This window comes from Lepus europaeus, chromosome 3 (genome assembly GCF_033115175.1).
Source record: "Lepus europaeus isolate LE1 chromosome 3, mLepTim1.pri, whole genome shotgun sequence".
Lineage (NCBI taxonomy): Eukaryota > Metazoa > Chordata > Mammalia > Lagomorpha > Leporidae > Lepus > Lepus europaeus.
Genome location: NC_084829.1, coordinates 152,266,527 through 152,387,419, shown reverse-complemented (window position 1 = coordinate 152,387,419; position 120,893 = coordinate 152,266,527). Strand labels below are relative to the sequence as shown.

General features: G+C 47.4%; 1 protein-coding gene, 2 non-coding genes and 1 pseudogene across 4 annotated transcripts; 2 read left to right on the top strand and 2 right to left on the bottom strand.

Annotated features, from left to right (window-relative positions):
• Positions 1-6,920: 6,920 nt before the first annotated feature.
• AKAP12 (A-kinase anchoring protein 12) lies at positions 6,921-120,531 on the bottom strand. 2 transcript variants are annotated; one of them, XM_062186928.1, is made up of 4 exons: positions 120,352-120,531; positions 54,722-54,839; positions 9,630-14,598; positions 6,921-7,980 (listed from the first exon to the last, which is right to left on the bottom strand). In XM_062186928.1, the coding sequence occupies exons 1-4, from the start codon at positions 120,511-120,513 to the stop codon at positions 7,977-7,979; spliced, it is 5,253 nt and encodes a 1,750-aa protein (XP_062042912.1). In that variant the 5' UTR covers positions 120,514-120,531; the 3' UTR covers positions 6,921-7,976. The 2 variants fall into 2 exon arrangements, with proteins under 2 accessions (XP_062042912.1, XP_062042911.1); XM_062186927.1 differs by lacking the exons at positions 54,722-54,839; positions 120,352-120,531 and adding an exon at positions 30,831-30,921.
• Positions 64,008-65,349, bottom strand: LOC133756372 (COP9 signalosome complex subunit 3-like; annotated as a pseudogene).
• Positions 88,167-88,268, top strand: LOC133757229 (U6 spliceosomal RNA). The gene has a single exon (XR_009865605.1). It is a non-coding gene; the product is annotated as a U6 spliceosomal RNA (small nuclear RNA).
• On the top strand, positions 113,245-113,346 carry LOC133757227 (U6 spliceosomal RNA). Its single transcript, XR_009865603.1, has one exon. It is a non-coding gene; the product is annotated as a U6 spliceosomal RNA (small nuclear RNA).
• Positions 120,532-120,893: the final 362 nt, after the last annotated feature.

The window sequence follows — 120,893 nt, the reverse complement described above, 5'->3', positions numbered from 1 at the left end:
CCAGAAGATAGAAGATCTCTCTCTCTCTCTTTTTGTCTCTCTCTGTCACTCTACCTTTCAAATAAAGAAATAAATCTTTGGAAGAAAAAAAGTTTGCCTTTCAAGAAAGAGTGGCCCCTTTAGTTCAGCATTTCAGACAAAACACTACATTGCAGGGGGAGGGGGCGGGGAAAAAAAAAAACCACTACATTGCTACATTTAAGAAGCTGGGTGGAGGCTGTTTCTGTGGCATAGTTGGTTAGGCCTCCGCCTGCAGTGCTGGCTTCCCATATGGACCCCAGTTCATTTCCTGGCTGCTCTACTTCCGATCTAGCTCCCTGCTGATGGTCTGCAAAAGCAGTAGAAGTGCTTGGGCCCCTGCACCCCATGGAAGACACGGAAGAAGCTCCTGGCTTTAGATTGGCCCAGCTCTGGCTGTCACCGCCATTGTGGGAGTGAACCAAATGGTTCCATTTGGGATGGAAGCTCTCTCTCTCTCTCTCTCTCTCTCTCTCTCTCTGTGTGTGTCTATCTCTCTCTCCCTCTCTCTGTCTGTAACTCTGCCTCTCACATAAATAAATAAATCTTTTAAAAAAAAATGGGTGGTAAGCAGCTTCCTGCAATTTGGTTGGGAAATATGATGGGGAGGGAGACTCCTCACTAGGAGTGAATTCTAAGATCACCTTATTTGTATGGGCTTGTAATTTACTGTCATGGAATGCAACCTGTTTTTCAAGTTGATACTTGGATTTTTATGCAAATTTTCAGAACCTCTGAATATTTAAATTACATGCTGCTTGGTTTTAGTCCTTTGTCTTGGTCTAGAACAAAGGATCATTGTGTTTGTTTCATCTGCAGGCAAGATTTGGTTTAGAAATCTTCAAGCCAGGGGCCAGTTCTGTGGCATAACTCATACAGCCGCCGCCTGCAGTGCCAGCATCCCACATGGGCACCAGTTCGAGTCCTGGCTGCTCCACTTCTGATCCAGCTCTCTGCTGTGGCCTGGGAAAGCAGTAGAAGATGGCCCAAGTCCTTGGGCCCCTGCACCCACGTGGGAGACCCGGAAGAATCTCCTGGCTCCTGGATTTGAATCAGCGCAGATCTAGCATTGTGGCAAATTGGGGAGTGAACCAGCAGATGGAAGACCCCTCTCTCTCTGCCTCTCCTTCTTTCTCTGTGTAACTGTGACTTTCAAGTAAAATAAATAAATCTAAAAAAAAAAAAAAATCCTCAAGCCAATAAAAAGTCAATTACCTTATGATATTCATACAGAACAATTAATCTTCCTTTTCTGGAATGAGCCCTTTAAATACACCTGTAGAGGCAGGTGTTTGGCGCAGCAGTTCCAATGACCCTTAGGAAGCACACAGCAGCTTAATCAGTGGTGCCACAATGCCCACCCCTCTGTGACCGGTTTAGTGAAGGAAAACAGACAACAGAATTCTTCTCTATTTCCAGTTGGATAATGATGCTCATAAGCAGACCAAGGGGCAGGCAGTCAGCCTGAGAACCCACGGTCTGAGCAACACGTGGTCTGCAGGGAAGTGGGAGTGGCCAGGAGACTGCAGGTGAGGCTGCCTCCTCCCTACTTGATGTCCCCCTCCCTCAAGGAGCTGTGCTAGCTGGCTGCAAATGCCCAAAAGGCAATCGAGGAGGAGGAAAGAGACAACATGCAGCTGACCTGCAAAATGGATGTTGCCCCTTTAACTGAGAGCATGTCTGCATGTGACATACACTTGGATAATTTTAAGGAAGACCAGAGCTGTTATTCTGAAGCAACCAAAATATTTAAGAGAGCAGCAGCCATAAAGTTGCTTCTGGTGGAAAGTTTCACCAAAATTGCTCTCTTTGAATTCCTGGTATGAATGCATTATAGTGCGTTTTTTTTGTTTGTTTGTTTGGTTTTTTTGTTTGTTTGTTTTTTTGACAGGCAGAGTGGACAGTGAGAGAGAGAGAGACAGAGAGAAAGGTCTCCCTTTTCCGTTGGTTCACCCCCCAAGTGGCTGCACTGCGCTGATTCAAAGCCAGGAGCCAGGTGCTTCCTCCTGGTCTCTGATGTGGGTGCAGGGCCCAAGGACCTGGGCTATCCTCCACTGCACTCCTGGGCCACAGCAGAGAGCTGGACTGAAAGAGGAGCAACCAGGACAGAATCCAGCACCCCAAACAGGACCGCAGGCGGAAGATTAGCCTAGTGAGCTGCGGCGCCGGCCTACAGTGCGTTTTGCTTTCTAGTTTATAAAGAATTTTCATAATGAAGACTTGTGACAGATTAATAGATACAATGAAATGAATGGGCTAAGATAGGGCAAGTGAACTCTAAATCCTTGTCTTTCTCAGTCAACAAGCCAAAGTTTATACATCAATTTTTAAGAAATGTTGCAAGGATCTGTGTGCATTATTTTCATCTATGGGTCTCCAAGGACATAGAGGACAACAGAGCTGTTGATGTCTCTTCCTGGGTTGAGTAGAACTTGTCTCCCCAAAACTCATGTAAGATCAACTCTGATGTCTTAATGCTAATGGTTGATAGATCAAGGGTAGACACTTGATCATCCTGGTGTCCTGAGAGATGGGTCTGGTGGGAGGTCCTTAGTCATTGGGGTGTGCCCTCCAAGGAGATTCTTTTGAGTTCAAGTGCAGTGTAGCTATTCTCACTCTGTTTCCTGGCTCACCATGGGGTCATTCCTTCCACATCCGCATGAGCATCCACCATCAGACACTGAACCAAGGGATCACCCAGTCCTGAACTGTAACCTCCGAAGTGTAAGCCGAAATAAAACTTTCCCTTCTTACAAAGCTCCCCCTGAGTATTTTAGCGATAGTAACGAAAGGTGGACTAATACAGTCCCAAACTTTTTTATTCTGTTTGTGTGCTCACCTGTTCACTCCACATTTACCCTGAATCTCACAGGACTCTCAACTTGAACTTTTCCAAATCTGTTCTCTCTGTGGCCTGTGTGAGTGGCTCCCTAGCCAGGTATGCAATGCAGAAGCTTCATTCTTTACTTCCTGCTATTCATGCGACAGTCTTCCAAAATTGTGTCCTGTTCATCCTGCCTAATAGCTCTTGATCTAGCCCCTGGCTCCCCAGCCAAACTGCCACAGTACTAGAGGCTATTATTAGCTCTTGCCTGGATGATCCTAACAGGATGTGCAAAGTTAGTCTCCCAAACTCCAGCCTTAAATCTCTAGAAGCTGGGCACTACTAGCATTTTAGGTAGAAACTCCTTTCTCAAGACTAGCCTGTGCCTTGCAGGATGTCAAGCAGCTCTGACCTCAACATACTACATACCAATAACCCCTAGCCACTGTGGCACCTAATACAGGGGCAGCCAGTACAGGAGGCAGAGTAGGGCAACATCTCAGCCCCCAGCACTGCCTGGACTCACGTGGGAAAGTCATCACTTTCCTGCTAAGCCATGTTATTGATGTCCTAGGACAAATCCCCTACAGTTATTGTTTCTGTAGAAGCCTCGTTATGTTTAGGTGTCATTTTCAAAAGGCAATCCCATCTGCTTTTCTAGGAATTAGGGAAGCATCTGAGGTTAATAGGGTTCAGTTAGAGCAAGCTCCAGTTTTAAAATTGGCCTAATTTTCAGTATTGCCTCTGTGTTCACAAATTATACCAAGTTGTTGGGATTAATAGAATAAACAAGGAAAAGCACAAGGTTAAGAATTAGGGGCCGGCGCTATGGCGTAGTAGTCTAACCCTCTGCCTAAGGCACCGGCATCCCCTGTGGACGCCGGTTTGTATCCCGATGGCTCCTCTTCCAATCCAGCTCTCTGCTATGGCCCGGGAAAGCAGTAGAAGATGGCCCAAGTCCTTGGGCCTCTGTACCCTTGTGGGAGACCTGGAAGAAGCTCCTGGTCCCTGGCTTCGGACTGGCCCAGCTCAGGCTGTTGCAGCCATTTGGGGAGTGAACAAGTGGATGAAAGATCTCTCTCTTTCAAATCAATCTTTCTTTTAAAAAAAACTTTTAACATCAACAAGCAACGGACGAGTATGCAGTATTCTAAGACGACTTCACTCCTAAATGTGGAACACTAGAAAAGCCGTGGAACTTTCCGGTAGACAATAGTGCATGTGACAATTGTCTGACAAGGTTCTGATGACACAATTCTGATGTCCAGCTGTAAAAAATAATGGGGGAGGGGGAGTGGGTATCTGGCTTAGCAGTTAAGATATTGTATCCCATATTTGAATGGGTGGGTTTGAGTTTCAGCTGTTTCCAGTTCCAGCTTCTTGTTAATGGATATACTGTTAGCAGCAGCAGGTGATGCCTCAAGTAGGTTATTGCCACCAATATGGGAGAAATGAACCAAGTTCCTGCTCCCAGCTTTGGCCTATCCATCCCTGGCTGTTGCGGAATATTTGGGCAGTGAACCAGTGGATGTAAGCTCTCTCTAGCATTGAAAAACAAAGGAGGGGGTTGATGAGGGTGCATTAAGTTGTGACAGTATCTTTCTTTTTAAAGAAAAAACAGGCCGGCGCCACGGCTCACTAGGCTAATCCTCCGCCTGTGGCGCCGGCACACCGGGTTCTAGTCCCAGTTGGGGCACCAGTTCTGTGCCGGTTGCTCTTCTTCCAGGCCAGCTCTCTGCTATGGCCCGGGAAGGCAGTGGAGGATGGCCCAAGTCCTTGGGCCCTGCAACCACATGGGAGACCAGGAGAAGCACCTGGCTCCTGGCTTCGGATTGGCGCAGCGCGTTAGCCGCAGCGGCCATTTGGGGAGTGAACCAATGGAAGGAAGACCTTTCTCTCTCTCTCACTAACTCTTACCTGTCCAAAAAAAGAAAAAAGAATGTTTGTCATTATGGTATCCTCATGTTCTGAGTGACTTAGCCCGGCCCCATGATGCCACTTAATAGTTGTAGCTTTCTCATCTCACATGTGGAAGAGGGCACAGATTGTTTTCCTAATTCCAGATACAGAGACTGGAGGCAGTGAGAGATTTGGTAATGAGCAAAAGCTTGCATCAGATGCTCAAGAATCCCAATAGAGAGAGAGTTTTGGATTTGGATTTCCATGGCACTGGTTTTATGTTCAGGTCCCAACCTCTTACCGTGTGCGGATCCCTGGACTGTGTCCTCTTCTTGGAGAAAGGGGGTCTAACTTTCGCTCTGGCTATTGCTCGCCATTTCAGAGGGGGTTGATGATACAAAACTTGTATGTAAAACTGTATTTGGGGGATTCAGAGGTCAGCCACAGACCCGAGGTTCTCTGGGAACCAAAAGGCTAAAAACCACTTGCAAAGACTTTAGTGTATCCACACCTATCTCATTTATAAATCTTCACTTCAAACTCCCAGGACTCTGTGGACCACCTCACAAAGGCTGGCTTAGAGTTGAAGGTAAAACACGTGTGATGAACCCAGGTGAAATTACAGAAAGACGATCCATGGCATTTAATTAGATTGCATTTTATTTAGAGAAATGAAAATGTGCCCCCAAACAGAACTAGGAATCAAAAATTGTCTGGCACTAGAGGTAACTGCTAAGCTTGAAGCTTATACTGAAAGCTAAAATTCCAAGCCCTTGACTATCTTTAGCTCCAAACATCAAAGGAAAATATCAGAACAATATCTATATACAGAGAGAGGCAACACATGGGAACCATAAACAAAGTCACCTGAGGAGGAACATTTACTATTCCTCAATTACAAGAAGCGAAAGAGTTTACAAGTCTTGCATTGCCCTTAATTGTACATGGTTCCACAGTGATGCCAAAAATAGCAAAATTGAGGCACTTGCTTCAAAGTCTGCAGTTGACACTTGATTATGATGCTTATCAATTAACAGCTTTAGAATTACAAAACAGAACTGTATTTCATGCTGCTGTTGGTGTTCCATGTACTAATGAAACAATGAACCCAGATGGAGAGCTCGCACAGAAGCAATTCACGACACACTCAGATATTAACACCACGGAAAAGCTGATGTGGAGACCAGAACCACCTGGCTTAATGTGGCAAGGAAATGTAACTTCACAAATGTTGAATCTGTCGCAAACAGTACAATGTATCTCCTCACCAGAGACAAAGCTAATCAATATGAATCCCTTATAAACTGCCATCATCTCCAGTATTTTTTAGTTGATCTTCAAAAATTGACATTAGCACTTGTTAAAGTCTCAGTTGGCAAAAAAAAAAAAAAGGTGTTTTAATTTGGAGATTTTAACACTGAATATTCAAACACAAGTGGCTATGATATACATATGAAAATAACTCCTAGAAAGGTATTAAATGTTTTCTGACTACAAGCCCATACACAGGTATGATGAGGTGTCTTACAAATAGAGCCAATTATTTATGTGGTTGGGTTTGCTAACTTAGGGAAACTACTTACAACTGAAATGTTATCAATTGACAGTCAAAATTTTAATTTTCAACTTTGAGTGATGAGTTTGAATAAAACTTAAGTACATATGTCAGACCCATTGTATTTGTGAAAAAGTGGAACTTCACACATATAGATGGGTGACAAACTGTTCTTTATGTGACAATTGTCTGACAAAGTGCTTTATGTGTCAGCATGACTCATTGATTTTTGACATTTAAAAAAGTTTCTCAAGATGATCATTTAGATAGGGATTTTCACTATTGAACCTTTGTTTCTAGAGACATTTGTCATTGTTAGAAACCAAAAATACTTGTATTAACGCAGCAAACTGACTCAAGAATTACCAGATGGTAGAATTATATCAGCAATGCCAGTCTGAACAGCTACTGGTTCATTTCAACAGAACTTCTGTGCCTCCACTGCCTCTGAGACATCCAGCTCAAACCGGTGCAAAGTGAGTCTTCCTGTGGTTGACTGTACTAGAAACTTCCGGCTTATCTGGTCATTATCATCTTCATCTCATCATTGCGCTCATCTTACCATCCTAACACACTAAACATACTCCCAGGCTTCCTAATATCTAATAAACCAGAAAATCTAAGTGAAACAAATATTTTATTTAAACCAGTTGTCAAATGACAATTTATTCAAATGAACATAATAATGCAACATTGTTCTTAAAGAAGGGGTACAACTATGGCACAGACACAATCCAGTATCTATCAAAATACCATTTATAAAGAACTGGACTTATTCCTCTCTGTGTGTGAATGTGGCCCAGCATGTGAGAGTTTTAAAACCAAAAGCTTACAATCAGTTCTTTTCTTCACCACATGAAAAACATCTCACGACTCTGCCTTAGGAATTTAGCCCACTCATCTGTCCGAACAGCCATTACAATTAGGAGAAAAGACGTTAATCCACCACTGAAAAAAGTTTCTTTCCAAATTCTGCTGGACTAGAAAGAAAAATTTCACAGTAACAATGGAACATTCTGCACGCTTCAAAATGCTTTTTATTTTTAGCCCACTGTGCATAATAGGAAAGTGACCAATTTCAGAGTATTACTAAGCATAGATCTAATAATCAATAGTGGATTTTTTTTAAAATAAGAATTGCACCTGCTGATCAGGAATGTTACTTGTAGGAAGCTCTGTTTTTCACATGTTATAACTGAGGCTCGAAGCTTCCCGAGGTTTCACTATGGGTGCATGCCCCATCACCTACTGGGTGGTAGAAAAGGCTTGTACTGTCCTGCACATTTCCTTAAACGTTAAGAAAAAAAATATACACTAGATACAGAAGGAGGGTTACATAAAACATACACGCACACAAAGAATGATAATCCAGTTTGAGAAGCAGAACTAGGTATTGCCAACTCCAGTTCCAGGTTAGGAATTTAGGACCTTAAATCAGAAACATTATATGGTAACAAGGTAAAATAACAGGAGGGTCTTGAAAAAAGGAAATGTTAAAAGGCTGGAGCTCCTGATGCGGCCTCAGGATTGTCGCGGGCTCTCCCGAAGCGAGAGCAGAGGATGGGCTGCTCTCCCAGCTCGCTGTCTCCAACACTGGTCTTGAGTCTCAGCAGCAGCAGCAGCACTCCTTTTCTTCCACCAGCCATCTTCACAGTCTGCTCTTGGGAGTACACACCGAGCTTAGCTGTAGAAGGAAGAACCACAGAAAATCAATCTCTTTTTCCTCTCTTTTCTCCAAAGAGTAGTTGGAAAAGTGGACTGCATCAGGTGGGAACCCTAACAATACCATAGTTTAACTCTGCTAAAATGAAAAAAGATGGGGCAGGTATTTGGCACAGCAGTTAAGATGCCAGTTGGGGCACCTGAATCCCATCTTGGAGAGCCTGGGATCAAGTCCTTGCTTTGCTTCTGATTCCAGCTTCCTGCTAATGTGCACCCTAGGAGGCAGCAGATGATGGCTCAAGTGCTTGGGCTTCTGCCACCCTCATGGGAGGCCTGGATGGAGGTCCAGTATCCTGGCTTCAGCCTGGCCCAGACCTGGCTACAGCTGGCAAATGGGGAGAGAAGCAGCAGATGGGAGGTCTCTGCCTTTCAAATAAAAAATGAAAATACATTAAAAATCAAAAGCAAACTGTGTGACAACATTTCTAAAAAAGATTTATTTAGTTGTAAGGCAGGGTAGAGACAGAGCTTTCATCTGCTGGTTCACTCCCCAAATGGTTGCAAAGGTCAACACCAGGCCAGGCTGAAGCCAGGAGCTTCATCCCGGTCTTCCTTGTCAGTATAAGGGTCCAAGTACTTGGGCCATCTTCCACTGCTTTCCTAGGCACATTAGCAAGGAGTTGGATCAGGAGCAGAACATATATGGGATGTCAGCATTGCAGGCAGAGGCTTAACCCCCCTTGCCACAATGCCAGCCCCATGATCTAACATTTAAAGATGAAACATGATAAAGGCCCATATTGTTTCATTCTGCACTACTACAAAACTAGTGACTGCAGTAGCACACAGTCAGGGTCACCATGTTCACCGAAAAATTTTTAAAAATGCTTGCTTATACTGCTGGTAAAAAAAAGAAATCCACCACTCCTCTTCCTGCAAAGAAATATAAGTGAAATTTCAAGCAGTCTGACAGAAACCTACTTTTGGCTCCTACATTAAAACAATAACAACAACAAAACTCAACAAGCTAGTCAGTACAGTGCTGAGTGAACAACACCTCCCCTTTATTTTCTTGGAAAGCAGTCACATGAGGGGTAAAAAAAAAAAAAAAATGACACCTTTAATTCCATATCAATGATCCCAAATGAAATTTTCAAGAGGAACAAAAGCCATCCTGGGGCCGGCGCTATAGCGCAGGGGGTTAAAGCCCCAGCCAGCAGTGCCAATATCCCATATGGGCGCCGGTTCGAGTCCCGACTGCTCCTCTTCTGATCCAGCTCTCTGATAGCCTGGGGAAGCAATAGAAGATGGCCAAAATCCTTGAGCCCCCGCACCCACATGGGAGACCCGGAAGAAGCTCCTGGCTCCTGGCTTCAGATCAGATCAGCTCTGGCTGTGGTCATCTGAAGAGGTAACCAACAGAATGGAAGATCTCCCCCTCCTCCCCCCCCGACTCTACCTCTCTCCGTAGTTCTTTCAAATAAATAAAATAATTCTTAAAAAAAAAAAAAAAGCCATCCTAGATCTTTGACTCTAGTCAATAGTTATTTCCCCAACTGAAGGCTCTCTATAAAATCATAATTATTTGAACTCCCAATTTCTTTATAACAAATTTGCTATTTAAGGATTTGAAAGAAGAAAAAATGATTTCAGGAGAAAATGCTTACTTACACGATGTTCTGGGATTCTGCAAGTTCGGACTTCGCTGGCTCTATCTCCTGTTTCTGTGTCTCCTCCTGCATTTGGGCTTTACGCTCCTTGTCTGACTCACTATGCACTCTTCCTTCCTGAAACTCTATTTCCTGGGTACCTTCCATCTCTTTGAGTTTTGGTCCATTTGTATCCGAGGACTCTTTGGTTAAGCCTTCTGTGGCATCTGTGTGTGCCACTGCTGAGCTCTGGTTCTCTGGGTCACAGACAGCATCACCTTTTTCGCCTTCTTTGGACTCAAGTTGCGACTTCTCTGTTCTTTCTCCTAACATAGCTTGACCCTCTTCTTCTGGTACAGACAGTGCTGTGGTGCTGCCCTCCTCTTCCTTGGATGTGAGAATCTCCTCTTCAAGCTGCTGGTCACTGACACTGGAACTGTCTACCTCACCGGTCAGGATGGTCTCTGAAGCTGCACTGGCATCTCTGCAGGGATCTGCATGCACCTGTCCCACTGCACTGAGTTCTGACTCCTCTTTGGCTTCAAGAACAAGTGTTTCTTCCTGTGCACACACCTGATGGTCACTGCCTGCCTTCTCTGGTTTCTGTCCAGCTGCCTGGCTGTCAACTGTCACCTGGTGCACCTCTGTCTGCAAGTCGGATGTCAACATGTCAGTGGCTGTGTCTTCTGTGCGTACAAACTGGTCCACAGCTGTCTGAATGATGTTTTGGACAAGTTTACTGCTCTCACTCTCAAGTTCCAAAATCTCATTTTCAGCCTTCACCCCTTCCTCTTGCGCTGCACTCACTTTGACATCCTCACAAGCGGCCTGCTCACCATCTTCCTCTGATGTCCACTTCTGTGATGTGGTTTTGTCTCCTGGCTCAGAACTTGCATCTTCTTCAGCACCAGCACCTACCATCACTGGTATCGACTCTACCTGAGCATCAGGCACTGGGGACACAGCATCTTCTCCTGGCTGAGTCATCAAGTCATCTTTTTCAGAGGATTTCTCTTCTGGTACTAAATGTGCACCTGCAGACACCAAAGTCTCACCTGTTTCTAAAATCTTGACAGTTTCACCTAAGACCTTCTCCTCCACTGCTACAGCTGTAAGAGGTAATGATGCCTCAGAGCTTTGAACTTGAACTTCTACACATCCTACCTCCTCTTGCTCTAGGCAAGCAGGACTTTCTTCTAAACTCACTTCCTTTTCTGTATCTGTGACGGTCACCTCATCTGTCTGAACCAGCTGCTTGGTGAGCTCTGTGGACGTGGGAACAGCTGTCTTTTGGTCAAGTCTCTCTTCACTCACCTGGGTTGGCTTTGCTTCACTTTCCTCACTTTCTACTTCAAATTTCATCTCTCTCTCCTCTGGACTTGGAACAGTCTTATCATGACCCTTGCGTTCAAGATTAGCATCATTTGGACACTCTGCTTCTTTAACTACTTCTTCTTTGAAGGGGACTTCTGTTGCCTTTTCCTGCCCAACTGTTAAATCCATGTCTGCAGACACCTCACTTCCTTTGTCTTTCATTTCATCAGCAAACTGGCAGGCCTCTTGTGTTGCCTCAGTCTGGGACAGAATGGGTGCAGTTTCCACTGATGGTTCTTCCTCTGAATGTTCTAGAACTTCTTCCATTTTTGTTTGTTCTTTATTTTCTTCCTGGGACTGAAGAGTAGATGGTGCTGGAGGGCTCTCTTTCTGTACAGACTCGGCCTCTGCTTCTATGATCTGTGATTGGGTGCCAGTTGTGACCTCATGGAGCTCCATGACCCCAACTTGCTGTATCATATCTAGAGTTTCAGAATCCGCCACAGGGGTGTTTCCATTGGTCTCACTGTCTGTAAGGGTTTCAGTGGGGTCAGGGGGAACAGCCTGCTCCACTATAATTTCCTGGTTTTTTTCCTCAGCTAAGATTTCAGCTTGACAAGTGCTTCTAAGCAGCTCACTAGACCCTATACTCTCTATGACTTGAGGACCTTCTCCGAAGCTTTCAGTGGTGGTCTGCACAATCACCTCGCCATGAACAAAATGACCTGTTGTAGTTTCTTGTACGTGTCCTTCCAAGTCTACATGTATCTCTTTCTTCAGATCCACCTGCACAGAGTCCTCCTCTGCTTCTTCCACCTTCTCTAGTGCTTTTGATGCTACTTTCTGCAAGGTGGGAACTGTGTCCTCTGGGCCACTGGTGTCTGGGAGCTGTGATTCCTCTTTCACTTTTTCTGCAACTGCTCGTAGAACTGCATGAGTCCGCCTCTCTTGATCTTCTATGTCCAGCCCGGCACCTTCTACCTCCTGAACAGGGGTGGCTTCCTCTGTGGTGTTGGGGGAGTCAGTCAGTTGGGAAACTGCTGACACCATTTCAGTGGTCTCTTCAGCACCAGATGCTTCGGTGGTTTCTTCGGCAGCAAACATCTCAGCAGTTTCCACTGCCACCACAGCTCCCGGAGTTAATTCCCTGGCACCAACAACTGTGTCATCGCAGGCATCTGGACTCTCTGGTACAGCTTTGGGAACCTCAGGGCTTTCTTCTGCTGTGACTTCTTTTCCCAACTCCTCCCCCATGGGTGCTGTGGCTTCCTCTTCTGCTGGTTCAAGAGGTCCTGTCACTGAAGTGGATATCCAAGAAGGAGACCTTTCTTCCACGCTAGTAACCATTATTGTATGAACCTGACTCTTACTGAGCTCCTGGGACACAGCAACAGCCATTGGCTCAGCCTTCTCTGGGCTTGTCTGGGCTTGCTGTGCTTCCATTTTCTCCCTTTCCACGGCATCATACTCAGACAGAGGCACAACGGCTGGGACATCAGGGTCATCTTCGTTGGCGTCTGCTGGCCCTGCATCTTCAGCAGTAGCCTGTTCATGTTTCCCATCTGGCCTTTTCTTTCTTCGTCCAGGAATAAATTTCTTAATCGAAACCCAAGATTCTTCTTTCCCAGGTTCAACATCTGAGACTGAATGTTCTGGAGCAGAGTCCTCATTTTTCTCTTCCATTTTTGTCTTCGATTTTTTCCTGGCGGTGACTAATCTTTTAAATGACTCCCAGGTGGAAACACCCTCCCCTTCAGAGGGGCTTCCAGCTGGCTCAGGTGAGGAGCTCCCTGGCCCTTGATCACGTTCTTGGGAACCCGTGAGGATGGCATCTGACCCTGCTTCTTTGTCTTTCCCGGCCTCCTCTGCTTTCTGGCTGTCTCCACCCATCGTTTTGGGTCCCCCTTCCTCATCAGAAGACGATGCTTTTCTTGCTCTTTTCTTGGACGATCCCACACAAATTAAAGCTTCCCAAGAGACTGAAGTGTCCACCTTGCGCTTGGGCTCTTCTGGCTTGGGCTCTTCCCCTGTTGCCCTGACTTCTTCTTGAATTTCGGAGGCCGCGCTTTCTGTGGAAGACAAGGTGGCGCTCTTGACCTTGTCCAGCTCGTCCTCTTTGTCACTTTCAGAAGGCCTCCGGACGCGTTTCTTGGGCGTCACCATCTTTTTGAAGGAAGCCCAGGGAGTAACACCTTCTCTCTTCTTCTCTCCGTCGGAAGCGGCTCCTTCTTCAGCGTCCCCTTCCTGGTGTCCTTCCGCCATCCCTTTCTCCACACAAATGATCTCCTCCGGCTCGTCGGGCGAGGAAGCAGAGCTCTCGCCCCGCTGCTCGTCGGCACTATCGGGGGACTCGGCGGGAGCCTGGCTGTGTTCCCCGGACTCTTCGTCTCCCGCCCGCTTCCCTTTCTGTCGCTTTCCGGAGAGCTTCTTCAAGCCAGTGCTGGTAAACAGTTTCTTCAGAGGGCTCCCTTGCACCTTGGCCCTCTCCTGGGAGGCCAGCGCGTCCGCCTCGCTGAGGATGCCTTCGGGGGCCTTTGCGAGCACTTTCTCCTCAGGACTTGGTTCCGGCGGCTGCGTCTGGTCCGCGCTAGAAACCAACGCTTCCGGGGGCTCCTCAGCAGCTTCGGCCGCGTCAGCTCCGGCGCTCGTCTCGGGCGATCTTGCAGGCGGCAGGGCCTCCGTGGCCTCGTGGCGCGCGGCCTCTGGCTCCTCCGGCGGCCTCTCCACGCTGCTGACGTGGACTTCGGCAACGACCTCCTGAAAGACTTCGTCCTTCTCATCAAACACTTCGGTCGCCAGCGGAGCGGCTCGGTCGCCGGGCCCCTGCTCTGCCAGGGGCAGCTCGACCTTCTCGTACTCGGCCGACAGTCTGGCCTCGGCCACGCTGCCCGCGGCCTCGGGCTCCTGGGCGGGCGGCTGCTCGGAGGCCGGCGAGGCTTTCTCGGCGCCGCCCTCCGTGTGTCCGTGTCCCTCCGCGTCTCCCTTTTCCGGCTCTTGGTCCTTTTTCTTCTCGGCGGCCTCCGGCTCCTCGTCCTTGGGCTTCCTGAAGCTGGTCTTCTTGCGCCAGCCGGCCCAGCCTTGGGTGAAGAATTTCCTGAAGGGTGACGCTGTCTCGCTGGCCACGGGGCTGCTGGGAGACTCTGGGGACTTGCTGGGCTCTTTCTCTCGCTTTTCGTCTCCTTCTTCATCTCTGCCCTCCTCCGCCGCTTGGCCAGCCTCGGCAGGCAGCGAAGTGCCCGTGTCGCTCTGCTCCTGCACGGGGCCGTCCTCCGGCTTCTCCGTGGACTGCTTCAGTTCGCTCTCTCTGGACGCCGCTTCCCCAGTCTCGCCGCTGGGCTCCTGGTGGTCGCCAGCCCCAATGGACCCTCCTGCGCCATCCCCTTCATCTTTTTTGACAGTGATCAACTGGACGGTGTCAGATTTCTCGGTCTTATCCTTTTTCACGGTGAATTTGAAGCCGACAAACTTGAACACTTTCTTAAAGCCAACATCGTTAGCCTGGGACTCAGTAGGCTGTGCGAGCTCTTCCAGATTGCTCTCCGAAGAAGGGATCTGTTCGATGATCTCAGGCATGTCCTCCTGCCCATCCTTGGTGATGTCTCCAACAACCGCCGAGTCTGCAGCCATTTCTTTAGCCGAGTCTCTCTCACTCACATCTTCAGACTCTCTCTGTCCAACTGTTAACAAGGGGGAGGGCGGAGAGAAGGGGAAAAAGGATTAGGACTCAAGAAAATCAAACGTTTTAAATCATCCATCAAGACGCTCATTAATGTCAGGAAAGGGTCTTAGAGATATCTGTGAATCTTAACAGATTAGGTCATGTCTGCTTCTTCCAGGTTCCAGGGTGCCACCTCCGATCTTTCTGTTCCCTGTCAAAGGGAATGTAAACAAACTCAACTAGCAAAACATTAGGCGCCAGGGTCTGGCACAGTAGTTGAGCTCCCACTTGACACACATACCTACATCCCGTATCAAGGTGCCTGGGTTTGAGTCCCAACTCTGTTTCTGATTCCAGGGCCCTGCCACCCTTGAGAGGCAACAGCTCAAGTGCTTGGCTCCCTGCCACCCAGATGAGAAACCTTAGAGTTCTGGGATCCCAGCTTCCATCTGGTCTAGCCCTGGCTGTTGCAAGCATTTGGTAACTGAACCTGCACATGGCAGATTCTGTCTGTCTGTTTTTCAAATAAAAGTTAAAAGTTACACATAAGTAGGCAAACTTCACTAAGGCTGATCAACAAGACAGCATGATCTTCTGTTACAAGGTAAAACAGAATCACATTTCATGCCCCAGATTTCAAAATAGAATCTATCAAGTCTAAGGTATAGGGAAATCTATTTATTATATATATTTATGAAATATCTATCTAGATTGGGTTAGATGAATAAGCTAAATAGCAACACAACGCTAAAGGAACCGAACTCCTTGGAGATACTCCAGGCAGGCTCATAGAAAGTGGAGGAACATTTTATTGTGACAGAAAGGAAATGTTCACTAGCCATCAGGGAAATGCAAATCAAAACCACAATGAGATGTCATGTCACCCTGTCAGAATGGCTATTATACAAAAGACAGCAACAAATGCTGGTGAGGATGTGGAGAAAGGGGAACTCCTACACACCATTGGTAAGAATATAAATTAGTGCAGCCACTGTGGAAACAGTATGGAGATTTCTCTTTTTTCTTTTTTTTTTTTTTTTAAGATTTTTTATTTGTTTGAGAGGTAGAGTTACAGACAGTGAGAGGGAGAGACAGAGAGAGAGGTCTTCCATCTGCTGGTTCACTCCCCAAATGGCCACAACAACTGGAGCCATGCTGATCCAAAGCCAGGAGCCAGGAGCTTCCTCCGGGGTCTCCCATGTGGGTTCAGGGGCCCAAGGACTTGGGCCATTCTCCACTGCTTTCCCAGGCCATAGCAGAGAGCTGGATCGGAAGTGGAGCAGCCAGGACTAGAACTGGCATCCATAAGGGACGCCGGCACCGAAGGCGGAGGATCAACCTACTGCACCACAGCGCCGGCCCCTGGCTATTTCTTTAAAAACTAGAAATAGAATTTCCCTGTGATCCAGCAATCCCACTGCTGGGTATATATCCAAAAGACATGAACTCACTGTATCAAAGAGTTATCTGCTCCACCATGTTTATGGCAGCATTGTTCACAACAGCCAAAATATGGAATCAAGCAAGGCGTCCATCATCAGATGAATGGATAAAGAAAATATGGCATGGGGTATATGTGTGTGTGTGTGTGCTAATATTATTATTATTATTTTTTTGACAGGCAGAGTGGACAGTGAGAGAGAGAAACAGAGAGAAAGGTCTTCCTTTTTCTATTGGTTCACCCCCCAATGGCCGCAGCACGCTGGCCAGCACACCGCACTGATCCGAAGCCAGGAGCCAGGTTCTTCCTCCTGGTCTCCCATGCAGGTACAGGGCCCAAGGACTTGGGCCATCTGCACTCCTGGGCCACAGCAGAGAGCTGGACTGGAAGAGGAGCAACCGGGATAGAATCCGGTGCCCCCACCGGGACTAGAACCCAGGGTGCTGGTGCCGCAGGCAGAGGATTAGCCTAGTGAGCCGCAGCACCAGCCAATGTGTGCTAATATTATTCTACTATAAAACAAAATGAAATTCTATCATTTGCAGCAAAATGGTAGGAGCTGGAGAACATCATGTTGACCAAAATAAGCTAGACACAGAAAGATAAATGCCACATACTCTTCTTTCTGTGTGGGAACTAAAATTTTTTTAATTTAAAAAAAAGCAAATGCCCATGTGTGTCAATTTTGCTATAAATACAGTATTTTCTCAAACTTTGGTCTGTTTTTATTTATTTAATATTTACTTATTTATTTGAAAGAGTTACAGAGAGAGAAAGAGAGAGAGAGAGTCAGTCATCCACTGGTTCACTCCTCAAAAGTGGCCAGCCACCGTAGGGAACCAAGCAATCATCCATTGCTTTTCTTGGGCCATTAACAGGGAGCTGGATTGGAAGTGAAGCAATTGGGCATGAACTGACACCCATATGGGATGCCAGCATTGCAGAAGGTAACTTAACCCATTGCACCATGATTCATGATGTTTTAAACCTTTGACAAATAAATTTATAGGAATTACACATTACTAGAGTTTTAATGATTTTGTGACTTTTAAAATTTATGAGAGAAGTTGAATATATTTTTCTTTGATTGCTGCTTATAACCCTTGCCTATTTTCCTGTTGGATTATAGTCTTTTTACCTTTTATTTAATGCACTCAATATAGTAGAGTGATTAAGCTTTTGACTATAATGTAAATTAATGTTATTTCAAAAATAAGTAAAATATTCAGAAAAATTAAAAATAAATATTTGTCAGATAATTATTTTAAAAAGAGGAAGGAAGTAAGGAGCTCAAATATGGTGGGGGTGTGTCAAAAAAACATAAGGGGAGCCGGCGCTGTGGCGCAGCGGGTAAGGCTGCTGCCTGTAGTGCTGGCATCCCATGTGGGCGATGGTTCGAGTCCCGGCTGCTCCACTTCCGATCTAGCTCTCTGCTATGGCCTGGGAAAGCAGTGGAAGATGACCCAAGTCCTTGGGCCCCTGCACCTGTTTGGGAGACCTAGAGGAAGCTCCTGGCTCCTGTCTTCAGATCGGCACAGCTCCGGCCATTGCGGCCAACTGGGGAGTGAACCAGCAGATGGAAGACTATTCTCTTTCTCTCTCTCTCTCTCTCTCTCTGCCTCTCCTTCTCTGTGTAACTCTGATTTTCAAATAAATAAATATTAAAAAAAAAAAAAAAAGCACAAGGCCAGCTGGAAGGAGCTCCCACTGACCAAAATTTGAAGCATAAAATTATTTTGACATTGATGTTACAACACATTAAATAACATTTTTAAAAATCCAATGAATTGAGAGTAATCCTTTTAAAAAGATTTATGAGAGAGAGAGAGAGAGAGAGAGAGAGAGAGAAAGATCCCTTCTATCTGCTGGTTCACTCTCCAAATGGCCATAACACGCCTGGGCTGGTTCAGGCCAAAGTCAGGAGTCAGGAACTCCATCCCATGTATCAAGGACTCAGGGACTTAAGTCCTTAAGCCATCATCAGCTGCCTGCCAGGACGCACATCAGCAAGAAGCTGGATGAAAAATGGAGCAGCCAGGTTTCGAACCAGCATTCCAGTATGTGCCACAACACCTGCCCCAGCAGCATTCCTTTTTAAAGCATGTATCATCTCCTGAGGTGAGAATGCTTTAGGTTCCCATTTGTTCTTATTTTTTTTTTTTAAGATGTATCTATTTAAGCCGGCGCCATGGCTCAGTAGGCTAATCCTCCGCCTTACGGCGCCGGCACACCGGGTTCTAGTCCCAGTCGGGGCACCGATCCTGTCCCGGTTGCCCCTCTTCCAGGCCAGCTCTCTGCTGTGGCCAGGGAGTGCAGTGGAGGATGGCCCAAGTGCTTGGGCCCTACACCCCATGGAAGACCAGGATAAGCACCTGGCTCCTGCCATCAGAACAGCGCGGTGCGCAGGCCGCAGCGCGCCTACCGCGGCGGCCATTGGAGGGTGAACCAACGGCAAAAAGGAAGACCTTTCTCTCTGTCTCCCTCTACTGTCCACTCTGCCTGTCCAAAAAAAAAAAAAAAAAAAAGATGTATCTATTTAAAAGGTGGAGTTACAGAGACACAGAGGTGGAGAGAAGGAGAGGGGGAGAGGGGAAGAGAGAAAGATTGATCTTCCATCTGCTGGATCACTCCCCAAAAGGTCACAACGGCCAAGGCTGGGCCAGACTGAAACCAGGAGCCAGGAGCTTCATTTGGGTCTGCCACGTGGGTTCAGGGGCCCAAGCACCTGGGCCATCTTCCGCTGCTTTCCCAGGTGCATTGGCAGGGAGCTGGATCAGAAGTGGAGCAGCCAGGACGTGAACCAGCACCCATATAGGATGTTGGCGCTCTGCGGCTTAACCTGCTATGCCACAGCTCCAGTCCCTCATATGATCCTATTATACATCAACATTGTTATAAACTCCCAGTTAAATCTAAGGATTTCTGGAAAATTTCCATGTAGCATTTAAAATTCTCCCAATTATAAAAGCATACAAGAAACTTTCTGCACACATTTCTAATGCAACACAAGGGATGACATTTTTAAAATGATGGATGCCATCACTGGAAACATACTGTATAAGAATGGCAAACTCCAACAACAAACTCTCTTCCAGCACAGTTGCATTAAGTATATAAATATAAGACATATAAGTATATAAATAATTATATAAAGCATATAAGTATATAAATATACGACAAGTATCCTGCCATGAAGCTGAGGTTACAAATGAACACTGCTAACATCGTGGGAGACAGCAGGTGTTTACACACAGCACTTCCCCTCACTAGTCTCCCTTCATCTCCCAAATCTGTTCCCACAAACACTTCTTCTTTTCCTTTTTCATTCTAGGAGAACTGAAATATTTGCAGTCAAACCTAGGGGGCCAAAGATGATATTGTTTTTCCCCAAACATAATTCAGTATAGCTAAGCAATAGTCGCATGTTCTCTCTATAGAGTGAGTGACAAACTGAGCACATAAAAAAAAAAAAAAAAGGCATACAGGAATTTAAATCCTAACTGGTCAAATGGTCCGTTGTTTCTTGGAGCTAAGTAACCGCAAGAGCTACTGCTGGTAGAGCAAGCTTCAGACTGGACCCCTCCTTGTATAGGCTGGACACAGGGAGCAGGGCCCTAAAGTCAGCCATGCAGACTTCACAGGGAGACCCTGATCCGTGGAATACGGCTTCTACCGCACCATCAAGCACCTGTCAGGCACCTAATGGTTCAAATCCTGCGGACAGGCTCCTACACGACCTGCTCTGGCAGCCAAGGTCATTTAAATCAGATGCCAGAGGGAAAGCCAGCTGCCCTTGCACACCTGTACATAATCTGCCCCAACCATGTGCACTCACCACGGCTGCCCACTCGGTCAAATCCACATGGAAGCCTGCCCTCTCCCCCGGCCTTTTAAAGTTTAGTTCATTAATTTGAAAGGCACAGTAAGAGACAGAGGGAGGCACAGAGGAAAAAAAAAAAAAGATCTTCCATCCCCTGGTTCATTCCCCAAAAGGCTCGAGGCCAAGACTAGGCCAGCGGGAAGCTAGGAGCCTAGAACTCCGTGCAGATCCTCCATCTGGGTGCAGGGATTCAGCCACTGCTTTTCCAGCCGCGTTAGCAAGGTGTCGGGTTGGAAGCAGAGCAGCTGGGACAGGAATCACAGCGGCTACACCACAACACCGCCCGCCCAGGTTCCATTATGTCACGCAGTGCGCAAGGCCTGTTCCGTCCCATTCAGCATCCCACCCTTGGCTCGCCGCCAGGCTCTCGTCCCTTCCTGCCCCCTCGCTGCACCCTACCGCTGTGACTTCCCCCTGACAAGGAAGAAGGATGGAAAACCCACACACCGCGTCTGGCACTAAAGGCCACGTTCGCCGCTCCCGGGTTCCGCGCCTGCAGTCGCCCGGGCAGGGCGAACAGCCGCTGGGAGGCGCACGCTACTCACAGCAAAGGTTACTCCACCAGGGCATGGCGCGCGGCGGCCGGCCGGGGCAGGTGCAGCCGGACGGGGGCCCGTGAGGCCCGACCTGCCCCTCGCGGCTGCCCCATCGCTGGGCGCAGACTGTGCCCCGCAGGCACCGGCCACGCGGCTGACGGGAGTGTCCGTGGGGGTCGCCATGCACGTCACAGAGGCCGGCCCGGCTTGCGCTCCTCAAGCCGCCACAGGTGGCTCCCAGCATCATACAGAGGGGCAGAACTAGTCCTGGCCAAAGGCCTGCCCAATGGCTGCCAACCATCTTCACCCCGGGTGCATACGGTGCTTCTCTTACCCGCCACGTCATCACGTGCTCAGCTCTGAAGTCCACACTGCAAAGCCATGGCGCATGGCATGGCAGGAAGCTGTGTGTGGACCTGGGCTGTAAAAGCTTTAAGTTCTTGAGTACAGTCCGAGCCGTAGAACGAACGTCAAGGTACAGCTCACTTGGTCACTGCATCCCGGCAACACTGGCAGCGCTGAGCACACAAACGGTACAGTTAATTCGCAGGTGAGCCTGGCGTATTAGGCAGACTCTTGCCGTGTGACCCAGCAGACAGAGCCCCTTGGTATTCACCCACATGAGCTGAAAACTTTTCTTCCATACCAAGAACTGCACAGCGATGTTTACAGCCACTTTATTCACCATTGCCCAAACTTGGAAGCAACAAAGATGGCCGTCAGTAGTTGAATGGACACACAGTGGAACATCCAGACAATGGAATATTATTCCGCACTCACATGAAATGAGCTGTCAAGCCATGCAAAGACCCAGAAGCAGCTTAAACGCACAATGCTGGAGCGAGCACTGGCACAGGGCAGGAATGCTCACACCCCACAGTGGAGTGCCTAGGTGTGGGTCCCGGCTCCAGTCTCCATTCCAGCTTCTCTAATGGACACCCTGGGAGGCAGCAGGTGATGGCCCCAGCACTTGGGTACCTACAGCCCATGTAAGAGACCCAGACTGAGTTCTGGGTTCCTGACTCCCGCCTGGCCCAGCACTAAATGGAGCAGGCGTTTGAGGAGTGAACCAGGGGATGGGTGCACTATCATGCTCTCTCTCTCTCTCTCTCTCAGTGCCTTTCAAATAAATAAGATACTTAAATGAAAAGAAGAATGCATATTTATAAGTGAAAGAGGCCAATGTCAACAGGCTACTGGCTGATTCCAGCTGTATGACATCTGTTTGATTCTGGCTATACAACATTGCGGGGAAACAAACACTGAGGAGGCGATAAAAAGAGCAGTGATCTGAGAGCAGATCCTGTGATGGAAGGCATGTCACTGTGCATCTGTCAAAACCCAGAGACCATGCGACACCACGAGGGAGCCCTAAGGTACGCCAGGAGGTGTCCGTGTGGGCTCACAAACACGCCACTCTGACAGCAGAGTACGGGGCAAGGGTCGCATAGGAACTCTGTATCCTCTCCTCAGTTCTCTTAAAGAAGAAGAAAAGTGACTTTACTTTTATTTGAAAGGTAGAGAGACAGATGTAGAGATCTGTCACCAAATGGCTGCAACAGGCTGAAGCCAGGAGCCCCGAGCTCAACCCAGTTCTCCCACATGGGTGGGACCCAAGCGCCCGAGCCATTACTACTGCCTCCCAGGGTCACATGAGCAAGAAATTGGAGTCGGAGGCGGCGCTGGCCCTTGAACCCTGGCACTCCAGGACAGGATGCCCACTTCCCAAGTGGTGTCCTAACTGCTGCACCGAATGCCCAGCTCCCTGTGCAGCCAGCATCCCACAGTGGGTGCCTGGTACCCCAGGAGGGCTGAAGGCTGGTTGGGAATCAGCCAAACCAAAGCAGTAAACAGGAGCTAAACATAAAGTTTGTCTTTTTCATAGAAAAAGTCAATCCCATATACTTTCAAAGAATAAATTTTCCAAAGGTTATTACAGCTTTTTACAATTCATGAGTGCTACTTACAACAAATATTTCAACATGTCAACTCCCCCACTTGGATGCAAAATTGCTGTATATTTAGAGTGGAGAGCAATTTAAATTCTGTATCAGGGTGAAAAGTAGTGTAATGCAGGCTTATAGTCAAGCTTTTTATTAAAGATTTATTTGCAAGCAGAGTTAGAAAGGGAGGAGGAGAGAGAGAGCAAGCGAGTGAGATCTTCCATCTGCTGGTTCACTACCCAAATGGCCACAACAGCCAGGGCTAGGCCAGGCTGAAACCAGGAGCCAGGAGCTTCTTCCAGGTCTCCCACGTGGGAGACAGAGGCCCAAACACTCAGGCCACTCTCTGCTGCCTTTCCCAGGCCATTAGCAGGGAGTTGGATCAGAAGTGGTGCAGCCAGAACAGGAATCAGTGCCCGTATGGGATGCTGGCGTCACAGGTTACCTGCTATGCCATGATGCTGCCTCCCCCCCACCCTGGAAGTCAGGCTTCTTTTAAGCAAGGGAAGAATCTATACATCCTACCTACCCACTCTGTGAGTGACTCGGAAAATCACCTGGCCATCATCAGCTTGCAACCGTCAAGGTAAAGACTTAATAAAGCAAATTCAATGTGTGCTAAATGAGGGGGAGGTGTGTGGCAGCAGGATATTTGCAGGCTTATTGGTTGAAGGGAAGAGGGGAAAACCAGTTCTACAGGGGGAGAAATGGGTAAAACCTCAGCGTCAACCTAGGAGGACAGATGGGACTTGCGTGCGACACCCTGAGCAGGGCCCTACAGTGTTCTGTGTAAAAATGATCAACCCAAATAGAATCAGAGGGAACCTCACACACACAGACTGAGGGATAGGGTGGGAAGGGGAGAGGAGACAATATGCTTTGAATACATCCATGTCTCAAGGCAAAGGCTACAGCAACGTTCCAGATCAAAAAACACTGGCACAAATACGCACCCTATCACATCACCATCCGAACCGCTGCACAGGCTTTTGAACAGCAGAGGGCAGCATTGAGCAGCGTGTGGCTGCCTACCTGCTGCTTTTCATGATGTTCAGGCTGGAAGAAGCTGCAGAAACCTACTGTATGCCAAGTGGAGGTGTGCTTGGAGATTCCGTTAAGTTGAACGTCCAACTGCACCTATTCTTACCCCTGTATTCCAGAAGAAGCATTGCTGGGACAGTGAAGGGGCGCCGACATCTCCCATTAGCCTCCTGCCTGCTTTTTTTCACTTGTGGAGATCAGGTCCTTTCCCCCATGGTGGACCCAGTGCAGGTAAAAGGCGGCTGGTGCACTTCCTCTCCTTGCTTTCTCTGCTCTCCCCAGCTCCACTGTATCCAGTGCACCAAAACCACGCCACACTGCCCAGGTCTGGCTGGAGACAGATTCCCCAGGCGACCCCAGCATCATTTTCCATCCATCATTCCCACCCAGTTTGTGGTGAGCAGAAACCTTTGAAAAGATGTTTTTATGTGCCCCTTGCTTGCTGATTCTGGGTGAGTTACGAGCTGTGGCTGAGTGAACAAACAGAGAGGCAGTTAAATGCATTAAACACACACACACACACACAGTATCCCATGAATATGTATGGTTTTTATTACTTAAAAAAAATTAACAGAGGCAGGCATTTGGTTAAGATGCTACTTGTGACATCCCCTGACACCCCTTATCGGAGTGCCAGGTTCAAGTCCGGACTCCCCTCAGGATTCCAGCTTCCTGCTATAGTGTGCAACCTGAGACGCAGCAGGTGATGTGTGGCTCAAGTACTTGAGTCCCTGTCAACCACGTGAGACCTGGATTGACTTCTGGGCTCCTGGCTTTGGACTTGCTCAGGCCTCAATATGGCAAGCATTTGGGGAGTGAACCAGCAAATGAGGTATCTCTCTCTCTCTCTGCCTTTCAAATAAATTTTTAAAAATTTTAAATCTAGGGGCCAGTGTTGTAGCATAGCAGGTTAAGCCTCCACCTGTGATACTGGCATCCCATATGGGCACCAGTTTGGGTCCAGGCTGCTCCACTTCCAATCCAGCTCCCTGCTAATATGCCTGGGGAAGCAGCAGAGGATGGGCCAAGTGCTTGTGCCCCTGCATCCATGTGAAGACCTGGAGGAAGCTCCTGGCTCCTGGCTTCGGCCTGGCCCAGCCCTTGCCATTGTGGCCATTTGGGGAGTAAACCTGAGGACAGAGACCTTTCTCTCTGTCTCTCCCTCGCTCTGTAACTCTGCCTCTCAAGTAAATAAATAACAACAACAAAATACCAGCCTGACATATGTGGGGCATTCAGGAAGAGAGGCTCTGGCATAAAGGGAGTTGGTGACTAACAAGAGACCCACAGGAATAAGAGAGACGAGGTGGGCGGTGAAGCATAGCCAGTTACGCCACCTCTTGTGGCATCCACGTCCCATACGGTAGTGCCTGAGATCGAGTTCTGCCTCTGCTTCCAGGACAACTTCCGGCTAATGCACACCCTGGTAGACAGCAGCTGATGGCTCAGGTACTCAGGGTCACTGCCACCCACGTGGGAGACCAAGACGGAACTCCTGGTTCCTGACTTTGACCTGCTCAGCCCTCGCTGTTGCAGGCATCTGGGGACTGAACCAGTGGGCAGGAAGATCTTTGTCTCTCTCCCTGTCACTCTGCCTTCCAGATAAATAAATAAGTAAATCTTGGGAAACAATGATAGAGGCGACTTCCACACAGGGGAGTTCATGTTCACGAGCTCACACTTAACAGAGTAGAATCTAGGCACAACTACACTTCATGGAGACCTTCCATTAACACTGACTTTTGGGGCCAGTGCTGTGGCACAGCGGTTTAATGCCCTGGCCTGAAGCGCCAGCATCCCATATGGGTACCGGTTCTAGTCCCGGCTGCTCCTCTTCCAATCCAGCTCTCTGCTATGGCCTGAGAAAGCAGTGGAAGATGGCCCAAGTCCTTGGGCCCCTGCACACACATGGGAGACCCAGAAGAAGCTCCTGGCTCCTGGCTTTGTATTGGCGCAGCTCCGGCCATTGCAGTCACCTGGAGAATGAACCAGCAAGTGGACGACCTCTCTCTCTTTGCCTCTCCTCTCTCTGTGTAACTCTTTTGAATAAGTAAATAAATCTTAAAACAAACAAACAAACAAAAAAAACCCACAAAACTGACTTTTAACTTAAGGCTTCAAAACCTCCTTCTTGTGCTATGCTTTTTAACACGTCAGCCCCCTATGGAATTCTCTGCCTTAGATTGGTCCAACAGGAAGAAGCAAATCAAAAAGCCTAAACCTCAAAGCATCATCGGTGCACGGGTTCCCTTTTTTGGCCCCCAAACAAGTCCTTCCCCAGCCACCACCAGCTTCAGAGTGGGCCTTTGTCAACAACGTAGAATCACCATCCTGGCAGGACGGAGAGGGGCCATGCTCGGGACGGACATCACTATGCATCCAGCAAGCCACCCAAATGCCCACAGATTCACGGTGCCGGGGTCCTGCCACAAACAGCTCTGCCATCTCCCTGGGGATCAAAGACGCCCCAAATGGGAGTGGCCCGGTGGACACCTGGGCCAGCTACTCCCCTCCTCACCTGGTCCTGCTAGCCACTGTTTTCCTCCTGCCCCACAGATGCCTAGCAGGGTGGGAACAGGCTGCAGTCCTTCCTGTGGTCACCCCCATAGCCCCAAACACTGCATTACAGGCACGTTCCGTGCCAACAGATTTTTCCGCTTGAAGCATTAGTGCAAGCAACATCACACGTGTCGTGCATCTCTGAAGAACATCACCACAGAAACCAAATATTTTTATTCCCTTTTTCTGGGTGGAGACAGGGATCATATGCTTGTGTGGGACAGCGTCTGTGTGTTGAAAACATCAGTTGGAAAAAAAGTTGATTTTAAAAATGATGGTGAAAAGGCTATCATTGGCCAGCGCCGCGGCTCATTTGGCTAATCCTCCACCTGCGACGCTGGCACTCCAGGTTCTAGTCCCGCTGGGGCGCCGGTTCTGTCCCAGTTGCTCCTCTTCCAGGCCAGCTCTCTGCTGTGGCCTGGGAAGGCAGTGGAGGATGGCAGTGGTGCTTGGGCCCTGCACCCCGTTGGAGACCAGGAGAAGCACCTGGCTCCTGGTTTCGGATTGGCGCAGCGCACCATCTGTGGTGGCCATTTGGGGGGTGAACCAATGGAAAAGGAAGACCTTTCTCTCTGTCTCTCTCACTAACTCTGCCTGTCAAAAAAGAAAAAAGAAAAAAAAAGAAAAGAAAAAAAGAAAGAAAAGGCTATCATTCACTTAATTTCCTTTTTTACAAAAAAAGTGTTCATTTAATTGAGAAGCAGAGGAACAGAAAGACACAGAGAGGGCCGTCCTCTGGTTCATTCCCCAAATGCCCACAAGAGCCCCTGGCTGGGGATGAGGCCAGGAGCTGGGAGCTCAATCCAGCTCTCCCGCTGGGTGGCAAGAAGTCGGTTACAGAGCCATCACCACTCCTCCCCAGGTCTGCATCGGCAGGAATCTGGAGACAGGAGCCAAGGGCAGGCATTAACCACTGCCTGGCCCTCTGGTACAGCATGTGAGCATCGTAACTACTGGGCCAACACCTACCATCTTAATTTTCTGAACATACTCTAGGAGGCAGAGTCCACAGCAGGTGCATCTAAGTGTGTAAGATGCAAAAGGTTGGCAGGGGAAAGTGGTCGGGCCCCCATCGCCAAGCCGAAGACCCAGACTGTATTCCCAGCTTCTGGCTTCCACCAGGCCCAGCCCAGCCCACCCCACCCCAGCTCTTGTGAGCATTTGGGAGGAGAACCAGTAAATGAGAGCTCTTTCATGCACATGCGCTCCCTCTCTCAGATGAAAAAACAAAAGTTGAAATTTCCAGCACAGAAATCCCATTTTGTCAGAATTTTCAGGAGTCTCACACTAAGATGTTATTTGCTACTACTACATTGACCTGTAAGAAATACCGCCATTTAGAAAATAAATCCCACGAGATCTACAATGTGTGTGTGTGTGCAAATATACTTTTTCCTTGTGAAAATACCCACAGTTCCCCACTAAGGTATCAAAGGCTCCATGATCCCCTAGTGAAGGCCCTGATCCACCACGTGGCACCGGCCCCACAGCACCTCAGCTCACCTTTCTCCACTCTTCCAGATACCTGGAGATGAAGAAATAATGCTATAACTTGTTTCCTTTTAAAAAGCTTTAGGGGCTTAAAAGAAAAAAAAAAACAAACTTTTTTTTAAGGAATATGTTGAATTATGCTACAAAATGTTGGTGTTTTCATTGTATTTTGGTGACATAACATCATCATTCCTGGCAGAGAAAAGTTAAGTACAATATTGCAAAAAGAAAAAGAAAAAAGGTAATAGACGTCTTCCAGGCTCACAACATCCAGGACTGTCAGGAGGACGGCTTACCGTGACATCTGGAATTGATTAACTCCACCCCCCCCCCCCCCAAGATTTGTAAGCATTGTTCTGGAATTCTTCCAGGAATTCTCTGCATTCTACATCTAACCCCTCCTGTCCTACACACCCAACTCCCCTTGTTCTAAAGCTCATTAAGCACAAATCCTCCATGTGGAGGTGATTAACTAGGATTCAGACTCAGAGAAGCCAAGCCCTGGACAGGAGCGCAAGGTGACATCATCGTAGGCTCTGGTTTTCACAGGGATCTTTCACTGCAGGGCCCTAAACGTCTGAGCATCACTGAGCAAGCGTTACATCTCCTGCACACCAAGAAACAGGTCTTGTAGGAGGGAAACCTGGTTAGGCGTCCCATGAGCTGTGAACCCACGAGAGGCCTGCATGACCAGAAAGAGGCGAACTAACCCCTTTCTGCAGGATTATCACGAGGAATACATGAAAACCTCCGCAGAGCACCCGTGCTCCGTACGTGCTGATTATTATTATTAAATGAGCAGGTGCAGAGGTAACCAGGACATATCCCACAAGTCAGCTGACGACCGATCGGCCTCTAAAGCAGACTGCAAACAGCCACATGCAGGGTGTGTTTTTCGACTTGCAATCCAGAAGGTGCCTGCACCTCTACTGGAGGATCCTCCCCCTGGGTTTACCTTAGTGATGAGGACTAACTTGCCCTAATTTCTCATGCTGTTTCACAAAATTTGCAAATCATTATCAGCAGTGAATCTGGACAATCTGTGTCAGAGAAAACAGGAAAACCATCCTGCTAATTCAAGAGGCTCCTTTTTTTTTTTTTTTGCGGGCCTGTCATTGAGATTGTGTGGGAACAGGGGCATCTCTTTCATCATGGTGTCAAATCACTTATTTTCTGGCTCTGGAGCTATATCACGGCTCTTGGGAAGGGAGGCACCGAGGCTTCGGGAATGGGGAAAGTATCGATGCCAACAGTCATTTCACACTCCAAGTTCCACTGCATACATTTCAGCATGAGCCAGGCGGAGGGGAAGTTAGTGTGCGACAGATTCTGCCTCCTTTCAGAAATGAAAACTTGTCCCTAAGTAGTCCCGTTCTCGGATTGTGGGATTTAAACACACTCCTCCTCAAACAGTCTACTACTAAAGAGGACCCCAGCATTTAAACAAGTAATCCCAAAGATGCAAGAGACCTTGGATATTTAACTAATTCTTAAAATGGACATTTTACAAAAAGCCCTTATTACTTTTCAAGATGTAACCAGCCTTTTACAGACTCTGATTACAAATCTTCCTTATCAGCACAATTTACAGAGCAGAGAGGAAAACAAAAGACAGCTGAAAGTCCCTTTTAGTTTTACTTTTTCCACTATGAAAACATTTATTTGCTGTTAATTTTTGGAGTTAAGATTTTATAGGCTGGTGCCACGGCTCACTAGGCTAATCCTCCGCCTGTGGCGCCGGCACCCCGGGGTTCTAGTCCCGGTCAGGGCGCCGGATTCTGTCCCAGTTGCCCCTCTTCCAGGCCAGCTTTCTGCTATGGCCCGGGAGTGCAGTGCAAGATGGCCCAAGTGCTTGGGCCCTGCACCCCATGGGAGACCAGGAGAAGCACCTGACTCCTGCCATCGGATCAGCGCGGTGCGCTGGCCGCGGCGGCCATTGGAGGGTGAACCAACGGAAAAGAAAGACCTTTCTCTCTGTCTCTCTCTCACTGTCCATTCTGCCTGACCAAAAAAAAAAAAAAAAAAAAAAAAAAATTAGACCATCCTTCCAACTTTTTCCATTCATTTATCATTCTGTTGAAATTATCTGGATCAACTGTTAAAAGCCCCACTGCCCCAAATTTATGAGCCCTTAATGACTGCTAAAAAGGACCCTAAGAAACCCAGCATGAGATAAACTAATCAAATAATGAATATAGTAAGGATCGCATTGCACACTTAAAGTACCCAGGGAAAAAGTGATGACTGGGGAGGCTCCACCCCCAGCTACTGCTCCTGATCGGGGAAGCCATGGTCAGGGCTGGGCATTTGCATATTTCATTCATAAAAAAGTTAATGATCTGGAGAAACCAGAGAACTGTGTCTTGATTTTTAAAAATTTTGTCTACTTAGTAATAGTTTCAAGGTATCAGGTAAATCTTCCTGCTAGATAAACAGTAGAAAGGCCAGTCAACTTGGGGAAGGAATTTTAAGGAAATCTCAAAGTAAACAAGCTCATCTATAGGAAGCGAGAGGTATTTTTAGCTCTGCTACACTTTCACATTCATTTAAAATTCCATAGGAAGACAAGACTTTGCAAAACCAGTTGCATTGAGAAAATTATTCAGCCCTAGAGATTCTACCCTGCACTTTTAACGCTTAGGACTTGGCAGTAATGATCAAATATTTTAAAGAGCTGTGCTTTCAACCTAAATTAGCGGTTGGAGTTGAATTTTCTGGATCAGGGGAGGAGGGAGAGAGGAAAGAAGACACAGGGGAGCTGGGCAGCAGTACAGGTGCATAACACACAATTAGGGGTAAGAACATCCTCCAAGTTTGATGTGTACAATCTATCGACAAGTGGGTAACTCGTATTCACAACCGGATTTCTAGAAAGCATGCTGGAAAGAACCACTTTTTTTTTTTTTTTTTTAATCACTGCCTACATGGTGTGGCCACCAAACTGACCCAACTGCGGCTGCACGAGTAGCCCCGCTTAAACCAGAGGTCAAATTTACTGCCCCGCAACGCCAAGTGTACCTCTCCGGGAAGTGCACCCGGGATAAGCGAGTTAAAATGCCAAACCTAGAGCGCCTTACTTAGCGCACGACCCTTCCGAGGGACTAAGCCACCACAACCCATTGCCCCGTTCACACCAACCGCGTGTATTTCTGTGCAGGCGGCTGCGGACAGAAACCGAAGCTCAAAAGTCTTCGGGACCTTCAGGGAGACTCCTGCTCGCGCGAAAATCAGACGCTGGGTCGCTGGGGGACTTCGTGCACCAAAGACGCACGGACGCGGGCACCCGGGCGGAGACAGTGGCCAGGAAATGTCCAGCCACGGGCCTCCGCACCGCCACCCAGGGCCCCACCTGCGCCTTACCTGTGATGGTGATGGTCCCCAGCATACTGGACCCGCACGGCCGCGCCTCGTCCACCCGCGGAGCAGCAGGCGCCCGGCCACCCTCGGAGGATCGCGGAGAGCGGGAAGTGCCCCGGCAGCTGCGGCCCCGCGCTAATTATAGGAGGGCCGCCGCCCACCGCCCGCCGCCCGCCGCCCACCGCCCGGGGCTCCGCCCCCGCGGCGCCCAGCACCCGCCCCGGCCGGCCGCGGCGCGCTCGGGTCTCCACGGCCAGACGCTGCCCGGGGCCAGTGTCCCGCTCTGCAGGGACCCGCGCAGGGCTCGCGAGCCAGGGGCGGCCGCCCGGGACCTACACGACGACTCCATGCCTGGCGCCGAGGGGCTGTGTGCATCCCAGCTTTCCAAAGTACTGGAAGGGAGTAGCCGCCCAACAGTAAGTTCCCCTGCAACTGTTACCACTGTGTCCTGTAGGAGGTGCAAAACACGGCTCCCTTTCTAGCACCTGCAGGATTTTGTTCTGTCCCCATCTGCTCCTCGCGTGAGGGCTGGTGCGGCTCTGTATTTCGCTTGCTAAACTCCTGGAAAAGGCGAGACGTGTGCCTTCCAACACTGGATCAAGGCAACCCTCAACAGGCACAAACACTTGAGCATGCGTTTGCTTATTTTTTTAAATGGAAGAAGTTAGCTAAAACCTTTAGATCCCCTTCGCCTGTCCCCCCCCCCCCCCACACACACACACACAAACGTGCATCTCTAATTCACAAGCTCCCGGCGTGGAAGTCAACCACAAGCTACGTTAAACCTCCCCCAGAATTTCTGGCAACTTCGCACCGTCCCTGCATAAACCGCGGGGACCCAGCGCGCCGGCGTGGGCGCTGGCTCGGCTTTAACGCACGCCAGGCTGCGGCCAGGGCAGGTCCATGCGTCCCCGGGGTCGGTCCCTGCTTTTCCTGCTTATCCACTGATCTCTCCACGCCTTGCCCGTCTGACCCCATTAGCCGCCGGCTCTTCCCCTAAGCAAACAGAAAAGTTTCACCGTGGCTCTTGTCTCCAGACGTGAAGATCTTGTCAGTGACTGCTTGGGGACACGGAGTCGGGACGGGGGGCCTCGGCGCGGACCCCGGTGCAAACAGTCGCGACAAGGCGAGGGGGAGGGGAGGTTCCAGGAGCAGCCTGGGCGTAGGGGCGCGGCGGGCAGGGCACGCAGTGGCGCCTTCTGCACACCAGGGGGCGAAACGCACCATATCCAGGTCCAGGGGGAACAAAGCTCTCCGGCAGCTTCCTTGCTGGCTATCAGACCTCGCTACAACAATCAGCGAGGGGGACCTGGCTTCTGTCTTCTGTGCCAGCAAACACGCAGCCTGGCCGGCAGGCACGTGCCAACAGAGAGTGATGGGCCTTGTCCTGAGCTGGCCCCTCAGCAGCTTCCTAGCTTGCATCTTCCCTAGAAGGGCCCCTGACCTTAGCTCACAAGTGCTTCCAAATACTGAGAACAGAACAAGCAACTGCTATTCCACTGAATAAAAAAGACAGCTTCACTTGTTACAAATGCAAGTCCTGAGACAACACTGGAAAAGGTAAGCACGCTGCTGTTCAACCTGAGCGCTTAAACTTTTTTCTTTTTATGACCCTGGTACTGCACGAGCACATCGGATCTGATGTTCTTACAGGGGAAGTGAAAATCTCAAGACAGAGCAATAGATCATGCGGTAAGTTGTTGCCTCCTGAGCAGACAGTTCCCCTTTGATCTCTGCCTCCAAGAGTAATCAAGGACGGGATGCCTGCCGCAGCTGTCTGACAGCCTCTGGGTATCTGGATTTACAAAGAAACGCCATAAATCAGGGTTAAAGCAGGAGTGGGGCTCAGGCACAAGGTCAGTGTGCATCACAGGCAACCTTCTTTCCTTACCAGTTCCAGGCTCTGTTAGTTTTCATTGAATCAGAATTTTAAATTAATTAATTAGAATGAGAGAAAAAAGATAGATCTCATCTACCGGCTCACGGTCTAGTTATACACCCTGGGCCAGGGCTGAAGCAGGGAGCCAGGAACTCAGTCCACGTGACTGGCAAGGACCCAACTACGTGAGGCCCCACCTGTGGTCTTCTAGGGTGTGCGTTAGGAGGAAGCTGGAATCAGACCTGACGCCTGAACCCCCAGGAACTCCAATACAGGATGCAGGCATCCCCAGCAGGGTCTTAACCTCTATGCCAAATGCCTGCTCCAAATCAGAATTCTTAGAGAAAGACATCATCACTCAAAACAAAAACTATGGGGCCGGCTCTGTGGCACAGTGGGCTAAGTCTCTGCCTGTGGCACTGGCAACTCATAAGACCGCGGGTTCAAGTCCTGGCTTCTCCACTTCCAATCCAACTCTCTGCTATGGCCTGGGAAGGCAGAGGAAAATGCCCAAGTGCTTGGGCCCTACACCCACATGGGAGACCAAGAAGAAGCTCCTGGCTTCAGACAGGCCCACCTGGGGCTATTGCAGCCAATTTGGGGAGTGAACCAGCACAGCAGTTGGAAGACCCTTCTTTTTGTCTCCCTCTCTCTCTCCCTTTGTAACACTACCTCTCAAATAAGTAAATAAAATATTTTTTTAAATTATAAGATAAAGTTTCCCATATCATTATAAGTAGATAGATGATGGAACGTGTCTTCTCAACTTTGACTGGGTCATTCAACAAATACCTCCCAAGTCCTTGCACCTTATTTATTATGCTAGTGTCCAGAGGTACAATTGGGAATTGTCCCTGGCCTCAGGGAACTGAGTCTACACTACAGCTCATCTCTGAGCTAAGACTCCTAGCCTCTGAAAGCTTGGGGGACAACCCTACCTGGGGCACAGCAAGGAGAGGGGACAGCAGGGCAAAGGCACAAAGAACATGGCATTCAGAGAGCCAGCGTGCATTCCTTAGAGCAACCAGCTCAGAGTCCACTTGGGGAGACCAAGGGAGGGACGGGAGGGCCAGGGATGACAACCAGCAAGACTAGAAACCTTAGGAAGGTTTCAAATGACATTTCAAGAATTTTCTAACAAGGACTGGCATTGTGGCACAGCAGGTTAAGCCTCCGCTTGCGATGCCAGCATCCTATATTGGAGTACCAGTTCCAGTCCCAGCTGCTCCACTTTCAATCCAGCTTCCTGCTAACGCTCCTGGGAAAGCAGTGAAAGATGGCCCAAGTGCTTGGGCCCCTGCACCCTTGTGGGAGACCTGGACGAAGCTCCTGGCTCCTGGGTTTGGTCTGGCTCAGCCCTGGCTGTTGTAGCCATTTGGGGAGTGAACTAGTAGATGGAAGATTTCTCTTTCTGTCTCACCTCCTCTCTCTAACTCTGCCTTTCAAATAAATAAATATTAAAAAGAAAAGAAAAGAAGTGGTGCAGCCACTTTGGAAAGCAGCCTGGCAGTTCCTCACGAGGCTAAGCAAGGACTCAACATACGGCTCAGCGAGTCTCCCAGCTATTTCCCAACAGGAATGAAAAGCCATCCATACAAAACCTGGACGTGACTGCTCACAGCAGCGTTATTCACAGTAGCCAAAAGGGAAGCAGATCAGCTGTCCATCACAGGGTACAGGGGAAAATATGATCTGGCATATCTATACAATGGAATATCAGCCAACAATAAAGAGGAATAAAGAAAGTGCTGGAACAGGGACGAACAGTGAAAAAAACAAGTCAAAGAAGCAAGCTGCAAAAGACAGCACAGTGCTTGATATGAAATGCCCCCAGCACACATAAAGTAGGTCCATGGTCACCCAGGACTGGGGAGTTGGGGAGGGAAGGAATGATTTCTAACCTACACAAGGTTTCTTTATAAGGTAATGAAAACACTCCAAAGTTAAATGTAGTGATGGTTATACAACTCCATGAACATACTGAAAACTACTGGACTGTGTATTTGAAATGAGTAACTGCATGGTAGGTGAATTATGTCTCATTAAAGCTGGTTGAGGGCTGGTGCTGTGGCGTGGTGGGTTAAGCCACCGTCTACAATGCTGGCATCCCATATGGGCACTGGTTCCAGTCCTGCCTGCTCTGCTTCCAATCCAGCTCCCTGCTACTATGCCTGGGACAGCAGCAGAGGATGGCCCAAGTACTTGGGCCCATGCACCCATGTGGGAGAACCAGAAGAAGCTCCTGGTTCCTGGCTTTGGTCTGGCCCAGCCCCAGCTGTTGTGGCCACTTGGGGAATGAACCAGTACACGGAAAACCTCTCTTTCTCTATCTCTCCCTCTCTCTCTCTGTCACTGTGCCTTTCAAATAAATCACTAAAAACAAACACATAAATAAAGGTGGTTGGTGGAGGGGGCATTTAGCCTAGTAGTTACAATGCTGGTGATGACACCTGCGACCCACATTGGAGTACCTGGGTTCAGTTCCCAGTTCCAGCTCCTGGTTTCGATTTTCTGCTGACACAGACACTGAATGGTAAAAATCGGGTTTCTACCACCCATGTGGGAGGCCTGGATCGAGTTCCTGGCTCCAAGCTCTGGCCTCAGCCCAGTCCTGACCATTGTGGGCATTTGAAGAGTGAATCTGTAGATGGGAGCTCTCTGTCCCTATGTCTCAAATAGACAAATATCATCCCTAGATTACTTATTTTAAAATGCAGCTGGTTTGTTTGTATTTTGTAAACAATGATAGTTCTGAAGGAAACCCACTGGAGATTGGGAGGCAGGGGTTGGTGGCACAGAATTTGACCTGTGAATGAGAAAAGGCAACTGGGCAGGAACAAGAGGGAGAAGACACTCAGGGAATGAAGCAGATGGCGGCAGCAGTGAGGCCCCATTCCCCCAAAGATGCCGGGCAGGCAGCTTGAAGTGGAGATGTCCAGAAGAAACAAGGAAGGCCTGGGACCCCAAGGAAGAGGAATCTGAGAGATGGCCCTAAGCATGGACATAACACAAAGAAAGAGGGGTCGAACACAGAAGCTGGGGAGGCCTGCAGACAGAAGCAGCAATGGCAGCACAAAGCGGGGACAATAGAGCAGAGCCAGAACAATGGATTCCTCAACACCAAACCCAGCCCCCAGGGGCCTCCTCTCCTTTCACTTTCCTTTCCTTCTGGCCACACACTTGGGAGAAAAGATAACCCAAAACCCATTGGGGCCTTGAGACGATGAACTCGCGCACTATGGGGAACCTTCACCACTGCTCTCCCTTTGGAAGGCTCCCAGATAATTTCAAATTCAACTGGAAATTGTCCCAATCCGGCTAACCGTAAGAGGCGATAAGCAGGCCTGCAGCCATCCCTTGGTATCCCGGGGTGGCTCCGGGGCTCTCCAAGGACACTGCCATCTGCAAGCACTCAAGTCCCTCATAAAAAGGGAAGAAGTATTTGCAGAAAACCCACACACATTCTCTCCTCTACCGTAAATCATCTCCACCTTACCGACTGAAGTGTCAGTGCTATGTAAACCGCTGTTTTACTGTATTAGTTTAAAAATTGGACATGTTCTTTTTTAAAAAAACTTAAAAAGAACATTGTGGGTTTCTTAAAGATATATTTATTTGAAAGGCAGAACAATAAAGAATGAGGGAGAGGAAGAAAGGAGAGAGGGGCCCGGAGCTGTGGCAAAGTGGGTAAGGCCACCGCCTGAAGTGCCAGCATCCCATATGGGCGCCGGTTCAAGTCCCAGCTGCTCCACTTCTGATCCAGCTCTCTGCTGTGGCCTGGGAAAGCAGTAGAAGATGGCCCGAGTGCTTGGGCCCCTGCACCCGTGTTGGAAGACCCAGAGGAATCTCCTGGCTCCTGGCTTCGGATCAGCACAGCTCCGGCTGTTGCAACCAATTGGGGAGTGAACCAGTAGATGGAAGACCTTTCTCTCTCTTTCTCTGCCTCTCCTCCTCTCTCTGTGTAACTCTTTCAAATAAATAAATAGATAAATCTTTTTTTTTAAAGGAAGGAAGGGAGGAAGAGAAAAAGAGAGGCCTTCCATCCACTGGTTCATTCCCCCAAATGGCTGCAACAGGCAAGTCTTAGGCAGGCCAATGCCAGGAGCTGGGAACTCCATCTGGGTCTCCCATGTGGGTGCAGGGGCCCAAGCACTGGGCCATCTTCCACTGCCTTCCCAGGTGCATCAGCAGGAAGCTACAGAGTAGCTGGGACTTGAATCAGAGCTCAGATAGGGGAAGCCTTGTGTCCACAACACTGGCCCATGTCTAATAGTTTTGATCCTTGGTGAACTGGATCCAAGGACGTGGAACCCAATGACAGAGGCCAACGCACACTGAATCTAAACAACACTGCCAAGTTAGACACAGGATACACTGGCTCTTGGGCTCAGTGCATCTTCAGGTCTCTGCCCCACACTACAAACACAAATAACAGTTAATTGAATTTTATGCTCCAGTTGATTGGCCAGGCTTGTATAGACAAGGCTATTTCAATCCAGAATCCCCACAACAAATAATTCCATGAAAAGTTCCTTAAAGAGGCTGCTGTGATACAAAAGAAAAGCTAAAGGGAGATTTTAAAACCACTTAAAAATCAAGGGCAACATTAAAAACTGAATCCAAATACAAGCAGGATATAGAATAAACATTGTTCCCTTTGGAGTCTGTTCATATTTACTCCCCATGGTTTGTCTTTATTTTCTTTCTGGGATCTTTTTACCTTAGTTCACATATGTACAGTTACATATATATATATATATATATATATATATGGTTTTTTTTAAAAAAAAGATTTATTTTATTTATTTGAAAGAATTACAGAGACAGGTAGAGACAGGTGTTTCCATGAAACACACCAAGGGAAAGGTCTATAGATCAGGGTATGAGAATGTGTACTTCCTGGGACATACAACACTTAAAGAAACTAAGTGCCCCAATTCTAGGGAAACAGCAGATCTATCTCTTCAGTGGAATATCTGGCAAAAACTTCATGTTTGAAGGTGTTCATTACAAGGAAAATGCCTATGTTGACATACAGACTCACACCCCTCTGTTTCCATCTCAAACCTTATACAGAATATAATCCCAATTTTGCTTTCAATTTAAAACTCATTCCTTCCTCGCTCCCTCTTTTTTTCTCTCCCCATCCTTTCTTTCTTCCTTCCTAGGCAGAGAGAGAGAGACAGAGACAGAGACAGACAGACAGACAGACAGAGCTTCCACCTACTGGATCACTCCCTAAATGACTGAAATGGCTGGGACTTCATCAGGCCAAAGCCAGGAACCCAGAACTCAATCCAGATCTCCCATGTGAGAGGCATGGAGCCACATACGGGAGCCACCACCTGCTGCCTCCCAGGGTGCACATTAGCAGGACGCTGGCCTTGGGAGAGAACTGAAACTTGACCCCAGGCACTCAGTACAGGATGCCAGCATCCCAGCCAGCATCTTATCTGCTTGACCAAATGCTGGCCCCTAACTTTGCTATGTAAAATGCATAGACGAGGCCGGCGCTGTGGCACAGAGGGTTAAAGCCCTAGCCTGCAGTGCCAGCATCCCATATGGGTGCTGGTTCAAGTCCAGGCTGCTCCACTACTGATGCAGCTCCCTGCTAACGTGCCTGGGAAAGCACGGAGGATGGCCCAAGCCCCTGCACCTGCGTGGGAGACCCATAAGAAGCTCCTGGCTTCTTTCAGACCAGCCCAGCTCTGGCTATTGGCAGCCATTTGTGGAGTAAACTAGTGAATGGAAGATCTCTCTCTGTCTCTACCTGTCTCTGTAATTCTTTCAAATAAATAAAATAAATCTTTTTTAAAAAAAAAAACCTTATAAAATGTATATATAACTGTACATATGTGAACTAAGGTAAAAAGATCCCAGAAAGAAAATAAAGACAAACCATGGGGAAATTTCTGTCTCAACATGTTTCCCATTTTACAAATCTGTGTGACAAACCTCGGCTCCTTTGATGACCTCAGCCCACGGCTAGGGTTGTACATGGTGGCCCAGCTCCATGCTCTAAGGGACAATGCCTTTGTTTTTGTCAACAATACAAAATGACCCAAATCAGGATCTGACGCTCTCAAAGCACTACCTCCAATAGCAAAAGCCAAAAGCTGACTGAAGTCACGGTGTCATCCTTTAGAAACAATGAAAGAAGAAAAAAAAAACACTCGCTCTTCCACCAAGTATGGCCAGGTACACAGGAACGGGAATCCAGTTCTTTCCTCAGTACCATGTGGTTCCAATCCTGTACACCTCGTAAGACTCTGCACACTCCTAATAAAGTCAAAAAAGGAGCGCAAAGTCTGAAAAGCAGATCTCTAGACCTGAATCTTCTGTTAGCTATGTGACCAGAGGCAAAGGATTTAGTTAAGCCTCAAAGCATCAACTGAGAATAAAAACAGCACAGCGGGGGCAGGCGTTTGCTGTAGTTAGCACACTCACTAGGACACCTGAATTCCAAGTCCCATTGCCCAAGTTCCAGTCCAGATTCCAGTTTCCTGTTCACACACACTGGGAGGCAGCAGGTGGTGGTTCAAGCACTTAGGTCCCACAAGGGAAACCGGGGATTGAATTCCAGGCTCCTGGCTTCAGCTTAGCCCAGCCCTGGCTGTTCTGGGCACTTGGGGAATGAACCAGTGGGTACAAGATTTCCGTCTGTCTCTCTACCTTTTAAATAAGTAACAATAAAATAAAAATTATGAAAATGCCATTATATTAGTGCTATTCTGAGGCACAAATAAAAGTCAACACTAATACTGTGGAATATGTTCCAGAAGGAGAATGTTCTTTTTTTAATATAAAAAATTATTTATTTATTTGAAAGGCAGAATTATAGAAAGAAAAGGAGAGGCGGAGAGAGAGATCTTCCATCTGCTGGTTCACTCCCTAAATGGCCTCAACAGCCAGGGCTGGGCAAGGCCAAAGCCAGGAGCCAGGAGCTTCATTCTGGTCTCCCAGATGAGTGCAGAGGCCCAAGCACCTGGGCCATCTTCCGCTGCTTTCCCAGGCCATAGCAGAGAGCTGGATTGGAAGTGAAGCAGCTGGGACTCAAACCCACGCCCATATGGAATCCCCAGCGCCATAGGCAGTGGCTTTACCCACTACGCCATAGCACAGGCACCAAATGTTTGTTCTTAGGCTCACCTTAAATCATGCACTCCCCATGAAGATGGTAGTGTCCTCAGTGGGGTGAAAATTGTCTCACAGGACTGAGTGGGGTGGGGCTAAAAATGCCTTGCTCCTTTTGTAAAAAAGCAAGAAGGCCTCTTCACTATCAGCTTTTCAGGAATGTACCCTAATCAGAGATGCATCTTCTTGAGCTGTAGGTAATCACTTGACAGAGCCCTCTAACCTTCCCCGAGGGGAAAGGCAGGATCTCCCACGTGCAAAAATCTCAACTTTTCTGGGGGGAGAGGCAAGCGGAAGCAGAAGCCACAGACTTGGAAGAAACAATGGCGACAGCACACCCAGCACTGACTCTGGCAACAGGGAGATCCTCCCCAGCCATCATGTGAACCCCTTGCTGCCGCATACATGACTTACAACCTTCTAGCAGTCACGTTAAAAAGAAACAGTCGAGGGCGATTTAACTATAATTAACCCCATCTATCTACACATACTCCTTTGTGAAAAAGTTATTAATGAGCTATTTTATATTTTTTTTTTGTCCTAAGTCTTTGAAATCTGGAGTGTATCTTACAGATAAAGCATAACTCCATGCAATCAGCCGCATTTCAGCCGGCGCAGCAGGTGGCCGGGGCAGCACTCTAACAGTGCAGTAACTGAGTGGTCAGCCCCATCTCCAGGCTAACACGCATGAGGACTGCCGCTTCCCACCAACCAGCCCATCCCTGCTATCATCTCCTTGCCTCCTGGATCGAAACATGCAAGGTACCCAACCAAGGCACAGCCTCACTTCCTCAGTGTGCTAGGGTATGGATATGGCCTGAGGTGCCCTCAAGGGTTCCTGTGTTGAACTGTACCCCCCATTGGGAGGTATGACGATGCCGCGAAGCTAATCCACTGTGATGTTTACAGTGAGGCCGGGATCGAATCCTGGTGCCTTATAAGAAGAGGAGATGGGGTTGGGGTTGTGGTACAGCAGGTTCAGCCACCCCTTGTGATGCCAGCATCCCACATTGGAGCACTGGTTTTAGTCCCGGCTGCTGCGATTCCAATCCAGCTCCCTGCTAATGTACCTGGGAAGCAGTGAATGATGGTCCATGTCCTTGGGCCCTGGCCACCCACATGGGCGACCAAGATGGGGTTATTGCCTCTTGGCATTAGACTGGCCAAGCCATGGCTGTTGCAGCCATTTGTGGAGGAGACCAGCAGATGGAAGATCTCTCTTTTGTAGTTCTGCCTTTCAAATCAATCAATCTTATTTTTTATTTTTTTAAGATTTTATTTATTTGAGAAGTAGAATTACAGACAGAGAAAGGGGGAGACAGAGAGAGAGGTCCTCTAGTCACTGGTTCACTCCCCAAATGGTCGCAATGGCCAGAGCTGAGCCAATCAGAAGCCAGGAACCAGGAGCTTCCTCTGGGTCTCCCATGTGGGTACAGGGAGCCAAGCACTTGGGCCATCTTCTACTGCTTTCCCAGGCCATAACAGAGACCTGGATCGGAAGAGGAGCAGCAGAGACATGAACCGGTGCCCATATGGTGGAGGCTTAGCTCACAATGCCACAGCATCGGCCCCTAAATCGATCTTAAAAACAAAAGAGGGAAAGACCAGAGAAGAACCCCATGTCTGCTCCCTGACTTCCAGTCAATGCCCAGCACTGCCTCAGGACCCTGCAAGCAAGAAGACCACCGCCAGATACCGACCCCTGGACCTCCAAAACCAGGAGCTAAAAACCAGATAAGCTTTTCTTTATTAAAGCTACCCAGTCGCAAGGTTCTCACCATCATAACGCAAAGTGGACTAAAAGAACAGTGTCCAGTCCGGAACCAGGCTTCACGCCCCCACTCTTCTCAGAGTTACCCAGCGCCAGCTCAGATCCCGGACAATGGCCCTCCCCACACCCATGGCCCAACACCCATGCAGGAGCCCTCCCCTTCTGCGCCAAGCTAAGTAAAGCTAACTTGGTCTGACCACACATCGAGTTCCTGACGGTCTCTAAGTGGCAAAGAACTAGGTTCCCATCAACAGATTTATTCGATACAGCGTCTGCACTGCCTCTTTATCTGAGTAAAAATAATCTATCATATACACTGACAGTACATTCAGATGATTTTTTCCCCCTTACAAGCTGAACCATCTAGTATAGACTGGCTCAAACATAAAGGGGGAAAAATGAACGTTTGTAGAAGTCCTAGGTTTGAGAATCAGTTTCCTAGGAGATGACTGGGTGTTTATATTCCTAAGATGGTTAACTTAAGGGTCTGGGTTGGGGAGGAGGAAGACAGACACACCCAGGCCACCACCATGAAAAGCAGGGTGGCATCCACGCACCGGCTCTCAGGTCTCCTCACGCCAGCCTCCTGCCATCATCAGGCTTGTACCAGTTAGGCAAATCCACTCCAGAAATGAGAATGGAAGCCTTCCTTCCTGGAGAGCTGGAGCAGCCTGACAGATTCCTTTCCAGCGACACACCAGTCAATCTTTAACTATGAGAAACCAGCCCTAAATCAGACATGGAATGAAAACATCTAATGGGAGAGACCGACAAAACAAACAAAAAAGCAATTTGGAGGCGACAGAGGCTATGCAGAGGGGGAGAAAAAAAACCCTCAGAGACAGAAAAGATATTGTAGGGGCTGCCTGCAAAGCCAGCATCACATGTAATTCTCTAACTCTGCCTTTCAAAAAATCTTTTAAAAAAAAGAAAGAAAGGATATTGTCATCAAGAAAAAACAGGAAACTTTCAAAAAAGGGATATTTAGAACAAAAAAATGAATTTTTGGAAATTAAAAATACAGTAAAAAATTAAATCTAGACTTGAGCACATTTTCTGGAAAATGGAGCCAAATACAAAGAGATGGAAAATTGAAGGGGGGGGGCATTATTTACTTATTTGAAAGGCAGACTTACAGACAGAGAAGGAAAGATGAGAGAGTGTGAGATTGCTCTTCCACAAACTGGTTCACTCCCCAAGTGTCTACAATGACTGGGGCTGGGCCAGGCCAAAACTGGAAGCCCAGAATTCCATCCAAGTCTCCCACGTGGGTGGCGGGGGCCCAAGCACTCGGGTCATCTTCCGCCGCCTTCCCAGGCCATTAGCAGGGAGCTGGCTCAGAACTGCTGCTCATATGGGGTGTCGGCGTCAGGCTGAGTGTGGCTTAACGAGCAGTGCACCACAATGCTGGCCCCGAGCGGGGAATTTTTCATCAGGAACATTCTAGAAGGTCTAAAATCTGAGTAACAGCAAATCCAAAAAGAGAACAAGGAAAAAGAGGGAAATGGAAAAAAAGTCATTTCCCAGGTATTAAGTTCGTGATTTTATAGACTGAATCAAGTCAGAAGAACCCAGCGAGCAGAATGAAAATGGACTCACAGTAGGTTTCCCATTGGAGCAGCTTCAGAACACTGAAGACCAAGGGCTTCCATGAGTTCCACAAGGGACGGAGATCAGAACACCACCAGATCTCAGTGGCAATTCAGCCATCAAGACGGCACTGACAGAATCCTCACGTGTGGAGAGACTGCACCGAAATTAACTCTGCGGGTGCTCGGGGTCAAGACTTAGTGAAGCATGAGGAAAATAAGGTGCTTTGGGAACACGGTCATTCTCTGAGTGCCTTTGTCCCCTCAGGCTGCTATTACAAAGCACCTTGGAGTGGTAACTCATAAACTGACGTTTAAATTTACCTATTTTATTTGAAAGGCTGCGATCTCTCATCCACTGTTTCACTCCCCAAATGCCTGCAAGGCTAGGCCACGCGAAAGGCAGGAGTCAGGAATTCAGTGTAGGTCTCCCACATGCGCGGCAGGGATCCAAACTGCTGGAGACAGCACCTGCTGCCTGCCAGGTCTGCTCATGTAGGAAGCTGGAATGGGAGCCAGGACTCAAACCCTAAACTGACATTTGGTTCTCGCAGGTCTGGAGATCAGGGTGCCAGGATGGCTGGGTTTTGAGGAGGGTCTCCATCTGCACTGCAAATGTTGACTTCCCATTGCGTTGTGACGTGGTAGAAAGGGAGCAAGGGAGTTCTTTCACTTTAAGTATTTGGAAACACACTGAGACAGGCGCTCATCCCACTCCCGAGGACTCCACCCTCTGAGTCCTAGCTGCCTCCTACAGGCTCCAAATACTCCCCTCTTAGGGGCTAGGATCTCAACATGAATCTCAGGGTGTGTGTTGGGGGACATAAACATCTGGTCTGAGACACTGAGACACGGAGAGGCCACGAGCTTGGGGCAAGGTAAGGGGTTCTTGCAGGAGGCTGCGCACAAGCAAAGCTGGTCTGCTACCAGAACATTCTGCCGGAGACCTCGAGTCTTCCATTGTGTTTCCGAGTATTTGAAACCAGCAGTTCTCTCACTCTGCTCTCGGGCTGCTGCGTCGTGGAAGACTGGGTGCTACAGATCGAGTTGAGCAAGGTACCGATAGAGCAACTGGTAATTTCATGTTAGAAATATACGTCCATATAGATTGATATTTTCTTCACTCTGTTTGGCAGTAGCCCATTTAGCAACATCTTTGGAAGCCCTTTATAGGTGATACATACTTCAGGATCAATTACTCATCTCCTTCATCAATCCTTCCAGTACATAACACTCACTTTAATGCAACTTACGTTGTTCTCATGTTTTAAAGCATTTGAGACATAAACTGTTCTTATATTGAAACCGAAACCCAGTTGTGCTTGGCAAGCGTCCATCAAACACATTCCTATTTAAAATACATATAAGCCCTGGCATTCTTCTTTTTATGTGCGACAGCTTATTTTCTCTGGAGCTGTTTTGCCTAGAGAAGAAAAGATGAAAGGAGAGACACGATAAATGTTTTCAAATACTTAGAGGGCTGCCATGTGGAAAGAGGAGGTGAGTTTGTGCTGGGTAGTTCCAGGAGGCAGCGCTGGGACAGAGGAGAGCAGGCAGAGGGAGGTGTATCTCAGCTCCAGTGGACTAACTGGCTTCCTTTTATGGAGAAAACTCCCCCAAATTTTCCACTGTTTGAGCAGAATAGCCTGCTGCAAGGGGCAGGGGCATGCCTCAGATGCCGTCAAAGCTCCCGCCATAAGAATACTCACTGCCGACTCTGACTTCGCTGTTGGGCAGTGTAGAGGCGTAGTCTGGGCTCAGCTGTGTACCCCACCAAATCACTTCCTGAAGCCGTTAACCCCGGCACTGCAAAATGTGAGTGCAGGGGCCGGTGCTGTGGCATAGCAGGTAAAGCTGCCACCTGCAGTGCCAGCATCCCATATGGGCAGTGGTTCAGGACCTGGCTGCTCCATTTCCAATCCAGCTCTCTGCTATGGCCTAGGAAAGCAGTGTAAGATGGCCCAAGTCTTTGGGCCCCTGCACCTGTGTGGGAGACCTGGAAGAAGCTCTTGGCTCCTGGCTTTGGATCAGCCAAGCTCCGGTCACTGCAGCCATTTGGGGGAGTGAACCAGTGGATGGAAGACCTCTCTCTGTCTGCCTCTGCCTCTCTGTACTTCTGCCATTCAAATAAATTTTTTTAAAAGGCAAGTGCATTTGGAGAGAAGGACTTTAAAGAGGTGACTGAGTAAAAACGGAGCCAACAGGGCAGATCCTAATCCAAGTGGACTGGTGTCCTTATATGAAGAGGATCTTTTTTTTTTTTTTTAATTATTTATTCATTTGAAGGGGGAAAGAGAGCGAGAGTGTGTGTTGGTTCACTCCCCAATGGCTGCAGTTGGGCCAGGGTGAAGACAGGAGCCCAGGTACTTGGGCCGTCCTCCGCTGCTTTCCCAGGTGCATTAGCAGGGAGCTGGATCAGAAGTGGAGCAGCCGGGACTGGAACCAGGGCTCCAAAATGAGACACTGTCATTGCAGGCAGCAGCTCGGCTTGCTGGGCCACAATGCCAGCCCCAAGAAGGGGGTAGTCAGACACAAGGAGACGCCGGAGATGCGTACACAGGGGAAACACCACGGGAGGACACACAGAGAAGGTGTTCACAGCCAAGGAGATGGGCCCTGAGAGAAACCCAGCTCGCCAACACTGTGATCTTGAAGTCCCACCCTCCAGAACTGAGAACACACACGGCTCCTGTTTAAACCACCCCGTCTGGTAGCCTTAGCCGGATAACGGCCTTGTGCTTGGCATTGTTCTAAACACCGCGTGTTAAGATATAGTAAAGCAACTGGAGCATTCAATCAAATCTAGCAAACGTCAGTTTTCACCTGAATAACTAAAGGATGCACACTGTTGACACAGGGGCCCAGGGAGGACTACTTGATTTCACTGTCCTGACACTTAACTACAAAACCAATTGGAAAAAATTCAAAGTATGGTCTTTAGGAACAAGTCTTAAAGGATAGGCTAAAAGGGTGTTGAATTCTAAACCCAGAGAAGAAGCTCTCTTCGGGTGTTAATCAAAGCAAACTTTTTATAATATAGGGACATTGTGTTCTAGAATACGCCCCTGCCAGAACTATTTGGGGGTTACTATATTAGGTGAGATTGCAGCTGTTTCACTCTGAAAGTGAGTCAGTCCTTGAGAAAACAGCTAAAGGATTTTCATTAAATAAATAAAATGGCTGCTATGGTGTAAATGTTTATATTCCCATGAGGTTCATGTTAAGACCTAATCCCCAAAGGTGATGGTGGGAGAAGGAGGGGCTGCCTTGGGAGGTGATCCGGAATGAGAGCCCTTCCAGCACAGGCAGAGCACTGGGGAGCCCCTCTACCCCCTCACATGAGGGACACCTGTGCGTGTGCCACCCACAGGAGCACCTTGGTCTTGGCCTTCTCAGCCTCCAGGAATGGGTTGTTTATAAACGACCTAGCCTGAGGTATTTTCTTACAGCAGCCTGAGGGCACTAAGAGAACTAAATAAAATAATAATAAATATAATAATAATAAAATATAATAATAAAATATAATAATAATAATAATAATAATAAAATAATAGGATGTTCCCATGAGTGGCTTAGTACCACTGGAGAAGCATTCGTTGTGAACCACCTGCTATGTTACTGGGCCGGGCGACCAGCTGCCCCTCCTTGCTCCTCCGCCAGTGGACCAGAACATTGGCCCTATCCAAGGGTGGACCTGAACAGCCTCAACACTAGAGAGATCCTAGATAACATCTCTCAGATTGGCTGACAGTCTTTAGGGCAAACAGCTGCAACATTTAGCAACAGTTCTCACCCATCCTGGGCTATTACCTATCCCTATTCCATAGTCCTGACCTTCCACTAACTGCAGAGCTAACACACAGAGAGACTGACGCCTTGGGCTATTACACTTAAGCTATTACCACCGTCTTCCAGGGTCTACATTAGCCGGAAGCTGGAATCAGGAACTAGGTACTGAACCTAGGTACTTCGGTGCGGGATGCAGGAATATTAACCACTAAGCTAAATGTCTACTGTATACTATTTAATTTTTGGTGCTCCTATTACTGATATTAGTCACAGAATTTCACACATAAATGGAGAGGATCATTATATGATGAAAACTGACTCTTAATGAGATAAGGGATGTTTCTGAATCAAGATCACATAGAAAAAGTGATGAAAACAACTTCACTATGTTTCTGTGTCCTCGAATTAGGTGGTTTAGAAAAGAGTGCATTGTGGGGGTTGGCGCTGTGGCGTAGGGGGTAAAGCTGCCGCCTGCAGTGCCAGCATCCCACATGCACGCTGGTTCAAGTACTGTCTGCTCCACTTCCCATCCAGCTCTCTGCTATGGCCTGGGAAAGCAGAAGATGGCCCAGAGTCCTTGGGCCCCTTCCTGCATCTGTGTGGGAGACCTGGAAGAAGCTCCTGACTCGTGGCTTCGGATTGGCTCAGCTCTGGCCGTTAAAACCATCTGGGGAGTGAACCAGTGGATGGAAGCCCTCTCTCTGCCTCTGCCTCTCTGTAACTCTGCCTTTCAAAATAAATAAAAATAAATCTTAAAAAAAAAAAAAAGAGAGAGAGAGCATGTGGCACAGCAGATTAAGTCGCTGCCTGTGATGCTGGTAACCCATATGGGAAAGCCAGTTCGAGTCCCACCTGCTCCATTTCCCTGCTAACGTGCCTGGGAAGGTGGCCGAAGACAGTCCAAGTACATGAGCCCATGCCATCCATGTGGGAGACCCAGAGGAAGTTCCAGGCTCCTGGCTTTGGCCTGACCGCAGCCCCTGGTCATTGCAGCAATTTGGGGAGTGAATCAGTGGATAGAAGAATGTCTCTGTGTTTCTCTCTGTAACTCTGCCTTTCAAATTGGAAAAAAAAAAAAAAAAAGAGAAATGAATAGAAGTCTTCCTCTCCTCCTTTCTCACCCCTTGTCCCATTGTTTTGCTGGGTCAGAAGGAAAAATAACAGTTCACAGAACCGGCTTTGGAGGACAATAGTCTTATCTGTACATCTGGGTTGCTGAATACTAAAAAACAAGTCTGTGTTTCCTTAAGGATGAAAGCAATAGAATATTTGCCCCAGAAGTTAGTCAATGACATAAGTAACTTCAGAGCAGCCTCCCTGAACCGAGGGAATGAATAGGTCCCAGAAGCTGTGCACCACAGTACTTTTACCCAAGTGCAGGGCCCATTTTGTGTGCGTTCTATCTGGTTTTAAAGCATATCAAACCAGGACACAGCTTGAGAAAATGGCATGCAGTAACACTGTTTCTGACATGCCCAAGTGGGCTGGGGGCCTCTGTCTGCTGAGCTCCTGGTTGATAGCATTACCAGGACTCATTGAATCACAGGCAGGTCAGGGTTGGATTTCACGTATCCAGGCAACACCTGGCCAGGCAGTAAGCACCTGTGAGAGCCCAGCGTGGGGAAGTGAAAAGGATTTGGCCTTGTTAGCGCTCATGCCACAAAGGAGCCAGGCCTTGGATGAAATCAATGAAGCTGCAGCCGGTAGCGATGCAGGAAATGACTTGATATAAAATTAAAAGCAAACAGATCCCCCCTCCCCACAGGGTTAAAAATATATACTATTTTGAACTCTAAAACCTGAAACCGTGTCTTCATTTACGCAACTATTCACTGAGCACTTACTGATTTCAGATGCTATTCTAAGCCCAAAGAATGCCAACAATAAAACAAAACAAAATAGAACACACTGCCCCCAACTGTATCTCCAAGAAGCCTCTGCCCTCCCGGCTCTTATCTTCTGCTAGGGGTGGAGGTAAGAGACAGGGTTCCTAGATGTGGAGAGAAGCAAAGGGGAAACAGAGGGCAGTGAAGCAGGTAACAGGCACGTATATCTTCATGAAGATACTAATAAGACACTGATTATGTCATGAATTGAAATACAGAAAGAGTCAAATCATAAAAATATTTCTGAGTACAGAAGGTAGCCTCTTGCAGAAAAACAAGTATGGGGGAAGGGGAGCATTCATGTGTTAAAGAGACCCAGAGCAGGTGCTAGGGGACCGCTCTCCAGATAAAACCATTACACCTGCAGAGCGAGGAAGCGCTTCTTTCATTGCAGGATGGATTTTCTGTAAGGTAACAAGATCCGTGGGCAGGGCGCTGATTACTTGGCAGTAACCTTTTGGCCTTGCCCTATCCCAAAGGAACCATACACCAGGAGCTGGCGGGTGCCAGCAGCAAACTTAATTAAGGCAAATACAGTGATGTGAAGCACCAGGAGAAAAATGAAATACTCCTTACTGTTGCAAATTAAACCATTAAATAACTGAGCAATGAATCCGCCATTTGTGACTGTACCTGGAGGGAAATATCCAACTGTGGAAAAGTGGAGCCCTGGAAATGGAAGAAATGCATTCCCTCTAAGGGACTTTTGCTTCAAGCAACAACAATTAGGTTTTTGGCTTTTTTTTTTTAAGATTTTTTTTTCCCCTGGGTGCAAGGAGTCCGGCCCAGGATTGCTGCAGGTGTAACAATGGTGGTGGTGCACCTGCAGCTTACAGAAGCAGCCTCCTCACTGTTCCCTGATCAGCATAAACACGGTCTGGCCCATCTGGTCCACGGGCCAATACTTTTAAAGCAGTTGGTCCCAGAGCAGCAAACGCCAAGGGCAGAGCACCCAGCTGCTTGCTGCTTCCTTGTGGCTGGTGCAAACGTCCTCAAGTTTGGATGTGCGAACAGTATAAAGATGTGAACAAAAATTATTTGAAAACCAAGGAGAGGACCACCATTGTTTGCTCACATCAGCAAGTGTGACACAGAAGGACAGACAGAACACAGTGTCCACGTGCTGTATGTCTTCTGCAGATACTCTGAAGACAGGGAAATCTCAGGAAACATTAAGAACTGCCCTGTAAATGATTAATGTATCAAGATCTGAGGCAATCACTTGATAACTTGAAATGGCAATGAATTCTGCGGGTACTTAATTTTATGACTGATTGCGTTATTATCAAAACAAATCAGGTGTTAAGTTTTTCCATTTTGTAATATTGATTTTCCCAAGTCTGGCAAAAAATAATTTGCTTAACAGGTACGAAGATTAAATTTCTTTTTGAGCCGGCAACGCGGCTCACTAGGCTAATCCTCCACCTGAGGCGCCGGCACCCCGGGTTCTAGTCCCAGTTGGGGTGCCAGATTCTGTCCCTGTTGCTCCTCTTCCAGTCCAGCTCTCTGCTGTGGCCCGGGAAGGCAGTGGAGGATGGCCCAAGTCCGTTGTTTTAATTTGCATGAGATTTAAGTCTAAAATTGACCCCAGACTGTGATATGATGTTTCTTTTTTTAATGATTTATTTATTTATATTGAAAGTCAGAGTTGCAGAGAGAGAGGGAGAGACAGAGAGACAGGTCTTCCACCCACTGTTTCACTCCCTAGATGGCCACAATGGCTAGCGATGGGTCAGGCAGAAGCCAGGAACCTGGAGCTTCATCCAGGTCTCCCACGTGGTTGCAAAGATCTGAATGTCGGGACTATCTTTTGCTGCTTTCCCAAGCAGATTAGCAGGGAGCTGGATTGAAAGTAGAGCAGCCGGGCCACCAACCAAAGCCCTGTGGGATGCCAGTGTCATAGGTGATGCTGTTACCTGCTTTGCTACAACACTGGCCCATATGATGTTTCTAAAATCACTGCTGTTTAGGTGTTTAATGTACAGAAAGCCACAGAAGCCAGAGACTATGAAGCACACGATGAGGGCTGGCTTTGTGGCCCAGCACTTCAAACTGCTGCCTGTGATGCTGGCATCCCATATCGGAGCACCAGGTTCAAATCCTAGCTGCTCCATTTCTAATCCAGTGCCCTGCGAATATGCCTGGAAAAGCAGTGAAAGATGGCCCAATTCCTTGGACCCCTGCCACCCACTGGGAGACCTGGATGGAATTTCAGGGTCCTGGCTTCAGCCTTTACCATCCCTGGCCATTGCAGTCATTTGAGGAGTGAACCAGTAGATAAAAGATCTCTCTCACTTCTCTCTCTCTCTTGATCACTCTTCTTCCTCTCTCTTTAACTCTGCCTTTCAAATAAAATAAATCTTTATAATTTGGATGGGGGGAACTTTATTTATTTTTATCTTTTTCATCAGAAGACAGATTTGCCACAAAACCGCTGTCACCTGTACAGCCCCTGTGAATGCTGGGAGTGGCAGCTGCAGCCAGGGAGCCAGGCTGTCTTTCTAGATAAACAATTTTCATAAACTGCTAAGTCACCTAAAGACAGTTCAGAAGAAAACAGGCTTAATCTACAAGGGAAGCAATTTGTTGTGACTTCTTTTTTGCAAAATTGCAAATATTTGTGTCCTTGCCTGATTGAATACACTCTAAAAGATGGCCTCAAATTGCATACTCTTTAGGGCACCTCCTAAACATGCATACGTCTCTGGCCCCACTTTTCTGTTTACAAAATACATAGCAGACAGTCCCTTCTTCTGTTGTTTACCAAAGTCCACACGGACCCAGGAGCCTGTTTTCCGCACAGAGGAGAGGACTGGCTCCGAATTACCAGCAGTTCTGGTTTCAGAACCAGTGAGTGAACCCATCGGGAAAAACAGGTTCACTCCTGGCTTCGTACAAGCAGCTCTGCCTCTCGAAAGTAAAAACTCCACAGCAGAATGCCCGCTGATCTGTTATTTAACTGTAGTGAGACGAATCCCACTGTCCCTGGGCCCCAGAAGGGTCAGGCTTGTTCTTGATTTAGGTGGAAACCAATGCGTCCCAAATCCCACAATTAAGCATTTACAAGGCAAATGATACCTTGTTTCCTATAAACCTCCCTGTAGATTCATGGAAATAACCATGAACTCCAACCATAGCCTATCACTGATGTCAAAAGAAAAGCATGAAAAATAGTGTTTAATAATTTAGCAGGAAGATTCTGTCTGTGTTTACACTGCCTGGCAGACAAGATAAAGAACAAGTGGACCACGTTGCCTCAGACACTCCGATAAGCCAAGGCAGTAGCAGCTTCACTACATAGAATTCGGCCCAAGAATAAGGTCTCCAGAATGCCTCTGGCCTGGAGCCAGCGTTGTGTCCAAGGGGTTAAGCCACCACCTGCAATGCCACCATCCCATGTCAGAGCAGAGCATCAGTTCAAATCCTGGCTGGGCACTTCCACTCCAGCTCCCTGTTAATGTGCCTAGGAAAACAGCGGAAGATGGCTCAAGTGCTTGGGCCCTGCACCCACGTGGGAGATCCAGATGGAGTTCCAGGCTCCTGGCTCCATCCTGGCCCAGTCTTGGCCTTTGTGGCTATTTGGAGAGTGAAGCAGCAGATGGAAGGTCTCTTTGCCTTCCCCTCTCTGTCACTCTGCCTTTCAAATAAATAAAAAAGAAATCTTAAAAAAAAAAAAGAAAGAAAGGGAAAAAAAAGAAATGCCTCTGGTGACACAGGGGAACAGCTAGCTCTGCCTTTCCTTGGGAACAAGGATTTTTCAGGACTTTCTGAAGGACAGAGCGGATTAATGACCACTCTTCCTGCAAGAGGCGCTTGGTATTTGCTCAGACAGAAGGTCAACCTCGGTTAGAAGCTTGGGTCAGCTCAGGGAGACAATGGAATAATCGCAGGGTGGGGGCAGAACCACTTTCTATAAAAATCAGTGTTTACTTATGTGGCTGAAATGTAAAAGAATCACATCTGGCTTGGAGGAAGAGCCAGCAGATCTGTAGTAAACAGGCCACAGATTAGCAAGAGTCTCCAGCTATCTGGGAATACATGGAAACACCTCCCTGTCCCATCCCTCCCTCTTATCCACCCAACACATCAATTAAGTCAGATAAGAAGCCTTGGACCCTGGTCCCCCTGGGTGGCCTATTTCAGGGATCTCACAGTGCTCACTAAACGCTCTCCAAACTATACACTGCTTTAGGACCCTCCTATCCTATGCTGCCCCAGCATTCCTTTCTGGGCTTCCACTTTATGCCCTTCGGTAAAAATTCTTTGCTGGGATTATGCAGTTCCAACAGACCAGCTGTGAGACACACCCTGCACAGGCTTAGCACCGTGGAATTTGCTGAATTGGGTGTCAGTCCTGGGCACAACGCTCTCTACCTATGGGTTAACTATTCAAGGTAACTATTCAAGGTGACAATGCACAGGAGGCACAGATCCCGGCCCCAGCAGAAAAGCCCTCCAAGCCCTGGCTATTATTATCCTAAATACTTTTGCTGGTTTCCCTTGTTTTGATTTATCTACGTCCAACTTCCCCCATCCTCTGACTTCAAGGGGTTGCCCCACCTAATCTCAGGTTCTCAACCCTTGCAAAATTCATTAGGTTATTAATGAGTGGGTTTGTCTTAGCCTTATTTTTATCTCATTGAATCTTCCAGAGACCATCTTCCCATCTCCCTGGGTAGTGGAGCAGCCATTTGTTAACTTTCTTCATCTTCCCTAAAGCACCCAGTATGGTGACTTGGCCACAGTGAACTCAAAGAGACTGCTGTGGCTTGATTTGATTCAAAAGTTAATCTGGGAAAGGACATAGCGTTGGGAGTTTGAGTTGGGTCCATTCCAACTATTTGGAGAGAAATTATGTGAAACTCTCACACAAGGTCATGCAAATACTCTGTCTGTGAGACTTGTATTCCTGCTCTATATTGTGCCTGTGGAGCTATATAAAGATCAGTATTCCCACCAACTTCAAAAGCAGCTCCCTGCTTGAAGCAGCTCTGTGGGGGCATCAAACAAGAAGAGAAACAGGTTCCACATGTTGGAAGAATCTCATCTAACCAAGGCAATATCGAATCTCCATCCACAGAACTCTTCCTTCCATTTATCTCTCTTAATCATGCCACACATAAGGGTCAACCAACTAAATGCTGAGTCATCATTTTATGTATCTTCAAAAAGCGTGATTAATTATCTCATGATTAAACAGGAGGATGAAACGAGAATTCACAGGACAGGATGGTCCTTCTTCAGCATACAATCTTTTGGTTTTCACAAGAAATCTACTGGCCATGCCTTGATTCAGATCCCCAGGCATGGATCCTCCCCCCCGACATGGGCTAAAATCAGATGAGCGGGACGTGGCAAAAGACTCGCTCTCCAACAACAGCCCTTCCGGGGCCTCAGTTCAGGGAAAGGGGGTGTGCACCTCACAATGGATCTATCTGAAAAATCTATGTAAACATAGCAGGCTTCCTTCAAATGACAGATACAGACTCTTGTAAAGCAATCATGACTTCAGTGTCCCCACCAAGCGTTCCTATTCAGCACTAGACAACCAGTTGGCACAAGGAAACAATAATTTTAAGACATTAAGTCCCAGAGAAGGATGTCTAAGGAAGAGGAAATATAACTTTAGACCTAAGTACTGGGGTATTCGCTGACAGATGGTCAGGTAAATACTTCCTTTGGGAACCAACTGATTGTTCTGGTTGTGAACAGCATCTACCACGGGGGAATATAACAGTGCATTTTCTGTGAAACCACGTGAGAACCGAGTTCTTCACTGTTCACTGCGAGTGTTGTTTGCTCTCCAGTCCCTCGCGTTCTGCCTGGAGCCTGGAGGAGTGGCTTACCCTCTGTGAGGACCACTGGCTCTTCTTCCTGGCCATTCAGGGCTCCCTCCTCGAGGCCGAGCTCGCCTTGTTCTGCTGAGCCATTGAGAGTGGACAGCTGACCATTCTTCTGCAGGAGCTGTGGGAAGACAAAGCCACGAAAACTTAATTGCGCTCTTGGGGACCTACGGTGAAACAATGCATTCCAGAATGCAAACCCCTTCAAGGAGAAACACGGAGAAGTAGAGGTTCAAGTCCTGCATTTGTCTGAAAGATCCAGCGACCTCACAAAAGACACAGGCAGGTATGCTATCTCAAAACACAGATCCTAGTTCTGCACGAGTTTCAGCCAAGTCTTTCACTCATCCAGTCGTTCCTTCGTTGGTCTGAACACCATGCAGGAAACACGCTCATCATTCCAGGTGACTGGGGATCTAGCGATGAGAAAGTCAGGTGTGAACCCTACAGCTCTGAGCTTACAAGCTACTATGGAAGGCAGACTTCTCAAGAACAGTTTGTACAGTAATGTCTCCCTGTGATTAGACTGGAATCCGTAAGCGACAGTGTGGTGTGTCCTTCTCAGGAAAGAAGGCAGACCCAACACAAAAGAATTATTAAGCTGCATCTCTGGCAAGCATCATGGAGGAGGCAGATGCACCGCAAACGGCAAGAACCACAGGGAGCTCACTCAGGCCAGGGTTCTCCAAGGGGGAGGGGGAAGGCTGAGATCTGAGCTCCCTGGGGCCGTGGCTGGGTGGGGCAACGTAACCTGAAGCCTAGAAGAGATGAAGGGTAGAAGGCCCTGGAGCCTAAAACTCAGTGTGGGGCCCAGCACTGTGGCATAGTGGGTAAAGCTGCCACCTGCAGTGCTGGCATCCCATGTGGGCGCCGGTTCAAGTCCCGGCTGCTCCACTTCTAATCCAGCTCTCTGCTGTGGCCTGGAAAAGCAGAAAATGGCCCAAGTCCTTGATCCTCTGCACCTACGTGGGAGACCCAGACGAAGCTCCTGCCTCCTTGCTTTGGATTGGCCTAGTTCCGGCCATTGTGACCATTTGGGGAGTGAATCAACAATGCAAGACACTTCTCTCTCTCTGCCTCTGCCTCTCTGTAACTCTGCCTTTCAAATAAATAAATAAATCTTAAAACAAACAAACAAACCTACTCAGAGTGTCCACAACCCAGAGAACAGAGATAGGAGACACGTGCATATTAGTTATGACCTTTTCCTTAAAAATATTATGGAAATGCTCACTCGCAATCCTCCCATAGGAAGGCCTCCACGCTGACACCATCAATTGCATGCCCAGTTATCTTTTTACTCCTGTGACCAGATGTAGAAAGTTTTAAGGCAACTAAGAATGGCACAACGACCACTAGAAACCTCAAGGTTTTGACAATGTTTTGTAGTTTGTACACATTTCTCACTTATCTTAAAAGCAACATAGGCAGGTACCATCATTTCCAGCTTACAGGTTAAGGACCCTGGGACTCAAGGTGGTGATGGTGAGGTAGGGCTGTCCTGCCACAAGCCCCACAGCTCTGCAGTGTGACCAAGCCAGACAGGTCTCGTCACAACACCATGAATGGCTGAAGGCCCCCACAGAAAGACATGCACTGGGGTTTAAAGAACCTGTTATTGCACACAATGATAAAATGACTTAAAGAGAGTTCTGTGGTACCAGTCCTGATGGCTACGAAGAAATCTCAAAGCATTCCCCTCCCTCTGACATCATTCCATCCTGCTTATGGTATAGGGCTAACTCTGGCCAGCCAGACCATGGGCTTAGAACAGTCTTGAAGGAACACGCAGTGCAGAGCCTGGAGCAGCGCTAAATTGATTTCACCTGGCTATCCATTGCTCCCAGCAAAGCTGCCCTTCAGCTGCCCGAGTCTCCTCCTGAAATAATACCATTGTACTTTCATACTGACATCACAGATGGAAGAGTTGGCTTCCAAATGCTCATGCTGAGTCTATATATTAAACAGAATACTCAGATTACATTTCCACTTAAAGTCTTCTCTTACCAAAATATGAAAGATCGGAATTTTAAATGAAACCCAAAGACAAAAGCAAGGGGCAGAGGGGTGGTGTCTCCACAAGGCCCATCAGCAAAAATGTCAGAATACTTTAAATATCATCAGTCACATGCACAGGTCAGACTGCAATTTGATTAACAACATAAAGAAAAGCCAGCGGAGGAGGCAGGAACCATATACCACTGTGGACTACATGGTAGTGCAATGAATCTTGAATCTGGAAAATGCTGAAGTATGCATCGTGATATGGTGAGCTAAATAGAGAACAGGAGAAAGTCATCCCAATACCTCAATTTCAATGCAATAAACTCTGGTCAAGTGTGGCCCTGGTGGGAGAACCAGACCAGAACGCTGCATGTCTATGGAGTTTCTGAGTTCTACAGAGTTTCCATAATTCTTAGGAATTTTCTCATAATTGTTGGTAAGTTGTTTAATTCAGGCTATCTTCAGTTGGAGCCAGAATGAATCTCTCCACACATGAGGGATCTCTGTGATATCTGCACAATCTTCCCTCTGCTCTTTTTGAAATGTTATACCTACATAGCAAGATTCAACGCATAGAGAATGAGTCTAAAAAACTGAGACTAGGGACAACTTTGTGCACAGCAGGTTAAGCCACTGCCTGCAATGTGGCATCCATATGGATGCCAGTTCGAATCCTAGCTGTTCCAGTTGTGATCCAGCTCCCTGCTGGTGCACCCCGGGAAAGCAACAAAAGGTGGCCTCCGTGCTTGGGCCCCTGCCACCCACATGGAAGATCCAGATGAAACTCCAGGCTCCCGGCTTCCGCCTGGCCCAGCCCTGACTGTTGTGGACAGCCATTTGGGGAGTTAACTATTGGACGAACATTCCTTCTCTCTCTCTCTCACTCTCCCTTTCAAATAAATAAATCTTTAAAAAAAAATTTAAAAAGCTGAGTCTAATAGCTTGATTCCCTTCTGTATGATGATAAATAAATTATGGAGTCATCGTTTGTAGTGACTGGAGTTGGCTGTGTCTGCCTCCAAAAACACTCAGTGCCCTATTAACTTTGTTTACAGACAATGTATGACAGTGACGTTATGGAAACTGAGTTTGAGTGTATTTTATTATGTGCATAGCTTGGGTCCAACAGACACACGACATGACCCACGGGTGAGTATTTGGAGCTCTTGCTGCACCAACATTCCACACAGGACGGAGACTTCATTCTGGGTCATATTCAGACTTTCCCACCACTCTGTCCTTGCATTTACAATGCTTTTGCAAAATTTCACGTATCCTGGAAGATGGATGACTCACTTTCTTCACTCACCCCCCAATAAAGTATTTTTCCTTTCTTTTCCTCCCATCTCCAAACTTCTACATAGTTTTTATATTGTTGGAAATTTTGGCCGGCGCCACAGCTCACTAGGCTAATCCTCCACCTGCGGTGCCGGCACCCCGGGTTCTAGTCCTGGTTGGGGCGCCAGTTCTGTCCCGGTTGCTCCTCTTCCAGTCCAGCTCTCTGCTGTGGCCCGGGAAGGCAGTGGAGGATGGCCCAAGTGCTTGGGCCCTGCACCCCATGGGAGACCAGGAGAAGCACCTGGCTCCTGGCTTCAGATCGGCGCAGTGCACTGGCTGTAGCGGCCATTTTGGGGGTAAACCAACGGAAGGAAAACCTTTCTCTCTGTCTCTCTCTCTTTCACTGTCTAACTCTGCCTGTCAAAAGAAAAAAAAAAAATTCAGTACTTCTGAGAGCTGTCAAAAGGTTAAAGTCAACTCCATTCATTAGAAACCTAATCCAGGTTTGCTTAAGACGATTCAGTCTTTCCTATGTGAGGTTAAGACACCCATGTCCCATATCAGAGTGCCTGATTACAACTCCTGGCTCTAACTCTGAACTCCAATAGTAGCCTACTACTGCAAACTCAGGGAGGCAGTACTGATGGCTCAAGTAATTGAGACCCTGCCACCTGAGAGACTCATACTGCATTTTTAAACAATATTTATTTATTTATTTGAAAGGCAGAGCTACAGAGAGGCAGAGCAGAGGCAGAGAGGCAGAGAGGTGGGGGGGAGAGAGAGAGAGAGGTCTCCCATCCGCTGGTTCACTCCCCAAATGGCCAAAATGGCCAGAGGTGAGCTGGCCAGAAGCCAGGAGCTTCTCCCGGGTCTCCCATGTGGGTGCTGGGGCCCAAGCACTTGGGCCATGTTCTACTGCTTTCCCAGGCCATAGCAGAGAGCTTGGATCAGAAGTGAAGCAGCTGGGACTCGAACCAGTGCCCATGTGAGATGCCAGCACTGCAGGTAGCAGCTTTACCTGCTGCGTCACAGCGCCGGCCCCTCAGATTGCATTTGTAGCTCCCAATTTCAGGTCCCACAGGCATTACAGACATTTGAGAAATGAATCAGTGATGGGCGTTCTCTGTTTCTCAGCCGCTCTAATAAATATTTAAATTAAAAAAATACATAAAAATAGAAATGGGAATACATGCTGTTTTATACTGTAATGGTTCCATTTTTTAAGGTTTATTTAATTATTTGAAAAGCAGAGTTACCCAAATGCCTGTCGGGACTGGGACACATTAAGCCTGGAGCCTGGAACTTCATCTGGGTCTCCCATGTGGGTAGCAGAGCCCAAGCACTTGGGCCATGTTCTGCTGCTTTCCCAGGTGCATCGGCAGGAAGACGGATTGGAAGCGGAGCTGCTGGGATTTGAACCGGTGCCCTTAGGGAATATCCATATCACAGGGGGTGGCCTAACCTGCTATGCTACAATGCGGCCTCAGACATGTTTAGCTTGTCTTCCGTCTTCCTTTTCCCATAATTCAAACGACCACAGAAGACAGGATTTATACACACCTCTACCCAGCGAGGCCTAAAGGATGAAGGACACAGCTTAGTGACAGTGGGAGAGCCAGGAGGACATTCAGGGGCCACATGGTTCAGGGAGGAAAGCGGCACTGACAGTTCAGATTTTCAAATGAGAAAGGAGCAAATCTGTGTTCCACTGTTTCACCCTGAAGCTTCCTCACCAAGCTTTTTCCACCCACGAACTTCATTACACGAATACATTTATATCTTTTGAGACAAGAATTGGCCTTGAGAAACACTCCTTACCCTTAAATATGGTAAGCACCAGCAAACCCATTTTCCCACTGGATTTGTTCTTCAAAAAGCATAAATGCCTCCTTTGAACAAATCAAAACCCTCAGTGTTTTCAGGCTTATATCCTTGAGTGGGTCAGCCAGAGTTTATTCCCATCAAGTGTTACCACATTACAACTACAAAAGCATTTTTAGAAAAAAAAAAAAAAAAAACTCAAATGCTTCCAGCCACAGTGTTTTCTTCTCGTTTCTGTAAGAACAACTGAGAATATCCAAAATGGTAGCCAAGGCATTGCAAAAGCAAACACAAAAATATCACACTTTGCCTTTTCCCTGTTCTCTACAAAACTGCCCAAAACTGTCTTGAACCCGCTTTGCAGAGAAAGTGATAGGAGTACCAAGCTCCTTAATGAACGTGTGAAACAATCAACAAAGAAGACAAGCTCTGGACAGGCATCAGGATGCTGGGGGCAGAGGAGGGGAGCCTGCTCAGGCAATGACTGTTTGCACACCAACAGCGATGCTCCCAGATCTACAATCTCACCGGACAACCAGCTCAGGTGGAGGTGGCCCCGCATCCAGTGGAAACCATCACACCTGTGGTGTAAAACCCAAAAGCAGGACTGCTAAATGGTCATAACTGGGAAGGAACCAGAAGTCAACAAGCACACACACACACACACACAGGACCAAGACAACAGACATCTGCAAGGAATTTTAAAGCCCAGGGGAAAATCTAGTCAGGAAAACTCTTCCACGTGTTTTTTTTCCTTCATTCTAATAGAAAATGTTTTAAAAGTAAATGTTAAAAAAGATCAAATAGGAGAAAACGAAAGTCAGAGCATAAATCAGCAAACAGTATCCTTGAAGAGCAATTTGAAACAGGTACACAAATTTTAAATATACATAAACCCTTAGCTCCACCATGCCATTCCAACAAAGATGGCACTTCATACCCATGCAGGAATGGGCACAATGGTGGGCAGGATGAAATAATTCATGAAAGGCCAGCACCATGGCTCAATAGGCTAATCCTCTGCCTTTCGGCGCCGGCACACCGGATTCTAGTCCCGGTCGGGGCACCGGATTCTGTCCCAGTTGCCCCTCTTCCAGGCCAGCTCTCTGCTGTCACCCGGGAGAGCAGTGGAGGATGGCCCAAGTGCTTGGGCCCTGCACCCCATGGGAGACCAGGAGAAGCACCTGGCTCCTGCCATCGGATCAGCGCGGTGTGCCGGCCACAGCGTGCCGGCCGCGGCGGCCATTGGAGGGTGAACCAACGGCAAAGGAAGACCTTTCTCTCTGTCTCTACCTCTCTCACTGTCCACTCTGTCTGTCAAAAAAAAAAAAAAAAGAAAGAAATTTTAAGAATAATTCATGAAAGAAAAAAAAAAAAAGTGTCTACGAGTAGGGAGAAACAGTCAAATTACGGGATATCCGTACAATGAGGGAGCATCGGAAAAGGAGATAAATTCAGGCAGGCTGATGCAGGAAGATGTCCCCAGTATAAGTAGAAAAAAGCAGATTGCTGAGAATGCTGGATTCTTTTATGTTTTCAAAACAAAACAAAACAAATATAGCCCACTTAACAGAGAGGGAGAAAGGGAGGGAAGGAAGGGGAGGGGGAGGGAGGATGTTTGTTTGTGCAAGCATTAAAAAAGAAAACTCTAGAATAAAACCTACCAAATTTAACAATGGCTGCCTTGGAGGAATTGATGTCCTTGTTTGGGTTTATCCTTGGGGCGGGTAGCAGGGGGAGAAGTCAGGAAAAGTGAGAAAAGTGAAAACACACTGAACCCTAAAATCCATAGATTCCTGGGCTATAAGTATCTTAATAACCTGGCAATCCAGGGTCCATACATCTTTTAAGGTCATGAAAACCAAAGAGCAACAACTGTTGAAGCCACAATTAGCATAACGTCCTTCATCGAAAGCATGGACCAAGAGCTAAGACCATCACAGCCCTGTAGCAGGCCACTAGAAGCTCGTGCTATATAGACACCTGCTTTACGTGTCGTGCGCTCTTCACAAACCTGTGTCTTACCTGCATTCGCCTCTACCTGAAGGAAGCCATGACCCTGAGCATGTTTTCATCTACCTCAAAGATTATTTGGCACATGACGCTGCACTTGTTCAGTCCTTAATGTGTCAAATACAGGTTGAGTAGCTCTAAGCCAAAATGCTTGGGACCAGAAGTGTTTTGGATTTCGGGTATTTTTTGAATGTGAGAATATTTATATCTATGTAATCAGATATCTTGGGAACAGGACCCAAGTCTAAACTCAGCATTCATTTGGGGCCAGCGCTGTGGCGCAGTGGGTGAGGCCACTGCCTGCAGTGCCAGCATCCCATATGGGCGCCGGTTCCAGTCCCGGCTGCTCCACCTCTGTTCCAGCTCTCTGCTATGGTCTGGGAAGGCAGTGGAAGATGGCCCAACTCCTTGGGCCCCTGCAGCCACATGGGAGACCTGGAGAAAGTTCGTGGGTCCTGGTTTTGGATCAGCTCAGCTCCAGCCGTTTGGGGAGTGAACCAGAGGGTAGAAGACACCTCTCTGTCTGTCTGTCTCTCTCTCTCCCCCCTCCCTCTTGCTTCCTCTGCCTCTCTGTAACTCTGCTTTCAAATAAATGAATAAATCTTTAAAAAAAAAAAACTCAGCATTCATTTATGTTTCTTATACATATAGGGTAGAGATAATTTTATACAAATTTTTAAAGATTTATTTTACTTATTAGAAAGGCAGAGTGACAGAGAGGGAGGAGAAGGGACAGAGCGAGAGAGAGAGAGAGAGATCTTCCATCTGCTGGTTTATTTCCCAAATGGCTGCAACAACTGGGGCTGGGCCAGGCCAAAGCCAGGAGCCTAGAACTCCATCCAGATTTCCTATATGGGTAGCAGGGGCCAAACCACTTGAGCATCTTCTGCTGCCTTCCTAGGCACATTAGCTGGGAGCTGGATCTCAAGTGGAGCAGCCAGGACTCGAACCAGCACTCATATAGGATGTATGTGAGCTTAGCTCACCATGCCACAACTCTCTCTGTCCCTCCCCCATTCAATATATTTAAAGGTTATTTGCATGAAACAAAGTTCCATGGTGACTTCTGTACCTGTAGTGTTCTGTCTGCACCTAGAAAGTTTGGGTTTTGGAGATTTCAGATTAGGATGCTCAACCTGTATTAGGATTTTGCTGTTTTGGGGGCTGGCACTGTGGCGTAGCGGGTAAAGCCACCACCCACAGTTCCAGCATCCTATATAGGCGCCGGTTCGAGTCCTAGCTGCTCCACTTCCAATCCATCTCTCTGCTATGGCCTGGGAAAGCAGTAGAAGATGGCCCAAGTCCTTGGGCCCCTGCACCCATGTGGGAGACCTGGAAGAGGCTCCTGGATTCGGATTTGGCCCAGCTCTGGGCGTTGCAGCCATTTGGACTCTGCCTCTCTGAACTCTGCCTTTCAAATAAATATATAAATTATTTTTTAAAAAATGTCTTTGCTGTCTTTATCATTCATTTGTTCTCAACAAGTGAATTATTTGTTCCATGTCCATTGTCCCCACCTGAGCAAAAGCTCCAAGAGTTTTTGCCTGCATCGTTCCTGATCTGCACTCAGCAGAACACATGTCAAATGACAAAAACCTCTAATCCTTCCAATTTCCTAGACCTGGGTGGAGAAAGAACAATTTATACAAAGATCTAAATGGGGGAGAGCTACCTGAAATTTTACTTCTCTTTTTTTTCTTTTTTCTAACCATGGAGGTATGGGAGAAACAGCAGACAGCACAGCATATACGAGACCTGGGTTGGAGACCAAGCACCCTTTAACTGTGGACTCTAATCACAAATTTAGACCAATGCCACCCCTGAAATGAAATAGTGTTAGGGGAAGCTCACTCTCTCTACACAGAAAGGCACTGAGCAGCCACTGTACGAGTCTTGGTCCACCTGATCAAATCAAGGCATACGTGCTATTCCACTTTTTCCCAGCCTTTATGTCACACTAAGGTGACCTTTATTTATTTTTAAACAAAATGGTAGATGTAATGCAATAACAACAATAATCTGAGGATGAACAAATCAATCCACAACAGACTTTGAAAATTCTTTTCCTTTCTTTGCAGAAAGAATGGTTGTCTTGAAAACACATAGGACTGAAGATGTCAGAACAAAACTTTAATTTTAGGGTGGAACAGGTCTGGTGCTCCCTATTGTCCTCCTAGCATTGGCCACTGGCCACCAGCCATGGGCACGGCCTCCCCTGTGGCCCAGGGCGGATGCAAGCTTCAAGAATAAGTGGGTGGGTTGTTTCCTGAACCGTCCTCTTGTGAGCCCATACTCTTGCACAAACTGGCCGCTCGTCCAGCTCTATGCACTTCAGCATCTCCTGATCCACGTGCTGGAGTATGGCTGGGTTGTTGTATTTCTCAGGATTGTCATGGAAACTGACCATCCCATCCATCTGATTAATACTTGCAAAAACTTCACCATCTTCTATCATGTGTAGAACATTGTTTTCTGCCTTGGGAGGGCCAGCGAGCTGCACACGACTCGCCATGTCTTGTAAGGACAGCGTTAGGAGGTCTGTGTCGGCCTCTGGATGTCCTTGTACAGCGACGACAGGCACTGCTTCACCAGCCACATGTTGTCTTGGCTGAACGCCTTGCTGTGCTTGTTCCCCAGGTTCCGGGGTTCTGAGAGGTTGTTGGTAAAATTAACTGTGCTAACTCATGGTAGGCACTGCTGAGAGTCTTAATGAATCCACCCACAGTCTGGGACGTATATTTTGGTAGCTGTTGCACTTTGCCAAGTAGTATCAAAGACACTAGAATGTACTTTCTATGTAATTCCAACATAGGCTGACGGCCATGGCAGGAGTGGTAATAACCTGTTCGTAGAAGCACAGCCCCGTGTAGATCACCCCTCCATAACAACAGTAACATAAGAAGTGCTCTGTGTCATAGGCTCCATTCTCTTGACAGATGTCCATCACGTCCACATCAAGATATGGAAGGGCAGGTTTAAAGATTTTGCCAAGGAGCCGGCGCTGTGGCACAGCAGGTTAACGTCCTGGACTGAAGTGCTGGCATCCCACATGGGCACAGGTTTGAGTCCCAGCTGCTCCACTTCCAATCCAGCTCTCTGCTATGGCCTGGGAAAGCAGTGGAAGATGGCCCAAGTGCTTCGGCTCCTGCACCCACGTGGGAGACCCAGAAGAAGCTTCTGGCTCCTGGTGCCTGGCTTTGGATTGGCACAGCTCCGATGTTGTGGCCAATTGGGGAGTGAACCATCCAATGGAAGACTCTCCCTCTCCCTCCCTCCCTCCCTCCCTTCTCTATGTATAACTCTGACTTTCAAATAAATAAATAAATCTTTAAAGAAAGATTTTGCCAACACACAGAGCTGGCAGAGGTCAGCATGTAGGCAGGTCAGCTGGTTCGTGTTCATCTGCATCTTGTCGATGGCTTGCTTAAGGATTCACAGGGGCTGCGTTCTTTCCACAAGTGTATGTGTGAGCTGATGGCAAAGCCCAGCCAAGGTGTCTGCTGCATGTTGAACGTGCTCCCCGCTACAAGGACCGATGGAAGGCTGAACCTGTGAGAACAGCATCTCGAAGTTGGGAACACTGCACACAGAAAACTTCACAAACCTTGAGCAAGAGCTGTCAGACACTGCTCACGAACTGCTCCAGGGCAGACACCACGTTTCCCCCCAGGCAGCCCGAGTGGCAGAGGCAGCTGGAGCAGCAAAAGGCGCTGCTCTGGGAAGAGGGGCTGCCGCGACCCACCTAACTTTGAAACACAGTTTCAAAGGAGATGCATTGGATTTGGGTCTTAGAGATGAGACGACAATGGAATCTAACCAATCAGACGCAGTTCTGTCCAGAACACACCTCATTAAGTCCAATCACACATTCATGTAGTCCAAGACACGGGTCACCACTACAGGCAAAAGGGCTATACAGCCTTGAACTAGACTTGGCCACAAGGAGAGGAAACAGTGACTGAAGACATGCAGGCTACTTTTTCTGGGGCTCTGTGTGGGTTCAGATGCTGAGATTGCAAAAGGAAGTTACCCGCGTGTAAGAATGGGCTCGTCAGTGATGCCCCAGGCCACATACACAGTAGCCAGGGCCATGTAGTACAGTGGGTCATCCATCAGCATGATGGCTGATGATTTTTTTTTTTTTTTTGACAGGCAGAGTTAGACAGTGAGAGAGAGAGAGAAAGAGAAAGGTCTTTCTTCCGTTGGTTCACCCCCAAAATGGCCGCTACGGCCGGCGCACTGTGCTGATCCAAAGCCAGGAGCCAGGTGCACTTCCTCCTGGTCTCCCATGTGGGTGCAGGCCACTGCACTCCCGGGCCACAGCAGAGAGCTGGACTGGAAGAGGAGTACCCGGGACAGAATCTGGTACCCCAACAGGGACTAGAACCCAGGGTGCCGACGCTGCAGGTGGAGGATTAGCCAAGTGAGCCACAGCGCTGGCCTTGCTGATGATTCTTTCCTTGGTTCCTTCCTTCCTTCCTCTCTTCCTCCTACTCACCCTCCCTTCCTTCATTTTCATGTATTTGAAAGGCAGAGTGAGAGACAGAGAGAAAGAGAGGGAGAGAGGGAGGGAGGGAGGCAGGAATGGGAGGGGGAGAGAAAGGGAGAGAAAGAGAGGGAGAAATCTTCTATCTGCTGGTTCACTTGTCAAATGGCCACAATGGCAGGAGCAGGGTCAGGTAGAAATCAGGAGCCTGAAACTCCATCTGGGTCTCCCATGTGGGTGCCAGGGACCAAGTACTTGGGTCATCTTCCACTGCTTTCCCAAGTGCACTAGCAGGAAGCTAGATCAGAAGTGGAGCAGCCAGAAACTCATGCCAGCCCTCCATACTGGATGGCAGTGTCACAAGTAAGAACTGTGTGCCACAACTCTGGCCCCTGAAATATTTTTATATGCTTTAAAATATGCAAATAGTTTTTAAAATTAAAATTAAACAAAATAAGATTGATAAAATGTCAAATACAGTCAAAGCTGGGTGACCGGCCATGAACATTCATCATATTCTTCTCTACTTTTGTGTATGCTTTGAAATTTTTCCGAAGAAAATGGTTTTCTTTTATGAAGTTTCTCACAGAGTTTAACTTTGGGGTACAGACAATAAAATCTGTACAAGTCAATGAAACGTCAATATAGTCAGTGAAGAGTTAATCGTTATCTATTTGAAATAGTGATATGTTTCATCCCTTGGTATTGATATAACTCCTAATTAGCTCACAGACCTAAGCAGTGCTAAGAGACTCAGGAACACATTTATAGCCCACGACTTTTAGAAAGGTGTAAGCCAATCTGTAAAAAACAACTATGAGGAAATCTTTCACTAGCAAAGTTTTCAGAGAGAAAAGAAACCGTTTATCAAATTTCAGAAGTGTGATCAAAACGCAGAGCCCAAAGCCCTCTCCAACCGCATGAAAATGAGAAGAGCACACATCCTGGGTGGCAGTGACTCTGGTGACCGCTGACTATCAGAAGTGCTTCTCTCTGAGAAAGTGAGCTTTAGCCATCTCCCTCCCATCCCCGTCTTCCTGGGGGCAGAGGAAACAGGGCCTCTTGTGCATGGCACCAAGTGCCAGCTCTCAAAACACGAACACCCAGAAGTTCTTTTTGTTGTTGTTAAAGATTTATTTATTTGAAAGGAAGGTTACGGTAGGGGTGGTGGGGGAATCTTTCATCCTCTGTTCACTCCCCAAAAGAAGCCAGGAGGCTGCAACTCCATCCGGGTCTCCCACGTGGACGGCAGGGGTGTTAGGACTTGGGCCATCCTCTGCGGCTTTCCCAGGTGCATCAGCAGGGAGCCGGATTGGAAGCGGAGCAGCCGGAACTCAAACTGGTGCTTATAGGGATGCCAGCTCCACAATGCCGGCCCCGGTCCAGGCAATTCCAACCTTTAAATCAAACCACTGCTGCTTGTGGTTTAGGATCGTTCTTTCCACCCATGCCTAGCACAACAAAGCCACCAGCAGCAGCAACAACAAAAGAAAACTCAACGCCACCAAAAACCTCCTTGCTGACTTGTGACATTAAACACGACTGAGCTCATCTGAAGGGCCCAGAGAAGGGGGAGGCAACTCCCAAAATCATCGAGAGTCACCGGGACTCCCCTGTCCCCAGACCCACACAATGGAAGCAGCAGCACCAACTACCGGCTGGACCTCTGCATCCTTCCGGTCCAGCTTGCAGGTGCTGGGCTCGTGAGACCTGACCTGTCGTTCAGCATCGCCCAACCCAGCGGCGCAAGTGAAAACCCTGACCCCTCCGCAACATTTATCCAATGTCTACACTTGATTGGCTTAGAGAAGTTTCGCCGTGTGGTCACTAGTTTCATCTGCTTAACCCCAGTGCCAACATTCTGATTTTCAGGATGCAAGGATGAATCTTGCTTTGTGGTGGTTTTTGTGAGATTCCACCAGGACGTACCATGGCCGGAAAGTGCAGAAGGTGATGGTGCAGCCCATCGTGTCTTACTCAGCATGACGGGACTGGAGGTTCAGGGCAGGCGAGAGCAGACTGGAGGGAGTCGCATCCCATGAGCCCCCAGGGCAGCCGAGCCTGGGAGAAAGCTTGGAGATCTCGGATTCAAGTGTGGCTCTGGGAATAGGGACTATGTGGATAGAGGGCTGTATCATTGGTGTTGACGAGTACATGAACCTCAGATTACATGATACAGAAGAGGTTCATTCTAAAACAAAGCCAAGAAAATGATTGGGTTGGATCATGCTAAAAGGAGATAATATTACTTTGCTACAAAGTGTCTCCAACTAGAAATGATCGATGAAGTGAGAAAATATTGAGAAGGCAATGTAGTGTTTTTTGGTTTGTTTTTTAGGTGCCCTTTTATTGGGAGTACAGGTCCAAACCACTTGTTCATACTGTTTTGATTACCATTATATTATTACAAGACAATAAATACTGTTAGGTTTTTACTTTTAAAAAAATTTGGGGGCTAGCACTGTGGCATAGCAGGTAAAGCCACTGCCTGCAGTGCTGGCATCCCATATGGGCACCGGTTCTAGTCCCAGCTGCTCTACTTCCAATCCAGCTCTCTGTTATGTCCTGGGAAAGCAGTAGAAGATAGCTCAAGTCCTTGGGCCCCTGAACACGCGTGGGAGACCCAGAGGAAGCTCCAGTCTCCTGGCTTCAGATCAGCACAGTCCAGCCATTGCAGCCATCTGGGGCGTGAACCATCCAATGGAAGACCTCTTTCTCTTCCTCTGTAACTCTAACTTTCAAATAAATAAAATAAATCTTTAAAAAAAAATCTTGTTTTGCTTTTGCTGTGGCAGTGCTTACTAGTTAAGGAATTTTCTGGAATGGTACACACTGCAGCGAGGGGATGGCCTCTGAGTAGCAGGTGCTCAAGAGTTTTCACACCAGACAGTCCTTGGCTGTTGTCTACACATCCCTTATTTCTCCTATTTCCTGTAATTTGAGTAAAATTCATGAAAATTAATGTAGTTTCAAAAGGAATAACCCAATTCACCTTTGGACATAAGAATAAACACTAAGAGAGGTCCACTATAATCATCAGCCTGCAAAGCTAATTTAATTCAATTGGGCACTAACTTCCAAAGTTTGTGGGAAAATGCAAATAGAGGTAAGTTTATGGCTCGGTGTTGTGGCACAGTGGTGAAGCCACCACCTGTGACGCAGGCACTGTTCAAGTCCTGGCTGCTCCGCTTCCCGTCCAGCTCCCTGCTAATATGCCTGCCTGGGAAAGCAGCAGCAGATGACCCAAGTACTTGGGCTCCTGCCACCCCTGTGATACCCAGATAGGGTTCCAGGTTCCTAGCTTCAGCCTGGCCCAGCACCAACTGTTGGTGGTCATTTGGGGAATGAATCAGCAGATGGACTGTCTCTGTCCATCTCTCTCTCTGTGTCTATACCTTTCAAATAAGTATGTTTTAAGAAAAAAATAAAAAAAGTAATTTTATGGAGCAGTATGTCATGCAGCTGTTAAGTAGCTACTTGGGATGCCCACATCTCGTATCTGAGTTCCTGAGTCTGGTCCCAGCTACTCCAATTCCAACCCAACTCCCTGTTAAGGACACCTCGGTAGGCTGCAGAAGATGGATGGAGTAGTTAGGTCGCTGCCACCCATGTGGGAGACCTGGATTAGTTTCCAGGCTCCTTGCTTCTGTCTGACCCAGCCATGAATATGAATACTGCAAGTACTGGAGAAGTGAACCAGTGGATGGAAGATCTTATCTGTCTCTGCCTTTCAAATAAAATGAAAAACTTCTGTAAAAATTAAAACATTATTTGAGTGGAAAAGAATTGGAAATCCAAGTGTATTATTTCATAATATGCATAAGCCATATATATTATTTTAATCACCCTTTATATGTATGAAGTACCCTTGTGTTCAAATATTCGAACTGAGTGCATTAGAAAATAATGTATCTCACATCCTTAAGTAAAGTCTATAGGACTTGGCCACTGCAGGTAAACTCATTTCATTAGGAATGCTGTCTATAAATTAAACTTCTAAATCTAAAATCTAAAGCATTTTTCAATCTGATTTCCAAGAATACCAGTAGAGGAGCTGCCTCGACACCAGCATACCAGGCATCACGTGAGAAGTATTCCATGCACAGCTCAGCTTGGGAAAGTGTCTAGACAGAGTTAAGCAGATCTGCTAAGACCTTAAAAGCTCTGAAATGTGTGTTCTGAACTCCTAGGGAGGAAATCACTACAGCATTTTCTCAAATGATCTGCCCATAGGACACTTTGTGAGCCACATCTGTTAACACCCCTGCTACTAAAGAAACCATGATACGTGCAGTATGCTTTAACACACATTTCAGCTAAGTATTCCCCTGCTTTAAAAAGTTATAGCTGTTTTTAAAAGTATTAAAACTCCTGGGTTCTGTGGGAAAGTATGCAAAAGAAAACACAGAACTCTAAATCCAGTTAGGTGGGAGATCAACCATGCTGATTTCAGGCAAAGGGAATTTATAAGATCTCTGCTTGAGATGAGGAGATAAAAAGCACTACCTATCCACAGCAGTGACCCACAGGGGACACGGGGCTACCAGAATTCCACTCCCCAAACGCTTCCCTTGTAACGTTAGCCTGCAATGCCCGTGACACTGAGGGCCGCGCTACTTAGGACAGAGACGTGGCTGTGGTTTGACTGTTAGCTGGAGTGCACTGCCAGATAGGTGGCCTCCATGATCAAACTGGGTGGCTTTGTTAGGAGAGTCACCAATGCACGTGCTTCTTCCTGCCACATGAGCTCGGTGTCCCCTTGGGACTCTGCTAGCGAGAACGCCATTGCCAGACAACGCCCGACCTTGGACTGTGAAGCTCCAAAACCTGGAGCTGAAATAAACCTCTCTCCTTCCTCAATAGCCCACGTCAGGTATTTTGTTACAGTAACGGAATGCTCAATAAACACAACAGGAAGAACCGTGTGACTCCCAGGCCACGCCTCTGACACCACCACACTCCTCTGCATGGACGTTGTGCACACAGGAACTACAGGACACGGGTGCCTGTGGTCACCCCTGAAATGTGTCAGCTCTCCTGGGGCTGCGGCGCTAACACTCCTGGTTAAGAACCACTGCTGTCCATCTCACAGAGCCAAGAACTTTCAGAACTCAAAGAATTGCTCCTTCTGTTTGTTTGTTTTCAAGATTTTTATATTTGAAAAGCAGAGTTACAGAGAAAGAAGGAGAGACAGACACAAAGTTGGGGGGGAAGGTCTTCCAGCTGCTGGTTCACCCCCCAAATGGCCACAACACCTGGGGCTAGGCCAGGTTGAAGCCAGAAGCCTGAAACTCCAGCCAGGTCTCCCATGGGCCATCTTCCGCTGCTTTCTCAGGCGCATTAGCAGGGAGTTGGTTTGGAAGTGGAGCAGCCGGGTCTCAAACCAGCACCCATATGGGATGCCAGTGTCACGGTTGGCTCCTTAACCTGCTACACCACAATGCCTGCCAGAAGAACTTTTTCATCCCCCAACTTGCCTTACACCAGGAAGACGCACCCTTATTTCTATTATGCTGGATCTATGAGACAGCCCATCAGACAGCTTCCTATTCGAGCAAATGATGGCTGAACTTGGGAGACATGACGAAGCAATGCTACAATTCAGAGTCTTGTGTTAAAGACAACACCAAGCTCCCCTTTCGCATTACTAATGCCCTCCTTAAAGTTCAAGGCAATGCTGAAGTTCCACGTCTGACAGTACAGCAAGCATCTAACATTTCCTGGGTCACTGTTTGACTCCGGATCTCAGATCTCATCAAGGCAGACAGAGGCAGACCCCGAGAGCTTCACACCCTGGTGCCAGGGCCTTCATCAGGAAAGTCTCGGGTAAATTTTCCCCACTTCTGAGCCCTCAAGCCTCCAAGCTGTCCATGGCACATCAAATGCCAACATGACCCCCTCAGCCTCCACCAATTCCAAATGCAAAACAAGCAACATGTCACTGAGAAGAGCTAAAGCAATGACAATGAGTAGCCTCGAAGCACAAACTGCATTCAGACACAGTTCTAATAACTCCGGCAGCTTCCACGGCTGGTTCCTTTGGAGGCTCTGCGCCAGAGAATTCTACACGGTTTCCATCTGCCTCCTGTTCCAGAGAATTCTACACGGTTTCCATCTGCAGCAGGCATAGAGTCGAGATCCAGATTCCCGCTTAACGGCTGCACACCACACTTACTCTCACAGCAAGTGGCTGCTTCTCTCCAAGGGATCTGCCATTGGGTGGTAGAATAATTACAACACATCCCTGTTTAGGAATTTGATAATAAAATATGTTTTGAAATCTACTGCATGTCACAGAAAGGCTAAATAGTTTCTTAGCCTGATGGAGAAACAATTTCAACAAAGCAAGAAACTAGCATCTCAAGCTTAGAATTTAAAGTTCAAAAAATTTTAGATGCTGACATTATTTCTTCTGCTCAAAGGTGTGTCCCTAAAACATGGGTGTCAGAAACTCTACCATGGAGGGATTCAGACATGCAGAATATACACACATGGTGCCGAAATCTGGCACAACCATCTCCTGCTTATGGGAGAGGAAGCAGAGACAGGCAAGGGAGAGACACAAGAGGGTCTCTCTCTCTCTAAGGTTTTTTAAAATTTATTTGAAAGGCAGAACTGCAGAGAGGAGGAGAACGGGGGGAGGGGGGGATCTTGGCTGCAAAGGCTGGGGCTGGGCTAGATGGAAGCTCCCTCTAGGTCTCCCATGTGAGTATAGGGTCCCAAATACTTGGCCATTTTCTGCTGCTTTCGCAGGTGCATTAGCAGGGAGCTGGATTGGAAGTGGAACTAAGTCTCGAACCGGTACCCATATGGGATGCTAGCGCCGCAGGTGGAGGCTTTACCTGCTATGCCATAACACTTTCCCCAAGACGGTTTCTTATAAAATGATCTTCTGGAGTGAGCAATCAGCCTAGTGTCAAAACATCGTTAAAATGCCAGTGTCCTAATTTGGAGTCCTGGCTCCAGCTCCGGACTCCAACTTCCTGCTAATGCAGACCCTGTGAGGCAGTGGTGACCGGTCAAGTAATTGGATTCCTGCCACCCACGTGGGAGAGAGACCTGGATTAAGTTCCCAGCTCCTGGTTTCAGCTCCAGCCCAGTTCTGGCCATTGTAGGCAAGTTGGAGAGTAAACCAGCTTTCTCTCTCTCTCCCTCTCTGTGTGTGTGTGTAAATTATCTATTTTTTTCCCATCTGAGACACACACACACACAAACCCTCTCCTCCCAGGGACGTCTGTCTGTCGTAAGCAGCCCAAGATGTTATAAGCAGCCCAAGATAGCTTGCAGCAGCACCTCTCAGGTTCATGTTGACGGCTGCAGAACAGAGACAGGGGAACAGATATTTCCTCTTTGACCAACACAAGCAAAGCATTGTTTAATTAGAAAGATAATGGAGACCACTGGCAAAGTTAAATATGCACATGGCCCAGGTGCAAATTCAGCAGCTATACTGCCTTTGAACCACACTGCTTTAAATGATTCTGATTTCTTTTTAAACCCAGTTAGAATTTATTGACCACCCCTTTGCTATTTCAATCTTTAAAAGATTTATTTATTTATTTGAAAGGCTGAGTTACAAGGGAGGGGTGGAGCAGAAAGGGAGAAGAGAGATTTCATGCTCTGGCCACAACAGCTGGGGCCTAGCCAGGCCAAAGCCAGGAGCCAGATCTTCTTCCTGGTCTCCCATGTGGTGGTAGGCACCCAAGTACTTGGGCCATCTTCTGCTGCTTCCAAACACATTAGCTGGGAGCTGGATTAGAAATGGAGCACCTGGGACTCGAACTGACACTCATAAGGGATGCTGGCATCCCAGGCAGCAGCTTAACCTGCTACACCACAAAATGGGCCCCTGCTATTTCAATTTTAAGTCTGTGTACTATTTGACTGAAAAGGAAAATGAACATGGGGCCAGCATTGTGATGCAGCAAATTAAGCGGCCTGTGAAGTCTGTATCCCTTATCAGAGTGCCTGTTCCTGTTCTGGCTGTTCCACTTCCAATCCAGCTCTCTACTAAAGTGCCTGGGAAAGCAACAGAGAATACTCCAAATACTTGGGCCCTTACCACCCACATGGAAGACCCAGATGGAGTTCCTGGCTCCTGGTTTCAGCCTGACCCAGCCTGGGCAGTTGTGGTCATTTAGAGAGAACCAGCAGATGGAAGATCTCCCTTTCAGTTTCTCCCTTTTTCTGTCACTCTGCCTTCCAAATAAAAAATAAATCTTCAAAAAGAAAAAAATGAACAAGCAAAATTGCTTGTTTTATTTGCAACAGAATGCACTTAATTTGTAAAGATGGCCATCTAAGATGATGTGATTTAGCCAAAAATCAACAGTTGCTGTACCATAATCTCCTACTCCAAATATTTCTAGCACAATCACAGAAAAACTTAGGTTACAGAATGGAAAAAAAAAAAGCAGTAAATTACTAATCCTCAAAGAGCCACGCCATGATTGCTAAAAGGCGCCATGGCCTGCCTGCCGAATTCTAAACGGCTTTTCAATTGATTAACAGTGTCTGCCTCACATCTGCTCCACTCTGGAGCCCACCAAGCAGGGCCTCACCGCCAGACCTCTCCTGGCTGCAGTGTCCAGCATGGAAGAGAGGAAGAGGTCAGTCATCTGGCCAGCCTCAGAGCTCCGTGAAGCCACCCCAAGGGAGTTTGCAAAATGCCTCCTTATATGTAAAACAAAACAAAACAAAAACTAAAGAAAGCTGCCCACACCCCACGACATGGATTATTTAATAAAGTCATCAAACATCGAGCTCTCATAATGGACTGGCTGATGCCATTCTGGTGAATCCATTTAGGGTCTGTGGATGGTTAATAGCAAAATCAAAATGATAAATTGAAATGGGCTTCTCTGACGTGTGTGCTGAGCTCTGCGCTCCATGGAATTGAAATGCCTGCTGCACACCAAGCAAATAGTGGCGAGACTCCAGTCCCAAGGATGCTCGGGCACCGCCAGTGTCCATCAGTCAGTCTGCTCGGGAGGAAACAGACAACCCAGGTGCACTGACTCATAAGAGGCGGCTAACAGCAGGAGCCGCTCGTGGGCTGGAAATTATGAGATGATCCAGGTTTCTCCGCACCAGCACAGTGCCAGCACAGAGACTAGAAGGAGCCCAAGCTGCCATGAGACCCATGGGGAGAAAACCCCAGCTTAGCCACTTGCTGGCTATGAGGCAGCTCAGCAAATTGCTCATCCTCTGAGCCTCAATTTGTTCATCTATAAAATGGGGAAACAATGCTTCTGCAGGGTCCTTGCTGTAGCCACACTCCAAACCAACAAAGTCAGAACCTCTCTCAAGGAGAGAGATCGGCAGAGGTTGATGGTTTTAAGGCCCCAGAGACTTGGTGCCAACAGGACAACTGGTGAATGGGACATTGGATGAGGCCATTTGCAGGAACCGGAAACCAGCTCTCAAAATGAAAGCAGATCCGAATGCGGAGGCAGGGAGGTTTCTAGGAGACCCAGAGTGAGCAATGCTAAGGTGGAGGAGGGGAGGTTATTTGCTGGGGGCTTGAGAAGTAACACAAGAACCTGGTGAAGAGGGCCACTGCTGTGGCACAGCAGGTTAAGCTGCCGCTTGGGACACCGGCATCTCACAGGGGAGCGCACCAGTTTGAATCCTGACAGCTTGGCTTCTGATCCAGCTCCCTGCTAATGCACCTGGGAAGACAGTGGAAGATGGCCCAAGTCCTTGGGTCCCTGCCACCCACGAGGGAGATCTGGATGGAGTTCCTGGCTCCTGGCTTCTAACTGGCCCAGCCCAGCTGATTGGGGAGTAAAACATCGGATGGAAGATTCTCTCTCTCTCTCTTCCCCAACCCCCTTTCTCTGGATTTCAAATAAATGAATTAATCAATTAAAAAAAATAAATATTTAAAAGGAAACTGTTGGCCGGCGTCGTGGCTCACTAGGCTAATCCTCTGCCTGCGGCGCCGGCATTCCAGGTTCTAGTCCCGGTCGGGGCGCCAGATTCTGTCCCGGTTGCCCCTCTTCCAGGCCAGCTCTCTGCTATGACCCGGGAAGGCAGTGGAGGATGGCCCAAGTGCTTGGGCCCTGCACCCGCATGGGAGGCCAGGAGGAAGCACCTGGCTCCTGGCTTCGGATCAGCGCAGTGTTGGCCATAGTGGCCATTTGGGGAGTGAACCAACGGAAGGAAGACCTTTCTCTCTGTCTCTCTCTCTCACTGTTTAACTCTGCCTGTCAAAAAAAAAAAAAAAAAAAAAAAAAAAGGAAACTGTTGATGCCTGGGAGCAAACCACCATGGAGGGGGATAGGAGAAGAAGGTGGCATTCAGGAAATAAACAGACCTGGCGGAGCGCTAACTGAACGCTGATACTCGCTGCCAGGGTCGATCTGCTTGTCTTGGGTTTTCCTCTGCCAGCACCCAGCAGTGTGCATGTACCTGTGGAGAACAGGCTGCAGAGCTGGGTGACGGATGTGACAGCTGGCATCTCTCCATGACATCTGGCCGAGTTCAGCCTGGGATTTAGTTCTTCCAGGTGTCCAACTGATACCCCAGCGAACTAGCGGAGGCCCCCCCACCCAGCCCTCCCTGGAGGGTGCAAAGATGGCATTGGCCTTCACAGACAACGGCCAGTGTTCCCATCCCACAAATGGCCCTAATCAGGCCAGCTGAACTCAGCGGAGAAGGAATTCAGTGACAGTCCTTGAAGTATTAGCAGGTGCTAAAATGATGTTTCCTGCAAAGAAAACACATTCTTCAGTCTGCACCGGAAGCTTCCAAGCCACCGTGCTCACAGGCCTCTTCCCAGCCAATGCCCAATCTGAAAGTGGATGTCAGCCACAGCGCGCTAGCCTTCTCGCTGCCCTCGGAGGCGGGAGCCACAGTCGGGGTCACACACCAGAGAGTCCCCAAGCTAGGCACGCTCAGCCTTTGCTTTCAATGAGCTGAGTGCAGCCCATCACCAAAACGTCATGAGTGTTAGGGATATCTGGGCAGCTTCACCCTCACTTACCAATTCAGCCTGCCACAGCACCCCCATGCAAGAGCTCTGGGGCTCCCCTCTTGCAGCTCGGCCTGGGCTGCACATATCTCTTTATTTCAAACTTTTCTTTCTATTTTTTTTTTTTTTTTTTTTTTGAGAGGCAGAGAGACGGGGGTGGGGGTGGGGAGGGGAGATAAAGGGAGCGTGAACTCCCATCCTCTGCGTACTCCCCAAACTCTTGCAAGGGCCCTGGGCCAAGGCCTTAGTCAACTCAGTCCAGGCCTCCCACATGGGTGCCGGGAACTTGAGCCATTACCATTGCCTCCCGGGGTCTGCATTGGCAGGGGGCTGAAGTCAGGAGCTGCAGCCAGCTAAGAACCCAGGTACTCTGACACGGGACCTAGGCTCTTCACCCCTACACCGAATTCTCACCACCAATCGAGTCCTGCTCACAGTGCCTGGATAGAACAATGCAACTCTGCAGCCTTCGTTTATTTTCTTGGGTTTTTTTTTTTTTTTTTTTTGACAGGCAGAGTGGACAGTGAGAGAGAGAGAGAGAGAGACAGAGAGAAAGGTCTTCCTTTTTGCCGTTGGTTCACCCTCCAATGGCCACTGCGGCTGGCGCATCTCGCTGATCCGAAGCCAGGAGCCAGGTGCTTCTCCTGGTCTCCCATGGGGTGCAGGGCCCAAGCACTTGGGCCATCCTCCACTGCACTCCCTGGCCACAGCAGAGAGCTGGCCTGGAAGAGGGGCAACCGGGATAGAATCCGGTGCCCCGACCGGGACTAGAACCCGGTGTGCCAGCGCCACAAGGCGGAGGATTAGCCTGTTGAGCTGCGGCGCCGGCCTGTATTTTCTTGGTTTTTTAAAAATTATTCAGAGGCGCCTTTCCGGGAAGCCGACACGACGGCGGAAGTGGACCTTCGGCAAGTTCACCTACCGCGGCTGGACGCCTCCCACGAGCAGCTCAAGCAGCCGTGCAGCACCGGGCGGCAGCTGGGCCGGGGCCTGCGGTGGAAGCAGCACTCGCTCCTGAGGTGCCGCCCATGGAGAAGCCAGCGGTGGTGCAGACGCACCTGCGGGACGTGATCGCCCTGCCCGAGATGGTGGGCAGCGTGGTGCGCGCGTACAACGTCAAGACCTTCAGCCAGGCGAGCTCAAGCCAGAGATGATCGGCCACCACCTGGGCGAGTTCTCCATCACCCACAAGCCCGTGCCGGCCGGACCCATTTCCCTAGATAGTCCTCAATAAAGGCGCCGGTTCCTATATGTGTGTGTGTGCGCGTGTGTGTATCCAGGGGCAGGCATTTGGCACAGAGATTAAGTTGCTGCTTGGGATGCCTGCATCCCATATCAGAGTGCCTGGTTTGAATCACAGCAACTCTACTTTTAACCCAGCTTCTTGCAAATGCACACCCTGGGAGGTAGCAGGTAGCAGCCCCAGGACTCCTGCTACCCATGTGGAGACCCACATAGAGTTCTGGGATCCTAGCTTCAGCCTGACCCAGCTCTGGCTGTTGCAGGCATTTGGGGAATGAACTACCACACAGAAGATCTTGCCTTCCGTCTCTCGGTCTTTCAAGTAAAAATGAAAATAAATAAGTAAAATTTAATTATTTAGCAAAGAAGTCAGTGTATCCACCCATTAACTTTCTAATATCAGATGAAACACTACTTGAGGAAAAATGAAAAGTGTCGCTAAAGAAACAGACACTAATACATAAGCAAATGCTCCAAAAAGCGCTGCCTGATTAAAAATGCATTTGCAGTCTTGCCATGTACAATGCATTTGTGTAGGATCTGGACGCTGTATCACCATCTCTCTCAACATCAGGGGTGGAGACGCGCAGCTTGAATCTTAATCTGTTCTCAGGGGCTGGCTGGTGCAGGTTATTTTGGGAAAGGTTATGATTATGGCCTTGCTATTAGTCTCTCATGGCACATTTAAAAGATTCTGATTATTTGTAATCTGCTGCAAATTTAATAAAGAAAAAATAAAATTTATGTCCTGTAATGCCTAGTAAAAAATAAAAAATTATCCAGAAAGATACACCCCCAGGAGAAGAAAGCACTCGCAGTAAGTAGTTTAGTTACGACTTGAATATAAGCAATCCAAGAGCATTTTCCACTACAAAAGGAATCATTAATCTAATTTATAAATCATAAGTTACAGTTCTCAAAATAGCTGTCAGAGCTGCCAGCTATTTTAGAGAACAACTTGACATGCCATTAATACCTTAATTCTTAGCTTTATCAGTAAGACAGACCAAGTCTCCTTCTGCACAAAAACACACTCAATTCGTTAAGACATTAATTTAGGAAAAATTCATGCAGCTCTCCCAAAGCATATGGGGGAAGGGTGGAGTTGGGATAAGGGGTGGAGGTGGGAAGAGTGATGTACTCCAAGCCTAATGAAAATATGAATTAAATATTTCAGGTGTCCTTTGTGATCCTAAATTATAACTTTATTAACTCTGGAATAGCATTTCATTTATTCTGGCACTCATGGTTGGAAAGGTTGGTCTGCACAGTGTGTTTGTGATTTAACCAAATATATCTACCCCCATCTTTGCCACCAACAATCGTAGGACCTTGGTCGAGTCAATGGCAGTAGCTTTGCCTCCTGTTTGATTGTTTTTCTCTGTAAAATAGACAACCCAAGCTCTCCTGGGCTCTGAACTGCACTCTTCTCTGTATCAGAGAATATCTTGTTCAGGACAAGATGGGAGAGCTGCTCTGCTTTTACTCCTGGACAAGAATACAAAGTGGTTTGGGTAGTCCAGACCTGCATAAATACAAATAATGGACATCACCATGGAGATGGCTCATTTCTCAATGACTTGGTTCAAAACCTGAAAGAAAATTCCACGGTTTCACGAAGTATAGGCTTTTTTTTTTTTTTTTTAAGATCTATTTATTTGTTTGAAAGAGTAACAGAGAGGCAGAGGCAGAGAAAGGGAGATCTTCCATCCTCTGGTTCACTCCCCAAATGGCCAAATGGCCATAATGGTCAGAGGGGGGCCAATCCAAAGCCAGAAGCCAGGAGCCAGGAGCTTCTTCTGCATCTCCCATGCAGGTGCAGGGGCCCAAGGACTTGGAACATCCCCCACTGCTTTTCCATGCACATTAACAGGGAGCTGGATGGAAAGTGGAACAGCCGGGACTTGAACCGGAGCCCATACGCTAGCTTTACCTGCTACGCCCCAGTGCCAATCCCCAAGAAGTAGAGGCTTTTAATTGCTAGTGGAATAGTCTCCAAAAATACTCACATCTGAGCAAGCAAAAAGGGAGAGCTTTGTTTTGTAGAATTTTTTTTTTCATTTATTTTATTTATTTGACAGACAGTGAGATTAGAAAGCTCGAGACAGCCAGCCAGCTAGACAGACAGACAGAGAGACCTCACACCTGCTGATTCACTCCCCAAGTGCCTGCAACAACAGCTGAGGCTGGGCCAGGCCAAAGCCAGAAGCCAGCAACTCAACCCAGGTCTTCCTTGTGGGTGGCACGAGCCATCACCAGTGCGTGCATTGGGAGGAAGCTGGAGTCTGGAGTGCAGCCAGGACTCAAACACCAAGCACTCAAACACTCTGATACGGGATACGGGCATCGCAAGCAGCATCTTAACCACTACGCCAAATGCCCACTCCTGTTTTCCTGTTCAAGAATGCAAGCCCACACTTCATCTAACTAGGGACAGTACGTCCTTGCGAAGTGGCAAGGTCTTCTTGGAAATGCCTTCCCCGAGCTGCTACTGATCTTGGACCTTCAAAGCCATCAAAAGGAAATGTATTTGTACAGTAAGAGCAGAGGTGGGGAGGCGGGTGCCAGCTTCCCCTGCTCACTTCCTCTGAAACACAAACAGCCCTTTCAGCTCAGTGCTGTTCCTAAAGCAAGCTTCCTTCTCTGGGGAAGAGTGGCCCCTAAGCAAATGCCCAATCAGTGACTCAGTCTCGAGACTTCACGGCACAGCAGGTTAAGCCGCTGCATCCCACAAGAGTGCAGGTTTGAGTCCCGCTCTTCCAATTCTGGGAAAACAGCAGATGATGGCCCAAGTGCTTGGACCCCTGCCACCTACATGGGAGACCTGGATGGACTTCCAGTCTCCTGGCTTTGGCTTGGCCCAGCCCCTGCCATTGTGGCCATGTGGGGAGTGACCATGGGTGGAGATTTCTTGCTCTCTTTCTTTCTGTCTGTCTCTCCCTCTCTCTGTACCTTGGCCTTTCAAATACATAAATAATCTTAAAGAAAAAAAAAAAAGAGACACACACACATACACAAACACACACAAAATGTAGTTTTCCAACATGCACCTCTTGGCAAGGCAAAAAATAGCAAACTGGATAACGCAAATCATTGCCAAGACAGGAAAACAGCCATTCAGTATCCATTCATAAAACAGTTTTGAGGCTGGAAAGTTTTTATATCAATCAGGTCAGAAAATATCCTGTAAAACTGCTTTCAGTGTCTCTGGGGAGGGAGGGGACTTACCTGCCTGAGCACGAAGGTTTCCATCGTGGAGCCTTAGCCTTCTGTGCTCCTCTGCTTCCTGCATGGTAACTGCTCCTGAGATGGTCAGGTGGCTCACGGGCCTGAAGCCCGGTCCTCAGCGTGGCAGTGCTGAGAAGGCAGGACGCTCTAGGAGGTGGGGCCTAAACTCTGCATCAACCCATTCAATATGAAATAGACAAACCAGCATCAAGAGCTAAGACCTAGGGGCTTGTGTCATGGTATAATGGCTAAGTTGCTGCCTGTGATGCTGGCATCTCATGTGGGAGCTGGCTCGTGTCCTGGCTGCTCCACTTTCAACCTAGCTCTGTGCTAATGGCCTGGGAAAGCAGCAGAAGATGGCCCAAGTGCTTGGGCCCCAGCATACATGTGGGACACCTGGATAAAGCTCCTGGCTCCTGGCTTCAGCCTGGCCCAGTGCTGGCCATCACAGCCATTTAGGGAGTGAACCGGCAGATGGATGAGCAATCTTTGTCTCTCCATCTCGTTCTATAACTCTTTCAAAATAAATAAAAATATCTTTTTAATATATAAGTATATATATAATATATAAGTAGGTCCTGAGGATGTTGCCCTAGGGGCCAAGGAGTGAGTTAATTCTCACAAGAGCACATTGTAGGGCCACCCTACACAGTTTGCCCATTCTGTACAAGGCCAGATTCCTTTCTGCTTGTCAGCCATGCTGTGACATAGTCGGGAGTACTGCTGTACCACACTGTGTAGCTCCTCCAGCCACCAGAAGAATGGCCAAATAAACCCCTTTTCTTTCTTTCTTTTTTAAATATTGTATTTATTTATTTATTTATTTGAAAGGTAGAGTAACAGACAGAGGGAGGGAGAGATAGAGAGAGATGTCTTCCCTCTGCTGGTTCACTCCCCAAATGGCCGCAACAGCCTAAGCAGAGCCAATCCGTAGCCAGGAACCAGCACTTGGGCCATCTTCTACTGCTTTCCCAGGCCGTGGCAGAGAGCTGGATTGGAAGTGGAGCAGCTAGGACTTGAACCAGCACCCATATGGGATGGTGGCACCTCAGGAGGAGGCTTAGCTTACTACACCACGGCGCTGGCCCCAACCCCTTTTCTTTCTAAGTTACCAGACCTCAGGCATTGGGTGATAGAGCAGAAAGAAAGTGCCTGAATAATACAATGCGGACCACTACACACTCCTGCCACATCTGATGGTTCCTTCTCTTCGCTGATCTCCTACATTCACTCTGTGCAGCTTCTGAGTCTCCATTGCTGTTCACAAGCCCTACCCCTACTGTATGTTCCCGACATCATTCAACACTTGATTAACCCCTGTGATGAGAAGCATCAAATCAAAAGTAAGCCCCAACACATCTGAGACCAAAAGCAATGATATGCAATATTCAACAGGGATGGATCCTTGTTAACTGTATTGATATCAGAAGGTGCCCAGTAAGAAGTGAGTTTTGAGCTGGGTCTTGCTGGGCAAAACTACCAAGGGCAGGAAGAAGAGAAAGACATTAGCTGTGTTGCTTTTTATCTCAGGCCAGGCATGGCAGAGGGTGCAGTGTCGGGGTGAAGCCAAGGAGCAATGCTAATAGCAGGATTCAGTTTGCAGGGTGAAATCACTTTGTGCGTGTAGAATGGTGTACACAGCTGTTAATGTGTGTTCAAGGAAGTCAGAACAGCGACTACATGTTGGACAGCAACAACTGGAAGGAGCTACAGGAGGCTTAGAAGGCACTGGTTGCTTTCTACATCACCTGAGCGGGGAGACAGTTCTGTGCCTGTGTTCACTATGTAAGAATTCAGAAAGCTAGGGGCACTTAGCCTAGCGCTTAAGACATCCATGGCCCATATCCAAGTGCGTGGGAGTGATTTCTGGCTCCAGCTCTTGTTTCCAGCTTCCTGCTCATGGAGATCCCTGGAAGCAGCAGTGGAAGCTCAAATTCTTGGGTCTCTGTACCCACGTGGGAGATCTGGATTGAGCTCCCAGCTCCTCGCTCTGGCCTCAGCCCAGCCCTAGGCATCAGTGGGCATCTGAGAGTGAACCAGCAATAGAAGACCTATCTCTCTCTCTCTCTCTCTCTCTCTCTCTCTCCTTTTGCCTCTCTGTAACTCTGCCTTTCAAATAAATAACCTTTAGAAAAATAAATAAATAAATGGAGCCCAACCTCCTTTAAAAAAAAAAAAAAAGATAGAGTTAGACAGTGAGAGAAACAGAGAGAAAGGTCTTCCTTCCGTTGGTTCACCCCCCAAATGGCCGCCATGGCCGGCACGCTGTGCCAATCCGAAGCCAGGAGCCAGGTGCTTCTCCCGGTCTCCCATGCGGGCAAAGGGCCCAAGCACTTGGGCCATCCTCCACTGCACTCCTGGGCCACAGCAGAGAGCTGGACTGGAAGAGGAGCAACCGGGACAGAATCTGGCGCCCCAACCGGGACTAGAACCTGGGGTGCCGACGCTGCAGGCAGAGGATTAGCTTAGTGAGCCACAGCGCCGGCCCCCAACCTCCTTTTTATACCATCACCTCTCACCACCCTCTTTTGTAATGGCTTAGTCCCGAGATACCAAGTCAAAAAGACATCTTCAATGTTCTCTCATAAACATTTGTTCACGGCCGGCGCCGTGGCTCAACAGGCTAATCCTCCACCTTGCGGCGCTGGCACCCCGGGTTCTAGTTCCGGTCGGGGCACCGGATTCTGTCCCGGTTACCCCTCTTCCAGGCCAGCTCTCTGCTATGGCCCAGGAGTGCAGTGGAGGATGGCCCAAGTGCTTGGGCCCTGCACCCCATGGGAGACCAGGAGAAGCACCTGGCTCCTGGCTTCGGAACAGCTCGGTGCACCTGCCTCAGCGGCCATTGGAGGGTGAACCAACGGCAAAGGAAGACCTTTCTCTCTGTCTCTCTCTCTCTCACTGTCCACTCTGCCTGTCAAAAAAAAAAAAAATTGTTCACAACAAGAATTCAGGCTACACTGGGGATGTCAATAAGATCTAAGCCAACATAAACACTCGATACACTCCATGAGGGTGGGGACAGCATTGCTCTTACACATCTGGCACTCAAACATCGGACACTGTCAATAATTACCAAATTCAAGTCTGAGCAGCCTGAACTTGAAGAGCCACCAGAAACTAATAACATAACCGTGATGCAGACAGCAGGGAAAGGACCATCAAGTTAACAGACTGCAAGAATTAGGGGGAAAGCAATTGCTTCAAATAACGCACATGAGCAGTAATGCCGCTAGACCCAGGAACAGAGCCCCTAACTACACAGAACCCCAGACTGGCCCTCTGTTACCTGCCCGCTACCTTCACAGGAACCAGCAGCGCAAACCTACCTGAAATGAAAATCCCCCCTGCTCCAAGGACCCAGGATTGTGGCCTCCCCAGGGCCTGTGCATGCCTCTCCCCTAAGCACCCCTAGAGCAGAGGGGCAGCCAAAAGGCATCTTTTTCAGTGGAGTTTGGGAGCTAGAAAATCCAATGCATGAGCTGGAGGTCCCTCAAGGTATAGAAGCAGCCAGGAGTGGAAACCAAAAAGGGCAAGAGGACAGGCCGGAGGCTGCCACTCCGGCATCACACACCCCAGCAGGGAAGGACCAGGCATCTAAAGAGTCGAATTCCAGACTTGGCCTTCTGGGTGGTGGTGACGGCTTCACTGTCAACCATGGTGAAGAGAACATTGACTTCACGGTTTGTTAGCTTGCTTTATAGTGTTCCAATAGTGTGCCAGATGGCGGGTGTGTCTTCATTTGTAGCCTTGCCCTGGGTTTCCCAAATCTTAAGGGTGAATCTGCGTGAGGGTCCAACCTAGGGTATAAGCAACCAAGCCGTAATGAAAGAGTGAGCACACTCTGCTATAGCGTTAGTCTGCAGAGGGAAATGGCATTGTCCCTGCTGCCGGACCACCAGGTTTCCCACTCAGGCTCCATTTACTGGAGCCGTGTGACCTTAGGCAACCTGATTCACCAGTTAGGCTGTGCCTCAGTTTCCCCAACTATAAAATGGGAATAACAGACCACCAGTCCTTAAGTCTCTCTTTCTCTCTCTTTTTTTTTCCCACAGGCAGAGTGGACAGTGAGAGAGAGAGACAGAGAGAAAGGTCTTCCTTGTGCCGTTGGTTCACCCTCCAATGGCCGCCGCGGCCAGCACACTGCGACCAGCGCACCGCGCTGATCCGAAGGCAGGAGCCAGGTGCTTCTCCTGGTCTCCCATGGGGTGCAGGGCCCAAGGACTTGGGCCATCCTCCACTGCACTCCCAGGCCACAGCAGAGAGCTGGCCTGGAAGAGGGGCAACTGGGACAGAATCTGGCGCCCCAAGCGGGACTAGAACCTGGTGTGCCGGCGCCGCAAGGCAGAGGATTAGCCTATTGAGCCACGGCGCCGGCCCCCTTAAGTCTCTTAAAAGGATTCCAGGGCCAGCATCGTGGCATACGGGCAAAGCTGCCACCTGCAAAGTCAACATACCATATGGTCACTGGTTCCAGTCCTGGTAGCTCCACTTCCAATCCAGCTCTCTGCTGATGCGGCTGGGAAAGCAGCAAAAGACGGCCCAGGTCTTTGGGCCCCTGCACCCCTGTGGGAGACCTGGAAGAATCTACGAGCTCCTGGCTTTGGTCTGGGACAGCCCCAGTCATCGCAGCCATTTGGGCAGTGAAGGAAGAGATGGAAGATTTCTGTGTGTGTGTTTTGTGTGTGTAAATCTGCTTTTCAAATAAATAAAAATAAATATTTATTTAAAAAAAAGAGGATTCCATGTGTTAATATATGTGAAGTGTCTGAAGCAACCTCCGAAAAACATAGTAAGCATTACAGAAATTGTGTTAAAGAACAAATGTGTGTAGAGGAAAGAAAGGAGCCACAGGAAATCAGGTTCCAGTCTCACACACAATACCTAAAACTCAAGCCTTAAAACTATCATATCACCAAGACACAATGAGTTAAGACTGAGACTTTGTCTGGAACCCTGATCCCAATGGAGGGAACTTCTTTTTTTTTTTTTTTTTTTAATTATTTATTTTGTCTGAAATTCAGAGTTACACAGAGAGAGAAAGAGGCAGAGAGAGAGAGGTCTTCCATCTGCTGGTTCACTCCCCAGTTGGCCACAATGGCTGGAGCTGTGCCGTTCCAAAGCCAGGAGCTTCTTCCGGGTCTCCCACGTGGGTACAGGAGCCCAAGGGCTTGGGCCCTTTTCCAGGCCATAGCAGAGAGCTGGATAGGAAGTGGAGCAGCTGGGTCTTGAACTGGCACCCACATGGGATGGTGGCACTGCAGGAGGTGGCCCTAATCGCTATGCCACAGCGCCAGCCCCCAGGAGGGAACTTCTAAGGGAAGATGTTTCCAGCTACTCAACTCACAAAGTCTGGGAAAAAAATTGTAATCTGAGAGACTACTTGCAAATGTGGAAGTAAAAACCATGAGTTTTAAATAATAAGAACCCTGTACATATAGTGGGCAAAAAATACTATTCATACCATGAAATTAAATAGTGGAGGCCAGTACTGTGGAGTAGCGAGTGAAGCCACTGCCTGCAGTGCCAGCATCCCATACGGGCACTGGTTCGAGTCCCAGCTGCTCCACTTCTGTTCCAGCTTTCTACTATGGCTTGGGAAAGCAATAGAAGATGGCCCAAGTCCCTGGGCCCCTGCACCCACGTGGGAGACCCGGAAGAACTCCTGGCTCTTGGCTTCAGATCAGTGCAGCTCCAGCTGTTGCGGCCATCTGGGTGTGAACCAGCAGGTGGAAAACCTCTCTCTTTCTCTCTGACTCTGCGTCTCTTAACTCTGCCTTTCAAATAAATAAATAAATCTCTCTAAAAAAATAAATTAGTGAATAAATACGTGGACTTATTATCTGTTCTAATAAACAAAAGACAAGCAAAAAGCAAAGCAAATTTAGAACACTCTCCTTCATCTGTCAAAGTGAAGTCACCAAAATCAGTGTGGCCAAGGTGAAATCGATCATTCGTTCATCAACTGTGCATCCAAATTAGCCCACTTGTAAAAACACCCCCCGATTTGGCCTGTAGAGGGAGGCTCACAAGTTAAGCCTCCTGTCTGTGGCATAGGTGGGGACTTAAAGCCACATCGTAACTGCCCAGCACATGCCATGAAGCCTGGATGTTTACACAAAGCAAATACCAAGAGCAGGACACAGAAACAAAGCTACTTCCTGCGGAGTGGAAATAAGCTGTCAGTGTGGTCACTGGCAAATAACAAGAATGGCTTCATCAGCTAATCTAGTATTTAAATTACATGGAGAGAGGAGGAATAGTGACTCCATCCGTGAAAGCAAAATGGGAGTGTTTCAAACTAATTGCAAGGCATATGCATATAAAAGATGATTCCTAAAGTTAGGGAGAGGTGGGTTATTTTGCAAAGTATCTACTATTATAATATTTTTCAAATGATAAGAGTGCTCACTTTGGCAACACATATTGCAAAACTGGAATGATCAGAGATTAGCATGGCCCCATACAAGGATGATATGCAAATTCATGAAGCATTCCAGGTTTTTATATACAGTGTGTGCTGAGAGCGACTGGGAGCTGAACGTATCCAGCATATTTTGAAGCTGACATCATTTCTTGGTTAACTAATAAGTTTATAGAAATTTGTCATAATAGCAAAAAACAGAAGGGTGGGATATTTCTTTTCACTCAGAAATTAGGCCTACAGAAATACTTGTACAGCTACTAGTTAATAGGTATAGTAGATACAATTTGCATTATATATGCATTATATAATATATGAAAAGGATGTTCATTTCAGCATTCTCTATAATAGCAAAACAATGCAGTCAACCTAAATGTTGATCTGTAGAAAGATTGGTTAAATAAATTAGAGCAGATCCTTGTCACTGAACGTACAGCTATTAATCAGGTAGCCAGGTCTGCATGAACTGAACCAGAAGGGACTCAGCATGTCTGCAAAGCGGCATTCCCCTACGAGAGCAGCTGTGAAAGACCAGCACGGAAAGGATGCTTGTGTGCGTGTACGAAGGTCTCCAACGAAAACAAGAGGGAATGCAGGCACTTTTCTTATTTGGTGCTGACATTTCATGACATTTCACGACCACAATGTACAACTTTATAATTTTGACAAGGTTGTTACAGAACAATTTGAAAATTTTACTTTCACTTGCTCATTGTCTCCATTCTGTTTCTGTTATTCAGAATGCCTTGGCCTCCTGTCTTCTCCCGGTCAGATTTTTTCCCTTTAGCGTCTGCTCGTACTGCTGTTTTCTTCTCGAGATATGTGGCAAACGGTGTGCAATTTTTCTTAGGTCAAGGACAGCCACATGTACATGGACTCACTAAGTTAATCACACACACACAAGCCCCCAACCCATTGGAGCATGGAGGGTTCCTCTCCAAGGTCACCTAGAACAATCCATGTTACTTGTGCAAGATCACAGACCTTGTTAGGAAGAGAAACCACACTAGAGAAGTCTTTCTCTATCTCCACATTTTTTTAAAACCACATTTTGATAAAAACAAGGCCAAGGAATGCTATCTTCTAAAATGCTAGAATAATCCTAACAGTTAGGATAAGGTTTTGGGTGGGGCCTTCGAGGCCAACAAAGCAGCATGGACAATGAAGTTGCTCCAGGTTCGGTTTCGTTGTCCTCAGCTTCAAACCCACTGCAACTCTCTATTGAAAAATGCACTCAGGAACCTTAGGATGTGAGAAAGAGGTACGTTTTGGTGAAGAGCACTTTCAAACTCAATGTTCTAGGCTCAGTCATAAACTAGACACTGTCTTTTATTAGCTGTGGCACCAATACCATCACTGCAGAGAGCAAGTGATCTCCAATACAACTGTGTTCACAAAGTAGACTTCTCCAGGAATGCCTCCAACTAGACTTAGAATGCTGTAATTCTTCTTTGATAATAATAAACTACGGTTGGGTTCTCTTTCATTGTAAGTCTACCCACTTCAATACATATGGACTTACAGATTGTCTTCTACATAGAAGATAATATGAAATTAACCCAGGAACCACTCAAGTGCTACCTTAACTGCTACATTTCCATTATCCTAGGTTTTAAATAAAATATGCAAGAGAAGATAGACAGATCCTATTATTTCCCTTCCACAGTAGTAGAAGAAATCTTTGCTTCTTGCTAGAAAAATACACACACACACACACACATATCCTCTGTTAGCTATTCTCTAAGGATCTGAAAAGGGAAAGTTAATATATTTTACGGATTTCAGTGGCCAAAGCTTTATTTAATGTTAGGAAAAACATTAGTGCCGACAAACCAATACAACAGAAGAATAAATCCTTACAAAATCCATACATTACTCGTAAAATTTGTCTTGCCTTGATTCTTATTAGTGCTTAAAATGCCTTTTATATTTGTTTAAAAAGAAGATATAGGGAAAGCTAAGTGAAAAATGGGATTTACAGCCCTGCTAAAATATAACACAACACACCAAGGAAAACAGAGAAATAGCAGGCAATAGTCTTTTTGCTCATTTTTTGTTTTTAAAGGAGACTGGCTAGTTCTAATTAACACCTTATGCTTTACTCATTCAATAAATACCTATTGGGTAACTATCATTCGCCAGGCATCACACTGAGCCAAAGGAGTCTAACATGTACTGTTTCAGATTATTTCAGCTCTACAAAGTTCTCCCATTGTAAACATTTAGATTTTAAAAACAAAATGCCAGGGGTCCTCTTTCCAGGTATTTTGCACTTTAAAAATTCTTCAAGAGGAGCAGTTCCAGAAACCAAGTTTTATCTGTATGGGTGTGGTTATCTTAGGAGCACCCCCTCCCCCTCAAAGGACAAAAGCCAGGCTTGCTTTTAAACCAAGAACGCATATTTCTGATTAGAGCATCCCAGCCTATGCATCCCCATCCACTAACCAGCATCTGCAGACACGGTGTTACATCTGCACGGGCTGCAGTGGAGACTGGGGGACCCAGGGCACGGAGCCCACCTTCAGACAGTTGCAGAAGGGATCACCCCCGGGGACAGGCGGTCTCATTGTCTTCTGTCTCATCAAGACTGTGCAGGTTTGTTGGTTTGCTTTCTCACTCAATGACCAAGAACAAGATTTGATTTAAGCTGCATTCATGGAGCATGTGCCCGAGGAAATGCACAAGCCAAGAATTGCACCTCAAAACTGTCAAGAAAAACTCAACCCTTAGGTACCAGTCCATTATGATAAGTCTTTTAAAAGACAGGTTCCCCTCACCTTCTTATTCTAAAGAGATGGGCTATGTAACTCTTTCATAAAAGCAATGACTTCCTAGGGAGAAAAAAGAGGCAAACAAATAAGTAAGTTTCTCCAAATCGTGGCTCTCCGGCGTGTGGAGCTCCTGGAGCCACTGTCGAGCTCCTGGAGCCACTCCCAGCTGCGCTGGCTTCTTTGTGTGAGGCTGGGGGGGGGGGGGGGGGTGCTGACCACCGGAGATCACACTGCAGTGACTGGGAGGCGCATTCACATCCCTGGCACGCACGCCAGCAGCGCTGACTAAGCAAGGTGGGATTAATTAGCCATCCTCCTCTCAGTTCCGCTGAAGCCCCAAGCAAAAAACACAAAAAACACGCTGGCACCTACGAAAATGTCTTAATCACGTTCAAACATCAAGCAAATTCTTGGAGGAGGGGAAAAAAAAAATCTACATTTTCAACTCCATTCTGGCCCTGCTAAAAATCATTTCCAACAACTACTACGAGCGCCAGGACACGATGCTACTAAAATTAACTTCTACAGCTTTAGCTTTGCTGCGTTTGAATTTTAGTCAAGATTTTTAAAAAGGTGTTCAAAGACGTGGAAAGATGAAAAGAGACAAGATTTATTGTTCTGCACTGAAAATTGAATTTCAAGATCTCCGGGCCTAACACTACCAGAAGTAATTCCATAGGCAAAATTTCCATCTGACCCATTTGCTAACCAACAATTGTTGGACCAAAACAAGCGGCTGGTGGTGTCCTCAATTAGTAATGAAGTTCAATCTGATTCTTCTTTACCAGCTATTATCTTCCTACAAAGATAAATGCTAAACAACTCAACCAAACCAGTCTGGATGTTCACATAATGACTTTCCAGGTCAATGAGGTAGTCTACTGATTTCATCTGCAAAAGGGCATTAAAAAACAAGAAAATCTGCCCTCCTTCCTTGCCACCCTGCAGTGGAAAATACAAATGTACAACTTGGCGAGTTCATCATAAATTCTGTGGAAGGAAAAGGATGTGCAGGTGGTGCCACTGACAACAGATGGCAGGAAAATAATCCTATAAAACCTTACTCCTTCCAGCGACAGCACCGTCGTGAGAGATTTCTCATTTTAACATTCTGAATCAACGTAAACGACATGAAGTCTGTTGATAAGGCCATTAATGATTCATTCCAATGTCTTCTACAAAAATATCTGAACTCCAGCCATGTGAGTCTTGCACAATGCAGTGTCTGAGTAAGAAGGGCTCAGTACAGCTATTTTTGTGTGCCACCTTCTTGGAAGATTTTCCAAAATTCTCCTCCTGACTGGAGTCAAATATATTCACATTCTTACAGCATCTGTTACTCTAAGGACTTAACACCCGACAGCAAGGAAAAGTGAGAACCTTCACCTATGCACTTCAGGGACACCTCTTCCGCTGCAGCACCAGTCTCCCCTATGTGCAACACCTTACACCTTTGAAGAGACACGGCGAGCCGAGACTGGGGAAAGAGCTTGGGGATCCTTGCTGGGGGACACATCTCACTCGACTGCATATGGCCTCACAGATGAACCAATAGACTTTAAGAGTCTGGCTGGAAAAGCCAAGACACTGTAGCAAAAAATGCCCTACATGAAGGACCTCGGTGAGTGAGACCCCAGTGGAAAGAAGGGGTCATCAAAGAAGGAGGTACTTTTCTCTGAAGGGAGGAGAGAACTTCCACTTTGCTTGTGGCCCTGTCTAAATACTGACGGAGTTTGTGGATTCAAAAAGCTTCCATAGCCTTGGCAGCTCATGTCAAGAGCCTCGGGTGATCACTGACATCATACAGGAGTGTTAATTGTTAAATCAACAACAGGAGTCATGGTGCACTAACTCCCCATGCAGGACCTCTGTCCTCAAAGAGCTGTATTATAATTATGTCTAAGTGCTCACAAAAGGTGTATCATTCTTGGGTGCTTCTTTAATTAAAGTTAATTAAATTTCTAAAATAAATAAATAAAGAAGTGAAACTAACTTTGAGATGCAATGACTATGAACAGCCCTTGTCTCCACTGTTGAGGAACAGGTTTGTTTGTATTCATGCAAATTGCTAAATTGTTGAACTCTTAGTATAGAGTTGGTGTTCTGTGTATAAAGTTTGTCAAAAATGGATTTTAGTGGAGAATGGGACTGCGAATGGGAGACGGGGTGGTGGGTAGAAGGGTGGGTGGAAGGGCAGGTATGGTGGGAAAGAACCACCATATACCTACCTAAAGTTGTACTTATGAAATGCATGAAGTTTGTATTCCTTAAATAAAAGGTTTCTTTGTGTGTGGGGGGGGGGGGGGGAGTCTACCTGGAATTCTTACCTTCATTTTTATACCACTGTTTCTATGAACCTGGGATTTTTAAAAAATGCCTTGAAGCTAGAAATTGATAATACAATTGTAAGATGAGGGTGGATGTTTGGCCTACTGGTTAAGACACCCACATCCCATACTGTAATACCTGGATTCGATATCTAGCTCCAGTTCCTTACTCCAGCTTCCTGCTAGTGCAGACCATGGGAGGTAGCAGCAATGGCTCAAGTAATGGGGACCCTGCCACCCACAAGGGAGATTTAGATTGAGTTCCCAGCCCTTGGCTTTAGTTCTGACACTACACTGGCTACTGTAGGCATATGGGGAATGAACCAGCAGATAGAAGAGCTGTCTGTCCCTCTGCCTCTCAACTAAATGAATAGATAACTCTTTAAACACATACACACAGAAGTGATAATGCTTGTGTTGAGCTTGAACTTCTATTTTTCTATAATTTCTAGTTCCCATATTTATAATGTCTAAAGGCCCTACTTTGCCAGGGACAGGATTTATTTTTGGCATTATCTAACTCACAACTTCTTTCAGGAGAACATTCCTGACAATGTATTTCTGATACACATTAATGAAATTAAGATTTACGAGTCTAGTTACCCACTTCCCTGCAAGCTGGCCCCGCCATCACCATCACCACACGCACCCAGCCAGTCCTCAGAAGCCAAAAATCACCTTGACCAAGTCTTATGGGCAGTCTAACAGGAACTTCAGAATCTTCCTCTTTTCTGCCAAATGTCCTACCAAAGGGTCTTTGAAGTGGCCCCATGGAGGTCTCCTTCCCTGAGGCAAGCTTGAAATTAAAGGGGGAAATATACAACCTGACTGTTGAGGAAAAAAAAGGTTTTTAACTTTCAGGGGAAAAGGGGAAAGAAGAAGGTAAAAAGCAAGAAATCATTGAAAATATGGAATACTGGGGCCGGTGCTGTGGCGCAGCGGGTTAATGCCTTGGCCTGAAGCACCGGCTTCAGCAAGTAAACGTGGGTGCACGTTCTAGTCCCGGCTGCTCCTCTTCTGATCCAGCTCTCTGCTATGGCCTGGGAAAGCAGTAGAAGATGGCCCAAGTCCTAGGACCCCTGCACCCGTGTGGGAGACCCAGAAGAAGCTCCTGGCTTTGGATCAGCACAGCTCTGGCCGCTACGGCCAATTGGGAAGTGAACCATCAGATGGAAGACCTCTCTTTCTCTCTCTGCCTCTCTTCTGTCTGTGTAACTCTGACTTCCAAATAAATAAATAAATAATTTTTGAAGCTATTATTATTTTATTATTATATTATATTATAATAATATATTATATTATTATATATTATATATTGTAATAATATATTATATTATTATTATTATTATATTATTGAAGCTATTAGAAGACTAATAGCTGAGAGAGTCCTTGCAATGATTCAGGCAGGGACCAGCTAAGACATATGGCAACACAAGAATGACTTTCAAATGATTACAGGATCCTACAGGGAAAAGCACACCTTTATACTGAAGTGTCCTGGTGGAAGTCCCTCACCGATTGATCAAACTCAGCGTCCCCAACGATGGGACACCCACAACTTGTGGTGCAAGCAATACAAGTACTCAGGGTCATCTGGTGATATTGTTGCGAAGCGTGGTCAACCTCACCTGAGCGTGGTCAGCCTCACCCGACAGTGGTCAACCTCACCCGACAGTGGTCAACCTCAACCGAATCAAAAAACAGTTTACCTAGCAGATCCACCATGGAAGACAACTGGCCAGGCCTCATCACAAAATAAATCCCATGAAAAACAAGAAAACAAAGGAAATAGTCTGGTTTAAAAGGCGTAACCAAGTGCAACGCGGAGACCTCGATTGTAGCCAGAGAGCTAGTTTTTTGAGAACACAGGTGAAAGACGTGTTTAAGGACTAAAAGGAAGCCTGAGTAGCAACTCTGTGTTCGAAGACGTTATTAAATCTCAGTGTGAGAATGGGCCAGAGAGCTGCCAAACCGCCTAGGGGCAAAGTGTTCTGATGTCTGAAGCTTACTAAAATCAGCAACAAAAAAGGACGTAAATGAGAGGAAGAAGCAAATATGGCTGAATGTTAATGCCTGGTAACTGCAACAGAAGAAACTTCTGTGTATTTGTTGAAAAACGTGTTTAAGCAACAGAAGACCTCCTCGCTGGGACGGGCGTCTTGTGTAGGGGTTAAAGTGTCCGTATCCTGAATCAGAGTGCCTGGGTTCCAACAGATGTTGGCTCAAGTAACTGGCTCCATGCCACCCATGTGGGAGACCCGGATTGAAGTCTCAGTTTCCAGCTTTGCCTGGCCCAGCCCTGCCCTAGCCATTGAGGATCTCTGGGGAATGAACAAACAGATGGGAGTTCTTTCTGTCTTTCAAATAAATTAAATTTTAAAAAAAAGAAAATCTCCGTACCATCCCAACCCTCCCCACCATGGGAACATTTTATTTGATTAACTCCCCAATCCAGAAACAGTACTTCTTATCTAAATACTAAGTCAGGATTATTAGACCCATATTCATAAGCCAGAAAAAGCACACACTTTAATTGCCAAGGATGCAAAATGTTCACTTGCATTCATCATGTTTTTTTGCTTATACATTCATTTCAGAAGTCATTTTTAATTTTCAGCATTACTTTGGTATATGAGAATATCAGAAATTTAGTTCACTAAAAACAAACTGGATCAACATTATTAGCCAATCTGGGAAATGCAAATCGAAATGAGAGTGACACCACTTCACTAGGACATCTGTAATGAAAAGGGCGGATAGCGAAGATGTGGAGGAACTGGAAGCATCATACACTATGCACCAGAGTGTAAAAGAATACAGGTGCTTGGGAAGACAACCTGGTAGTTCCTCAAAAGATTAAACAACGGGGCTGGTGTGGTGGCACAGAGAATTAAGCCACCACCTGCGACACCGGCATCCCATATCTGAGTGCTGGTTGAAGTCCAGCTGCTCTGATTCCAATCCAGCTCCCTGCTAATGCACCTGGGATGGCAGTGGAAGATGGCCCAAGTGCTTGGCCCCTGTTATACCTGTAGGAGACCTGGAAGAATCTCCAGGGTCCTGCCTTCAGCCTGGCACAGCCCCAGCCACTGTAGCCATTTGGAGAGTGAACCAGTAGATGAAATATTTCTCTCTGTCTCTCTGTACCTGCCTTTCAAGTAAATAAATAAGTCATTTGAAAAATGTGGGCCAACCTTGTGGCATAGCAGGTGGAGTCAGCATCCCATAAGGGCATTGGTTTATGTCCTGGCTGCTCCATTTCCAATCCAGCTCTCTGCTGGTGGCCTGGGAAAATCAGCAGAAGATGGCAAAAGTGTTTGGGCCACTGCCAGCCATGTAGGAGACCCAGAAGAAGCTCCTGGTTCCTGGCTTCAGCCTGGCTCAGCCCTGTATGTTGTAGCCACTTGAGGAGTGAACTAGAGGATGTAAAACATCTCTCTCTCTCTCTCTCTCATTCTCCCTCCCCCTCTCTCTGTAATTCTTTCAAATAAATAAGTAAATCTTTAAAAAAAAAATTAAACAAAGTAAGTCCATTCCTAGATAAATCCACAAAAGGAATGAAAACATTATGTTCATATGAAAACTCGCACACTTACATTAATAGTTAGCTGTGTAATTCACTAGAGCCAAAGAGTGGAGACAATCCAAATGTCGACCAGTTGACACAGGAATAAACAAAAGTGGAGTTTACCCATACAATGACTATTACTTAGCAACTAATAAGAAATGAAGTGAGGTAGGTACTGTGGTGCACAGGTTTAAGCCACCACTTGGGATGCCCACAATGGCTGCTCGCGACTTCTGACTTAGCTCCCTACTAATGCACCTGGGAAGGCACTGGAGGATGGCCCATGTCTCCAGGTCCTTGGCAATCACATGAGAGATCTGCGTGGAGTTCTAGACTCCTGGCTTTTGCCTGGACCCATCCTGGCTGTGGCAGGCATCTGAGGAGTGAACCAGTGGAGAAAACCTCGCTCTCCTTCTCTCTCTCTCTCTCTCTCTCTCTCCTCTGACTTTCAAATAAATAGATCACTTTTTTAAAAAAGAAATGAAGCATTGACACATGCTACAACATGGATGAATACTGCAGCTCCTACACTAAATGAAGAAGCTAAACGTAAAGCCCACACATGTGTGATTCCATTTATCACGTGTGATTCCATTTATGTGAAATGTCCATAATGGGCAAACCTGGAGACACAGAAGGCAGACTGATAGTGAGTGGGGATAGGGAGCTGGGGTGACTGCTCACAGGCGTGAGATTTCTTTTGGGGTGAAAATGTTCTAAAATTACTCATCTCTGTGAACCTGCTAAAAACGACTGCATTGTAGACCTTAAATTATGAATTGTTCAGCACCTGAAGTATATCTAAATAAAGCAAATTTTTATTTTTTTAAAGATTTATTTGTTTATTTGAAAGTCAGAGTGACCAAGAGAGAGGGAGAGACAGAGTGAGATCTTGTATCTGCTGGTTCACTCCCAAGATGGCCATAACGACCAGGGCTGGGCTAGGCCGAATCCAGGAGCCAGGATCTTCATCCAGGTTCCCCATGTGCATGGCAGGGGCTCAGACACTTGGGCCATCTGCTGCTGCTTTTCCCAGGCCATGAGCTTAGAGCTGGATTGGAAGTGGAGCATCCAGGAAACGAACTAGTGCTCATATGGGATGCTGGTGTCAAAGGCAGTGGCTTTACCCCCAGGCCACAATGCTGGCCCCACCAAAATGCTTTAGAATTCAGCACAATTAAAGTTTTCCAGCATCTGAGGAGAGGAAGTCTTCTGGAAGGAAACCGACACAGAATCCTGTTCCTGGGGTAAACAGATCTGCTGCAGTGGATTCATTGTCTGCTAATCCCAACCAACAGCTACAGCGCTCCCCAGCCAGCGGGAAATCGTCACAACCACTCAGATTCAAGCAGCGCTGATTTCTAAAGGAAATAAAATACATTCCTTAATTATGAAATCCTCCCCAGATGTCTTGGCAAATTCTTAAGATGGAAATAATCTCCTTTCCCACTAACTTTGGAGAGGAAACTAAATAGGTAGACAATCAAGTCTGAAACACCGAGCTAGAAATCTTCCCTAAAAAACAGGGAGGATACACACAACCTGAACACACAAAAAATATCTCCGATTCAGCTGCCATTGTGGGATTATCATCCATCCTTGAACGGGTAATTACTGATGGACCAGAGCCATCTTCAGAAAGTTGTACTCCGAAACTTGGGAACAGCCATTTGTAGGATTCAGATTCAAATACATGCAGGAAACTTTCATGAAAAAGATTTCAACTGAGTACCTTTCATCCTGATCATGAGATGTAATCATCAGACATAAATGTTCCCCGCTCCTGGGATTGGGAGCTGTAAGGACAGCCTCCTTTCACATTGCTAACAGGGTATCCACTTTACACTAAACCGGGATATGTCCCAAATTTCAATTTTCCTGCTCTAATATTAAGACAAGGATTTGAAAGTTGATAAAACATCCCTACAAGCCATCAATACAAGTCTGTTCCAAAATCTGTTCCAAAATGGAAACACTGCATAGAATTGGAAGTTTCCATATAACATAGGTATTGAGTAAGATGTCCTACATAACTAGAAAAGAGCTTAGAGATTCACACTAAGTCTGCTTTTAGACGGCTGCCAAAGCTTTGATTTCGCTTTAAATCCATATATTTAAGAACACATAGCCATATTTTTAAAGATTTATTTATTTATTTATTTGAAAGGCAAAGCACCAGAGAGAGAGAGAGAGGCAGACTGGAAGAGAGAACAAGCGAGTGAGCTTGCTTTTAGCCGCTGATTCACTCATCAAATGCCCACAACAGCCAGCCCTGGGCCCAGCCAAAGCCAGGAGCCGGGAACGCCATCCAGGACTCCCAAGCACTTGAAAGGGGTGAAAGGGGCCCAAGCACTTGGGCCATCCCCTGTTGTCTCCCTAGGTGCATCCGCAGGCAGAGGAGCCAGGACTCTGGCACTGTGATGTGAGATGCCAGCCAGCCTCGCGAGCAGCAGCTTGACCCCTGGCACAATGCTGGCCCCACACTGTTTTCATAAAGGTCATTTGCTTGGTCCCTTTAGGGCTCCTGGATCTAGCTTTTGAGGAGAGGAGCCACAGCCTACAAGGCAGGCTACAGAGTGCTCAGGTAACTCCCTCCATCAGCAATGTCTACAGAGCAGGATTCAGGCGGCTGCCTGCACAACAGGAAATCTGGTGGCCCCGGGACTGTGCCTTTGAACTCTCAGCTGCTGCTAGGAAGAAAGCATACCCATTCCTACTGAGCTCCTGCCACAGCCCCTGCTATTTTTGCATATGCAAAGCCTGCAGTAATTGACAATGATACCTTGCCTATCTATGAGAATAGGTATGGTGTCACTTGATGGCTGCATTCTAAAATGTAATCAGTCCTGATAACACGGATCAAACGTGGCATGCAATGGCTACAGACACAATGTCTTGCCCTTTGCTCTATAAATCTCTAACTCATTTTGTAAAACTTGTCACAGGTAAAGGGCTGGCATGCGGAAAACCACCTGGTTTCCCTATTCCAGACTCCCCCTTCTCACTACTGGTCATGATTTGGCATTTTGTGTACTCTGCTAAATTCTGAAGTATTACTGCTGCTCCGGCACCTGTCCAAAAGGCCTGGAAATGTTCATGAGTCTTTTTTTTTTTTTTTTTGACAGGCAGAGTGGACAGTGAGAGAGAGAGACAGAGAGACAGAAAGGTCTTCCTTTGCTGTTGGTTCACCCTCCAATGGCCACCGCGGCCGGCGCGCTGCGGCTGGCACACCGTGCTGATCTGAAGCCAGGAGCCAGGTGCTTCTCCTGGTCTCCCATGCGGGTGCAGGGCCCAAGCACTTGGGCCATCCTCCACTGCCTTCCCGGGCCATAGCAGAGAGCTGGCCTGGAAGAGGGGTAACCGGGACAGAATCCGGTGCCCCAACTGGGACTAGAACCCGGGGTGCCGGCGCCGCAGGTGGAGGATTAGCCTAGTGAGCCGCGGCGCTGGCCTCATGAGTCTCTTAAAGACCAAAATTTACACTTCTCATTTGCATACGCACGACCTGGCATTCTGAGCTTGAGAGCTAAGTAAATACAGTCAGCCTGGCCTGAACACCAATCCCACATCTGTGGATTTGACCAACCACAGGTAGAAAGTAGTGACGGGAGAACTGGGAGGGGGCTGGGTCTGTACTGCACGTGTACAGACCTTTCTGTGTCACTATTCCCCAAACCACACAGTGCGACAACTATTGATACAGCACTGACCTTGCAGTAGGTTTATAAGTCATCTAGAGATGATTTAAGTATAAGGAAGGGCGGGCATGGGTTACACACAAATTTTATGCCATGTTTTACAAGAGACTTGGGCATCCAGGATGTTTGTGGGGGTCCTGGGACCAATCTCCCTCAGATGCTGAGAGACACCTGTGCTCCAATGGTCTCTCAGGGGGGTAGACCACAGTATGAATCTAAGGGTCTGGGGCGGACGCTGTGGCGTAGTGGGTAAAGCCGCCGTCTTCAGTGCTAGCATCCCATATGGGCGCCAGCTCAAGACCAGGATGCTCCACTTCCTATCCAGCTCTCTGCTACGACCCAGGTCATTGGGCCCCTGCACCCGTGTGGAAGACCTGGAAGAACCTTCTGGCTCTGGACTGGTATAGCTCCGGCCGCTGCAGCCAGCTGGGGAGTGAACCAGCAGATGGAAGACTCTCTCTCTCTACCTCTGCTTCTCTGTTACTCTGCCTTTCAAATAAATAAATAAAATTTTAAAAATAAACAAAAATAAAAAATTTTTTAAAAAGCATCTAAGGGTCTATTTGCACCCTCTCACATTTTAGCTTAGAGTAAGTATAAATTCAACTAAATGCCTAGCTTTTTATTTCACTCCCTGGTTATAAAGGGGGTTGTCTTTCATCCTCAATCCCCTGCCATGTTGATCTAGCTGCTGGTTTTTCAAGTCTTAAAGCGGGAAAATGCTGGGGTCATGGTTGTGGCACAGTGGTTTAAGCTGGCATCCTGTATGGACCCTGTTTCAAGTCGTGGATGCTCCACTTGTGATCCAGCTCCCTGCTAATGTGCCTGGGAAAGTAGTAGAAGATGGCCAGAGCATTTGAGCTCCTGTCACCCAGTGGGAGACCTGGATGGAGTTATGGACTCCTGGCTTCAGCCCGGCCCAGCCCTGGCTGTCCCAACCATTTGGGGAGTGAACCAGCAGATGGAAGCTTTATCTCTCTCTCCCTCTTTCTGCCAATCTTTTCATTATTTATTTGAAAGGCAGAGAGGCAGAGAGACACAGAGTGAGAGATCTTCCATCTGCTGGTTCATTCCCCAAATGGCTATTATCAGCCAGGGCTGGACCAGCTGAAGCCAGGAACTTCATCCAGGTCTCCCACATGGATGCAGGAAGACTCTCACAGGGGTGGAAATCTTCCACTGCTTTCCCACATGGAGCAGCAGGAAGCTGGATCAGAAGTGGAGCAGGAGCTGGCGCTGTGGCGTAGCGGATAAGGCCGCCGCCTATGTGGGTACCTGTTCAAGTCCTGGCTGCTCCACTTCCAATCCAGCTCTCTGCTATGGCCTGGGAAGGCAGTGGAGGATGGCCCAAGTCCTTGGGCCCCTGCACCTACAAGGGAGACCTGGAGGAAGCTCCTGGCTCCTGGCTTCAGATTGGTGCAGTTCCAGCCATTGCAGCCATCTGGGAAGTGAACTGGCAGATGGAGGGCCTTGGAGGACCTCTCTCTCTCTCTCTCTCTCTCTGCCTCTCCTCTCTCTGTGTAACTCTGACTTTCAAATAAATAAATAAATCTTAAAAAAAAAAAAAGAAGAGCACACATATGGGATTGTCAGCTGTGCAGGTGGCAGCTTAACCCACCGCACCATGGTGTCTGCCCCTAAAATAAATCTTAAAAAAAAAAAAAAAGCAGAAGGGAGACTGTATGGGCCTGGTGTTCTGTTATATGCAAATTAGAAAAGTGATAGCAAGTCTTAGTAGGTCACATGACCTGCTTCTACACCCAAACAGCCCTAAGTGCCTGGCAGCAGCTGTCTCCAGATCATGATGAGGCTGAGAAGAGAAGGGGGAAGATCTGACATAAGAGGTTGAGCACTAAAGATGTCATCGTCCATGTACCTGCAGGTCTTAGTAATATGTCCCCAAATAATAACACACCCCTAGAAAGGCAGAGCACACTGGGGTCTTTGGAGCGGTCTACTATCCCAGAACTTAATAACATGAGAGAAATCCGATCAGCATCGCAGCCTAGGCCAGCTGTGCCCTGCAGTGGTCTCATACCCACTGCTAGCTCCGAGACTAGGAGACCCAGCAGGTGTGAGAACTCTGATACTGAACTCAAGGGCTAAGGAAACAAAAGCTCTATTTTTTTGTCAATGTTTCACTTTATTGCCTCATTTTAAAAATGAAGGTGATCTAAGCACTTTACAGACGTTATAAGCTATTGGTATAATAGGGAAAAAGCAGGCATAGGTGCCCAGAAAAACCACCTAAGAGATACTCAAACCCAACAAACATAAGCCAATTGACAGGCATGGAGGGAAGCAACTATATATTTTATTTGAAAGGCAGAGTTACAGAAAGAGAGAGAGAGAGAGAGAGAAGATTGATTAATTTTCCATCCACTGGTTCATTCCCCATATGGCCCCAACAGCCAGAGTTGCGTCAGACTGAAGCTAGGAACCCAGGAGACAGGATCTCCGTTCAGGTCTCCCATGGGTGCAGAGGCCCAAGTACTCAGACCATCTTGTGCTGCCTTCCCAGGCACATTAGCAGGAAGCTGGATCAGAAGTCAGCAGCTAGGACTTGAACCAGAGCTCCAACGTGAGATGCCAGCAACGCTGCACCACAATGTTGGCCCCAGTATTTCTGCGTGCACCTGACCCTTACATTTCAGCACAAAAATACACAGTAAAACAACTGGGGTAGAAGCCTCCAGACAGGAGTGAAATGCCCTAAACATGTTCATCCAATCGCATCTCTTTTACTCACACCAAGTTAAAGTTTTGCGCAAGAATCAACACATAAAGTTACACTGAAGAGAAGGGCCCATAAGTGGGTATGTTAAATATATGTGCAAACACAAATGTGCTAATCTTTTAAAAATAAAATTTAGTAGTTATTTATTAGGAAGCAGGAATCAGTAGATTGTTGATGCCACTTACAAGGTCATCTTACAAAGAATAACCCTCGATGCATTTTAGGTTTCACAACTTTCTTAAAAGTGAGGCTATTATCCCAGAATATGGGGTTATTATCCCAGATTATAGTTATTTGCTTTTTTAGTCATCAAACTATGAGACTTACAGTGATCAGACTCAAGGAAAAAATAAATCAGGGTCTTTCTCAAGTTCTTATCTGAGGCTGAAATAAACCAGCTGGTCAGCTCACAGCAAAGGAATCACGAGCTTTGGGGATTTTTTTCCTTCTCCATGACCATAAAAAGCAAAAAATGAGTGACATTTCCCTTTACTCCTATTTGCCAGAGGAAGAATTTGCAACTCCATTCAAGAAGGCGTTGTTTGACCTTCCCCGGATCTTCGTTCCAGTTCACATACAGTTACAATACCTCCAGTATTCACTGCAGGAGCTGGAGCGAGTCTGAGGAACCCAAGCCTTCACTGCTTTTAACCCCACAGTTGTACAACCGTCTCTGGCCCCAGAAAAGACAGCTAAGGGAAACTCTCGGGCATAATGCGTTTTGCACCAGCATGCTCTGCACTATGCACCATGAAGTGCCATAGAAATTGAGTCTAAACAGTTATTACTGCAGACTGAAAACAAAACACTGAATCTGATACAATTATCCAGATGATGCTAACAACAAAATTAACCCAAAGGGTATTCAATCCAAAAAATTTGGAATTGTCCTATTGTTGCATCGATTTTCAACTTCGTTTTCTCCTGTCATCCCTCTCCTTGTCCCAAATACCAGCAAGTCTAATAAGAAGGTAAAAAAATTCAGGGTGGGTGTTTGCCTGGTGGGTAAGACGCTGCTTGCCCAGCCTGAGTCCCAGATCCAGGCTCAGCATAGCCAGGTCTGCTCTGGTGGGCAGTTGAGAAGTGAACCAAAGGTTGCAGTGGTTGGAAGCTAGCTCACTGTGAGGTAGGCAGGCATACATGGTTCTCTCTCCCTCCTTCTCTCTCTTTGTCTCTGTTCCTCAAATAAATACATAAATAAATTATTTAAATATACATATTTATATTTTCATTTCAGGATAACCAGAGATAGTTCCCAATTAATAAACATTGAAAAGGTGTGACAGACATATCACACATTTTTCCTAGAGGGTAAGAATTTATGTCTGGCTAATTTAAAAATTAAAAGAAATAAAAATCCACTCTCTCTCCTCTAGAAAAAGAGAGAGAAAATGCCTAAAAATCCTAGAATTACCCTCGCAGCCCCAGCTCAGAATTATAAAGCCAGGCTTGGAGTTCCCACGTGCGTCCTGAAGGTTAATTACTGGCTTCACATTGCTGACGGTAATAAATTCAGAGGTCGCACTCTGGTATTCAAAATTCCACACAGCAAAGCCACAAAAGACCTCTCAGGCTTCTCAATTACTATTCTAATTGCACTCTTTTCTCCAAACCGGGCTTTTCACTGTATTTAGGTAAAGACACATATTCTAATTCCCCTTTTGAAGATGGATAATTAATATTAACATGCTAAGCTTCCCGAGGAGTCTTGCAATTGAGAAACAAACCTCCTGAAGTTGAACCCACACCCTGAGGGCCGTTCCCGCCTCACTCCTGAGTGGCTCCTTTTCTCAAGCATCTCCATTCTTCAAAGATTCATCCTAAATTCTGTTTATTCCATGCCTCCTTGCCCCCCATCGGTTCTCTCCCTGCCTTTGACCCCTCTTGGGCAGTATCAAGTGCAGACTGTGGGTGCTATGGCCACACATGACTACACAGGGACTCAGAGGGGTCCCCAGCAATACTTAATATTGGTAGCAAAGATCCCAAGTCCTTTCAAAGGACCCGTAGGTCTTCCTCCTCTTCTGATATGGACTTACACACCATCTGCCTATTACCACTTGCCATTACTCTCTAAATAATTTTTAAAAATCTTATTTAGTTTTTGTATTTTATTTGAAAGACAGAGACAGGAGGGAGAGACATACAGAGAGATCTTCTAGCCGCTGGTTCACTCTTCAAATGCTTGTAACAACCAGAGTTAGGCCAGGCCTTGGCCAAGAACCAGAAACTCAATCCAGGTCTCACATGACCCAGCCACTTGGGCCATCACTTGTTGCCCGCCAGGGTGTACATTAGCAGGGAGCTGGATTTGACAGCAGTCGGGACTAGAACCGGGCACTCTGATGTGGAATGCCACTGACCCAAGAAGCATCTGAATCTTATACCAATCAATGCCATACCCTCTTATTCCAAAATTACTCAGTGAAGAAGCAGGGGCGGCATTGTGGCATAGCGGGTTAAGCTGCCGCCTGCAATCCAGGCATTCCATATGAGCGCTGGTTCGAGTCCCAGCTGCTCTGCTTCCGGTCCAGCTAGGGAGCAGGGCTAATGCACCTGGGAAAGCAGCAGAAAGTGCTCCTCCAAGTCCTTGGGCCCCTGAACCTACATGGGAGTCCTGGAAGAAGCTCTAGACTCCTGGCTTCAGATCAGCCCAGCTCTAGTCATTGTGGCCATTTGGGGAGTGAACCAGTGGATGGAGGACCTCTCTCTCTGCCTCAGTAACTTATTTCCACCTTTCAAATAAATAAATCTTTAAAAAAGAAAAAGTATTTCACCGATGGCATCCATTTTTCTCTAGGCATTAGCTGATAGCACTAACGCTTTATTTTGGGGGTTGGGAGTACAAGTGCACAGTGCAAATCTGTGACTTGCGGTCCAGCCCCTCTTGAGGGTAAAGAGTTAATTCTGCCACCGAATTTGCCAATGACTAAAGCACTCTGGGTAAGGCACAAGCTGAGTTGCAAGGGCCACAAGGACTGGCTGAGACTTTCTCTGCCCAGTGCAATCTTTCAACCATGACCCAGTTCCCTGGATACTTGAGCATTCTCCGCATTCCTCTGTGTCATGGAGGGATGGTTTACTTGAAATTCGTACTGTCGCAACCCTAGATAAAACAGCAGGGCCTTTTCTGTCAGCACAAAGTCTCCATACCGGACAAAAAAACTTCCCTGCTTTCAAAAGACTTCAGCATATCTTTAATGACTATCAAAAGAATAACCAAGCTTCATTTCAACCAAAGCAAAATTTTCTGTATTACAAACAAAACAAAGACTGGTAGCCAAGGGCCGGCAAGCTAAGTTCAAAGCACACTTTTACTGTGAAGGTTTAGGATAAAAAAAAAAATCAGCTATAAAATCAATCAACTGAGTTTTTGCTCATTACAATCAAGCATTTTTTGTTTAAGCTGTATATCCATACCAGCTCTGGCTAGGGCTGAAAAAGATACTGTAATAATCTGGATTGATTTAGAAAACATTAGTGGTGACATTTTCCACTGCTCTTCAATAACTTATTCCATATTAAACAAAGCAGAACCAGAACAAAAATTTCCACTTAAATATTTAGATTAATGGTACAGAAGTCAGGAACTCATGCCTAAATACGGGTTAAACATGTCATTTCTGAAGTAATTAAGAAAAGTTCATTACAGAAAGACTGGCTACATGTTTGCAATGTCCTGCAAATCAGAATCCTAGCCTTGCTTTTCTTGTGTGACACCCTACCCCCACCTCAAGCTGTCTTGCACTGCTTCTCTATTGAAAGACCATAATCTGATGGCATAAAAAAGGTAGACCAGGGACTGGCCTCGTGGTGCAGCGGGTTAAGCCGGCGTCCTGCACTGGAGTGCAAGTTCAAGGCCCAGCTGTTCAGATGAGCCAGCTCCCTGCTAGTGCACCTGGGAAGGTTGTGGGAAATGGCTGGAGTGCTTGGCCCCTGCCAGCTGTGTGGGAGACCCGGATGGAGAATCCGGCTCCTGGCTTCGGCTTGGCCCAGCCGTGGCTGTTGGGGCCATTTGAGTAGTGAATGAGCAGACAGAAAATCTCTCTTCTCTCTCTCTCTTCTCTCTCTCTCTTCTCTCTCTCCCTCTCTCCCTCTCCCTCTCCCTCTCTCTCTCTCTCCTCCTCCTCCTCCTCCTCCTCTCTCTTTCTGCCTTTCAAATAAATAAATAAATAAATAAATAAATCTTTTTGGAAAAGACTGACCACATGCAACGTTGAATTTTCCACAGCATTCACTGTGTCTGGTGTTGTGAAAACTGTTTTACATATAGCCCCAAGTGAAGGATAATTTCAAACAAAAGTTTCTAAGGAGGCAGTCTTCAAGAAGCTTGTCATAACTCAAGAAAAAATTATCCCCATGAACTGAAAATGTAAACAGGTAAAGAAACACCGAAGACATCAATAATCTTGTTTTATGTATCACAACAAATCATACTTTGTAGAGGAACGCGAACTACCCAGGAGGCAATGAAGCAGGCCTTAAACAAGGGTGGCCGTTACCAGGGAATCACAATAGCAAATGAGCACTGTGGCCAGCAAAGCCCAGAGTCTCCAAGCCTAAGAAGTCATAGGCTCAGACACAAAGCAAAACAGCAAACCATAAATCGCCTTCTGCGTGACAAACCAACGAGCAGACAGACCCTGGAGATGGGAAACATTTCAAAGAAGAAATGCCTTCCTTGAAAGTAAAGATAAGCATCCCCAAGCAACCTGAGTTCTCTGCCTAAAATGGAAGGAAGGAGGCCACCAGCAGGCTCTTTCGTTTTCCCAGGACCCAGATGCGCTGGGTAGAAGTCACCGCTGCAGGACAGAGCCCTGCTGGGCCAGCTGCTCCATCCAGAGGCGTCCGTCCTATCTGTTCTTCTGTTCCGTTGATACTCACCTGCTCTTCCACCTGACCGCCCCCAGGACCACCAGCCGCGGGTCCTTCCACGTCACCATCTCTTGGCCCAGGACGCTTGGCCTCCCATTGGGCTCACCTGCCTACCACTCCACAAGCCCGGATTGTCCCCATGCCAAGGGGCTCTGCCCTGACACAGGCTACCATCAGAGCAGCTACAGAGCTCAAGAACCCCCTCAGTCAGGACCTAGAGTAGAGAGCCTGGGGCGAGGGGCTGGCACTGTGGTGCAGTGGGTAGAGCTGCTGCCTACAATGCCAGCATCCCATGTGGGCAACAGTTCAAGTCCCGGCTCCTCTGCTTCTGATCCAGCTCCTTGCTAATGCACCCAGGAAAGCAGCGGAGGATACCTAGGCCCCTGCCCACAACATGGGAGACCTGGATGGAGTTCTGGGTTCCTCCTGGCTTTGGCCTGGCCCAGCCCCAGTCACTACAGTCATCTGGGGAGTGAACCAGCAGATGGAGGATCTCTCTCCTCACTCTCTCTTTCTGTAATTCCTTTAAAATAAATAGTCGTGGCTCACTTGGTTAATCATCCGCCTGCGGCGCCAGCATCCCATATGGGCACTGGATTCTAGTCCCAGTTACTCTCTTCCAGTCCAGCTCTCTGCTGTGGCCCGGGAAGGCAGTAGAAGATGGCCCAAGTGCTTGGGCCCCTGCACCCACATGGGAGACCAGGAGGAAGCACCTGACTCCTGGCTTCGGATCGGTGCAGTGCCAGCCATAGCGGCCATTTGGGGGGTGAACCAACGGAAGGAAGACCTTTCTCTCTGTCTCTCTCTCTCTCTCACTGTCTATAACTCTACCTGTCAAATAAAAAAAAAATTTTTTTTTTAAAAGAAAGACTGCTGCAAATCTCTTCTCTATGAGTCCCAAGTTCTTACTGTCAAGTCACTGTCTCCTCCTGAAAACACCTTGACTGCAAATAGTTGTTGTCTGGCATGGTTTGTTATACGCCAACAGGAAACTGAAACCCCACGTCAAATCTAAACCCTGCACCAAATCCCACTGCACCTGCAAATACCTAGCACTTCACCATATGAAACCGCTCACACACAGTCTCCCCCACGCACCCCTTCCGGCTCACTGCCCTGCGCTGTCCCAGGGACTTGTCTCTGCCACCTAGAAGCTCACCATGCACTCGTATGGCATTTCGGCAGCTGTGCTTTGCTCACTGGCAAAACGCTTCAGCAGCTCTGTGCTCGCTGTGCTGCCCTTAACCTGATCAGCTACAACTTTATTTAATCTCCGAAACACTCCCAGGACTTGCTGTCCTCCTGCCTAACAGCCTTTTGTCTGCTTGGTACTTCCCCCAAAATGTTCTCTTCTTTTTACCGCAGTTATCTGGACAACTCGCTGAACATACCCAGAGCAACTCACAGTGATTCTCCTACTATCTGCCAAACTTATCTGAATCTTTGTCAGGGAGCATTTCCTGCAGAGAAGCCTTGCCAACCTCCCTAGATCAGGAGACGCTTAAGGTTTATGCGATTTTGCTTTTATTTTCTTATTTCCCAGAACATCAAGACTGCTGCTTTCCATATGGTAAGTGGTTGGGAAATTCTGAGTTGACCACTTTTAATGCATAAAATTACTCCATACCAAGAAAACAAATTAAGTTCAGGAGATCACACCTGTTTCCCACTTCTTTATATTTAGTTTTGTATGATTTCATCATGACCATGAGAGCGACCAGGGTAACACTGGAGATACAGAATATAAAACTACTTTAGGGGCCGGCGCTGTGGCGTAGTAGGCTAAGCCTCAGCCTGCAGTGCCGGCATCCCATATGGGTGCCGGTCCATGCCCTGGCTGCTCAACTTCTGATCCAGCTCCCTACTAATGGCCTGGGAAAGCGACATAAGATGGCCCAAGTGCTTGGGCCTGCACCCACGTGAGAGGTCCAGAAGAAGCTCCTGGGTTCTGCCTTCAGATCGGCCCAGCTGCGGCCATTGCAGCCATTTGGGGAGTGAACCAGAGGATGGAAGACCTCTTTCTCTCTCTCTCTGCCTCTGCCTCTCTGTAACTCCACCTTTCAAATGAATAAATAAATCTTTAAAAAAAATCAACACTCTGATATGGGACGCTGGTATTCCAAGTGGCGGCTTAACCTGCTGCACCACAAAACCAACGCCAGGATGGAGTTCCTTGTTTTCCCTGCTCCCAGCACAGATCTTGGACTACAGGCACCAGTAGGGAAGTAATTATGGAAGAGTGAATCGTAAGCAAATGGCCAAGAGAGCCATAACCCTATCCTGATCTTCAGCAACTTGGTTTGAAGAATTCTTTAGAGATTTTGGACTAGTTAAATGGAGTAAACTAAGCCCTTGGCTACCAGTACTCACTCAGCACAGCACAGGGAGTTTTGTGTTAAGAACTGAGTACCTGAACACTGAGAAAAGCTCTTTTTTCCCGGTAAGGCTAACAGCACTCAATTCAGCACCTCTTTGCCCTGAACAGCACAGTCTGTTTGGACAAGCCTGGACTGGCAGCACACCTGCGTGCAATACAGTAGCACCAAGGATGGAATGATGGAGGGGAAATGTTTTCCTTTATATTCTCCTGCAGATGTGTGGAGAAATTACTGATCTGAATCCCCCCCCTGTTAGCCACACCAGCTCCAACCTCAGTGAATCTGTGCACACTGTCACTTAGGCCAGTGACACCTCTCCCCAGCCCCCACCCCGTCAGCTTGTACCCCTAACCTCTGATGACCATTTCAAGACTACAGAATGACTCTGACATTGCCTGCCTGGGATTCTGATCTGGTAAATCTAGGAGAGTGGCCAAGACACCAGTTACAATGCCCCATGCCACACTGGAGTAGCTGGGTTCAATACCTGGTTCCCGATTCCTGCTTGCAGGTCCTGTAGACCTTGGAAGGCAGTCGTGATAGCTCAAATAATTAGGCTCCTGTAACCCATGTAAGAGACCTGGTTTGAGTCCCTGGCTTCTGTCTCTCATCCTGGCCTAGTCCTGGCCATTGCAAGCATTTGAGGAGTAAATCAGCTGATGGAATCTCTCTCTCCTCTCTCTCCCTCACTCACTGCCTCTCAAGTAAGTAAATAAATACTTAAAAAATAAATAAATAAAACCAAAACCTCCCCATGTGACTCCACTGCACAACCAGGCTAAGGAACCAGGAAGTGTCCTCTCTCTGGCTGCCCAGCAGCTTGCAATGTCTGCATGGAACGCACTGAAGACCAACCAGCGACTCGTAGTACCCTCCCCTTCTTAAATTTTGGCTTATCTTATTTACAGATTAAACAGAGAACTGACACTTTACTGAAACCAGGATTAAGGTTAGGCAGAATGAAACTACTGGGTTTCCCCTCTTTTTAAAAATATCCTGGAGAAACCACGAGGAAGACAAAAACCTTTGAACTTGAATGAATACTTACATTGAGAGAAGCCTACTGGTGTCTGGGAAAGCTTCCGGTTTCCATGCTTTGAACACCTACGTCTTCCTGGGAAAACAGTTATTCCAGTTCACTGAGCTGGGCTGCTGAGTACAAGAAGGCAGAGAGAGCTGGGGGAGGGCCTGCAGCCGACTGATTCCCCAGGGGCTGACTTCTGCTGTCCCCACTGCCTGAGCCCAACATTTCACAGATCAGAAATATGAAGAAATTTCTGGCAACTGCGCGATTCTAGATTGTTCTCAGGGGAGAAACTTTAACATGGACAGCTAAAGAAGTAGGTCATTGTCTGAGCAAATGAAGTTCGAAGCTGTTTACTAATTTCAGAAGGAAGAGGAGGCAGTAAGAGCAAGACTGCTCGGCCCCAGCCACATCTTTGCTCTTACCCAGGTCTTTCCCCCAGCTTACCCTTTTAAAGGAAAAGTCTCTACAAATTAATAGTAAAACAAGCCATCGCCTTCAGTCCTCCGAAAGCCAGCTCAGGCCACACTCGGGCAGCACACAGAAGACACGTATGTGATCCGCTGGACTGCACGATGGAACCAGAGGCAGACAGACCAGCGTGAAGGTAGGGGAAAGCAGGTGCTGACCTCCACAGAGCTGGAGAACCTCTCTGGAAAGTCAGTTTAGCAAAGGCTATCAAAATATAAGAGGCAGGGGCCAGCGCTGTGGCCTCGCGGGTAAAGCCACCATCTGCAGGACTGGCATGGGATATGGACACTGGGTTGTGTCCCAGCTGTTCTACTTCTAATCTAGCTCCCTGCCTGAGAAAGCAGTGAAAGATGGCCAAAGTCCCTAGGCCCCTGCACCCATATGAGAGTCTTGGATGAAGCTCTTGGCTTCTGGCTTTGGCCTAGCTCAGCCCTGGCCATTGAGACCATCTGGGGAGTAAACCAGCATATGGAAAATATCTATCTCTCTCTCTGCCTCTGCCTCTCTGTAATTCTGACTTTCATATAAATAAATAAAAATATAATGCATTGATATCCTTCTGTTGTGGGGAGTGGGACCCCAAAATTATATATCTGGCCAGGCTGGGAGAGACCCCCCCCACCCCACCCCCAGAAAGACTTACTACAGGTTCTTAAGAGGTGAGCAGAAAAGCAGGATTTATTGAAAGGCAAATGGCCAGTGTACACTCAGATGTAAGGAAGAATCACCCCACCCAGGCTGGGGTCTTCGTTTTTATAGGATGAGGGGCAGGGCCTGATTGAAGAGCCAAAGGAGGCAGGGTTTGGGATGAGACGGCCGCACACGTGGTGATCTAAGCTTCGTGGTGTCTGGTGCGTGATGGAAGCCCAGGCTGCGCTGCACGATGAGGAGTGGGTGTGCGGAGTGTTCAGCCCTGTTGATTCAGCGTGGACGGTGACGGGATTCGGGTGGTGCACGTGGCTTGGGTGTTGGCAGTCCTCAGCTCCTTGTCCGTCACTGACTCCCTGCCTGGCCACATCACTTTAATTCAACAATTCCACTTCCAAACACCTAACCTAGAAATACTCTGGGGCCCATTAACACACAACAGTTATCTGAAAGTAGCATGTTCTTTGCATCGTTATTATAACAGAACACTGGGAACATTTAAACACATGGGACTGGCTAAATTAGTATGGCTCTATTTAACCCACAAGAGAGACAGAGACAGCACTCACTTCGGCAGCACGTATATAAAAGTTGGAAGGATACAGAGATTAGCATGGCCCCACACAAGGATGATACACAATTTGTAAAGCATTCCATATTTTTTTAGGATTGTGCAACAAATTTTGCCCCTTTTAGACACCCACATCCCACACTGGCAGGTCAGTTCAAGTCCCAGCCACTCCACTTCCAGTCTAGCTGTATGCTAATGCGCCTGGGAAGGCAGCGGACAACGGGCCAAGTCCTTGAGCCCCTGCCATGCATGTGGGACACCAGGATGGAGTTCCTGGCTCCTGCCTGGTTCAGCCTTGGCTGTTGCAGCCAGTTGGGGAGTCAACCAGCAAATGGAAAAATCAGTCAATCTTTCTCTCTCTCTCTCTCTGCCTTTCAAAAAAACAAATAAATAAATATTTACTAAAGAGAAATGTATGTAGCTATGAATAAAAATGGCAGTAGAACTTTACTTTATGATAGGATATCCAAAACTTTTTTAATATAAAGCTTTTATTTAATAAATATAAATTTCATAAGTACATTTGGATTATAGAGGTTCTTCCCCCCCATACCCACCCTCCTACCCCCAAACCATCCCACCTCCTACTCCCTCTCCCATCCCATTCTTCATCAAGATTCATTTTTAATTATATTTATATACATAAGATCAACTCTATACTAAGTAAAGATTTCAACAGTTTGTATCCACACAGACACACAAAGTATAAAGTACTATTTGAAGACTAGTTTTACCATTAATTTTCATAGTACAACACATTAAGGACAGAGGTTCTACATGGGGAGCAAGTGCACAGTGACTCCTGTTGTTGATTTAACAATTGACACTCTTATTTATGACGTCAGTAATCACCCAAGGCTCTTGTCATGAGCTGCCAAAGCTATGGAAGCCTCTTGAATCCACAAACTCCAACATTATTTAGACAAGGCCATAATCAAAGGGAAAGTTCTCTCCTCCCTTTAGAGAAAGGTACCTCCTTCTTTGATGGCCCCTTCTTTCCACCAGGATCTCACTCACAGAGATCTTTCATGTAGGTCATTTTTTGCCACAGTGTCTTGGCTTTCCATGCCTGAAATGCTCTCATGGGCTATTTAGCCAGATCCGAATGCCTTAAGGGCTGATTCTGAGGCCAGAGTGCTGTTTAGGCCGTTTGTCATTCTATGAGTCTGCTGTGTGGCCTTTTTCCATGTGGGATGGTTCTCTCCTTTTTAATGCTATCAATTATTATTATCAGACACTTGGTCTTACTTATGTGATCCCTTTGACAATCCTATCTTTATAATCAGTTATGAACTTAGGCTGATCACTTTAACTAGTAAGATGGCATTGGTATCTGCCAACTTAATGGGATTTGGTGTCCCATGGCAAGTTTTTAGCTTTACCCTTAGCAGTAAGTCCAAGGGAATGTGTGCCGAACTGTCCATCTCCTCCCTCTCTTTTTCCCACTCTTATTTTTAACAGGGATCAACTTTCAATTGGATTTAAACACCTAAGAATAAATCTGTGTTAAGTAAAGAGTTCAACCAATGGTATTAAGTAGAAAAAGAAAGTACTAAAAAGAATAAAATAGTAAGCCATTCCTCGACAGTCAGGACAAGGGCTGATCAAGTCATTGCTCCTCATAGTGTCAGTTTCACTTCTACAGGTTTGCTTTTAGGTGCTCAGTTGGTTGTCACAGATCAGGGAGAACATATGATATTTGTCCCTTTAGGGACTGGCTTAGACTATCCAAAACTTAAAGCTACAGATCTAAAAGTTATGATCTTATTTGTTAAAAAGAAAAGATGGTGCTATTGTTGTCTTTTTTCTTTTAAAGACTTATTTATTTATTTGAAAGGCAGAGTTACAGGAGAGAGGAGAGAAAAAGGGGAGAGAGAGAGAGATCTTCCACCAATTGGTTCACTCCCCAAATGGCTGCAAATATACAGCCAGGGCTGGGCCAAGCTAAAGCCAGGAGCCTGAAACCCCATCCAGGTCTCCCACGTGGGTGGCAGGGGCCCAAGCACTTGGGGCATCTTCCACTGCTTTCCCAGGCGCATTAGCAGGGAGCTGGAAGAGAAGGGCAGCAGCCAGAGCTTGAATGGCCACTGCCACTATGCTGGCCTCATCATGTTATCTTCTTTCATGTTTCATAAAGTTTCTGAAATACTCAAGGAATCTTCAACACTAGTTTCACACTATCATCAACCTAAAAGGAGTAGGAACTTCACCACTGATTCTACTTACATATTTATTTACACTCTCAATCATTAACATTTCTTAAAATATCAAAAAAATCCTGTAATATAATGACTGTAAATAGGAATCATTTTAATAAGAGTAAACAAATGCTTTTATATGATAAAGCCCTTGTGATTCAAGATTAATATCAGATGTAGTCAGCTGCAAATAAAAAACACTATTTGTGATGAGAAATATGAAAGTATGTATAATTGAAATTTACTACAAATTATTAGTATTCTACCCACATTCTTCCATTAGCTATCCTATTGCATTAGAAACAAAAGTATATTTATATGTTCAAAATCCTACTTACATTGTATAATAGGGTTCTATTCCAGGAACATGGCCCAAGATCTAAACAGACAAGTCAAATTACTGTAACTATAGATTCTTCAAGAATGTATGGACAACCAGTATACACATTTGCATGAGACTTCTAACTTCCCTCCAACTTTTTAGATATTTTCTATGGTATCACTTTATTAAAGTTAAGCTTATTTTAAATTATAATTTTTGTTAGGTTACAAGGGAACTAGGCATTAGGTTCAAGGATATTTAGGGTTTTTTTTCCAAGAGATAAAGGGACTAACTATATTTTTTTGCAGAATGCTGAGTACCGTAAACCAGTTTCTCACCTCACCAACAACTACAGCACCTGCAATGGCCAGGAATGAACACCACTTAGCTTCATTCTTCTCCCCTAGTGTTCTCTAATCTCGGAGTACGAGTTACAGCTGATGAGGACAGCATAATAGACAGTACACTTTTTAAAAATATATACTTATTTTATTTATTTGAATGAGTTACAGAGCGAGGTAGAGCCAGAGAAAGAGGTCTTCCATCCACTGGTTCAATCCCCAAATGACTGCAACAGCCAGAGCTGAGCTGATCTTAAGTCAGGAGCCAGGAGCTTCTTCCGGGTCTCTCAGGCCAGTGGGTGCAGGGGCCCAAGGACTTGGGCCATCTTCTATTGCTTTCTCAGGCCACAGTATAGAGCTGGATAGGAAGTGGAGCAGCCGGGACTCAACAGGAGCCCAACGGCGCTGCAGGCCAGAGCTTTAACCCGCTGCACCACAAGGCCGGCACTGTAATTTTGTCTTTTAACAATGTAATGTGACCATCGTCACTCCCACACCTCCAATTTTTGGTATCTTTTCTAATCGGAAAGCAGTACTTCTTAGCTGGGAAAAATCCATAGCAATACAGGTAATCACACAAACAAAAACATCACTCTTTAAGCAAACATCTAGTTCTATCCTAATCACCTTAAATTATGGCCCTTTTATTGTAAGGAGAGGAAGCACCCGGCGTTAGGCTGGGGGAGGAATTATGAAAGCAGCTGGCCACCGTAACAGTTTTGACACACAATCAAACACATCCTTAAATCTACGGACCAGACACTGCATTCTTCTGTTTGGGTTCATCTCTACGCTTTGCAGAATCATGGATCGTGGATCGTGTAAGGAATGAACCAAGGCTGCAGGGCTGACAAGAGTCCTCACCTCCCTGCCTGCCGGCGACACTGGCCACACCCTGTTCCATCTCCAGCTCTGAGGTTACTATACAGAAGCAAGAAATACAGACAGGCTGAATCAGGGCGTGTGAAGTCAAGATTCGCAAGTCATTTTGTCATCAACCATCCCACCCTGTGGAGCCACCTGAATGAAAACACTCTTTCCAAGACAAATTTTTAAAAACAGACAATTGAGAGAAAATGGGAGGCTTTGCTCGCCACCTGTGGTTGGGTCACCTAATCTCCCTGCTAAAAAAACTGTGGCTAAAAAAACTGACCAGGTCTCAAGGTCAATCAAACCCGGAAAGCAGCTGATCAAGCCATTTCCTCCCAGAATTTACATAAGAATACTACAAATATTACTGATTCCTCCAGTTCAATTTACATGCACCATAGATAAAACCAGACTTCTTTCTCCTGCATCTAAAGGTTGAGTAAGTTTTGATTACTACAGGAGTCATCAAAGTTTCACTCTCCATTTGATCTGCTAGGTCTGAGAATTCAACTAGTCTGATGTCTTTTGAGCTATGGAAACTTAGTGAACAAAATTAGCAGGAAAAAAAAAAAAGCAAGCAAAATGCACTGCTAAATAGCATCAGATAAGGGATTTTTTTAAAATGTGCTAACAACCTCTATGTAATGCCAAGCATTCTATCCAACAAGGTGAAAATGATGTCTTAGCCTCAATCTCCCCAAATGTCCACAGATCACCAGTAAAGTTCAAGATAGCTAAAGAATCACGTAGCAGTCTCATTTGAGCCATTTAATGTATTTGTCTGTTTAAGATTAAAGTCAATTTGAAATTGCAACACTAACAAGCACTCTTTCTAGAGAAAAAGAAACCAAACTCCAGACTGTTTCTTGCCAAATTGCTCACTTGATCTATCTTGATCTATTAACAGCCAAACAGACAGTGACTATCTGATACATGAGACTGATGATATTGAGAGGGTCAAAGGTTAAACAGAAAATGTGGATTGGCCATTGTATTCCCCAATGTGATAATCTCTAATCAAAACCAGGGAGCCACCAACATCCCTTCCTTCTTCCTTTAAGTATTTTTTTTTAAGATTTTATTTATTTATTTGAGAAGCAGAGTTACAGAGAGAGGGAGAGACAGAGAGAAAGGTCTTCCATCTACTGGTTCATTCCCCAAATGGCTGCCAGAGCTGTGCCAATCCGCCCAGGAGCTTCTTCCTGGTCTCTCACGTGGGTGCAGAAGCCCAAGCACTTGGGCCATCTTCCTCTGCTTTCCCAGGCCGTCCGTGGGGAGTCAGATTGGAAGAGGAGCAGGCAGGACAGACGCCTACATGGGATGCGGCGCCCCAGGCAGAAGCTTAGCCTGCTATGCCACAGCACCTGCCCCACCTTGGTGTTTATGGAGTGCCCACTGTGTGCTGGGCAGCATGCCCACGGTCAGCACACTCCCTGCCCTTGTGCAGCACTGAGACCAATCAGGACAAAGCCTGGCAAGCCCCGAAGGCCACCAAGTGGGAGTGGCTAGGAGGAAGAGTCCGTGGAGCTGTGGGAGCCCAGAGTGCCCGCTGCGTGGAGTCAGAAATGCAGCCAGCCAGGGCAGAGTGATGGGTGCTGAGTCACTCTCAACTCAGACGTCCTTTTGAAAAGACTTAGGTCTTCAATACCTGAGCAATAAATTCTGCCAGTGGAAATGAAAAGCTACATATTGGAATCAAAGATGCATGTAAGTGTATTGATTTGTCTCCAAATTGATAACTGGGCAGCACGCCAACAAGTTCAATGATATGCTGGATGTCATTTAAGTAATTTTTTTTTTTTTTACGGGAGGCTGGTTGACTGCTTCAAGATGGTGGTGGCTAGGAAAAGGAAGGATACAGTTATGGAAGAAGGAAAAGGGAGACAATGGGAGGAATATCTTCAAGAAATTCAAGTCTCTTGGGAAGGGAATAAATCCCACATATTTCAAGGTCCACAGTTAACACCTGAAGGAATATAAAAGTGTGGTGGGGAGAATGGCCCATGACTGCCGGTTTTTTTTTTAATAATTATACCATAAACCACTTTCAGCACCAGACTGCAAACACTGGCTGTAGAGCCATTTTGATAGTTGCTGGCATCAGTGAGTAAATGTGACTTGGACCTCAAAGGACCGCATATTCCTGAGGCTGGCTTAGAAAATCTAGATAGCGGAGGCACAGTACTTCTGGTTGCCTAGAGACCACTAATTTCACAAGTAGCTGTGAGTTAAGACTGGAAGGAAAAACTACGTTATTCAGAGCAGTCTGTTTGCCCCAACTAGACCAGGACCGCTAACAGCTCAAGGCACTGAGGTCACAGCTCTACCTAGATTTCAGTTTTCAATTTTACCTAGATTTCAATCCCCCCTCAACTACACACCTACACCTCTAAGATGACTCAAAGGTTCTGCTCTACTCGCTGTCCCCCCGTTCCACGCATTCGTGTTTTAAGTAGGGTTCCCCATGTCTTCCTATAAGGATGTCACAGAGCGCGCTGGGTGTGGCCTCGCTGATGCACACACAGGTTGGATAATGGATCTGAAATCCACGGATCCCAACAAGCCACAGCCCCGGCGGCAAAGACCGCGAAGCGCAACATTTCCAGCAGTTTGTGCGCGGGGAACGCTTGCTCGCTCGCGTCTGACCACATCCTGGGAGAACTTCTAACTACTCCTCCGGTATCTGTTTATCCCGCGGAGTGCACAGGCCACGAAGCGAGGGAAAGCCAGGGCAGGACGCTGGCTGGTTTGCGAAACCTGTCATTCGTCTTGGAGACGCAGCGTCCGCCCGGGTCTTTGCCCTGGCTCCCAGCGAGCTGCACCCCGGGCGCGCAGCACCAAGCGGCGGTGTCTGCTCCAGCCCCTGCCGCAGAGGACTGGGTACCAAACCGCTCCCTGCGGGCGCAGCTGGTGCACGGGCAGCGCCCGGTAGCTCCGCCAGCCGCCAGCACCTGGGTCCTGCGTCTCGGGACCCCGGGCCCGGGGAGGGTGGGGGAGGCTGCAGACGCTCGGCTGGGGGGATCCATCCCCCGCAGATGCCCCACGCCCCACTAGAGAGCGAAGGGGGAGCGCGAGACAGAGGTTCAGGAGCAGCAGTGGCAGGAGGCAGATTTTATTACTGCGGATGGCGCAGTCGCCTCCCCTGAGAGACCCGCGACAAAGATGCAAGCCCCACGCCGCGCGCTCGCTGCGGTGCCGGCCCCGCCCCGGGGCGGAAGACCCTGAATTCTCACTCCCGAGTTCGCAGAGGGGTCGGACGGGCTGGGAAGTTCTCGCTGGCGGGGCTCCGAGACCTCGCCCCTTCTCTCCCAGCCCCCCACCCCGCTGCCGTCTCCCCCAGGCAGGTGGCCCCCGCGCCGCCGGTACCTTGCCGGCGGGGTCTGCAGCAGTGATGGCGGGGTCCCCGGCTGTGCTGGGCGCCGCCTCGGCGGAGGGGCTGCCGCGGCTGGCCTCGGGCTCCGCCGGCGTGGCGTCCCCAGCCTGCGGCGGCTCCGGGCTGCGCTGCTCGCTGGAGCTCCCGGCGCCCATGGCTCCTCGGTGGTTCTCCCGCGCCCTGCCGCAGGGTTACGCCTTCCGCAGGTCGCGGGGCTGCAGCCGGAGCGCGGAGCGGTGCGCTCGCGAGGTCCCGGCAGCGCCTTCCCTCCACCGAGCGTCTGCGGACGCGCCCAGCAGCGAATGCCGGAGACGCGCTCGCGGCAAACTCCTTAAAAGAAAAAAAAAAAAAAAAAAGCCACCTCTGAGCCTCCTCCCCCGCCCGGTTTCTCCCTCGCTCCATCACATGAGCACGGCCCCGGACACGCCTTGCAGTAGCATCGAGGACCAGAGGCGGGCCAGACGCCAGCCGGAGCCGGGGCGCCTCCCGCGCCTACCCGGGGCCGGCAAGGCGGGGCAGAAGCCAAGCACGCGCC

What these genes read in the sequence shown, in the direction of transcription:
- AKAP12 (XM_062186928.1), bottom strand. Translation starts at nt 120,513, where the DNA reads ATGGGCGCCGGGAGCTCCAGCGAGCAGCGCAGCCCGGAGCCGCCGCAG. An exon ending in CTGCAGACCCCGCCGGCAAG is followed by an intron (nt 54,840 to 120,351) that starts GTACCGGCGGCG and finishes GTCTTCCCACAG; the next exon opens with CTCCTGCAGAAGAATGGTCA. An exon ending in GCCAGTGGTCCTCACAGAGG is followed by an intron (nt 14,599 to 54,721) that starts GTAAGCCACTCC and finishes CCTTGTTAACAG; the next exon opens with TTGGACAGAGAGAGTCTGAA.